Source organism: Dysidea avara, chromosome 13 (genome assembly GCF_963678975.1).
Source record: "Dysidea avara chromosome 13, odDysAvar1.4, whole genome shotgun sequence".
In the NCBI taxonomy this organism is placed as follows: Eukaryota; Metazoa; Porifera; class Demospongiae; order Dictyoceratida; family Dysideidae; genus Dysidea; species Dysidea avara.
This window is the reverse complement of record NC_089284.1, coordinates 9,886,511-9,998,838: the sequence shown is the minus strand read 5'-3', so window position 1 is coordinate 9,998,838 and position 112,328 is coordinate 9,886,511. Positions and strand designations below refer to the sequence as shown.

General features: G+C 38.6%; 6 protein-coding genes, 3 long non-coding RNA genes and 1 pseudogene across 10 annotated transcripts in view; 4 read left to right on the top strand and 6 right to left on the bottom strand.

Moving 5' to 3' along the window:
- Positions 1-9,008: 9,008 nt before the first annotated feature.
- On the bottom strand, positions 9,009-23,287 carry LOC136243787 (uncharacterized). The gene is made up of 16 exons (XM_066035392.1): positions 23,088-23,287; positions 22,016-22,222; positions 20,956-21,644; positions 20,385-20,520; positions 19,998-20,331; positions 19,349-19,661; positions 17,479-17,839; positions 15,824-16,038; positions 15,409-15,545; positions 14,269-14,533; positions 12,949-13,050; positions 11,490-12,854; positions 11,039-11,431; positions 10,842-10,985; positions 9,305-10,699; positions 9,009-9,244 (listed from the first exon to the last, which is right to left on the bottom strand). Exons 1-16 carry the CDS (start codon positions 23,137-23,139, stop codon positions 9,227-9,229), a joined length of 6,126 nt encoding a protein of 2,041 aa, XP_065891464.1. The 5' UTR covers positions 23,140-23,287; the 3' UTR covers positions 9,009-9,226.
- Positions 23,288-23,333: 46 nt separating this feature from the next.
- On the bottom strand, positions 23,334-43,408 carry LOC136243788 (NAD kinase-like). The gene is made up of 11 exons (XM_066035393.1): positions 43,260-43,408; positions 38,526-38,603; positions 38,139-38,289; positions 35,333-35,444; positions 33,289-33,377; positions 30,726-30,828; positions 30,222-30,421; positions 28,341-28,440; positions 26,384-26,541; positions 23,805-23,887; positions 23,334-23,561 (listed from the first exon to the last, which is right to left on the bottom strand). Exons 1-11 carry the CDS (start codon positions 43,379-43,381, stop codon positions 23,435-23,437), a joined length of 1,323 nt encoding a protein of 440 aa, XP_065891465.1. The 5' UTR covers positions 43,382-43,408; the 3' UTR covers positions 23,334-23,434.
- A 6,677-nt stretch (positions 43,409-50,085) lies between these two features.
- Positions 50,086-53,084, bottom strand: LOC136243202 (uncharacterized). The gene is made up of 3 exons (XR_010694785.1): positions 52,068-53,084; positions 50,597-51,408; positions 50,086-50,193 (listed from the first exon to the last, which is right to left on the bottom strand). It is a non-coding gene; the product is annotated as an uncharacterized lncRNA (long non-coding RNA).
- A 5,333-nt stretch (positions 53,085-58,417) lies between these two features.
- LOC136242974 (uncharacterized) lies at positions 58,418-63,647 on the top strand. Its single transcript, XM_066034479.1, has 4 exons — positions 58,418-58,822; positions 62,881-63,087; positions 63,142-63,342; positions 63,402-63,647. Exons 1-4 carry the CDS (start codon positions 58,523-58,525, stop codon positions 63,522-63,524), a joined length of 831 nt encoding a protein of 276 aa, XP_065890551.1. The 5' UTR covers positions 58,418-58,522; the 3' UTR covers positions 63,525-63,647.
- Positions 63,648-65,278: 1,631 nt separating this feature from the next.
- On the top strand, positions 65,279-67,425 carry LOC136242972 (uncharacterized). The gene is made up of 4 exons (XM_066034478.1): positions 65,279-65,607; positions 66,581-66,799; positions 66,856-67,071; positions 67,122-67,425. The coding sequence occupies exons 1-4, from the start codon at positions 65,347-65,349 to the stop codon at positions 67,242-67,244; spliced, it is 819 nt and encodes a 272-aa protein (XP_065890550.1). The 5' UTR covers positions 65,279-65,346; the 3' UTR covers positions 67,245-67,425.
- Positions 67,426-73,914: 6,489 nt separating this feature from the next.
- LOC136243403 (uncharacterized) lies at positions 73,915-74,627 on the top strand. The gene is made up of 3 exons (XR_010694866.1): positions 73,915-74,130; positions 74,188-74,389; positions 74,443-74,627. It is a non-coding gene; the product is annotated as an uncharacterized lncRNA (long non-coding RNA).
- A 779-nt stretch (positions 74,628-75,406) lies between these two features.
- Positions 75,407-100,376, bottom strand: LOC136243371 (uncharacterized). 2 transcript variants are annotated; one of them, XM_066034888.1, is made up of 5 exons: positions 100,148-100,376; positions 88,834-88,948; positions 83,508-83,620; positions 83,005-83,100; positions 75,407-75,772 (listed from the first exon to the last, which is right to left on the bottom strand). In XM_066034888.1, the coding sequence occupies exons 3-5, from the start codon at positions 83,616-83,618 to the stop codon at positions 75,587-75,589; spliced, it is 393 nt and encodes a 130-aa protein (XP_065890960.1). In that variant the 5' UTR covers positions 83,619-83,620; positions 88,834-88,948; positions 100,148-100,376; the 3' UTR covers positions 75,407-75,586. The 2 variants fall into 2 exon arrangements, with proteins under 2 accessions (XP_065890960.1, XP_065890961.1); XM_066034889.1 differs by lacking the exons at positions 88,834-88,948; positions 100,148-100,376 and adding an exon at positions 86,350-86,428.
- Positions 87,490-88,041, top strand: LOC136243372 (uncharacterized). Its single transcript, XR_010694860.1, has 4 exons — positions 87,490-87,573; positions 87,621-87,758; positions 87,824-87,872; positions 87,938-88,041. It is a non-coding gene; the product is annotated as an uncharacterized lncRNA (long non-coding RNA).
- LOC136242217 (52 kDa repressor of the inhibitor of the protein kinase-like) lies at positions 93,735-96,836 on the bottom strand (annotated as a pseudogene).
- A 4,653-nt stretch (positions 100,377-105,029) lies between the features above and the next one.
- LOC136243053 (glutathione S-transferase 1-like) overlaps positions 105,030-112,328 on the bottom strand; it is a 14,323-nt gene continuing 7,024 nt past the window's right edge. The window contains exons 2-5 of the mRNA XM_066034570.1: positions 110,418-110,510; positions 108,825-108,937; positions 108,240-108,335; positions 105,030-105,354 (exon numbers count right to left, since the gene is read on the bottom strand). Coding sequence (XP_065890642.1) covers positions 105,184-105,354; positions 108,240-108,335; positions 108,825-108,937; positions 110,418-110,510 — 473 coding nt within the window. The 3' untranslated portion in view covers positions 105,030-105,183. The remainder of the gene's footprint in view (positions 105,355-108,239; positions 108,336-108,824; positions 108,938-110,417; positions 110,511-112,328) is intronic.

Genomic DNA, 112,328 nt, shown 5'->3' with positions numbered 1-112,328 from the left:
TATGGAATCACCTACTTGATCACCTCGTGGAAACTGATAATGTTGATACTTTTATATCTTTACTATTATAGTTACATGTAATTAAGTTTATTAACGTTTAGTTTGTTAACTAATCATGTACATTATACTTGTGATTGAGGTTTGTACATTATACAATAATAATAGTAATACTGCATACCATGCAAAAAGTATGCCCACAGCACGCACTGATGTGAGGCTCGCGACTAGCTAGGTGGCATATTTTACAGACAAGGCGATCGGGTACATCGATGATGATTTAATATGATTATGATTAAAGTACCGGTAAAGGCACAGCCTGTATACCGGATCTGCACACAATAGTACAATTAACCATTATACAAAAGTAAATCTCAACTCAAATAAGTAATTATCTAATAAGGATTTAAAATTATTTACAGAATTTACGTTGACTACAACTGCAGGCAAAGCGTTCCAATCATTAATTAACCTATTAAAAATATTTTGATCGACAGTTTAATCTTGAGTGACATTTGAAAAGCTTAAACTGATGTCCCCTTGTAATGGTGGTATCGGAGTAGGTATATAGAGTGGAAAAATCTGAATTAAAATAGTTATTGATAATCTTGTAAAGTAGTATCATGTCACCTCTATGACGCCTGTGAGCCAAGGATGGTAGCTGTAGCGCTGCTAGTCTCTCTTCATACGGTTTATCTCTTAATGATGGCAATAAATGTGTAGCCCTATGTTGGACTTTCTCCACTTTCCTTTGATCAAGTACAAAGAAAGGCCCCCATACTGCGTTACCATATTCAAGTGTTGGACGTACGAAAACTGTAAATAATTTAGTCAACATATCAGAATCTAAATAATCAAAAGATTTCTTAATTAATCCTAGTAATCGATTTGCTTTTACAGCAACCTCTGTGGTATGCAGGCAGAACTTAAGTTGGTAGTCCAAAATAATGTCCAAGTCTTTGTAAGAATCAAAATTGTCAATAACTGTTCCATCCAAATAATATGGCTCATAGTGATGCATCGGTCCAAGGTGCATATGCTTGTACTTCAAGATATTGAACTTAAGTTGCCAACGAATTGACCATTCATAAAGTAAGTCCAAATCATGTTGTAGTACTGAATAATCCTCTCTAGTTCGTACAACACGGAAAATTTTAGTGTCATCAGCAAACATATGCACGGGACTTGATACAACTGAAGGTAAGTCATTGACAAACATCGTGAATAAGATGGGGCCCAACAGTGGGACTCCACTTGTAACAGGAATGGAATTAGGTTTCTTTCCATTAAGCACTACTTCTTGTGTTCTGTCCTTAAGAAAATCTTTTATCCACTGTAGCATCTTACCATGTATCCCAAAAGAAGACAAGTTTTGAACCAAGTGTTGGTGGGGAACTGTGTTAAAGGCTTTTTGAAAATCTAGATATATCACATCAACAGAGTAACCTTCGTCTAAGTATTTAGTGAAATAATCAAGTACATAAAGTAATTGAGTAGTACACGATCTGCCAGGTACAAATCCAAATTGGTAAGCTGAGAACAAATTGTTCGATAATAAATGACTTATTTAACTATAGACTCCATTAACTTACCAAAAATGGACGTAAGACTGACTAGACGGTAGTTACTAACATTGTTTCTAGCACCTTTCTTGTGAATGGGTGTCACTTGGGTATTTTTCCAGTCATGCGGTAAGGTTCCACTATTAAATGATTTGCTGAAGATAATGGACAATGGGATAGCAATAAATTCACCCACAGATTTTATTATAGATATTGGCCAGCCATCTGGTCCTGGGGACTTATTGTTATGCATGTTCATAATTTTAATATCTGGGGTGAAATCTATCAACTCAGATATGGGAGGGGAACCATTAGGGTCTATTGCAGGGGTGGAAGTGATATCTTCATTTGTAAAAACAGTGGAAAAATAATTATTAAACAAGGAAGCCATTTCAAAATCAGAGCATATCACAGACTCACAGTGTCATCAGAACGGATCAATTCAGTAATGCTGGGGTGTGTCTTAACTTTGGAGTTTACATACTACCAAAAAGCTTTAGGCTTGGATTTAACGTTCTGAACTAATTGCTTTTTGATGAACGTGTAGTCAGGGCCGCCCAGAGAAATTAAGGGGCCCAGGGCAAAGAGTTAAAGTGGGGCCCCTTGACCCAAGTTGTAAGGTGAAGACCAAAAAAAAAAAAAAAAAAGGTCACAACCTGCTGGCAATGACAATAACTACCCATCACCAACCATATCTCCTTATCTATAAGCTTGCTACACTGCTCCTCTGAAGAATACTGTGACTGCTCTATTAGAGTATTTAGAGCTGACTGCTCTATTAGAGTATATCGATCTTTCAAACAGGTATTCAGGGGGCCCTTCATGGGGCCTCCTGGGGCCCCTTTCAGGCTGAGGCCCGGGGCAAAATGCCCCAGTTGTGGGCGGCCCTGACAGGGCCGCCCAGAGAAATTAAGGGGCCCAGGGCAAAGAGTTTAAAATGGGGCCCCAAGGGCAAGGAGGGTTTTCACTCTGAATCACAACTTCGGCCTAGTTGTCAGTCGAAGACCAAAAAAAAGGTCATTATATTACATGCTAACATTGACAATAGCTGCCCCTCACCAACTAAAATTTATAAGCTTGTTACACTGCTCCTCTGAAGAATACTGTGACTGCTCTATTAGAGTATATCGATCTTTTAAACAGGTATTCATGGAATCTGGGGCAAAATTCCCCAGTTGCCCCCCGTGGGTGGCCCTTCCCTTCAACCAGGTTAATGGTAGAATTCAACATGTTCGTATTAATCAATCATTATCTGCCCCCTTGCCGGTTCTATCTGGGGTTCCCCAAGGGAGCATTTTGGGACCCCTACTCTTCATTATTTCAGGCCTGCCAACTCTCACGGGTTTACCGTGAGTCTCACGGTTTCACTACCCTGCTCAAGGGCAGCAGATCGAATCTCACGGTTTTTGAGGCCTGCTAACTCTCACGGTTTCACTAACCTTCGTTGGATAGAATCTCACGGTTTGTAGCGCAATGTCACGGATTTCAAGTTTAAAAAGTCGAGACCTTTTTTTTTTTTTTTTTTTTTGGTCTCAGCATAGCATCTACCAGTTTTTTTTTACTACACACTGCAATACTACAATAAAGGTACAGAAATCTCAAGATTTTTTTACTTTCCAGATTGGCAGGCCTGTTATTTACATGAATGACTTACCATCTTGTGCTACCATCAGTAAAACTTTACTATTCATTGACGACACCAAGATTTATAATACTGCTTGTAGTCCTGGAGATATTTCAGTGTTTCAAAACGATTTAAACTCAGCAACTTTGTGGAGTACAAGATATAATATGTTCTTTAATCCAAAAAAAAGTATCAGTATTCAAGTAATGCAAAAGTCATCACTAATTTCAAAATAGCTGACACAGAGGTTTTAACAAATAGTTCACATAAAGATCTTGGTATTATAATATCATCAGACCTATCTTGGGATCAACACTACAAAAACTTAAGACCTAGGACTGCTCCGTCGCAGCTTCAGCAGGCATCAAACAGTGACAGCCAAGAGAACTTTGTATATTTGTTTAGTGAGATTGCAAGTTACATACTGTTCAATGATTTGGAGACCTTATCTTATCAAGGACATCATACTTATCGAACAGATCTAGAGGAGAGCAACAAAGTTTATTTTAAATGACTACAGTTCTGATTACTTTGATAGACTCAAACAACTTAACCTACTACCTTTAATGTACACCTTTGAGCTGAATGAAATAGTGTTTATGCTAAAATCACTCAAGTATCCCTCTCCCTCTTTTAATATCACAGACTAGTGAGACTACATAACTTTTGCTGATGGAAATACTAGGTCCTCCTCAAGTGGTAAAATGATCCATGTTAGAAACAATAATAATGCAGGTAGACATTTTTTCTTCAATAGAATCCCTCAATTGTGGAATGCCCTACCCCATATTGGCTTATCTTTATCTATTAAAACGAACAAGACAAGGATATATAAGTTTCTATGGTCACATTTTTTATCAAACTTTAGACATGACAGCCCTTGTACATTTCATTTTTTATGAGATGTTCCAACACACCCTGCCTCCCTTTAATGTAACTGTTTAAGTAATGTAATACGGTAAGTAAATTTTTGATTTTTAATGGTCGGTAGCCTTGAGCTAGCGGACCATCAGTACTGTATCCTAAAGATTTTATTAATTGTACATCTCTTATTCTATACTTGTATGCAGTACTGTAAAGTTATAATCAATCAATCAATCAATCAATCATCAAAGTGATATATTTCAATTTTGTGTCATAGCTTTTGCATCTATTCTTAATAACTATGGGATGCCTATTAGACTCTTCATTATTGGAGAGGAGGAGTTAGCTTCTACAGAAGGCACAACACAAGGCAATCCTCTCGCTATGGCCATGTATGCTCTGGCTGTTAACCCCTTAATACATTCTGTTTGTCAGTCTCAGCCAGATGTTTCACAGGTGTGGTATGCTGATGATGCCACTGTAGGTGGACAACTTGCCCTTCTGTTGTACATGTATTGGTAGAAGCATCTTTTGGCTTATGGCCCTATGTATGGCTACTTTCCAAATGCCATTAAGACATGCCTCACGGTGGAGCCAGATCAACTCAATTCCGCTCAAACACTTAGTATAGCGGCACAACTAAAAAATTGTGCCCTTTTTCATAAAGTCATGAAACTTTCCACATAAATAGTAGTCCTCAATACATGTATTTTTAGATATAGTGCCATTGCTGATTTGACCTTTGGTGACCTTTACTGCCATTTTTGTACAGAAAATCGATCATTTTTGTCTTTAACTCTCTGAGGCAGTAATTAACTTGTTAAAACATGATACCAAACAAAAGATTTTGCTGATAGAAACAACTTGGTTTTTATTTGAAGTTAGTAGCTACATAGGTGATTTCATTACAAAGTTATGAGTATTTTTATCAGCTGCAAAATTTGATAAATATATATGCATAATTATCTTCCCACAGGTAATTCACACCTTGAGGGCAGGTAAATTTATTAAATTTTGCAGCTAGTAAAAATGATCATAACTTTGTAATGAAATCACCTATTGACTTCCAATAAAAACCAAATTGTTTCTATCAGCAAGATCTGTTGTTTGGTACCATGTTAATTACTGCCTCAGGGAGTTAAAGACAAAAATGGCCAATTTTCTGTACAAAAATGGCCGTAAAGTCAGTCAACTCAGCGATGGCACTATGTCTAAAATTACATGTCACTATTTATGTGGAAAGTTTCATGGTTTTATGAAAAAGGGCTAACTTGAACTCTTGTAGTGATTCTCAGTTTTCACCTAGGTTGCTGAATGCTAGCTTAGTTGCTATGATACAACAGCAGACTGAGGACTTCCACATCCCTTTCCTTCAGCAGGTTCATTCTACCATTCGTCAGTCCAGACAACAAATTCTAGCCTAGCCGATATCAAGTCTAGTGTTGATTCTCAGCTTCAACGAACCATTGAATTATTCTTTAATTTGGTTAACTGCTCTTCCACTTCAAGAGCAGTAAATAAACATGAATTTAGAGGTGCACCGTGACTGAGGTATGGTTGGCAATATGACATCACTGTGTGTGTGGTAATTTAGTGTTGGTTATGCCATGATTTGTCGACATGGTGGCTTGACTTTCATCTGCCATAATGAACTGTGAGATTTAACAGCAGAATGGTTACGGGAAGTTTGTCATGACATTACTGTTGAGCCTCCATTACTCCCACTCAATGGGGAACTAATTTCATCATTTTCAACTAACCTGTAGTAACAATGCAAGAGCTGATATCCATGCAAGGGGCTTCTGGGGCAGGCGACAAGGTGCACTGTTCGACATCAGGGTTTTCCATCTCAACGCACCAAGTTATCATTAGACCCAAGTTACTTCCCTTTTTCATCGACATGAGCTTGAGAAGAAGTGTGAATATGGGGATTGTATATGTTACGTTGACTGTGAATCTTTCATCCCACTTTTTTTTATTTTATTTTTTTTTTTACTTTTGGTGGTTTGAGCAAGGAGGCTACATATTTTATAGCCATCTGGCAGATCTTTTATCACAGAAGCACAATACTTCATAACAACCAGACACTCTTGCGGATGCACCGTACATTATCCTTCTCGCTACTGCGTTCTGTTGTACTGGCTATATATGAGAGCAGAATGCTGCAGTCAACTGTGCACCCTGTTGTCTCCACTAAGCTGCATTTAGTGGAGAGACATATTCATATTGATTAGAACAATCTCTTTTGTTTGTTTCATTATTAATTTTCAAATTTCCAAAAAAATGATCAAAAGATGACTGTTCTATTAGGAAGTTTGAGAGGATATTACTCCATGCTGACACTCACCTATAGCTAGCAAAATTAATGAATACAGTTATGTGACAATAATTATGCTAATGTTACTGTTTAGATCTTAAAATACCAGCCACAAGTAGTAAATCAGACCAAAACATTACATTAGGGTGACAGGACACTGTAGCTACTAAGTTGCCAAATATATGTGTACACTAAAGCTGGGATCTTTTTATTATTCTCGGTTTTAAGCATCCTTATAGTATTTGAAATCATAGAAAATCTACTGTATGCTACCATATAGCCTAACCATTTTGAGGGGGGAAATTTTTGCTGATCAGTTTATTCTTGTGTAGCAGAGGCTGCTGTGCACTTGACTAAGTCATTAACTCAACACAACTGTAATATATGTAACTACTTAACATATGGTACACAACCATAATCCTAAGGTGTCATGCGTGTGTGATACAAAACAGTCTGTAGGTGTAAAGTATAATTGAACTAATGATAAATACAGGGTGAGGTATACAGTAAATACAATTACAATGTCACACATATGCAGAGTAAATAGTTTCATTCTTACACTTGAAATATTAAGTCCTCCACATAGTTTGGAATGTTGGCAAATCCGTGAAAATTTTATTTTTAGCAACATTGCTCAACCTCGAAAAATATGCGCCTCGAAATACTTAGGCTATACGGTAAGTTGCCTGATATATATGCCCAAGCCCTCAAGCTGTAAGGCCTGAGGATGTGAACATATATCAGGCAAATCCCTCATGACCATGGTATACATAATCAAAACACACAGTAATGTTTTGTGCCAGCGCGCCACACTGTGAAAATATTGACAGGAAGAAAAAAAACGTGATTTTCATGCATATGTACCTCCATGATCTCTTATCCGATTGAACGAAATTTGCTACAGAAGTACTCACTTGGTAGGGAAGTCTACATACAAAGTTAGAAGAAAATTGCCCCAGCTATTTCCAAGATATGAGTGGCAAAAAGTTTCGTGTTTTTTTCTTTGTTTTTTTTCCTTCTACTTCTTTTTGCACGCTTTGTAAAATCTGCCATAAAACGTAAATGTGTACTCCAATCAAGCTGAAATTTGGCGCACTGAATGGGTTCATTAAAGCGAATCTCAGTACCAAGTTTGGTGGGAATCTGATGAACATTTATGGAGTTATGACCAATTATTTGCATAAAATAAGATCAAATTTCTGTGTCAAGCCCACAGGGTAAATCCCTTGAAGGAATGAGTTGAAAATTGCTATGGAATAATCATCATAGGAGTGCCTTTCTATGGTTTGAAATAAATCAAGATAAAGACCATTGAGATATGACACAAAACCCAACCTGCGTTACATTTGTTTGATGAGTTTTGTCAATAAAATCTATTAGTTTCCATGCCTACCAGGCAAACCGCTAAGAAGAGGTAGATGGGGCAATCATCATAGAAAGTCCTTGTAGTAGTATAGAGTAAAAGCCATTGAATTATAATGCAAAATCCGACTACGTGTAACAAGTGCGCGATCATGATACTCTAATAGTGCAGTCACTATAAGTTACTTTATAAGAGCGTTCAGCTACGTAACAAGTCTCTGTGTAGAGAGTTCAGCTACCAGTAGAGAGTTTAGCAATTATTAAACAAACAAGCCACCTGGTGGAGAATTCATCAACAAACAAACAAGTCACCCAGTAGAGAATTCAGCTACAAACAAATCACCCTGTGCCGGAGATTTCAGCTAAAAACAGTCACCCTGTACATATAACCAGTAGAGAGTTCAGCTACAAGCAAGTTGCCTGTAAAGAGTTCAACTAAAATCAGGTCACCCAGAAAAGAGTTAAGCTGCAAACAAGTGTGTTCAGAGAGATCAGCTATAATAAAGTCACCTGCAGTTTTAGTCATCCTGTAGAGAGATCAGCTACAAAGTCACCTGGTAAACGGTTTAGTGATGAACTATGTAATGCTGACTCACTCAATTACTTTTCCTTCAAGAGAATGCTTAGCCCAGCTAGACCAATAATTATATCAGAGTCTATGCTAAACTCAAACCCACAATGCAAAACTTTAAGCAGCTTTATATAAAAAATCAAAGGGAACTGAAGCTTTGTAACTGTCTCAGCATCAAAGGCAGGTAATATCATGATACAGGGCAATACATGAAATCTATCCTTGTGGTTTCCTTTGATCTGAGAACCATTGTTAATGGACTTACTCATTAATCTTTTTTGAGTATAAATGATAAAATTTCTATTAGCATGTGTGTAATAGAAATGAACACAAGTGTAATAACCATGTAACAGGGGCGGACACAGGAATTTTGAAAAGAGGTTTCCACTACAGCTAAGTGACTGTTATATTAGAGTAGTTTATATTGCCTGACTGCTTTAGAGTATCTTGATCTTTTCATGAAAATCGTAATTCAGAGTGTTGCTATTATACTATTATTTAACTAAGATAAAAGTTTAAAATGTGTCCTGTTCCATGATAGATTCCAGATTCTGGAACCTGAATTTTCAATTCCTTAATGTTTCAAGTAGTGTGTAAAATCCAAAGATAAATATGTAATGTGAGTAATTCATGAGGAAACAGCTGATGGTAGGGGATGGCCACAATTTATTACCACTACCAAACTTCTCCAAGAGATGTCTTCTACATGCCAATATATAATAGCAGTGGTAACACGAAATTTTTATACACATATTTACATACATAGACAATACACAATAAGCAAATACAAAAAGCATAATATTATAATATATTACATTGACAATGATAGTGATACATTATATATAACACTGGGGTGATATTAATTGCTACACGAGCTACAAGGTGATAGGAATAAAAAATAAAATGTCTTTACAAATTGATGAACTGGTTTAAGTCTTCTCAAATGCCTACAGGAGAAAAACAAGAGATAAGTCACTATGGATGACAGACAAGTAAATTTTCGTTACCTTAATTTTACTGAAGACGCTAACATTATCAAGGTCTGATCCGATAAGATCTGAGGTTCGCTTCTTGATGTTAGCACTAGACCGCATCGGTACAGCTGGTGGGATGCTAGCATCAGCACTAGACCGCATCGGTACAGCTGGTGGGATGTTAGCATCGGCACTTTGTCGTCTGTTTGGTGATGCTGGAGAATCCTCCAGGTTGATCATGTTGGCTGTGGTGGCACCACAACTGCTGCGACGAGGTGGGCGAGGTGGTGGCACTTTCTTCTTCTTTGGTCTTATAGGAGGAGGTTTATTACTGCTATCAGCAATGCTATGTCTCGGCTCTGACATGGCAGCAACTGCAGCTGCTGGTGGAGGAGGTTCTGAACTGGTTGAAAATGATGACAACTGTGATGTATACTGTGGTGTACTGTCCATTGGTACTCCATTAGTTAACTGGACACCATAACCAGGAACAATATGTGGAGTGGGTTCAATAGTGTTCACTTTCGTTGGGAGCACTGTTTGTATTGGAAGTTCTTGTGTTATAGAAACAGGTTCTACCATTGGCACTCCATTGGTTAACTCCCCATGAGGAACAATATGTGGAGCAGGTTCAATAGTGCTCACTCCCATTGGGAGCACTGATAACATAGGAAGTTCTTGTGTTGTACAAACAGGTTCCACCACTGGTACTTCATTGTTTAACTGAGTGTTGTGACCGCTTTGTGAACTTGCTTCAAGAGTGTATGTCTCAATTGGAGCTGTGTGCATGGAGGTGTTGTGTGTAACAGGTATAGAAATGATAGTGTCATCAAAAACACTGGATAATTGTTCATGAGTGCTGGTATTATACCGCGGAGTAATAGGAGTAAGAAGTGTGTCCATCAACAAACTGCCAGTGGTAGTGGCATGAGGTGTACTACTGGAGCTGTTGAGTTCTGGTTGATGTTGAGGTGTTGAGTGGTCAATTACCTCAGTTTTAGCCATTTCTCTATCTCTAAAAAGTCCGTTTATTCTTGAGTCGTCTCCCAAGTCATGACTGTCAGATAAAACTTTCATGTACAAGTCAGAGGTAGACGTGTGTGAATCTGCTTCGGTCTTATCTGTAGACATAGTGACATTGGTAGTACCTTCCTCTAAAGCAGTTAGCTCTTCGTCTCGTTTCTTTTCTAAAATTGCAATAGTCTTTTGTTCAGCTTCTTTGTTCTTGCTTATGCATTTTTCAAGGTAAGGCAATACTGCATCAATCTGTTTGATTTTTATTTGAAGAGTAACAAACTTTTCTTGGGCCCTATCATCTCCATTGTCAGCTAACGCCTTCAGCCGCTCCAAATGTGGGGCTATCTGCTTTTTCATGGCCACCAAACCTCTCTTCTCTCGTTTAAGACTATCTGTAGTCTGCTTAGAAAACTGCGAACAAAAAAAAATTGGATATAATGAATTTTTTTAGATAACATCCATACATACATATCTTACTATACACATGCATGCAAACTCGCTACAGTTAGTACAGTAACCAACTAACTAACTACATGCAAAGACAGAAATAAACCTTGTGAGTTTTCTTCATATTCCGCTCATACTGTTTCAGGACAGCATGCTTCTTCCTCTCCAAACTATTATCAGCTGCCTCAGAACTGGCACCTACCTGGTCAAGTGCACTGGATTGGCTATCTCCCATCTTGACACTACCAGACTATCAAAGGATTAAATGTAAACATACATGCGGTGATAATGTGTTCCATGTACCTCGAAACTGCTGAGGCTTTCTTTTTCTGCATTAACAGGCACCACTTCAACGTGGCTTGCTTTTTGCAGTGCTTTTAGCCAGCTCTGTTTCTCCAAACTATCCGACAGTGATATGTATATGGGGAAGGAAGATGTACGAGAGAGTACCAGACAATGAGGCTTCCGAGTGTGAGTGCTATCAGCCTGTATGTTGTACCGGGCAAGGGCAACCGACTTGAGTGGTAGATTTGACTCCTGTGACTGGTACATGTAGAGACAACGATCTTTAATGGTACACCAGTAGATTGTCCACGAGGAGCTCTTGAATAGAACCTCCACAAAACCTGACTGTGTATCACTTGACTGTGACTTCTTCCTTCGTGGTCGTGAGTCAATTGTCATTGCTTTTGTCCTCTGAAAACAAACAAATAAATTACATAATGTTAAGTTTGAAAGTATAGTATGAACTCACTTGGAGGCTTGTGACTTTTATATCTGATTCATCATCATTGGTAGCCAAGTCTTCAGCACTTCTGTATTGCTTCCTCTTTTCATCATCTAATGTGATGTCTTCATTGGATAACCATTGCTTCATCTTGTGGAGGTCACTGGTGCTCACATTTTCATCAGAACATTCCTGGATTATTCTCAGCCACTGTGTCAGTTCTGTGGCTGAATGTGTTGCAAATGTGTGCGATGCTTTGCCCTCAAACTCCAGCACAGTGAAGACAAATTGTTCATCTGTGTCCTCAACTTTAGCAACATGACACTGTGGTAAGACCACGGCAGAAACTGGTGTCTTTTCGTGAGGGTTCTTGTACATGTACAGTGTGCTCTTTCTGACCATTGAGTAACGATCTATCCACTTGTCAGGGTTCATCCTCACTTTCAATATACCAGCATGTTGGACTGGAGAACCTGCTGATGAAAGGGATCCAGCAGAGCCAAGGAAATAATCTGAATCATGTAGCATGTTCTCTTGGCTGGAGTTCAAACTAGATTGGGTATAGAGACGGTCTCTGCTAAATGTTAATGTTTGCTCAGATCCATCAAACTGTTCAGAAATGTTGGCTTGCCCGTTACTAGGCAGTTTGTAGTCAGAGTCAAAGTAGTAGAACGAAGCACTTCGTCGCAAGTTGTCTTGGTTAGATGGGACCACATGCTCAGCACCATTTGTAAGGATCTCAAACCATGAAATGAATTCCGACTCGGTTTCTGCCACACAAAATATCCGGCTGCCTGACTCTAAGTGCCAGATCATGAATGAGAGAGGACGTTGTGTCTCCTGCATTGCACGCGACACACGTGAACCTCGAAGACCAATCTTGAAGTGGCTACCGACCTCCATTACAGCTGGATAAAAGTTGATCACCAAATTGTCAAATACTGACCAGTAGCGCACCCATGCATTGTCACCTTGCATACGAGTTTGCTGCACAAGCAAATACCCTGCATTAGTCAATGGGATCTGTAAAGGCTTGTTATTAGTAATGACAGGTTTGAGCTGCTGCTGCTGCTGTTGCAACTTTGACAGTTGACGTCTTGGAGAAGTAAGAGGTGAACGTGTGCTGATAAGAGTGTCAAGAGAATGACTTCTCTTTATCGATGTTTCAATGTCATCAACTGACAAGATGTTCTCATTTGAGTGTGCCGGCTTGGGAGATATTGGGGAGGCGGTCTCTCCTCTTCCTTGATCAATACTTGACTTCTTCTTTTTCTTACCACTAAACATTCCCTTAGTGAAGAGCTTCTTCTTACGCTGCAGGGTATCATCAACTCCATCAATGTTACTATCAAGAGTATTGGTTTTAACCAGTTTCTTTCTATTTACTGGAATCTAGAGGAAGACAAACAAAACATTACAATGAGTATTGAAACATATAATTCCATTACTCTTTTTAAAATACAGATAAATACAAATAACCACATACATCATTTTTCCCAGCTGGCTGAGATACTTCCAGGTTCTTCCATTTCTCTTTCATTGTAGCATCCACTACTCTGATTTGCTCCACATCATTCACTGACTGAACCTAATAACAGAGCAGGCGAGTGAGTTTAATACTGCCACACTAGAGACCAGCATAAAGGCTAAAAGCCTGGCATATCTGGGAGTCAAAATTTTGACATTGAAACTCTCCGAAAAAAAGCAGTAAATATTTACTATCTAGTCTTTAAAAACTTCTATGATGTAGTAGGAAATTTTGAAGTTTGGAGAATATAGTATGTTCACGTTGAGCTGAATCCTCAAAAACATTTAATAACTCATGGATGCAATTACACACGATCTTGAAATTTGGCTCATTTGTAGTACTGCTTGATCTGCTAAAAATATTTCAAAATCTTGTTGTTCAAATGTTTGACATAATATTTACGGCCAATCAAAATTTTCACAATACATTTCCTAGAGAAGCCATATAAGTACAGTGTCCATTAGAGCCCTTTCCCGAACTTGTAATGGAGCCAAACCGTACATGTCTGTTGTTGACACCTTTACTGTTACCAATAATCATCTGGTTGGCAGAAATGTTAACTCGGTTGAGAAAAAATCCACTTTTAATTTTTAGCTGTTTTTCAGGGTTCAGCTCAACGTTAACATACTATAGCTCTTGGCAAAAAAAAAAAACACCCTGGAAAATTGCTGTTTTCCCGCTGTGATACAGTACATTGGCATTAGCTAACAATGGCCAGAAATAAACTTTTGGCAAATTAAAGGATTTCGCCAATGATTTATGCCATCAAAGTTTTCTATTATACAGCACACACTTTTAGTAATATTTTCATCTATGCTATGTTAAGTTACAGCAATCCTTGAATACAGTTACAATGTACTAGACGTATGTGAAAGGTTCGTAGTAGTAGTCACCTCACTGGTAGGATCACCTGGCCATACTCAAAGCATTTAGTGTAGTATATTTTATGTAGTGAACTTCATGACCTCAATATTTACTCTAGTCCATCATTGAGGCCATAATTTCAAAGACTAAAAGGGAGCCAGAAGGCTTCACCACATTAGAACACATGGTAGAGTCTCCTCTAAAATTATCTCCCATAAATTTAGTAACCATCTTTATAGGTAGGACTACAATTTAGTGGATCACTGATTATCAAATTGGGCAGTAAGTTAGCAACCCCCCCCCCCCCCCCCACATACATAAATGAAGACACAACAGATATACACACATCTACACAACACATACATACAAACACACACCTACGCACTTTGCACTGACACTCATATACACACTCACAGATATGCTTGCAGCTTTAATGAAGGCACTTAGCCACATTCTGTACTGCATTTCACTCTCAGCAGCAAACTGAAGAACAGCCTCTTTCCGGGGGTGTTTAATCTTGAATGCATATGGCCTCTTCACCTCTGGGTCTGGTAAAATCTCTGCACCAGGTAGGAACAGTTTCAGGGCCAGCGTGTTACCCTTAAAGCACTCAAAGCGATTGTTCTGGATACAGCAGAGCATTTTGTTCCACGATCGTTTCTCTTTCCGAAATAGATACCTGTAAGGCAGCATTACAGTACACAATAGCACCGACATCCTACCCTTGGCATATTCAATGACAGTACAATACACTGTATGACACAACCAGCACTTATCATGCATGTGCTTTATCATTTCAATATATTACTATATGTCAACTACATGTTGTGTATAACACAAATACAGAATTTTATTCCTCATGATATCATTTTGCTGACGGTGGCAGTTTCCCTCATAAGCCACCAACACCAGTGGTAAAAGCCTAGCAGTCTACTTCATACAACTGTTGTACCACACGCCCGCCAGATGGCACCACATGTGTTTGTGTACAGTACAGAAGCACTACAACTTACAGGAAGCAGTGTTGGCCCAATCATTCCAGGTGACTATCTAGTTAACCCTCAGGATATAAAGTACCTGGAACTACCAGTATCCACAGGACACTTGTAAGTTTCTCATCATATTTAGGATATTACCAGTATGACAAAATAATGCATTTAGGTATATGTAATTTACATATGAATAAGGGACTTGTACGTGTCCAGACAAAAGACACTTGCTATTGTTACACTGAGCTGGCAAAAACAACTCATTCAGCATCACATATAATTTATTGCAAGGAAAACTTTTTTGATATATTGCTAACTCGGGTATTTGTTATCATGAAAACTATACTATGTGCATGTGTTGCATAATGTGTGTGTGTGTGTGTGTGTTTGTGTGTGTGTGTGTGTGTGTGTGTGTGTTTGTGTGTGTGTGTGTGTGTGTGTGTGTTTGTGTGTGTGTGTGTGTGACTCTGTGTGTGTGTGTGTGCGTGCGTGTGTGTGTGTTTGTGCACACTTGCAACTATGTTTATAAGCATGTTGAGTTATATTACACACAATAGCCATTTACCCTTTGATTGCACCAGACATGGTCTCCATATGCATCGGCTCAATCTCAATCTCGTCAGCAGTGGACCAAAGGCTCTTTGGCCTATCATACAATCCCTCTGAGATCGCCTGTGATGCTCGAGATGTTGGGTCCATTAGCTAACAAGAAACAATGGTCAGCATATTATATAATTGTTGCTTAGATACAGCGTGCAGTTGGTTACCAATCTAATGAGTGTCTGGTTAATTGTTACACAATTACCCTAACAAAGTTACCAAATATAGAAAGCATTACACAAGTATTGCATTACAGCTACATGGCTGAAGCCAAGGAAATAGTCTAACAGAAAATCAGTTTAGGAAAGAAATCTGTTAAGACAGTCGGCTATAATTCAATACAAACTGAGGCACAAAATTTCTTGTTTTATATTTTGTACCTCAGACAGTTCTCCAGCTGAGAATTTTACTTCTCCATTGGCATAGTTGTAAGGTAGTCCGCCGTTCAGCATCGGAGGAATACTCTGGCCCTCTTCTGCATTTATGGTGACGTAGGAAACGTGAGAGTCCCTCAAAGTGCTGTCAGACATTGAGGAGTCACGGTATGTTGAGGCACTAGAAGACACCATGCTTCCTCTAGCCAGCTTAGGATAGTCTATGATATAGTGATGGCCACTATTAAGTTTTGTACAGGTGTACACACAGACTGTACACAGACTGTACACAGATATATACCACACCTTCAGACATGCACACAAACACACAACAGCAAACACTACACAAATGCACTAAAATATCATTAGCAGTACTACTCTGGGACCAAACAATTCTGGACTTAATAGTGAGGTGGCCTTATAAAATGGGAGCATGAAGTACACTGTAACCATGTCTATATGAACCACATAACAGAACACTCACACACACTCACACACACTCACAATCACACACATACACAATCACACATAAACACACACAGATATACACTACATACATTCTTCACATTACACATCAAGATGTCTACCAACAGAAGCCTGTCAGAGTTATACACCAATATAGTTATCATTCACAACATCACATTATACACATACTAATGGTATGATATGAGGAGCTTTCACCTGGGAACACAGGTAGCCAAGACATTGTTACATTTGAATATACCTACTCCTCCAGGATATACAACACTAGACATTGTTAAAAGGTATACAGTGATTGTATGTATTCTCAATTTCTCAATCGCTATAAAGTTGGGGGATGTTGATGGTGAAATTACATGTTTTCCCCCACTGGACAAACAAACACCAATACATGATGATATAGACATAATGTAGATTCTAAGAAATGTTAGGATCCATATCTTAAGGTACAAGTCAAAACTGCAAGCCCTAGTCAACATAAACATTAGCAAACAAACAAAAGAAAAAAGTACATTAGAAAAAGACTACAAAAACGAGAGTCCCTGACATACAAACTTTAATGGTGTTTGATTTTCAAACCTGCTGAATTTTATAAATGTTTAGCTTCCTATACAATAGACTAGTTAGTAGTCAAAATCACAATATGTGATGTACATACTACAAAATAGTGTAAACAAACTAACCACTGTTGGACAGCAAGCAGATGGATCATACTACCAACATACCATTCAATCACTTAGGACAGTCACTGTTTTAATCAACTCAACAGGACATACCTAAGGCCTTAACACACATCACTGCATTATGGTGAATTGTGGATTTTTGAAGAGGAAAAAATATTATGGGTTTCAGGGTCCATAAACGGTTCCTCTTTGAATTTCTCCAGCTGAAATCACACCACCCATGTTTTCATCCTACTTAGTAATGAGATGAGTTATACAGTGCTTTAAATTGTTATATCATGTCAAGAATCCAAGCTATAATCCTAACACTGTACTATGGACTTTATAATAAAACATTTTAACATTTCCTAGACAGAGAGAAGTTCTTAAAATGGTGACTTAATAGAGAGTACAATAGATCAACCCACACTAACACAACTGGACCAACTAACCAAGACAACAAACAATCTCACACTACATACACAAGCATGCACGCACACATACATACACACTGCATACCATAGTCTGCCAATGACTGCAATGCCTGCTCTTGTGTCAACAGATCATCCACAGCATCTGGTGGGTATACATAGATGTCCTCGTCTTCATCCTCTCCATCAGGACTATTGTATACTCCCTCATCTCGCATCATTGCCTTGCGCGGATGATCATAAAGATCCAGCACATTGCCGATAACAATCTTGCCACCGTATGGTGCAATCACTGACCGAGGAACATCATATATTCCCTCTCCATTCAAGTCACTCAGAAAGGCGGTGTCAGATGGATTATCTTCTGTAGGAATAAGAGCAGTCACCTCCCGTGATCCTTCAGCGGTGGGTGGTCTGGGCAACATCCTCCTTGTATAATCAATACTGACCTATAACATAAAAGTAATGGTGGCCATCAAAACCTCACGAATACACATCCTTCAATGTGCAACTGACTCCTGAAGACTTACACAACATATAAAATAAAAGCCACAGTAAATTATAATAAAATTTGCACATGTACAGATTGTCGCATGCACGATGCATGGCATAATATCAAAGAAGCATTCTTTTTCAGATTAACATAAAGACAAAAAAATGGCAGTTTTTTAAAATTGTGTCCTCAATACAGAGGAATTCCCTTATATAAAAAGCTCCACTGTTCTGAGTGCTCAACTGAGCATTACCAAACAACAGTTTTACAAGTCAACAAGTAATAGACAATAACACAGTCTAGTGATAAGTTCTGTAGTGTAGCTATTGTGGGCAGCACAGCCCCCATGTACTCCTACCGTAATCTAAAACATGTCAGATGTTATAAAACTTGTCCAGCTGACAGCAAGACAAGATTCACGAGGTGTAGGATTGTGCAGGCCTCAAGATGGGCATCAATTAAATGGCTTCACCCTCTTTAAGGTTTTGTTATGCACATTCTAGTACTGGGGTATGTCACACTCCAAGTAAAGGCAATCATTATAGTATAACTATGTTAATCAAGTTTCATGTTTCATGTTTCATGCTACAGGAACTTAGCATCACTAACAGTACATGAAGGAATTTATACAACATTTTTAAAAAGTAAAAGAACTATAAACACTGAGGGTAAAACATGGGCATACATAAGAGGGCAATAATTCCGTAGACATATTGAGCTAAAGTACAGCTTTAGTCTCACAAGTCAAGGGTCCTGAGGGAACCTACAGCCCACTACTAAATGCTGAATATGAGCAGTAGAGTACGCGATAACTGTCTTTTACTGTGATTTATTATGTCCTGCAACACTTATTCCCTACCCTGGTATACAGTAATACTGTAGGTAATGTATATCGGCAATAATTAACCAGCAATCGACTTGCCAGTTGACAATATCCTTCAAGATATCCTTAGTGTGAGCTCAGGAATTGAGCTAGCATGTTGTTTTCAGTGCCGCGGGATGCAATGATTATAATTAAGCACACGCTGAAAAATTTTCAAATTGGTAAGCCTTTCTCCAGAAGTAAAGGTCTTGCCATGCAAGATTTATACCATATATAGCTTGCTCCTTGCATTCACACTAAGGATATCTTGTCAACTGGCGAGTTGATCGCTGGTTAACTATTACTAATATACATTCCATACAGTATTACTGTACACCAGGGTAGGGAATAAGTGTTGTAGGACATATTAATAAATCACAGCGAAATTATTAAGACAGTTATCACATACTCTACTGCTCATATTCAGCATTTAGTAGTGGGCTGTAGGTTCCCTCAGGACCCTTGGCTTGCGAGACTCAACCACAGAATGTGCAAAAACCAAAAATATGCCAGTCCAGTAGTCCAGTCCAGTATTCCAGTCCAGTGAATGGATACACCCGCCTTACAATACAGTATAAGTAACTTGACAGTGGTGATACTCACAATAGAAGTACGACAGCTGCCAGGTGTAGATGTATTGCCGGAGTCATTTGTGACCATGCTATCTCTTGGGTTTGCCATGTTCCAAGTTGACCCATCAAGATCTTCCATTCCATCTAAGTCTGTCTGCACCTTTGTGGCCATCTGTAGTCGAGTAAGCCACTCGATAAACGGGATCTCATCTTCAGCAGAGAGGTACATATCTGGCTCTTTGGGCTGTGATATTTTCATAGCAAAATTCCTCTTTGAATCCTTGAATGACTCGACCTTGCAACCAATCAATACCTTCACATGACCATCTTTGTCCTCTTGATTCCTATGAAATATATGTAAACACGCCAAGTAAATTGTAACACAATACAAATGTTACAGCTCCTTGCACATGACAAAAATTTAGTCTAAATGTAGAAGTGGTTGTGTATGATTTTGCCACTAAAATAAGCACGAAAAAGAGTTTTTGAAAATTAATTGGAATACATACAATGCATAATCATCAGTACATTCATCATGAAGTCAGTGATGACACACACTGACATCATATTCATGACTGAGGGCTACCACCTACAATAACCAGTAACAGGATTATGGCCAGCTTGAAAGGCTACTGTGTGATTGCATTAATTGACCATGATAGGCTGACTGGCCTACCCACCTTGTGTAAGTCAACACTGACTTCTGCAGTGTAAACCATTTTCTTTCCCAGTTTGTATTCACAGCTCTCATGTGTAGGAAGCTTGAGTATATTGAAGTGTTTCTGTCCAGTATGTTCCTGTCCAGAGGTGGTAGTGGTACTTGTGAACTGCTTGTTGTTGTGGTCCTTCGGGTTAGCGTAGAAGTCTGGGTGACAACGGCACTACTACTGAACGATTTTGTTGTAATGATGTCTCGTAGAGGAAGGGAGACAATGCTGCTACCAGATGTTTGAGTGTTGTGAGCTGCCAAGTCTTTCTTCTTTCGTTTCTTTCCTGATTTTCCTGACCTATGATCTGCAGATATACACACATTGTAGATGAACTGTGTAATGGATAAGGGAACATACAGTCTTTGCTTTTCCCCATCTGGGATATTGTTGCATGTGTCTGTTTCAGTTGTTTGTCAACCAGTTCTTGTAGCTCTTCGATGTCTTCGTATATTGTGATGTCATCTCCATCACCACTCTTGCTTACCCCAACATGCTGCAAAAATACAATGATATGCACACGCACACACATATTACACACGAACGCACACACATATTACACACGAACGCACACACATGCACACATTACACACGAACACACACACTCTAGGGCACAAGTAAAATGTTTATTAAACAAAAGGGCAAATGGTTAAGTTTGTGGCAAACCAAGCCACTTAAAACACACTAAGTGTTGTCCTACACACTTGATCCTCCCCAACAGAGCAATTTAACAGCACACCCAAGTGTTAATTGGATTATTAGCTTGAACAAGTGGTACACACCCAGTGCATATAATAACTTAAAAGTAGATATAGTGGCCACAAACTAGGTAAACAGTCACTTACAAGTGACATAGAGTTTCATCACAATGTTTACACACAATAATAATAATGAACTCCACATATGACATCATGGCAATATTTACACTTACATAAACTGGAGGGCTGGGTAGAGGTTTAGGGACACGACCATTGGTGCCATTGGTAATGGGCTCTTCCAGGTCAAGGTCGAACCCTTTCCTGCCTCGAAATGGAGAGGAGCTCCCATTAAGTGCCCAGCTGATACGGTGATTTGAAGATCCAGACGAAATAGCTGAATCACGACTTGACTCTCCGTTAGATGAGATGTCAAACGGAGGCACTACAGTCCATACACCCAGTTTGTCTGATGGGTGATTGCCGAAACATGGCATTGAGTTACGTTTAGCCTTCAGTGAAATGTTCTCAATTACTTTAGTTAAAACATTCATCCATGTCCTAAAATCTTCCTGGCTGTAAGCAGCAAGATGGTACTCATGAACAGCATCATTAATTTTTGTTATAACAAAACTGTTTTCTTTTTCAGTTTGTTGATCAATTTCCTCTCCTGAAGCAATGGCTTTACCTTCTAGTGGTATTGTGGTTACCAGAGAGCTATTATCTGAAGGGTCGTATAGGTACAATTGTGCATCCAGGCTTGATACATAGCAAGAGTACCTGTGCCAGCGACTTTTCACAGGCTCCTTACAGAGCAAATGTCCATTGTGTTTATGGGGAGCATTGTCCTTTTCAAGAAGATCACCCGAGCAACTTTTTCTGTCTTTTTGCAGCTCAGAAAATGTACCATGTCTTGTATGCATTTCTGTTTGAGAACAAGAAAGAGGTAACTTACAAGGGAGCCTACAAAACCATCACCTATTACAGTACAGTAACCTGCAAACTAGGTGCTAGTCACCCAGTACAATAAATGTAGCCCAACATCATCAACACTCAAAGATAACCACTCTTTTTTGAAGATCAATAAAATGTTGGAACATACTAAACCCAAACAAGTAAACAGAAAACCTTAAGAAGTTGCATCACTTAACATGTATCCATGATACATCACATCAAGCTGCATGTCCATGTGAAATGGACAAGGAAAAGTGATACAATTGCCCCCACACTGTAAACGACGGATTCCATGACCCACACACTTTCTTCCACAATGTATGCTCTTTGTATGTTACTTACTTTGTAGATGATAGAGCTTGGATCCACTGAAGCTTGCAGGTCTGGTCAACAGAGTATCCTCCTCCTTCATGGGTTTGGACATACGCTCCAGTTTTCCCAGTAGCGTGTCAAATCGTATACGAAGTGATTCGGCTTCTTGGCTAAGCTGCTCATCCTTCAAGACAACCCGCAAGAACCGTCCAATATTAGGGAATACCTGGTTAACCACTGAAAAAGAACAATGTCACCATAAGAAGGACTCAAATCTTGTACAAAATTACATGATACGCAACCAGGAGATTGCACAAAGATTTATTCCAGCTTTGTGGAACATCATGAGTGTACAATATCAGTCATTTGTTAACAATCCTTGTACAACAGATGCCACACCAGTGCATAGCAACGACTGATTGTAACTGGTTTAGGAGCATAACAAGACTTCAATAACAACAGGTACATCAACCCTCCCATGGTGACCAAACTTTTGACAAGCAGTGACAAAGAACCTGCAAGACTAGTGTTAAATGAAACATGTGGGATGCCAACAGGTTTTACAATGACATTCATTTTGATGAGATATTTAGGGCCATCAGGACAAATAAATCATTACAATAATTAGTAATTGATTAGAACACTTCACCACAACTATGATTAACTGGTAAAATAGGATTAGGACAAACTGTTCCATCACTCTCACACTGTTCGCCACAAGGCAAAAAGATTTTCAACACTCTGGGCATAACCGCGTTTTATATCACACAAGGTTCCTGGCTGTATAAACTACACTGGTGTCAAATTACACTGGGTAACATTAAGTCTCTATCGTGATAACAAACCGTACCCTCTACGAGACCCATGGCTATCCCGCTACCACCATCTCTACGTGGCGGTAAAACATGGTGTAACTGGTCAAGCGAGAATCGTCCCCCATTCAAAATATATGGTGCACTTGACAGATATTGTTGTATTTATATGCCGGCAAGCCGCTTTAATCTATGCATTACACTACCAATACATTTATGTGAATAGCTTTTACGCACAGATGTTATAAACACTGTTTGGTTATCGTTACAACAGAGATATAAACGCTCACCGTCTAACGCCTCTCTAGCCCCCAGTTTTTCACTTGGTCGATCTACTGACATGTTGGATATACCCTTCTACGGAAACATTTATCGTACAACGTGATGAATAACCGACTGATGATCAAACGAAGTCTCTTTTATATGCCCAAAATATGCCGCACGGACAATCGGAGTTTGGACTGTTGTGTTGTTGCCACATTAATGACACGTGCACAAATAGTATACGGAATTGCTACCGCGCGAATTATATCAACTTCCTGTTAATCTAAATAATTCATTAGTAAACTATGAAAAAATAAAATATCACATATTTACAGACCAATAAATAACAGACAAAGTCGGAGTATTCTTCACTTCACATGCCTTTCTGAACTTCACGTACATTCCAATGTAGACAACCAGCCAGGCTGTCAAACCAATCTGTTACATGCCCTGTGTTGTTGATCGATGGTACTGGACTTGTCGCAGTTGTGATCACAACACTAGAGCAAAAAAAGGCAACAACAACAACAATTAATTTCTGAAATTCATTGTCTATTATAGACTCGTGTCTGGATAACTTATCTAACCAGCTTCATTGCTATTCTAGAAATGTTCTATAGCTAGTTAATCTGGAATACCAAATGAAATTTTTTGGATTGAACGCTTGCAAAGTAGTTAAGTTAGAATAAGCCAATTATCCTAGCTACTGAAAAGATGGTTTGTCCATTAACACATTTAGCTACCTTTCGCCGTGTTTGATTTCTGTCCGATTTCTTCCATCAAAGGAAGCCCAAGCAGAATTCCTGGCTTGGCTACTCACTCTAATCTGTAAGAAACAACACTTCGTAACACAAATATGTCAGACATAGCTACATTGGATGACAGATTTACTCAATCACCTGTTTGTATATGTAGCTAGTAAATTGCACAATCTTTTTCCATAGCTACCACTAAGCCCCGTGTTCTTAAATTTATCAGGTGTGGTAGGTTTGACAAATTTTCCACGATAGGATTTTGGTTTGGAAAATTCAGTCAGTAGCTAACACAGATTTGTATTGAACGATAGATTTGGTTAAGTTTGGCAAAACACCGCTCACTCGCCAACTTTCCTGTTACACAATACAATCACTGTGTTTACATAGGCACTTGAGCGTGTATGCTATGCATTACAGACTCATGGAGCATGACCAACTTCCTCTATAGTCTCATTCCTCTGGGAACAGTATATTTTAGAATATAACAATAGCCGCATCAATTGCTGTATACTTGTCCTGAGATACAACTTTTCTGAAGTGGAAGTGGAATCTTACCATTAAAATTCTGAGAAGTATATGTGCACATATCCTTCTCAGAATGGAAAAAGATATGTGCACATGTCCTTCTCTACATATATGCATATGTTCTTACAAGCACATACAAACATAAAGAGTGATAACCAAAGTTGTTAGGATACCATGAGATTAATGTCTACATAAACGACAAGCAAGGCTTGTGAGTTATGGATTACCACTGCAATAAAACACTTGGTCCCCAAAGCTACAAGAAACCTCTCGAGTAACCATCAAGACTTCATGAGGATTCCCTATAGGGGAACATTAAATAACCAATAGCCACACAATTCATTTGCCGATAAAGATTTCCTTTGTCACCTAAAAGTGTTCTATATTACTTCACCATGATGGTCAAGTTAAGTACATCTTTGTTATTGGAGACAATTAACACCAGATACCTTTACGCCACATTGAAAAACTATTTCAAAAATTTACCCAAACAAGCCAAAAGTATAGATAGCCTATTGAAAATGTTTATTCAGAAAAAGACAAGTTGGTTTGTATGTGTTTGATGCTCTATAGGAAACTTCACTAGTGACAGAGTGACATGCACAAAATATTTTGTCTCCACATCTTACAATAACAAATAACATGAGGGACACTCATAAACATAATTTATGATCAGCTGCGTAACTGTCTCCATGGATAGCAGAGAAATGTTAAGGACCACTTAGGACACAATAGCAGTGACCTCATCTGGCGAAGAATTGTATTAATGAGCATGGCTGTTAAAATGTTTCAATTAATTGATGAGTGATGACTCATCACTAGTTATGGAAGCAAAAATTATTTATGATGTGTCCAGCTCACTTTTTGTATATTTTTGCTTCTTTTTGTTGCGAGCTGTTTATGTACTATAGACTCCCCTATTGTGATGATCCTAATAAACTATTGTAACATTTGAGCTATACCAGACGACACCTTATCAGGCTTCCTAGCTTGTAAACACTTAACAAGTGAGTCACAATAAACTGAATCAGACCCCTCGTCTAACAGACATGTTTAAATTAAAGCAATTATGTCACCAAATCGTGTTAGTGCTTTCTACAATGACAGCAGCTACAATAGCCTGTATAGACACTAATACTATCCATTATCCCTCACCACAAAATGTTGAATCACCACAACATGTAGACTAGTACAGGTAAACAGTAGAGCAGGTGTATATAAGAAAATCAATTGTGGTAATGTTAACATGTAAACGTGGTCTGAAGACTAAACAACTTCAACTACCTTGTCATCATGCATACCTGAACAATCATAGGAATTCAATTTCCTAGAAAATAATCTCTACTTAGTAATTGACAAACATAAATAGTGCACGATTTACCAGCAACGCACATCATCATAGCAATGCAAACAATACCACTTATTTTCTGGTTAATATGAAAAATTTCAGTCAAATTGCTCAACGATGATATGGAGTGTTCTATGGCAGGATTTTAGACCACCTATCAGGTAACCATGGTAACCATGCATGTCAAGTGTGTTATCACCAACCTTAGATTAATTTGATTTACTACTCTTTATGATTAAAATAAAGCAATTTCGGTGAGGTGGCTAGTTTTGACAAATCCCGTAATAAGCTCCTGTACAAAACTGTTCAGGAAAATGGTCACAATGTTTGTGTTGCTATGGAGATGGAAGAGCTCCATTACTATGAAACATATTCAAAGGGTATAATATCTCTCATCATAAATGCAAGTATATTTCTCCCACTTTTAATTTCATTGGGATCAAGCAATTAAGCTATCTGGTTTATAAAACAAGCACTAGCAGCATTGAATGCCCAGCACTTGCTTTCCAGTGGCTTTCCAGTGAAATGAACAATTAATCGACAGTTTTGTCTAAAGTAATGTGCCATTTCATCTATTGTGTAGGCATAAGAATGACTGGATATATAAAACTGCACACTGTCCCATTTGACATATTATTGTATGTGGTTGGATGAAGTGATGTTGTGCTGTGTTGTTGTGCTCAAGCTCCCTTACAGATATTTCCACACCAGAAGGCACCACGACTGGTCTGAATGACAAAGAGTGGGGACAGATGGGACATATCACCATTGATGGTGTACTGGGGTGAACCACTGATGCTCCGGCAGCTAACGCATATGCTGTACTGCCAGTTGGAGTTGCCACAATGATACCTATAGAAGTAATAAATTTGTCATCATAATATTATGTAAATATAGAACTACACTATACTATTACATCAATGAGTATCTCTGTGTGTATGTGTATTGATGTAGTCATTTGTGTATGGCTCATTGATCCAAAGAGTGACATAGTACAGAGGTGTGAAAAATGACATGTCGTTAGCGTAGATATGTTAGCATAGATATAAACTGAAACACTACAAGCACACAATACTTGGAACTTGATCATTTGAATACTTAAGAGACTGAATATACTTACACAGAACTAGACCCATCGCTATTTACGCTGTTTACGTATGAACATTGCATTTGAATTAATGGACATACCAAATTTGATAAGGCTTTATGATATTACCTTAATGAACGGAACAAAAAGCACCTGGATTAATATAGAGACTTATCTAATAGCTCACACCAATCCATTAAACTATCACATGATTGACAACAAACACAGCTGGTTGGTTACTATTTGCATGTTGCATGATAACACTGAGGTGATATATATATAAATAGTCCAACTGAAAACTAAATGTCTCAATGCCAGAACAATATACGTCTTTAAATAATAAAAGAAATGAAAATGTTTGAAAAAGCACAACGGGTATGTGTATATTACGTCTGACTGGTTTGAAAGGTTTGAATCATAAAAGTGATTAGGAACATAATTAGTTCACAGTGGTTGATTCTACAAACTAGCACTTATAAGTCAAACAAGGATTGCCTCATGTCCAGACAGGCTATATACCAACCAATATCTTCATTGACAAATCACTACTAAATTGTAATGTAATTGATTCAATGGATATAATTGATTTTCAATGACTGTAAAAGATTATCACTAGCTATGTTTTTTAACACAAATTTTGTAAATATTGTTTGCCTAAGTCAGCAACTCATGAACAATAATCACCATGACGATAAGAGTAATAGTTGACTATATGACAACTTATATAGTATATTAATCAAATTTTCACTTCGTTACTGTTATTATTGGACACCCACTCCTGTGTTTCTCTTACCAGAGACAATTACAATAATCAACCACTTCAATAGAATAACCTTGTACTACAATAACCATGGTAACTAGTCATTAATGGTTCACAATCATATACAAATACAAGCTGTCGGAGGATGATAATAGAGCAAATCATGAGAATACAACCAAGCCCTTGACAACAAGCCCTTGACAACAAGCCTGCTAACACTTTAAACAGAATAAACATAACATATATAGCTCCAGGCTATGTACAAACAGGCGGTACTACAATTTAAGACTTCCTATACAATATAAACTGGTTTTATAAACTAGTCACTCTGGCTCTGTTATAATGCAGTGTGGTTGCTCTCTGTTGTTACAGCCACAGACAAAACACTTTCTCAGTACATGCAGCCACATTACTGCCTGCTAAATATCAAACATTACTAGGGTACAGTGGGTCGTCAGTGTCTGACTTGTATTAGAAGTTTTGAAGACACATAAAGCTTGGAGCTTTTATGCACCACACATTTTATAAGCTTTTGTCTCATTAGGAATAGCATTGTAGTATATTTCTCTGAATTTGAACTGCAAAAATTAATACCAGATGAAATTTCAGTATGAGATAATTAATTTATTTACTTTCAGTAAGCTTTACAAAGATTATAGTTCTCTTACCAGAAGTTCTATATGAATATCATTTTAATGGCTACTAAACAGGAATTTCTTGGTAGTACAAGTTAAGTAGGATAATTGCATGGGAGTGACTCCATAATTGAAATGACTTCAACATTACAATAAAGTAATTCTTTACCATCAGCTTGAACGGTAGTGATCAGCCTGCCATTACAGAACACTTCCAAATTAGTAATGTAAGGAGATGGTCCTCTGTCTACCACAACCTCATTCATCACCTATAGATGTACATTATAGTGACACAGCTTATGTACACTACTTGTAGTAAAAATGATACTATGATATAGTGGGAAGCCTTACTAAGACAAGACGAGCTAATCTTAATAGGTTCATTAGGTTGGTGATTATATACCACAGAGAAGTGACGTAACTCAAGTGTATAATTATTTTATTTATACATGTAACGTTTATCTTGCAAGGTAGAGAATCAATAGCAGTATATATTATAGGTTGTGTCCCAATGGAGTATGAGAGAAGTGTTTCATAGAAGGGATGATGGTTTATTAACTAACTTTCCATGACAAAGACAGCTAATTGTTGTTGTGCAAACAACCAATAACCAACAGGATAGTTCAGTTTACATGAAATTGTCTTGCATCATTAATTTCAGTGCTCTCACAATATTAGTTTTATAACAGAATATATCAACATGGTCACTGTTGTGGTATCATACCGATGTATTTTGCCAGGACTTTTGTTTCAGCAATTAGCAATGTATGCAATATTAACCCATCCAGTTTCTGTAGCTATTACGTAACTGTATGGGAGGTCACGGCAAACAAGCTATAATTGGAGAGTATCAAGATTTGTTCAGCTGCAATCTTTCATATAGACAGTGAAAGATGATATCAATAGTCTCAGATACACATACCTATAGGAGGATCTTTCCTTCTTTTTACGAATATGTTTGCTTTTGCCTTTTAAGGTAAGAGTTGACAGGGCAACTGGGGCAGCAGTAGTGTGATGGAAGGCACCCTACACTCTCTGTATCTGTAAAGGTCAGCACTACTACTACTACTACTACTAATACGTACGTAGTATATTACATACAGCCAACATTTTTCTTCAAGACAACGGTTATGGTGAAAAATTGTTCTTCAAATATTCCATTCTACTACATGTATATGTCTCTTCATTTACATTAAAAGAACATTTACTAATCAAATCATGGGTGCAAAGATTATGTTACATGATGAGTTAACCCACACTAAATCATTAACCAGGCACAGACTGATCATTAAGTACAAGCAATAGAGAGGAGAGGGTCTGATAACTCAGAAGTGGTCCATTAGCTATATTCATTATTACATAACTTTTTATCAAAAATGAGACAACAGGTTAAAACACTATTTGAACTTTTAGACTGACATCAAGTTTTCATTATCCCTTTAGAATCAGCGAATTCCAGATACATAACAGTGATGACAAGAGTACTGGTTAATGTTTATAGCCATTTTCATAGATACCAGTAACTCTAAGCTCAATTCCTACCATAGGGTGAGGGTGGGGCTGGCACCAGATTAATTTCAAAGTTGAATGATGAGTGCTATTAAAACAACCCAAGGGTTCACCGGTCAGGAAGCCTTGTGAAAGTGGTTCAGAAAGTTAATAATGCACACAGTCAAATATACAGAGCCATCCATGGTTTTGGATGGTATTATTCAGACTTAACAACCTAAGTATGTTGCAGGCCTGAGAAAGTCACATGAAAAAAGAAAGTCTAGCAAGACTATATAGAGCATGTTAAAATATCAAAACCATAGCTACCTGTAACATTGCAGGAACCTACAGTACGGCAGTGCTTATGGTGACCCAGCACTGTGGACATGGTAGTGAACTTTATCATAATACACGTGTACTGTGCATGTAATAATACATTGGCTCCCTATCTATCTACGTAAAAGTACATGAACATTGTGTATGCACACCAGTACCGCTAATCTGTATCTGATAACTCCAAAACATTACATGTAGCAATGTTTATACGATCTCAACTAACCAGGTAATGGGCTGACTCGGTCTCCTTATCTATGGTAATGTTAGTAGGATTAAGTGATAAAGCACTGAACTTTGATGTCACCGTTGGAGCAAGGAATTCCTCAGCCTCCATTGGACATGTCTCTCCATGATACTGGTCTATTTTATCTTTAGTCATCACTTTACAATCCAGTCTATGTCTCAACGTTAGACTAACACCTCCTGGGGAACATGTAAATGATCATGTGAAGAATTTTAGTGGGAACAGAGACAATTAACACGGCAACAAAAAGCTACCAAAAGTTTTCAGGACTAAAATATTTCTAAACATTATTTGCCACATTACATTTGTGTGAAGATTAACACATTGTCACGATCATTAAGTTCTAACAAGTGGTAGGTAAGTGACAGAGAGGTCCCCTTAAGGGCTCCTGGTTTACCATTGTGCTGTTGGTGATGTTAAATACATTGCAATAATATACTACAACATAGTGATAGTTAATTGTTCTGTACTAAATTACCTTACCATTCAGAATTCTCTTGATGTCAGCTGGATAACTGTCATAACTGAATGGTGTGAGGAATCCCAGAGAGCCCATTGATATGCTCATTATTGGTGGAATGGCTTTCTATATAAAATTATTAACAATCATTGTTAATTAGTCATCATTACATTGTGTAAAGTATAGTGGGAAATGCACGACCATATATAGTCTAAACACTCTGTTGTCATTAATATGAAAGGAGCAAACATGTGTCCTCCATCCAATGGTTTATGTGGGAACAATCACTTTTGTCTTGTTAACAACATGTTCGAAAATTATTCCACCTAAATTAACATTTTTGATAAACAGTTTCTGGTATTTAATGGCTTCACAGCACTAATACAAATACTGCTAACTGTTTTAGAAGTGCCTTGTGTAACTAATATAAGTTAGTAATGAAAAACATGTTAATAATTTTTTAACCAGGCGTGCGCCCACAGCCGGCCAAAGGCCGGCTATGGGCGCGCGCCTGGTTTACTGAATTGTTTTCATAAAAATGTGTGTGTGTACCTATCTACCTATCTACCTATGTTTGTCCGCACGCACCCACGTGAGCAAAGTCGTTAAATAATGGTAAAAGCAGCTTTTACGTAAGAAGTAATAGCAAAATGAAGTCTGCATTAAACTTCTGCACAGGTGAACTTTGCTCTGAGGTGGTTTCTTTTCGGCGGACTGAAATACGGGTGTGGCGACTTTCCTCAGACTGCCTTCCCCTTGAGGTTTTCAGGTGTTTAGCAACTGAAAAACAACGGTGCAGACCTCGTACACTACCAGGAATAACCTATCGCTCCGAGCTGAATGGGGGCGTATCCCTTACGTACGCGAACGAAAATGAAGAGCAGCTTTGAGGCTTTGTCAAGAGAATTTGTGGGAAAAAACAAGTTAGTCACACTATAAAACAGTTTAGAAGATACTTCTGTACGTAATGTGTTGGTAAAAGCGGTTTGTTTAACAAACGCTTCCTTAGCAGTGCATAGCAACATAATTGAACGAATTACGAAAATTTCATGAATTACAAAATATGAGAGTTAGCTAATAATATTATCGTACAACCCAAACTACCCTATTGTAAAATAGTAATACATAGTTGGTTAATTCATAGTAGCATATACTGTCTATAGTTAATTCCAGATGAGTTAGCTAGCTACATGGCGCCTGGTTTTTAGAAGTAGCACAACATCAACTTGTTTCCTATTAACTTTGCCATTAGCCTCTCATATTGCTAAGAGCTACAATCTAGCTATTCCTATGACATCCCCACAATAAACTTCTTCAAATGGTTCTCCTTGAACCATTGGAGTATTGTCATTAAATCACATGAGTGAATGTGTGTTCTAGAGTGTATTGTGGAACTTGCTATTGTAAACGGAACACACTGTCTAACAGGAATATAGCCAGCCAGTTTGTTAGACAATTAGAAACTTATAACCAATTTAGAGTTTTAATATTATTACCACATCAAAAGTTCATATATATAATAATACTGATGAGAAATATCGTACTCGCATATGTCCCTGTAGAAGGGTGAATCGTCACATTTTGACATAACGACAAGCCTTTGTGGTTTGTGATGTATGAGCAGCCATAAAAGTACAAGAATTGTTAGCAGATGCTCAGTAGGATAGCTGTATTCATAGTAAGAAATGTCTACGCAGTTGTCTAAACCCTTGAAGGCACACTTGTAGTTCAGCGAGAAATTCTGAAAGCTTGATTGCTAGTGATGTTGTTAGGTATGCATTTAATCGATATTATATAACAACATCATTATACAAAGAGAAGTGGGTGGACTAGGAAATGTTACATCATAACTTTACGATATTCCCTTCTACAGGGTGTATGAGAGAAGAGTGTATAATATTATGAAGTCTTGGCCATGGCGCAGGGGATACTTTTAAACCCTGGTGACTTCATGCTGGTAAAAATTATGAAGCTAGACTTGTTAGGATCAAAATCTTTGTCATGGGATTTTCTATATTGACTATAGAGGGTTTGCATGTGAAATGTTTTGTGGCGCATATTACAAAAAAACATAACAACCGTTGCTAGTCTGACATTTGTGAGGTATATTTTTTATGGTGTACAATGGGGTGAATACACTTACTTGGTCACCACACTTTACCAACAATGATAACCTCTGTCAAAAGCTAGGATAACGTTAGAAACAAATATTAAATAGTAGCTCTAAGTCAGACAAGCGTAATATCAAAGTTTTGTAAATCAGTAAGGAATGTTAACACTTCGTAAAGTTTTGACGACAGTTATCCTTGTTTATATGAGTGACTAACCTAACAAACTTCTTTTGTTCTACACCAAACCATTGAGAATGACTGTAGCCTTCACTTGCGTACCTTACAAATGTCTGACAAGCAACGGTTGTTAAGCATTTTTACATCATAATAATATGTTTCACGTGTAATCCCTCTATTTAATAAAATGAGTTTGAGGTTTTACTGTATCAAAATTTTTGCTATGACATAAGATGTGAATGCACAGAACACATACACTATACTACACACATATATGTACACATACAACTTAATGTACCGTAAAAAGTGATGATGTATACAATAATGTCCCATCTCCACCAAGACAAATTATTAAATCAACTTTTCTTAACACTGTGGACATCGCATCTAGAGGTATGCAAGACAACTGATGAAACAGCTACTAAATAAATTGTCTGACATTTTCAAAACATACACACCAAGTGTTGCCATTATTTTGTTAGAATGTACACTGTAGCCAGTGATATTGTACCTGACTGGTTTAGTGGAATACATGACCGCTATATTAGACAATTTCAATCCTTTCAAGCACAAAAGCTATTTACTTGATTGTACTGATCCTGTAAGAGTAAAACTATGGACACTGCACAACATTCAATCCATACGTAGTTTAGAGATTTAATCTTGTGTTTGACATTTTCCCACTAGTAAATAGTGGGGATCCACTCAACACAAAAAATAGCGCCCCAAGTAATAATTGGTTTTAAATCACCATATCAATTGTTTTATGCCATAAAAATAACATCACGAAATAATCTTATTGTATCTGACACCAAACCCAACATGTCTAAAGCATGCCATAATTAATTTTTCTCTGAAAATTTGAAGTCAATACTTCTGTGAGCCAGCCTACCACACAGTTGAAAGGCTAGACGATATACAATACATTGCATAGCCTCCATAAACTCACAAATAGGATGTGCCTTTTGAGACTGTGCCTTGTCTTTATCTTTCAACTTTCCTTCATACAAGGAAACCAAACAGGCATTGAGGAGTTTGCATTGATAATAGGTACAGTATGATACTTTATTTTATCATAATATGATTCTTAGTAATTTATAATGGCCTGTCTATTATTCGGCCACTGATTAACTCAAAATTCTGTTATTCAAACAGATGAAATGAGTGTTTTATTAGAGTGTTCTGTCTAAGGTGTACAGTCTATTAGGGTGACTGAACAAGGTTCTGTATACAGTGAATGAGCCTCATTCATCTGAACTTTTCTGAAAATATTCAGGGCCCAATGAGTGTGGGATAAAACAGGGACCACTGCATCATGAAACCTGAGACTCAGTAATTTCAAACAGTGATATACCTTGATATACCCTAATACAGAAGCCACCCTAATACAACAGTCAGGAAACTAAAAGTGTAGTATGGAGTATATGAAACTAGCAACATAATCGCTATTTGGGAAAATCCCTACTTTGGTTTGTATAATTTGTTCAATGCCAAGGTAGGGAATTCCCACATAGCTATGTCTCTAGTTTTAGCGAATAGATCTGTAAATTTTAGTTTACATATACACACTTGATGATTTAGGTTAAACATGGTTACAGGTGGTTTGTTTGATACACGTATGTGTGGTAGTGACAGTATAGCACTAGGGTAGTTAATGGAGTACTGGCTCGGTAATGATAACAGGTTTCTGAATCAAACAAACAGATACTGATGCTTAACCTGAACAAGAAACTGTAGTGCCTGGTAGTTTGTAGTGTATGTGTTCCTCTCTTCATTAGACCTAGTCCTTCTGTGGGTTACTAGTCCTGCCCCAAGAAGATTTGTCTGCACAAGATCCGAGTACTTGAGTGGTGTACAGATATTTCAGTACTGTTTCACTGGGCAGCAATAACTGTGATTCACATGCTTGCCTTCGTGTGTGTGTGTGTGCGTGTGCGTGTGCGTGTGTGTGGTTTAGTAACACACCACTAGTTGACAGTATTGCAAGCATCACTGTCCCTGCTGTGTGATGGAGTCAAGTTGCCTAATAGCAAGGCACATACTGTACATACACATCCTAAAGCAAGAGGGAATATAATGATTGCATCCAGAAAAGGCTGAGGAGTCAGGTCCATGGCCTATCCACACAAAGCAGCTTGTAAATACGTTACTCACTCTCTATTGGTTAGGTGGAGAGATGAAGCAGGGATGATGAAAATGACATCATCAAGTAAGTGTGTGTGTGTGCGCACGTGCATGCGCGTACGTGCGTGCGTGTGTAAGTGTGTGTGTGTGTGCATAAGTAAGTAAATACATACACATCTCACTAACACACAGAACAGATGCACAGGACAACAGCTCACTATCATTCCATGTTTTGAACTTTGCTCTGACATTCTTAAAGTCATCATCCTCAGTGACCAACGGATCTTCCAGAATTGATGGCTCCACAACAATCGTATTCATGCGATCACCCTAGTAGCATCATAACACTTCAATGACAATACCACATCTCAGTAAGCCATAAATTAGTGATCCACCAAAAACCGGATCAGCGACTGACAACAGAAATTAGGATATATAACACACATCAATATCAGTTCCACTATCAAAGTAATTACACAAGTACGTATAATGAAATTTTACGACTAAGCAGCTAAGTAGGGATTGTAGAAATATAAGTAACAAAACAAGGGAGGTCATCTACACCTATAACTATACAAGTGGATATTTAATTCCTACAACAGTCATATAGGACCTGTAGCTATGACTGACGTAGGGATTAAATGTCCATTAGTATAGATGACCTCCCTTCTTTTTGTTTCTATGATCCTACTCAAATGTAAAAGTAAAAATTTTTGATACTTAAAGCTTGTTTGTTTACTTTGTATAACTTTTGTACTACTGGTGAACCAGCACAAAAGGAAAGAACAACACCGAACACAATATGAATTAACCGCGCAACTGAACACATTCCGACTATCAATTACTGAAAAGTGACATGACCATTCTGCTTCATTTTCAGCTATGTTCTGCTATAAACAAAGAACAGTATGAGAAGCACCACTGCAATCAGTCCATTCATTATGGAAATTATGGATGACACTTGTGATACAGTAAAAGCAATAAAGTGCTATGGTACTGTACATGTGTAACATCATGAGTTCTTGAATGCACACAATTGTGCTTGATAAAAACTTGCTAATAAGTGGCGTGGCAGCCATTTTGCTTGTGAGTCTTCATCTGTCGATTCCAGGGATGAAAATATGCATGCGAAATGGCTGCCACACCCCCTTTTAAGTGAGTTTTTAATTGTGCACAATCGAGCACTCTTGACGTTACATGCGGGCGGTACCGTCCTACGAATCAACACCTACACAGGTAGTGGAGACACACAAGAGAGGAAAAAGGTAAGTCCACGATGCATGTGGTGGTTGGCATGTCTCTCAGGCTGAAGAAACATTACACACTGAAAAACATTAAGTCCATAGCCTCGACCATAGCATTGCATCTGTTGTGCAATATGAAATAATCATACAGTATGATGGTACTGTATACTAGAGAATATGAAGGTTTGGGCTTTTCTGGCCAAAAATATCATCCTATAACCAACCTCCATGACGCCTTGGCAGAATTGGTGAAGCATCAGCGAAGCATCAGCAAGCCGATAAGTGTTTACAGAGCAGCCAAAAATGCTTCCAATAAGTTGCTAATGAATTTTTTTTTAATTATTCAGCAGAATTTTCTACTGACTGACTAACTGCCTGTCTGCTTGATGCCTCAGACAAGCATAACTTGAGGCTACGGACCTGATTTTTTCACTGTTAGACATAGCTTCAGCCCGACTAGTGCCTTTTGGCATACTGCAGTACATACAATGCATGTTCCATGGACTTACTTTTGTCCTCCTTTGTGTCTCTTTGCTGACAGTAAAAGGTGTTGATTTGTGGTAGCACAGTGTGATGGCTTCCCCAAATACTGGGAGTCACCCGAGTTTTCTGTTGTGACTGGATCGATTGCAGAGGTCCTTTGCATAGTGTTCTTTATTTATGATGCTGTGTAATGGGTTGAACATAGCTGAAAACGAAGCGTAATGGCACTACGCTTTCAGTAATAATTGATTGCTGGGGTCTGCGTTCAGACACAAAATTATTTTAATGGCATGCTGGCATAATTCTACCTTTTGATGCGGTATGTGTGGGTTCATTAGTCATAATTATGTTATTAAAAGTAAACAAGTAGAAGGAAAAATAGGAGTTTTTAGTCTGATTAGGAGTCATTGCCATAAAAAGTAGGGAAACAAGGGAGGCTGCCTACACTTGTAGATATACTAGTCAACTTCTACTTGTATAATATATTCCTAGACCTGAATAGATGCTGGCCTTGTTTAATTAAACGCTAGGTCCAAAATCACTCATAGGAAATAAACACCACGGCTATGTGAGAAAATTGCTGACTTATTATTTACATGATACAAACAACACAAATTTAGAGCTACTACTTCATATTTAGGATGTCAATGATGAAGTGTTTATATTGAACCAATCAGATCAGTATGGAGGGTCACTAGGAATCTGTATTTAGGAGTTTACGTATCAAAAACAGTACGTCTATTTAAAGTTTGGTTAGTTTGCATATCTTCCAATAGATTCCTTTCATGCAAAACATTAAACAGTACAAGAATGCAACTTTCAGAACAACACCACATAGAACGATGTACATACAAACAAATTGAAAACTTTTTATGAAACCAAAAATCTGGACACTATTCACAAGGTACCCAGATAAAAGGTTTCCATTGCATTTATCCAGGTACCTTATAATTGTATTACCATTGCTATGGTTGTCACTACACTACTTCCCCAATTAGTATCAGTACAAGTGTAAATGGTACAAGTCCATTGACATGCGTGTATATTGTATGGATTCATGTCATGAAGATTGACCCCCCCCCCACAATAACACAATAAGGATTTCAGTGAATCTGATATTAATTGTTAGCAGTTATAGTGTATATAGGACACACAGTATACTACTACAAAGTGATATGATATTTTGCAGAAACTCGTCTGAAGCATTTCAACATGCATGTTTGGGCACTGGTTTTTGGTTGATATATATTTTTGCTGGAAAAACATAAACTTCATAATTCTTACTGAAATACAATACCTCAATGATCCAGGAGCACAATTCTTTGAATTTCTTTGTCACCTCAGGATCCTTGAACTTCTTCATGATCAGTACGGCATCAGGAGAAGCCACCCACCACAAGTGGTGGCCACAGCCTGGATCCTCTATCATAACATTGACTAGCTCCTTCCTGAGGGTAGATAAGGTATTGTACATTCACAAGCCATACTGGGAACATGAGATGTAACACCTACACATGCATGTATTATAGTGAGGTAGAGAGTATCTTAGATTATCTGTTGTTTTCTAAGATATCCATGTTTCATGCAGAGTGTGTGTCGCGTGCATACACACGCATGTACATACGCAGGCACGCACGTACAAGTACATGCATGCAAGTTCCAAAATGCATACAAAATTTCAAACCTTTCAGGAGGAGGCAGTGACTCCCACAGTTTAGCTTTTGGACCATACAATCCCTGACTGTCAAAAGTGAGCTGTGATCTAAAAACAAGAAATTGACACAACAGCTATTCTGTACTCTAATATTTTAGCACAGCCACAATATACAATTCCCCATGACAACCAAATATTGCTAACTTACTTGTTAAGCCACAACTTCCACTCATAAGATTGTTGTATATACTCTACACTAAATCTTTCATACTTATTGGAGTCCATCTCAAACACACACAACTCTAGCTACTAAACATGTACAAACTACTTCACATGTGGATAATACCCGGAATATATACCAATGAATGTACCAATAGAACTACATATGGTTACTGTTTTATTCTTTACATTAAGAAACCTAATACACTACATATGATGGGCTTTAGGCATAACTACCTTTACCACAATTGTTAGTATTAAATTTTATTGACATAACTGTTGATATGGTAATGAGAAACTCTATCTAGTGAATAGTTACAGGATTTCTATCAATGTTGTTATAACACAAAACTATGAAAGTCGATACACTGAAATAGTAACTAAGGAACACACAGATTACCATTAAGACTTTTCACATGAGTATACATTGGGACAAACATACAAGTGTATCTGTAAAGCTTATGACATTACACCATCCAGGTCATCAGAGAAATCTCCATGTGACAAGTTGTAGGGGTGTATCCATTCACTGGACTGGACTACTGGACTGGATTACTGGACTGGACTACTGGACTGGATTACTGGACTGGATTACTGGACTGGACTACTGGACTGGATTACTGGACTGGATTACTGGATTGGATTACTGGACTCGATTTTTTTGTTTTGTTTTCTTGCCTTGTATTGCCAGACTTAACTAAAAAGTGTCTTAGAAACTGACACTATTCACCATGAGACATAAAACCTGTACACTGATCACAAAAACTACACTAAAATCTTGGTGCAGTTCTTTATCGTATTTGTCTACTGCTATAGTATGTTCATGTCGAGCTGAATCCTCAAAATCATTTAATAACTCATGGATGCAATTACACGCGATCTTGAAATTTGGCTCATTTGTAGTACTTCTTGACCCGCTAAAAACATTTCAAAATCTTTTTGTTCAAATGTTTGACATAATATTTATGGCCAATCAAAATTTTCACAATACATTTCCTATGGGGAAGCCATACAAGTGTAGTGTCCATTACAGCCCTTATAAGTAAAACCTGATACCTTCCAATTTTGGAATAATTGTTAAGATGCTTGTGAGAGAAATTGAAGCACTTACTGGTTCCATGACAAAGCTGTGTATATTCTCCTTAGCTTGCCAAGGAAAATAAGTTGCTCTATTTTTTTTGCAATAGCTTTTCACAAAGATGCAGCCTTACTTTTCTGTTAGATAGTGTGTGCATTGGTAAGTGTTTCTCTGGCTAACTGAATACTATGCACTCGTGCATTATAAACCAGGAAACTGGCCAATCTAATACGCAGACTGCTGAAAGGTTAGGCAATGCTACATTATTTGCAGGTGTAAAATTGACTGAATTTTATGTCAATGCGTGCTATTTTACAAAAGGCTAGAAAAAAATGACAGATGCATTTAGCAGTGTTAACAGTGCACAGCGCTTGTATCATGTGGTAGGCAAATTATTTTTGATAACAAGCTGCACTGAGATTTTAGTGTAGATTTTTTTTTTTTTGTGAATAATATACAAGTTTTGTATGTCTTGTGTGCAAGCTTTATGTCTTATGACGAATGGTATGACTTCTGTGTGCTAAGCCTAGCTATAAAAGGCAAGAAAACAAAAAAAAGTTGAGTCCAGTAGTCCAGTCCAGTGAATGGATACACCCACGAATAGTATTCTAAAAAATTTGAATAGTGTGGGAAGGGCATTTTACCTCTCCCACCCCCTCCTACTGAAAACAGTGTTAATGGCATACCATCATACATATGTTAGAAATTAGAATATAGAACAGCACAAGAAGCATCTCTGCAATCAGTCCAGTTACTACAGAAATTACTGGTGACTCTCGTGATGATCAACATGTAGCTACAGGACACCTTATGCTACAACAGCAGTAGAAAAAAATGGGACACAAAGGAAAACAAAAGTAAGCCCATAATGCATGCATTGCGATATGACAAAGGCACCTGTTGGGCTGAAGTGATATCTAATACCAAAAACATCAAGCCTGTAGCCTTAGCTGTTGTTGAGTTATGCTTGTCTAAAGGCATCATATGTAAATCAGTTAGTTAATCAGTCAGTCAGTCAGTCAGTAGAAACTTTTACTATTTAAAATTTAATAGCAACTTATTGGAAGCATTTTGGGTCATACTGAAGATACTTTCAGGCTTGATTATACCTGGTATCATGAAGGTATTGTGAGACTGGTTTCTTGTTTTGTGAGAAAATGCAAACCTCCATATACAGTACTTGTATGATGTTTCATAGTTGTAGTGATATTAACCAAAGATGTAAAGTGAAATTTGGTCATGCGAAACACTATAAGATAATTAGTTCTGATTGAAAATTCTCCAAAAAAGTACAGTTAGCTGTATCAACAAAGACTAAAACATGTTTGAATAGCAGTCTACTTTAAAGTGGAGTCTAAAATGCATGTGCATGCCTTTTTGATGCTTCGACTCAATCCTACATTGACAATCAGTATATGCCAACTTACATGAATTGTGTTAATTCCTTTGTACACTCTTAATACCTAGTAACTCTACAAAAGCATGTTGTGTAATGCACTACTTTAGTAAATAACCCTACTGTAATGCTAGAACTTTAGTTGGTCAAAATTGCTTTAAAATTCAACGTACTTTCCTTGGGGAACCATGTCCTTACACCTTCCTAGAAGGAGCATAACCACAGGTATATACATGCTGAGTGTTTCTCCCTCCCATATAATTATGTTATATAAGTATATGAATCATACTGAACAACAATTCTGATGAAGAAATGAGAATTGCTGTGTGCCTTACAATGATAAGTACATACTAAACCACCATAAGGTATGTGGAGAGGCTATACATACAAATGGTGTAAAAAATGACAGCACATTGGTGACAATTTCAAACAATTTTTATATTATTCTCAATTCCACCACTAAAACCTGAACACTATCTACCATGTGTACGCACACTTGTATACACGCACAGTAGATAGTGTTTGGGTTTTAGTGGTGGAATTGAGAATAATATGAAAATTGTTTTTGTCTCAGTTTTAGCGGTGGAATTAAGAACAATTGTTCGAAATTGTCACTAATGTGCTGTGATTTTTATACCATTTGCATGTATAGCCTCTCCACATACCTTATAGTGGTTTAGTATGTACTTATCATTGTAAGGCACACACCAATTCTCATTTCTTCATCAGAATTGTGTGTGCATGTGTGCGTACAAGTAACTTTCTGTTACACAAAAAGTTATTAATTACAAGAATAAATTATACTAAACAGGACACTCACAAATACACACACACGCACGCACGTGCACATATACACACTGTTTCTGCAGATATTTTTACAGTATGAAATATTCATGGTTGCATATTGATTTTCATGATTTTAGTTCACTGTTCATGATTTAATTTTCACAGATTGTGTACTGGTTTAATTCGCTTCTTGGCTCTAGTAGCTCATGATCAGATTAAGACAAAATATGAAAAGAGTAGCCTCATTTGTTCAAGCTTGTTTTGCACCATGACTATGAGGAACATAACTCATTCTTTTAAGCCAGCCAAGCGCTGTGCCAAGTAGTGTATTGCAGTCAACTATTGATTATGCATCAGAGACTGAGCTGAAAGCAACTGATCTGGAGGGCCATTCAGCTGGCCAGATGGTTAAGGAAGGAAGAATACTATGGAAATATAAAAACAAGAGAGAGCTATCATCGGCATTTACGCTGCAAACCATGCAAATGTGGCATTGCAACTGCCAATAGTCATGGTATAAGGCCAACAATTGCTTTATCCTTCAACCTACTGCAAAGGAGTCTTTTGCATTTCTAGATTTTTTTAGTCATTATCTCTCCAACCATTCTTACAGATATGGTGGCTAGCCACGAATACAACAGCTGCTCTGTTAACGCAAAATTCGTAATAATTACATACAAATTTCCATGCATACACGCACACACATCTTCCTAGTTACATTGTAATGAGAGGGTGAACAAAAACCAATATATTTCCAGATACTGTTCTCTGTGTAGTGATTTGAGAAATTTGTCTTTTTTGTTGTTGTTTGTTTTGTCAATTGAATTTCATCAAAGTTTTTATACCGCCAAAGTTTCCTACTATCCCTGTGTATCCACTATCACACATCAATACCACTACATAGAGACCTGTAACAGGGTATAGGCCTGTCAATACTGGATGGTAGGAATGGGGACTTTGTCCCAGTCCAGGCAATATTGCCATAGGCATGCAGTATAATCTCCATGTACAGAGTATATACGTCTATGTGGTGGCCTGAACAACTCTATAGGCATCATGCAAAGGAATACACAACATGCATTTCCTTAAGTGTTTGCCAAAAATAGTTAAATCAGAATCCTTCAAAATCCTGCTTTATTAATACTAAAGTTCACAGCTACTATATAATCCCATCACGAACATGGTTCTGACAGATGAACTGGAGTGGAGGCAACTAGTTAAGCGCCACACCTTTGTGGCGTTTGCGCACACTTAAAAACTACGAAGTGCATGCGGAGAAATGTACCTTTGATTATATTTCATCGAGAGAAGACGGTTCATTCTCGGCTTGTTACTGTCTTCTACCAGTGGTGAACGGATCCGTGGAGAAGTTGGCTCAGAAGTTGGTGACGCCAGAGGTGACGCCATCTCAATAAATGGCGTTAAAAGCCTATAAATATTATTTTCCGCGCTTTGTGCGCATTGCAACAAACTGGATACTCTAATAGAGCAGTCAGACATATTAATGGAGGATGTGGTAATGTATTGTGCATACAATATACACAGACAATTTTACAAGAATTGTCCAAAGGGGATAGGACTAGTCCCATCATCTATGATGCATCAGTGCATCATGGCTGCTAGTCACCAGCCAGCTTCATGTTTATAGCATAGTGTCAATGTTACTGCTCTGCATCATCATGCAAATGGTGTTTATTTATGCTAAACTACTGCAACTGAGCCGCTCAAAGTTATGGCAGGCTGGTTGATCTGAGTTTGTACTTAACAATCAAACTATGTGTCTACTGCATCTTCTAGACATTGTACCCCCACCCCAGAATTTCTATATACTTTATACTATGACAGCCACTCTACATGACTTCTACCCACTGGCTTTTGTGCATTTGCAATATTCCTGTGGTCTGGTGGAGAGACTAGCTAAAGCATAGCTAGCTATTATAGGTCCAAATATTTACAGTAACAAGAAATAGCTATACAGAAGTGTCTACATACATCAAAGAGTAAACTTCTTCTGCATTACAAACTTCAACATTTTCTAATAGAGCGGTCATATTAATCATCATGTGTAGTTCACCATATACTCCATTCAATGCATTATGAATAGCTACATCACATAATTTAGATCAAGTGTAAATCAGACATGCAGTCTGATCATCCAACTCTTTGATTTCTCATATAGCTCTAGTTGTAATCACATCAATACTGACATAACATGGTGGTCATCTTTGAACTAGACACTCCATATAGGACAGTTCATTGATTGTTTTAAAATTGATGCTAAAAAGTAAAAACATTAACAATGCGACTAGAACTAATAATGTCAATCTATATATACTGCAACTTTTCCTCACGATTTTCCAAAAGCTTATTAAGCAGAAACAGCAGCAGCAGCAGCAGCAGCAGCAGCAGCAGCAGCAGCAGCAGCAGCAGCAGCAGCAGCAGCAGCAGCAGCAGCAGCAGCAGCAGCAGCAGCAGCAGCAGCAGCAGCAGCAGCAGCAGCAGCAGCAGCAGCAGCAGCAGCAGCAGCAGCAGCAGCAGCAGCAGCAGCAGCAGCAGCAGCAGCAGCAGCAGCAGCAGCAGCAGCAGCAGCAGCAGCAGCAGCAGCAGCAGCAGCAGCAGCAGCAGCAGCAGCAGCAGCAGCAGCAGCAGCAGCAGCAGCAGCAGCAGCAGCAGCAGCAGCAGCAGCAGCAGCAGCAGCAGCAGCAGCAGCAGCAGCAGCAGCAGCAGCAGCAGCAGCAGCAGCAGCAGCAGCAGCAGCAGCAGCAGCAGCAGCAGCAGCAGCAGCAGCAGCAGCAGCAGCAGCAGCAGCAGCAGCAGCAGCAGCAGCAGCAGCAGCAGCAGCAGCAGCAGCAGCAGCAGCAGCAGCAGCAGCAGCAGCAGCAGCAGCAGCAGCAGCAGCAGCAGCAGCCATGGCTTCCCCCAGTTCCTTATCATTTTCATTCTGAAGCTGATACTGGTATGTCAGATAACCAATGCAGAATTAAAAGAAGAAAGTTTTAGTGATGGCAGTACACAGATCCTGGGGACAGGATAAAGAAAATTTTGGGGTGGCCTAATTTTTAGGTTCAAGAACAATACTGTTGTTTTACTAATCAGCATACACACTACTGAGCAATATGTTCTTACAAAACTTGGTCATGGAAGTTTCAGTACCTGTATGCATGTTAACTGAATTTACAGAAATGACACTTGAGCTAGAGAGAAATGCTAGAGAGCTAGCTACAAGGAATAGGAATTGTGAACCCAAGAATGTTAGAATGCTGTGACAAGTGACAGTTTTATAATTCAGTTACACAAAACACTTTGCAACAGCAAGAGTTGATAGCATGCAACTAACGAAAAGCATATCTAGGAACCATAAAAAGAAAGCTATATACCTTTAAAGTATTGTGCCATGTAGAATATTTCGACAGCTAAATATTTGTGGCTATCACACAATGACATTGCCAACATGCAAGATATAATCATATATCTAATACATGTGAGCACAGTGGAATATAACTATATACAAGAGTAGCAAGTTATATTATATATCATTTGCATGAAATTTGTGGACAATTATATATTATAGTCTTGTTTAGGGATTGTGTCAACAAAAGCTACACAAAAACAGTCTTTGGTCCTGTCTCCAACCACTTCTTAATGTTTAGTTGAGCAGCTATGTCATTGTAGGAACTGAACTAGATATATGTTATGATCACCTCGTGTCATTCCTACATGGCGCCGCGAGCAGTTTCGCTGTGACCTTCGTCGACCGAAGACTATTCTAACCACCTGAGTGACCCCCTGTGCCGGTCGAGGCACCTGTAAAGGTTACACCGTAATTAGCTTACATTGTTTCTGTCGTACTTTGCCCCTAGACTTCCGCGATGCCATACGTCTTCCGACAGTCTGATCTACCCAAGCTCGACATACAAGTGGACCGTGGTGGTGATTTTGAGGCATGGAGGGCACAGTGGACGTCCTACTGCACACTATCAGGACTGGCCGGCGAATCAGCTGCCACCAAGGTACAGGTTTTGACATTGTGTTTGTCGAGGGAAACCCTCTCTATTGTAAATAACCTCGGCCTATCAGAGGAACAGCGAAGCGATTCCGCTGCAATCATACAGGCAATCAAACGGCACATAGATGGCCAGATCAATGAATCTGTTGAGCGCCGCAACTTGAGGAGCCGCAGGCAACAACCAGGAGAGAGTTTCGATGACTTTCTAGTAGCCCTGAGAGAGCTAACAAAGACTTGTAACTTTTGCTCCAATCCCTGTGCGCAAAAGAGCATCAGAGACCAGATCATCGAGGGGCTAATAGACCAGGACACCGTTGAGCACCTTCTTCGACAGCAGGAATTGACCTTGGAGGCTGCTATCACCATATGCAGAGCGCAAGAGGCTGCTAAGAAGCAGTGCCGATCAATCCAAGAGGGTACCCCAGCATCAGTATTAGCAATCCAACAACATAAACAGCAACCACTTCCTATCCAGCGAAAGCAACCACTCCAGAGGCCGCAACCACCCCAACAACGACAGCAGCAGTGCCCTGGATGTGGATCCAAACCACACTTGGGGGGACGAACGCACTGTCCAGCTTATGACAAAACCTGCCACCACTGTAGCAAAATAGGGCACTTTGCCAAAGTGTGCCGGGCACGCCAATCCCGAACACCAGGTACCACACAGCCACCAGCATACCCATCGGCGAATGTTATGTATATACCACCAGAGGACGCCACCATCACAGAACAAAGTCCCAACCACCTGTCCGCACTCAGACAAGTCACTGGTACAGCCCATGCCCCAACCATCAGCATACAGGTCAGCACGGTAAATGGATCCGCTGTCACATCCATGCTCCCCGACACTGGAGCTGACATCTCAGCGGCAGGCCCACACCTCTTGACCCTACTTGACGAACACCCATCTAACCTCTTACCCTCACTTATATCACCACTCACAGCTAGTGGCCACAAGATGACACCTATGGGGAAGCTTCCCACTACTTTCTCACTCCAAGGCAGAACACACCGTGAAGAGATTCATGTCTTCAAGGACGTCACAGGAGTAATGATGTCATGGAAGGCCTGTAAAGCACTTGGAATCCTCCCACCCTGTTACCCAACACCGCTCCCGGTAGCCCCTGCTGCCATCAACGCCAAGGAACAGGCAACTCCACCAACAGTGACAATCAATGCAGCAATCCTACAGCCACCACTGTCATCCACAGACCAGCTGACTACTGCCTTTCCAACTGTGTTTGACGGACACATAAGGGTCATGCAAGGCGAAGAATTCCATATAGCAATAACAGACTCAGCCAAACCGTTTTGTGTTCACACACCTCGCACAATCCCTTTCGCCTACCGGGAGAAGCTCCAGGCTGAACTTCAATTGCTTGAATCACAACACATAATCACACCGGTTACCGAGGCTACAGCGTGGTGTGCACCAATTGTGGTGACACCAAAGAAGAACTCGGATAAAATTCGGATGTGCGTAGACTTGTCCCACCTTAACCGCTTCGTAATCCGTGAGAGGTACCAATCGCCCACACCAGCGGAAGCAGTTGCTGATATCGCCGCTAGTGAGGCCAAGATATTCACAGTGCTTGATGCACTAAAGGGCTACCACCAATGCCCCTTGAATGAAACCAGTCAACCCCTCACCACATTCATTACACCATTTGGGCGATACAAGTATTTACGTGCTCCCTATGGACTTTCGTCCATATCAGAACATTATAATCGGCGCATGACCGAAGCATTCAGGGGCCTCTCAGGATTCCGCCGCATAGTCGATGACTTTGTCATATATGACAGCAACATCAGTGAACACGAGAAACACGTGAGACAATTTCTGCAACGCTGCGCAGACTGCAATATCACCCTGAACACAGACAAGTGCCAATTCTTCAAGCGCCAGGTCACTTTTGCTGGCTTCCAACTGTCAGCAGAAGGGTATCAGGTTGACCCATCCATTACCTTGGCAATCACAGCCTACCCTTCCCCTACAAACCGCTCTGAGTTGAGATCCTTTCTTGGGCTTGTAAACCAGTTGTCAACCAGTACTAACACCCTTGCTACTCTCCTAGGCCCACTGAGACCATTGTTGAGTACCAAAAATGAGTTTATGTGGTCTGCCACCCAAGACGAAGCCCTTAGTCAGATCAAGAAATCCCTCACCACAGCCCCAGTGTTGTCCTTCTTCGATATCCACAAACCAACTCGCTTGTGTACTGATGCCAGCAGGCAGGGGCTAGGCTTCATACTACAGCAGAAGACAGCAGAGAGATGGGTCCTAGTTCAAGCAGGTTCACGTTTCTTGTCAGAAGCAGAGGCACGTTATGCTGTCATTGAATTAGAGATGCTCGCAGTCGCATGGGCTATTATGAAATGCCGCATCTTTCTAGCTGGGTTACCGCACTTCAACATTATCACTGACCACAACCCTCTAATATCGATCTTAAACACTCATCGCTTGGATGAGATAGAGAACCCGAGACTACAACGTCTGAAGACACGAATCATGGGATATAATTTCACAGCAGAGTGGACAAAAGGCAGTGGCCATCATGCACCAGACGCCCTCTCTCGGCACCCCACCATGGACCCGTGCGAGGAGGACACCATGGCAGAAACAGACTCCCAGCTCTGCCCGGAAATCACCATTTCAGAAATACGGGCTGTGAGCTGCCTGGGCTTCACCTTACCAACACGCCTCCAGGACTTAAGGGACAAGGCAGAACAAGACGTGGAATACCAGGACCTCTATAGCACCATCCTCAATGGATTCCCAGCACACCGCCGTCAACTCCCTGAAACCTGCAAGCAGTTCTGGGCTGTTAAGGGACATCTGAGCATAGAGGATGGCTTAATTGTACATGGTTGCCAGTTACTGGTCCCCAGAGCCATGCGCCGTCAAGTACTAGCAGATCTTCATGAAGCACACCAGGGTATAGTCCGCACCAAGCAACGGGCACGTTTGACGGTGTATTGGCCAGGAATCAATAATGACATCGAGAACATCATCACAGCTTGCCAGTTCTGCCAAGATCACTTACCATCCAATCCGAAGGAACCGATAGTGTCCAAGCCTAAACCACTACGCCCATTCCAAGAGGTTGCTGCTGACTTCGCCGCCTACGGTGGTAAACAATTTTTAATCATTGTTGATTGTTACTCTGATTGGCCAGACGTCATTCCAATGGGCTCCAACACTACTACTAGACACCTAGTTTCCGCACTACGTTCTACGTTCTGCCGCACAGCAATTCCTGACATCCTGTGGTCAGATGGGGGGCCACAGTTTACAGCCAAAGAGTTTAACACCTTTGCTGCCCAGTGGGGCTTCACACATAAGATGTCATCACCCAGATACCCCCAGAGCAACGGTAAAGCCGAGGCAACCGTCAAATCGATGAAGAGGGTTCTTGCAGCATCCTGGGATCACCGCCAGCTTAATGACAATAGGCTGTGCAGAGCCCTCCTCCAGTATCGCAACACTCCCTCACGTAGAGACGGCCTATCGCCAGCTCAGAAACTCTATGGCCACCCTGTTCAGGACAGTCTGCCAGCCCATCGTCGCTCCTTTGCTCCAGAGTGGCAACGCTCCTCGCAGGAAGCAGACCAGCAAGCAGCCCACACATTGCGTCAGTCAGAGACATACTATAACACCCACACGCATCCACTTACAGACATTGAGATTGGGTCGGCGGTGGCGTTGCAAAACACACAGACCAAGCTTTGGGACACATATGCAACAGTCGTTGCAATTGGCCCTCACCGAAGATATCATGTCAGAACACAGAGTGGACGGGTTCTCGTACGCAACAGACGCTTCCTGAGACATCGGACACCTGCCTCTTGTGCTGCCTACACACCTCAGCAGATCATCCCTTCAAACTTACCTCAAGATTCACATACCCCCTCCCACGAACCGTCTCAATCTGCACAACAGCAGCGCCGTTCACAGAGATCTCGTAGAGCACCCGCACGTCTAATTGAGGACCCCACTTGGCCATAGCAGCAACATACGCACCCGTGCCCACCAAGGATGGGGGGGGGGAGATGTAGGAACTGAACTAGATATATGTTATGATCACCTCGTGTCATTCCTACAGTCATTGTGAAGTTTCTGGAGTACAGGGTAGTCAGCCAGGTTGACTCCAAACAACTGTGCTGCCAATTCCAAATACCAGTAACCCAGAATGTCTACCCATGAGAGCTTCTATTAACAAAGGTCATGTATAACAAGCAATCGTTTAGCATCTACAACAAGTACACCATAATTTGTGGGCATATAGCTAGAAAGAATTAGGTGCGGTGAAGCACAATAAGGGCTATTATAGTCCGGTAGTTGGTGCTTCTGTACACCAATCTCGTGTCTTGGAAGAAGTTGTGTCTCAACAGTATAGCTACATAATTAACAATCTCTTAGATACTGACCAAATATACAATGGTAGATATGCTCAAGCAAGAAAAATTAAATTCTAGTGTAAGGTATGTATTGGGATAACTGTGATCATATCATGGCATCGAAAATGATAATAGTATATACTATAATTCAAATATGTTTCACACATGATGAATACTTGGTAATAAAGCCAACATTAGTATGTATCAACACAAACCTCAGATCCAATAAAATGTCCATTTTTCACATTCTTTTGAACTACTGTCAACATATTAGGGGCAATCTTCTCTTTGAATTCAGTCATCAGTGTAGCCTATTTAATATTATTACATATGACAAAAAGAATATGTAAAAGGTTGTATGCTGATGCTGTCACTATTGAAACAGATGGAAATAGCTGATTTTACAGTGCTCCCTTGATTATTCGAGCCCCTTGGGACCAAGACGTGTTCAGATAATCAATACATCTTTGATGAAATTGACACCTTTCTAGAACTGTCAAATGATAACTATTGATAGGTGTTGAATAAGGTAAAGTCTTTGCTCCACAGAGTTATGGAAGCTCTGTTTTACACAGTGACTTTGCTGCTAGTTAGACACTCTTCCTCACAACTTACTATTATGAACTCTTGTACAAACTAATGTGGAGTAAGGAAGTGTTTGTATATAAGCATGTAAAATCAAACAGTTATTCAGTACTGTGTATACAGAGTATTGTTCAATCACTCTAATAAAGCATACACTGTGTGGTTGACAAAATACTTAATTGAACAGTCATTTTGGTCATTTACAACTGACATTTCAGTTAACTGACTTTTCATTACATAGCAAAGTAATTTTTTGTATAATCTGTACATCTTGTTGATGCTACTATCTGCTTTAATTTAAGTGTTGTAAATGTAGTGAGGAACACACACAACAATGCTTGCTTGGCAAAATAAGCTTTTGACATGGCTGATACAATGTCACCAATGTAATCAGCAGAACCTCCCAACACAGCATTATCCAGCTCAGTATTACCAGCCATCCCTGCATGTGGCAAGAGTTGATAATATCAAACTGGAATACAATCAGCAAACAAGGTAGAATATTCTATACCAGGTTTAGTATAGTTATGTACATTGGAATATTTAATATTTAGCAGCCATATTTCTCACAAGCTAAATATCCAGTGTGAGATCTTGAAAGTTGGGACCATGCGTAGCAAAAATGATATCATGTTATTTAGGAGAAATCTCATGCGTGGTATTACCATTATGAAGAAGAGATTTTGTTTATGTGTAAGCATTTCATGATACTTTAATAGGGCCACATCACATCTGCAGTAACAGTAGTCACACAAAGTTGGACAGGTGAAATACTGTAACATTGGATCATTGTAGCCTTCCATCCTTGTTTGTACCTCTTATAACAAAGGTGATTGAGTACAAGGTGAGATGTAGTAATGAAATTTGACTGTTATATTAGGATAGAGTAAACCTCTTCAATTAGATACCTCTATAATCTGACACTATTTGCTGCACCACTATGAATTTGTAATGATTAATCTAATGTACTTATCAACCTGACACATTCTTTGGCACCGACCACATAGACTTCGGGTATATATGTTCTGAGCAAATTCCTTAACTGTGTTTGTGCATCCTATCAAGTCTGCTTTTCTATTGCACTAGTTATGTACTACTTACCGAAAGTCATTCCCAAGTAACGGACAATGTTTATACTCTCAGAAATTTCTGTACCATCTACATCAAGGGTTGGCACTCGCTCAAATGGCTTTTCTGCAAAAACAGCACACAATACTAGAAATTTTAGATAAAATGAAGTGATCATGAGGTCACCTACACTTGTAGCTATATTAGTGCACTTACTTCAGTCTCACACAGTAACTTGCAATAGTATACTCATGACTGAAGTGGGGAATTAAATGTTTACTAGTATAGCTGCAGGAGTAGGACACTTCCTTTCTTCCATAATTTCTATTTCAATGATCCCTATATACTACAAATATGTCTTATACTTGTTTGTCTGGTTTGTTGTAACAAAATTTACAACTGGTGATCCTGTGCATACCGCATCAATGACACCAGACATATTATGCATTGGAATGTGTGGCTATTCTGCTTTGTTTTCAGTTATGTGCCAGCCGTTACACAGCATTGTAAATGAAGAACAGTATGACTGAGAAGTAACTCTACAATCACTACAAAAATTACGGGCATTCCTGCTATTAACATGATGGCCAGCCACTACCCACAAATTCACCCCTATACACAGTGAAGAAATTGGACACAAAGATAATGCATGCATTGTAGCTGTTGCAACAGATGGAAAAGCATGTCTCCAACACAACCAGTGAAGAAATCAAGACCATAGTGATAAACATACCCAAGTTACCACTTGGCTGAAGTCAGCTAGGAACCTGTTGGTAGCATTAAATTTCAGATCGCTCTGAGCACAAGACTACATAATACAGTCAAGTCACCACAAAGGAAATGTGAGGCTGATGGTAGATTGCAACCCTGACCACAGCCACTTAGTACCTGTCATTTGTAGCTTCCATTATCCATGACATCTGTGTCAGCTTGCCACCAATAACCACCAGTAGCTGTCATCCTGCACTGCATCAAGAGGTCACTCCTAATGGTAGCTATAGTTTGTATACACTTAGTAATAAATGCTGGCTCATGAACAAACACCCTTATATTGACTCATAACCATAGTGCAGCAGTAGCTGAGTAAAGTATGCACGTCTTAAAACTCACACCCCCCATACTGTACATAGTACAGAAAACTACAACGAAGGTGCAACATGCATTGGTCTCATTGTACATAAACTCTTGGTAGTTATCACTATATTATCTATTTAATTCATGTACATCCTCTCAAGTGGCTTGAGGATACCTTGCAATATTCACAAAGAAAACTGTCCCTTGCTGGCACACACCACAATATATTTTAAAATATGCAGTTCTAGTTACTTTGCAGAATTTGTATATATAGACCTTTCAATTTTTGTGATGGTTCAAATTTTAAAGAGGATGCATTAAAATATACCAGGGGTGAAAATTCAATACAATTCCAAGTACTTTTATCAAGTGCTTTAATACCGATACTGAGTGTGAATTGGTTAACCTTTCAGTGAACAATTAAGACCGGTGGATTGAACTGAAGCTTGCCATGCATGCAGTGATTTTTCAACTACAAATGATTGCAGCCATAATATGCGGCCATTGCAAGGTTATATAGCAGCAAACGTTACAAACAGAATTTCCAATGTAGCTATTTATAAAAAGTCACGTACTCAATATCAAAGTATCAAGCATTCCAATATTATTTTATTTACTTGTATATTGACCATTCCTTATACATACTGTACTCCTGATCTTCAGTTGTTCTCAGACAAAGTGCTGTGACCAATTGCAAACGGCTCTAGCAGATTTCTGTAAAGTTACGCCCACGTTGTAATTTCGATTGTGGTAATGCACCTATCAATGTTAAGCCCCACTACCCCCCTCCCGGGCTTACTAAGGGATTAGTGGGGGATTTTCGCCGATTTGATCAGAAATTTTGCCCCACTAGTGGGGCATTTGACCGTTCGAAATTTTAGGCGTTTGCTTTAGCTTGCGAGCTATGAGAATTGATCTGTTTCCTAAAGTTTATTCCAGCGATACTACATGGAGATTTGACCACTAGTTGTTCCCCAGTGGGTGGAGAATTTGATTTTTCAAAAAGTCAAATCCCCCACTACGCCCGGGAGGGGGAGGTGGGGGATAACATTGATAGGTGCATAATACACTGTATAATGATGTTGTCCTAGGCCTTCGAACCTCATTCACATTGACTGTATGTGAGGATGAAGCTAGAAGCACAGGATATACTGGAGTGCCCCTTGCATACTGAGATTTCTATTACAAGTTGACTGTTGGTTTCTCGACCGGGTGACAGGTCTGTTGTATATGCTAATTTCTTGTTAGCTTACAATACGTGGCACGGTGGCAGCGAACCTGCTTTCAATTTCCCTGGCCACTCTTTTTCGTATCGAACATCTTCATGCAGTATTTGCCGGCGACTCCAACTTGAGCAAACATAAGTCGGATTGGCTCTCCCCTTGCTTTAGCATTCCCTTAAACTTGTAAGTAGGCATAGTTCTTTAACACCAGTACAACACAAGCTATAAAGTCCATCAGTCTCGCCTAGGCTTTAATTATTACGTAACGGTCACATGGTACTCTTACGCGTGCGCAAAGGCCAAACAATTACATGTGCTATTCCAACTTTCGGAGTTGTTCCATCTGGGCCAGGAGCTTTGTTAACCTTGAGCTTCTGAAGAACTGTTGATTCTGTTATATCAATATCACAAATGATATCTTCAGACACAAAGGAGGGAACAGCATACTAGGTAAATCTTCTCCGGTAAATGTTGACTTAAAGGATTGGTTTAAAGTTTCAGCCACCTCCTGATCATCAGCAGTGAGAGAACCATCACTCTTTTCCAATGGACCAATACTAGGTCTAATCTTCTGTTTAGACTTGATGTAACTATACAGTGTTTTTGGATTAGAACGTAGCTCTGCATATGTTTAATGTTTTTTGTGAGATAGATTGTTTGTCACTTTTAAAGATTGGAGTGATATATGGATCACACCAGGAAGGTCATCATAATATAATTGCTTGTTTCTTGACACTCAAACTGATGTGGGCGGGAGGTGATTATTGATTGTTAATATATACACTTGATTTTTGTTATTTCAGTTTCTGACTGCTCTATTAGAGTATCTCGACCTTGAAGGGTACTATATAGGATTGTGTGCCCATAATGCATGCACCCTGGTGGAGGGACTTCCACACTTCGCCTATGTTTATATGCACAGCTAATGCATTTACCTTGGTCACTCTACCTCCTAGACCAATGAAACTTGATTAGCAGCTTTGCCCACATGCTTTTGATACACCCGCATGGAATTTTTTTATCGAAATACTCTAATAGAGCAGTCAATCAGCTATAGGGAAAAATCACTTGATTAAGAGTTACATCCTATCATGAAATAGTGCATTCATGTTATCTATGATTGAATTTGGTGTGGCTACCTAAAATGATGCGGGTGGCAGCAGGAAACAAGGAATTTAATAATGATGGCCAAATACATACGATCATGTAGTTGAAAGAGGTGGGTTAGCAATTTCAGCATATAATACATGGCAGTCATGATGTTTTAAAACATGTCCAGGGACAGCATCGGGGCTAGAAGATTCAACTCGGACAAAATTTTGAAACCTTATTAGTGGAGACTTAATGTTGATGGGTATGAAGTTACTATTATTTATCTAATTTGTCAAAATGACAGGGTGGCACTAAAAGGAATAGCCTGTACATAGTCTGGCTGTGCCCATCCCTTCGCAAAAAGAGGAAGGGCTTGGTCACTCTAGCATTACAGATTTGTAATTATGGAATGTAATTACAAGTTGCTGTCCGACCTTCAGTGCTGGTCACTGTAAAGTGAGGGCTGGTCACTCGCTGTAAAGTGTTAATAATAATTAAACAATGATGTCACAATAATTGTAGCAAAAATGGCATGTCTAAGCTGCTACAAAAAGATTCTTTCCACATTGATTAGGCAGCACCATGAGTACATTACAAGGCCTTTTACTACCACCATCTTTTGTTATTTTATAGAACACCCTATTGGTGACTATTAACATACTTAATCATATTGCAGCTTCACAAAACTTTGTGTGACAAGCTCTTCTTGTTATTATAGTATCTATGTTAACTCCAAATGAAAATTTAGTAATTACCAAACACAATTACCTGTTTTCTGTAACATACTACAAACTCGTCCTCTTTTTGTGAAAGTACGGGCACCACTAGACTAGCCTGTACAAGGGTGCTTCCCTTATTATAAGCAATACAAATTAACATAATACGCATTACAAGTACAAAGGATAATAAAACAAAGTACACCACAGAACACATGCAGGGACTAAGGGTTGTATACAATCACTTGCCTGTTTTTTCCTTTTAGCACATATTCGGGCAACTGGTTGTAGTTATTGCTACATTGAATGTAAAATATGCAGGTGAACCTGTATACTTGGTACTGCCTGTTCATGTAAAATTGTGCATAGCAACTCACTATTGGAATTATCTCCATTGTATGATGGGTGTTTCCATTCACTACTGGACTGGATTGCTAGACGCAAGTTTTTTTGTTTTTACCTTTTTAGCTAGACATTATACTTCAAAAGTGTCTTAGAAATCAACACTGTTCACCACGAGACATAAAACTTGTACCTTACTCACAAAAAAATACCCTGACACCTCAGTGTAGTTCATGAAAATGATTTGCCTACTGCATGCTAACTATAACACTGCTAATGCTTCTTTTTATAAGTTTTACACCATGCAATTACATTAAGTAAGATAGCATTGCCTACATTTCAGCAGTCTGCACATTCATTCTAGCTTTTTGGTTTATAATGCTTGTAGCTATATTAGCAACGAGTGCATAGTGTTACAGTTAACCAAGAGAAACGTTTCTGCAATGCACACACTTCCAAACATGTAGGTATCAAGGCTGCACATAATTATTTAACACTAAAAAAGGTGTAAACGATTAATTACAAAGTTATGATACCAGTAAATAGACCACTAAAACTAATTATTGTTATAGTTAGCCTAATACTAAAATACAAGACATGGACTCCATGTGTGTGTTGTGTGTGTGCACTCGCACTAATGAGATCGCTCCATTTCATATTGATTAGCATATTAGAAGTTTTGTCTAATATATATGTCAGCGACATGCCCTTAATAGTTAATAGTCCCATTTTTCAATTTGCAGATGACGTGAAGATGTTCAGAACTATCAGGACTGTGGACGACTTTTGTCAACTTCAACAAGATATAAATTTGCTTTTTGCATGGTCTAAGAAATAGTAAGTGTAATTAGGTAAACCTCACGGATTTGGTGAATATGTAATTGATGGCACTACTATTACATCTTGTGATGTTGTAAGGGACTTGGGAATAATGATTGACAATCAGTTAAAGTTTCACGATCATACCACCACAGTTGCCATGAAAGCTAACTAACAGACTACTAGCAGTTGTTCACAAGACTTTTCAGAATTTTGACCATGCTACATTCATCAACTTGTATAAATCATATATCTGCCCAATGTTAGAGTATGGTAACATCATCTGGGGACCGCAATACATTCTAGATCAAGAACAAATAGAGAAGATACAGAGAAGAGCCACAAAATTGGTCCAGGATCTTCAAAACTACACATATAATGATCGCCTCACTGCTCTTAACTTGCCATCACTTAAATACCGCAGACTGCGCGGTGATATGATAATGTTCTATCAGCTATTACACAGCCATTTTAGTCTAGATACATCAGATTGTTTACTACTGCAACTTCATCAACAACGAGGGGTCACAATTACAAGTTATTTAAACCTCAAGCAACATCAAGAGTGAGATCTACTTTTTTCACTGTACGAGCCATCAATGACTGGAACAGTTTACCCAATCACATAGTTAATGCTCCCACACTTAATGATTTTAAATTTTCTCGACAGTGGCTGTTCTACTTTATTGTATGATTATTAATTAGTTAACTGTTATTGTATATAAGTTTTTGCTATGTAGCTAGTTGCAAATTTGTTAAATTCTTTTTGTACAGATCAGGCTTTACAGGTTCCTTGAGCCTTCTTTACCTGTAACACAAATACTAATACTAATACTAGAACCCATCATATCTGTTGGGTTCCACTAGTGCTGTCAGGTTTGAGCGGGTCAGGTTGATCCTGTGTATATAGGCGGATATGACACCACTAATGACATAAACACATAACACCATGATTGGCATGACACAAGAGTTCATAATATAAAGTATGAACTCTTGATATTATGTGAATCCTTGTGGTGATGTCATAACCTTTAACCCGGAAGCTGGTGCCCCGCGCATGCATGGCCATGCCCGCATCGTGAACCCATAGATATTCCACGCGTCATATCTATGATATTTAGCCGGTCATTGCTATTTAACCCTCAGTCAAATAAAAGAGCAAGTTGTAAAGTGAGAGAGAAAAATCGTACTCTTTGTTAGATCGTGGCCTAGTGTGTGAATAATGGCTGTTCATCCGAAAGAAGCTGATGTTTATCCTTCCCCAAACCAACCTGCTGAGTTCGTAAAGCAAACATGCCCAGTCGAGCCTTACCCAGATTACCCTCCAGCTTATCCAGGGCAACAGGAAATGATAGCACTTTCTGTACCCGGCCAAGTTCCGTCAGTTGCAGGACAGCCGCCTACTACTATAGTGGTTGTACAAGCACGAGGTAACAACCAAGTGCCGGGCCTTGTACCAGGGTGTGCATTCTGTAAGTTTGTCCCAGGAGTCATCGAAACAATTATACGACTGTCCCTTGTGGTGAGTTATTCTGCTTTTGTCAGTTAGCCTTAGCCTGTACTAGAATACATCTATCATGTGTACGTAATGCATGTATCCAAAACATCATATCATCATCTATTGATCAATTAAAGCTATATTTATTAAATAATATTTTTTTGATTGCTATATAATTTATTGACTTTTTTTTGTAAGGAAGTAGCTACTGGACCAAAAGGATATTATTTTTGCGTCTAGCAGTTTCCCAGAGTATTCGACTTTAGGGGCCGTGAAACTGAGTATCATTAGGGTTAGGGTCAAGTTCAGCTTTGGTTTGTTTTTCACCTTTTAATAGCTTACGTTCTTCTTACAGTCAAACCTCTCTGATCCGATGCTCAATGGGAATCATAATTTTTGTTGGATTAAGGAGGTTGTTAGATTATCAAATCACGTCTACAATCCGACGTTGTACAATGTCTAGAATTATGTCAGGTAAAATGGATCACACAAGGTTATTTGCAAGTATTGCAGCTTTTCTTCTATTATTATCAACAAATTAAATGCTGCTATTATTCTCTGTAGGTTGAAAACAATGTATTTACAAATCTAGGAAATAAAATCTTGTGTCAGATTATGGACTACAGAGTTGTCAGATTACAGAGGTTGCTTTTTACATAAAATGTTGGTAAATGATATTTTGGTTGGATTAGAGAGGATTCTGGATTACATAGGTGTTGGATTAGAGAGGTTCGACTGTAGTATAGTATGTTCACGTTGAGCTGAATCCTCAAAATCATTTAATAACTCGTGGATGCAATTACACACTATCTTGAAATTTGGCTCATTTGTATAGTACTGCTCGACCTGCTAAAAATATTTCAAAATCTTTTTGTTCAAATGTTTAACATAATATTCACAGCCAATCAAATTTTCACAATACATTTTCCTTTGGGGAAGCCATATAAATACAGTGTCCATTACAGCACTTTCCTGAACTTGTAATGGAACAAAACCAAATGTGTCTGTTGTTGACACCTTTGCTGTTACCAACAATCATCTGGTTGGCTGAAATGTTAACACTGTTGAGAAAAAAATCCACTTTCAATTTTTAGCTGTTTTTCAGGATTTAGCTGAACGTTAACATACTATATAAGCTTATGCTGAGACTTGAGTAACATTTATAACAGGCCCGTAGCCAGGGGGGGTTCGGGGGGTTCTGAAGAACCGCCCTCTTGGAAAAAAGGTCCACAATTTCAGTAAAAAGGTCCACAATTTTAGCATAAAGGTCCATAATTTAACCAAAAAGATCCACAATTTTAGTATACAAGTCCAAATTTTCAGGAGCAAAAGTCCATTAGCTACAGTTTACTAGATAGCACTAATAAGAAGCTAAATTAAGTGCTCCAAGTAACTTATTCAGTGCTTGTATTATATGCAATGCAAGATCGAGATACTCTAATAGAGCAGTCAACCACTCTAATAGAACAGTCATGATTACATTTTCTTTTAAAAGCTACTTAATTTACATGTAGATTGTCTAAACCGAGCTTTCATTAAAATATAAGATTTTAGTAGAAAAGCCTCTCCATACAGAGCCCACGAATAGCACCCATACTTCAACTCCATGCAATGTGTAAATTTCATTGTTTAAGCCACCCTTTGTTCTGCTCCACTGCCCCTGTTGATCATGGCAGAGTGCTCAATCTTTCTCATTCTTATTCACTGTGACATTCCAATATATTATATTTAGATACATGCATGTGCAGATGGTATACAGTAGCAGTATAGAGATATTTTTCCAGATATCATCCATATAGCTGGTCTTCAGCTTACCTAAAAAATTGTTATAAATGCCACTAAATTCAACCTTTTAGTACCTATTTTCAAAAAATTTCCTGGGAAGGCATGCTCCCAGACCCCCTAGTTTCAGCATGCTGGGTGCGCACACCATAATATAATCTGAAACATGTCATATAAAAAGGTCTACTTTTCTTCTAAAAGAGCCTACCCAGATAAAAGTCTGGTTACGGCCCTGCTATTTATTATTTCTATGAAATTTGAAGTACGTATTGTGGCTATAACTACTCCTTTATGACTATATATTGTAATATAGTTAGCCATATGCAGTATAAGTTATATATAGAAAATAGTCAGAAAATGCCACCAGTTTCAATCTCCAGACTCCAATTTTCAAAACTTTTCTGGGGGGGCATGCCCCCAGACCCCCCTAGATTGGGTGTGCTTTGCACACCCAGTCTCAATACCTTTATTAATCATCATGCAAGTAAAGGTCCACTTTTGGTCAAAAAGAACCCCCCTTTCAAAATCCCTGGCTATGGGCCTGTATAAGATAGAAAAGTAGTGGAGGTGGGTAGGTATAGCTAGCAGCGGTAGCACAGTGGTTAGCACACTTGCCTAAAGCTACAGTAGCCCAGGGTTCGAGCCCCAGCTGGGTTTTGTGAGTTGTTTTTTTTCCCGTTTAGCGACCCTTTTTGTCTAAGTTTTACTGTCGGTTCAATAGCCAGTACAGCTTATTTAACTAACTTTCGGTTCAGTATCTACTGCCTTTTTTGTAATTGCTTTTTGATCTGTTTGTATCCTTCAAATTGAAGTTGTACAGTATTAATAATAAAAACATACATGTGAGGAGCTGGCCAGCTGGGGTAGCTATATATTCAGCCTTGATAAAACCATTGTATATGTCTGCTCTCAAAATCACATAAGTTCTACATGGCCTTTTAATTTCAGCAAATCTAGCCTACTAGTATGTGTATACTTCACAGATGTGTACTTGTGGGGCAAGAATTTTCGTGGAACAAATTTTCGTGTTTTAGACATCGATCACATACATACAACTTGTACAGAACTACAAAATATTTTAATTTTCGTGGGTAAGATACCTGTGAAATCCACGAAAATTTGTATCCCACGAAAATCTCTTGCCCTATACTTATTGGACAAAAGTTAATGGCTAGATTTTTGACAGTGCTACATTTGTTGCTTCATATGTGCCATGTAGTTGTGTATCCACTTTTAGTTCTTTTAGTTTTGAAGACATCCATTGACATCAATGGCTTTCATATGTACATGCCTACATATGTGGCTGTTATTGAATAGTTGCTAGCTAGAGACATGGAATTATATGCTGGTAATACAGTAGATGTAGTATTTATTCTTATTTGTGTATAGGTAGCCAATTATCAACCGAGTTTGGTCCTTCCAATCATAACTCCTTGTTAGTACATCCTATCATCTTCCAGTTTTCACATTTACTTTTCTCTTCTTGAGCTATCTTGTGTAAAGTTGGTCCGAATCACACGGATAATTCCACTGATAAGCTCTGCACACTAGTCTGAGACCATGTAAATCCCCATATATCAACCACTGATTGGCACCTATTATTGACCATGCAGCCATACATTTTCAATTGCACAATTGTCGACCACCCAGCTACTGCTGCATGGCTAAGACGAAATTCTGCTTATTATGATGCTATTCAGCATCTACTAGTGACCTAAACCCCCAAGTTTTCCTGTCCTTTCCGTATGTTATTGACAAAACCATTAAATAACTGATCTAAAACCAGCTGTATGAAACTAAGAACTGAGCCAAGAACACTGAGAAGTGGCTTCCATTACATTTGTCTACAACAGCAGTTATACTATTCAGTCATAGCGGCTATGTGTCAGGTACTTGCTTCTCCATGTCTGTTATAACAATGCATGTGATTGTGTACATCAAGAGTTGTTTGTGGTTGGACTTATTGTTGGTATTTCTGATCAAAAATACAACAAATAGTGTTTCCTTCCTGCAAGTGAGTATCAATAAGTGTGAGCAGCTGTCTTCTGTTCTTAGGTTTAACTATTTGGCGGCCTCCTTAATTCAATGGTATTTCAGGAATGTATATGTATATCAGTGTTATTTGTTAAACCATTCCTTCCTTTCTAAGTTCCTGGATGTGTATTAAACATCTCAGAAATTAACTGGTGGCTAGTTATATAATAATAGTACAAATAATGCATAGCATGTCCTCATGTGTATAGTCACTGATGTTTGAGGATCCAAATAAATGTAGTGAGAATACATTTCAATCCTATTAGGTTGTGTTGGTGGGGATGATATGTTTGGGATGTGTAATCATACGTGAACAGACAGATGAAGCATTGGATGGTAGCCATACACTTTTTCCTGCTATATGGGTAATAGCTTTAGCTCTGGTGTTACTCATCTCTGAACTGGTTATGCTGTTGTTACATTTCCTAAACCCCAGTTGTTTTAACAACCTCTATGCTGCATTTGGTGGAATTGTAAGTAATCTTTGCAACGTGCTATGACTTTGAAAGTGTACGTTTGCTACATAGGACATTGGCAAAAGTGTTTTGGCTGGTGTTGGAATGCTCATTGGACTTATTTCTATGATTGTGCTAGTTTTTATCTTTGATAATTACTATGACTGTGATGATGATGACTTTTATGACTATGATGATCGGTTTGCTGATCCAACTGATGAAGGACAATGTAAGCAAGTAGAAAAACTAATTTCCCTGGCACTTGTTCAAGTGGTAAGCTTTGAGTTTACGATTGATTCTATAATCATTCTGTTTCATGTGCTCACATGCAGGTTATCATTTTGATATGTTTGGTTCAACTTACAATCTTGTTCGTCTGGAACATGATATTTTTATCAAACAATTTCAGCTCACGGATTCCAGTACCAAGGATTGCTGATCAAGTACAACAGTGATTTCTATCTAGTATTTTGTATAATACGTATTTTGTAATATCAACTGTACAAGGATAACTATTTTTCATTATAAATATCTATACATACTAGCCACATTATAGAGATTGTCTCTGTGGAACTAATTGGACAAGTTTAATTGTAATCCATTCCATATGCAGAGGTCTGCATATCTTTGGCCATGTTGCTCCATGTAAGGATCTCCATGTAGGCACTCAAGGTCTCAAAAGTGTACAACCTTATCTGTGGGTATTTTGATGGAAACTGTCTGGATTAAAATTTGTTGTAATCCATAACGTCAAGAGTTATTAACTCTTGATAACGTGTAGCATAAGTTTTTGTATACAAACAAGTGGAATCAGTTACTGCACCATTGATACTACATATAATTCCACGAGAGTAAACTCAATTAAAAACACATGTACACACACAATAATATACACTATACAGGTATAAAATTAATTATTTGGGATGAAAATAACTTAGATTATAAAATATATGATATCTTTGCATGTAGACCTTTGGCATTTATCTAAGAGCAGTGTAAACTAGGAGTTATTTTGCTCTGAGGTTTTTACGATTGAATAAATAAAAGTGGTGAAATGTCTATCAAACATACAGCAATCAGATTATCATACATGAATTGCAGTTGACAGATTATATATACTATTATTAAGGCTAAAGCAAATGCTTGGTAACTTGTAGAGGATTGTTGCTTTGAGGTAGTAAAATTAGTACTTCATTAGTTAAAATCACTTGACCCATTGTTAGCTTGTGGTATGTTTAGAAAGTGAAGCTGTACATGTGGAGTTTGATTTGTGGTAAGCAATGTCTTTGGTTGTCGGGAACATTGCTCCATTTCACAAATAACAGACACAAATGTAACAGCATGTACAATTGCTTGACAGTTTAAGGGTACAAATCAATATACCCTAAGCTGCTTGTACTTGTAAAAAATAGGTACTTTTGTACCTATCACCCTGCCATATGAGTCACTGCTATCACAGCTGTTCACCTTGCTTAATTTCTACAATGAAAATTCTAATTCAAATGGCTTGATATGCATGCACGCTCACTTTTGGAGATCATCAACTCTTGAGATCATCATCTCTGCCCCAACCCTCCATGGAATAAACACACTCACCCAACCAGGGAACATTGAATAACTCATTGAATTTAGACTAGTAGAAAGGACTCGCCTAGCAAGAGGATTCTGAGTAACCTATTTACAAGCTATTGAAATTTAGGTCAGGTGAGAGGGGTGGATAGGTCATGAACAATTGTAAGTACCTGAGTCAGTGACTTGGTCCTCCTCGTGCACAGTATGACTGGTTTAGACATAATGTAAAGCCCTCTTGTCGGCTTACAACGTCAATGCAAGCCTGATCCTCATCATGTATAAGGCATAGAGTTAGGGCTGTCATTATCCACGTGATCACACATCACCTATAAGTGATGATGTGTCACTGTGTCCGCCATGAGGAGGCTGGCAGTGTGGACACACACAGTGACACACGCACACACACGTGACACACAAACACACAATCCCAAACACAATCCTGGGAGTTGGAAGCTCTCACAATAATCCACGAGATAGCTACATAAAATGATCAATTTATATAGAAACTCCAGAATCGTTAAGTTTTAAAATTTGTAACGATGATGGCACCCCCTGCGCATGCGTATCACGTAGAACTATGCAGGTCAATAACCTTTCAACTTTGGCCCTCAGTCAAACTGATATAATTAAAAGAAAATTGTGCATAAGTCATAGCTCCTTGCTCGTGTTCGTGACTGATCGAGTCAACTTGGCGGATCGAGTGAAATGGCGAAAGAAGCTGACTTTTATCTTCCACCAAACCAGCCTTCTGAGTTCATAAAGCAAACATACCCATTGTATCCTCCAGCTTATCCAGGGCAACAACAAATGGCACTTACTGTTACTAGCCAGGTTCCAGTTGCAGGACAGAATACGGTTGTTGTACAAGCTGTGGCTAACGATCAAGTGCCGGGCCTCGTACCAGGGTGTGCATTCTGTAAGTTTGTCCCAGGAATCATCGAAACAATTATACGACTGTCTCTTGTGGTGAGTTTTGAAGTCCGCTTGTAGTATGTAGCTATATAGGTCAGTCTCTAGACTCTAGCTGCTGGACAGTTATGGTTATGTGTATGTTAGACATGATGTCTATAGCTCATTCAGTTGATGGTTGTATAGTCTTGCAGGATTGCGAGAGGAAGACTTGCCATGCATGCTCTCAGAATCACCTAAGTTCTACGTAGCTACATAATCTTGTCAGTCATTTCATCTCAACAACCTTTACAACTACGTAGCTATTTTTGATAGTATACTCTTGGACAAAAGTTAATATCTCTCATGATTTTTGCCGGGACAGTTATATTGTTTCTTCATATGTGCCGTTCTGTAGTAACTACATTATATTGCTGTTGTACCCTATTATAATGTCCATTCACATCAACATCTTTGTTGTAGCATTAGCCAAACAATATAGATGCATGGCTATATCAACAGTACAGTGAACTATAACTATATAATACCACGTTGGTTATTTCTGTGCATGTTATTGGACTAGCTTGCTAGAGACGTAGCAGTAGATGTAGTATTCATTCTTATTTTGTGAATGTATAGGTATAATAGCAGACTATCAAATGTACAATTACTACATTGCCATTAATATGAGTATGTACAGGGTTATTATGGTGATTGGCATCAAGTTAAGTGAATAATTAGCACTTGTGACATAGTTGGCAAGCTTGCTATGGTAGTTAACCCTGTGGTTTCACACATTCCAATTCTATATAGAGATGTATAGTGACCATTTAGGTTTGACTGTTTAGGGGTCTCCTTACTTAATGGTATTTAGGAATGAAGATGGTTTTATTTCTTATTTTATTTATTTTTTAAACCTAGATTTCTGGAAAACTGAATGTTGTATCTATGTAACTATATGTCTAGAAAATACTGCATTGTGCTAATTTAGGGTTCTTGTGTAGTCAGTGATCCAAATAAATGTAGTGAGAATGCGTTTCAATCCTATTAGGTTGTGCTGGTGGGAATGGTATGTCTGGCATGTATCATCATACATGAACAGAAAGACGAAGCATTGGATGGTAGTTACGATAGTGGTATTGCTCTTGTTCCTGCTGGATGGGTAGTAACTCTAGCTCTGCTGGCACTCATGTCTGAACTGGCTATGCTGTTGTTACATTTCCTAAACCCCAGTTGTTTTAATAACTACTATGTTGCATTTGGTGGAATTGTAAGCAATCTTTATAACATGGTATATGACTTTGTGAGTATATGTTTGCAACATAGGACATTGCCAAAAGTGTTGTGGTTGGTGTTGGAATGTTCATCGGACTTATTTTTGTGATTGTACTGGCTGTTGTAGCTGCCGATAACTCAGACAGGTTGTACTGTGATGGTGGTGTTAATGAGTATGGAGAAACAGTTGAACCCTCTGAGGATATCGATGATAAAGAATATTGTAAACAAGTAGAGAAAATAGCTATCTTAGCAGGTATTCAAATTGTAAGTTTTTTATCTCAACAAATCATTAATTCTATATCATGCGCACGCAGGTTATCATTTTGATATTTTTGGTTCAACTTGGAATCTTGTTGGTCTGGAACATAATATTTTTAGCAAGCAATTTCAACTCACAGATTCCAGTACCAAGAATTGCTGATGAAGTGCAACGGTGATTTCTAATAAATCCTTATAAATTATTCATTATAGTTATATGGAAAATTTTATTGTAAACAGAACCATGGTAAACAATCTGCATACTGCTCTTATCCATACTATACTGAGCCATGCATGGAGATGGTCTCTATGTAACAGTGAAATCTGCATGCATGGCATGTTCATGACTATGCATATTATTGGGACTATATTATTGAGATAATAAGTGACTCACTAGAGTTCATAGGGATACATATACATGAAATTGATGGAGAAAACATCATGATCACCTGGCAGACTCCAGTAAGCGTTCGAGTGTTACTCGGATGGCTACAAGTTTGAGGCTGCCCAGGTCCAGTCATGGATTTTTGTTCTCCCGGCTTTTCTCCACCTTTTCAAACATGCTTTCTGTAACAACTTTAAACAGGCTGTACAGTAGGACCAGGTGTCCTACAGACCTTCAGCACTTGTCCCGTAAAAAAACCTTATAATATATAATAATAATAATAAATATTATAAGGATGTCTGCATGTACTCAAGGTATACTGCATGTATGCATGGACTAATGTGCACGTAGTCTATTGCACAAACAAATAACATAAAGCTATATCAGAACCATTACACTGATATAATTGCAACCTTTGGGGAATAACAACTCTGTAGTATATAATTTTTCTTATGAACATGATATGGCACTCTCTTCAGAGTATTTTTTACTCCTTCAGAGTAGTAGCTATACTAGTTCCCATGCAGGGGCATAAATTCTTCTGGTTATGAAAATATTTCAGATACTCCTATAGCTAGAGACTGAAAACAAGGCTATACTACAGCAAGTCTGGGAGTCTGAATGCATAAATTATGCCAGACCACCAGTGGTGAGTCTAGGCAAGTGTGTGTAAGGAACCACACAGTCTGGGATCCAGGACTTCTTCTGCATTCAACTGCATGGTAGCTATAGCTACTTATCTAAGCATCACGACTTCTCGATTTATGAATCATCGTTATGCAGTGCAAACAGGTCAATCAGAGCAATCAATATACTTTCCTGGTCATGATAGCTACTTGCAATGGCTTTATATATGCCATCATCATTCTTGTGATATATGACCACACATGCCTTCATCAGGGGTGTAAAGGATCTATGATCAGGGTTATGCACATGCTATATGTATGCCAGCCACGCCTTCAGTTTCAGTACTGACAGGTAGAGATATTTACAAGACAGATATATCAAACCGGTCAGTGCATGGTACACTCACAGATAAATTATCTAAGGTATAAAGAACAAAGTTTATTATGTCAGGTACCTAAACATATAAAGTCTAAAGGTTACCGGTACACTGCACTTCCGGTCCGGGGCGCACGCATTAGCTGCTTATATTAGAGAGAAATGCACGGCAATTTCAATGGCAGATCCAGCATGGGGCATTTAGGGCAAATGCCCCCCCCCCCTGTGTGTGAAATTGCCACCCAGCACCTTATCAGGTACTAAGCGCCTCTAAAATAATTATCGTTGCTGTTTTAAACACATTCAGAGCCTTTTTAAGACTTCACAACCATCCGAAAAGGCCAAAATGGCAACAATCAACTGTGAGACACTACTAAGAGGTGATTATTTGCTGCTTCAAAATGCAGCACTGAACTAGAGAATCTGGCTCTCCCCAACTACCTACAGTCTGTTTGTGCCCCTCCCCTTACCAGCTCCACCCTGAATTTAGCTTTCTTACAAGATATTTTGCTACGGCTACTGATGAGAAAGAGATGAAAACGTATCCTAACGCACTATGTGCACCAAATCAAGTTTATCCAGCAGGCGTAGAACGTGGTAGTGGTATAGAGAACTGGTATTCCTCAGGTGCAAGGCCTTGCACCATGCAGGGCTCGCATTTTGTAGATTCACTGCTGGAGTTATTGAAACATGCTTTCGTGTACTGTCTTTGGTAAGCCATTGTATGTATAGTAGCCGTTGTATAATAACTGTCACAGAAGCCGGGCACACTGATGGAGGGGGGTAGTCGGGAGTGGCTTAGGAAAAAACATGTGCATCAGGGGTTGTCTTTCCTCCTCCGGTATCCCTTTAACTTAAGGGTCATATTCCAGCCTCAGTTGACCTAGCACTGGGGGAGGGATGCCTCGGGGCTGTCTAACTCGGCCCCCTTTTTATTCTTCTTATCATGAGTATTTTACTCTCTTCTATCCTTTGTTCTGTAGGTTCTGTTGTTTTAGTTCTGTAGGTGTAGGTATAGGCAAAACCCTTTTAAATAGAACATCTTAGCTTAGAGCTACAGTGTGGTGGATCGGTGTGCCATTAGGGCAGGTTCTTCTAGCCTTTAAAAAAATGCTGTATTGTTTTTCGGCTGTTTGATGTCCATAGAACCCATTGGGAAAGGCCATCAAGGTGTCCTTATAAACTCGCTTCACCCATACTTCAAACTGGCATGTATTAAACCACAAAGTTTGCCTTTTACTACAGGCAACTATATGGCCTTTACTTCTCACATAAGGCTGTTTTTAGTGAACAAAGCTTTGCTCACATGGGTGCAGAAAGGCAAACAAATATACAAACAAACACACACACACTTTTCTGAAACAATTTCAGTAAACCAGGCATGCGCCCACATCCGGCCTTCGGCTGGCTGTGGGCGCAACTGGTTTAAAAAAATTGGATTGCTCAGCAGACTCAAACCTACCCCCCGAAACCTCACATATTTAGTTTAGCAGCACAAAAATGAAGTGTGCAGTACAAAAAACAATTTATAGTGCCATAAAACTTGGCAATAATCTCTTAGGGAAGGATCTATACATGAGCCACTGGATGCCGTCCTTCTTGAAACTTTTCTTTAAAGCTATATAGAGAAGCAAGCATAGCTATAATACTGCATGAAATAGAGCATTCATATAAAATTTATATAGCTAAGCATTGAATTTCAGGATTGAGAATGGAATATTTCTAGACAAGCAAGTAGACAAGATATTGTAGCTTGATGTGCAAGGGTGCGTGGTGCAAAACTGAGTAGCTATAGCAACTGCGAGTCGGCAGCTTTTAGTTATGTGTATATACCTCCTCCTATGGTGATATACACTTGCACAATACACTTAATTGCGGGAAGAAACCAAATTAATGTTTTGATTGTTTACAGGTCATTAGCAACATTTTTGTCAGTGAATTCACATCTGTACAAGTTTAAGAAAAAATTAGAAATTTTAAGTTCAATTAGGGATCATAGGAAAAAAGTAGAGAAACAGGGAGATTGCCTACACCTGCAGATATACTAGTGAACATGTTAATCCCTAATAGTTTTGGTCTTGGGTATAGACTGATTAAATGTTCATTAGTATATCTGCAGGTGTAGGTGACCTCCCTTGTTTCCCTACTTTTTTTTTCTATGATCCCTAATTGAACTTAAAATTCCTAATTTTTCCTTAAAATTCTTTGTTAACCTTATTATGACTGGTGAACCCAACACATACTACAGACGAAAAACAGTAATTAGAAGAAGTGCCTCTGCAACAATCCATTTACCACGAAAATATGACGATTGGTGTACCCCCAATTATCAATTACTGCCTCGAAAGTGCAGCCGCCATTACACTTCATTTTCAGTTATTTTCAGCGCATTACAGAAACGAAGAACAGTGTTAGAATCGTCTCAGCAATCAATCTAGTCACCACGAAAAATATGGACGATTTCCGTTTACAAACATACTAGTACAGTGGAACCTCAGTTATCTGGATCCCACTTATCCGGATTCTTGGTTAACCGAACTACGGAAATGACTGCTCTATTAGAGTAGTGACTGTTCTGTTAGGGTAGTTGATAATACTAAAATTAAAAAAAAATGTTTTCTATGCTATTTTAAGGTTATTTAGACACAGTTTCAGAGATATGGACTTTTCAGACTTATGGACCACCCCTGGTCCCAAGGGGTTCGGGTAACTGAGGTTCTACTGTACTGTTGATTTCAGTTCTGTTTGAACACTTCCATCCACATTACAAGTTCCGTGTTACGCTTGAAGTGAAGCTAAACCCTTTTTCAGCTTAGCTATGATATTGTAGACTATGTAGTGTCACACTGATTTCTGGTGAGTGGTTGTTACAAATCTGTAAATATTCTTATGGCTTTTTACACTTTAAAAACTGCCACAGAATAACTCGTGGCGTGGACGGAACTGTTCAAATCGAGGTTCAAATGGAACTGAAATCAATAGTGCTGTACTGTAGGGAAGCCATGCATTGTACTACTGCTACTGCGAATCAGCGCCTTAAGCAAAAAGAAATGGAACACAAAGGAGGACAAAGGTAAGCCTATGCCAAAAGGCATGTCTCGGGATGAAGCAACGTTGATCAGTGAAAACATCAACTTAGCCTTAACCATTATGGAGTTACGCTTGCCTGAAGATGGGCAGGCAGGCAGGCAGGCAGGCAGGCAGGCAGGCAGGCAGGCAGGCAGGCAGGCAGGCAGGCAGGCAGGCAGGCAGGCAGGCAGGCAGGCAGGCAGGCAGGCAGGCAGGCAGGCAGGCAGGCAGGCAGGCAGGCAGGCAGGCAGGCAGGCAGGCAGGCAGGCAGGCAGGCAGGCAGGCAGGCAGGCAGGCAGGCAGGCAGGCAGGCAGGCAGGCAGGCAGGCAGGCAGGCAGGCAGGCAGGCAGGCAGGCAGGCAGGCAGGCAGGCAGGCAGGCAGGCAGGCAGGCAGGCAGGCAGGCAGGCAGGCAGGCAGGCAGGCAGGCAGGCAGGCAGGCAGGCAGGCAGGCAGGCAGGCAGGCAGGCAGGCAGGCAGGCAGGCAGGCAGGCAGGCAGGCAGGCAGGCAGGCAGGCAGGCAGGCAGGCAGGCAGGCAGGCAGGCAGGCAGGCAGGCAGGCAGGCAGGCAGGCAGGCAGGCAGGCAGGCAGGCAGGCAGGCAGGCAGGCAGGCAGGCAGGCAGGCAGGCAGGCAGGCAGGCAGGCAGGCAGGCAGGCAGGCAGGCAGGCAGGCAGTAGAAAATTCCATTGAATAATAATGATAAAAAATTGTAACAATTTATAGGAAGCTTTTAGGATCGTACTGAAGGCACTTTAGGGCTTGGCTATACCTAACTAATACTGCCAAGATGCCAGGATGGAGTTGTGAAGGTGGCCCATGGCTTTTGGGTGAATGTTTTGGCTAGGAAAACCCAAATCTCCATGATCGCTAATATACAGTACTATCATACTGTATGACAGTATGATAGTACCGTACTGTATGATGTGTAGGTCCACTAGGCCACTCTAAATAAATTCTCTGTTTCCCATCCACCACCCAAATTTGGTTACTGTGAGCTCTGAATATTCCAACATTCTGCATTTTCCCATTATTTTCCTCATACTGTACAGGCCCAGTGTCAGCTCACGTGTCAGCAGTGCTATCAAGTCGGCACAAATTCATGTTTGTGTTATTTTGCAACTTAGAAAGGAAGGTACCAGCTAAAGCATGTTTTTATGCAGCTTTATGGTTGTGCCAGGAAAAATAATGGCTTGAAAAAGCCTCCAACCTTATAATGGAATAAATGGAAATGGATTGCCCGCCTGCATGCAAATATGCCCGAGTCCATGGATTTATTTAGCTAGCTATTTTCCAGGGGTTGTACAAATATATTATGTATGTGTACATACTAATTCATCCATGAAATATAGTAATCTGTTGAATTTTGGACTATTTAAATATTTAACTAGTCTCTGGGGCTGTGCCCCGCTTGTAACTTATAGCGGAGCTGTTGGACATGTGCACCCCCTTGAAAAATCCTGGCAAAGGCTATATATGCTAAATAAAAAATTCCATAATTTTAAAATTCTTTAACATGTTTGATTGTCAGTACACACTCACATGAGCAAAACATTTAAAATTGTAAAAAAGCAGTCAGGATGTATAGAATTGAAAGAAAGTTAAATTTAAATTTCCACACACATAAACTTTGCTCTGAGGTGGTTTCTTCTTGGCGGTTGGAAATACGGGTATGGCAACTCTTCATATTCTTTGTGAATGGTCTTTCCTTTCAGTTTTCTAGACGTTTAACAACTTTAAAACAACATTGAAGGCCTCTTAGGCTACTGGAGATAGCAGAGGCATTAACCGTACCTGAATGAAAATGAAGGGGTTGGGAAGGGCAGCCTCAAGGCTACAATCCGGGTGAGAAAACATGATAGAACAGTTGAGAAGATACTTCTGTGCATAATTTGTGGTTTAAAGTGGTTTGTTATTCTTACGGTTCCTTAGCAGTGCATAGCAACATAATTACCAAATTACAAAATAATTCATGAATTATGAAATATGCTAAATTACAGTATTTACAAACCTATAGCTAATCATCCAGCTGAATCAATAGCATGAATATAAACTAAATTATGTACATGGTTGATTAATTACCTATTCAGTTAAAATGGGATAGTATTAACTGCTTGGATGCTTGGATTTTATAAGTAGTACAACATCAACTTGTTTAAATTTATATATTAAGGTTTTACACTGAGCATAAGTGCTGAAGGTCTGTAGAACACCTGGTCCTACAGCTGGTTTAAATACGTATGTTGTATGAAAAAGGAGCTAGCTATTTAATGGTATAACTTAGGGAGTGCCTTACTTTACATACTGGTATTTACTAATACTATAAAGGCCCTATACATATACTTTGGAAATATCAAAGCTTCATTATTATTGTCTAATAATTGTACACAGTTCACTTCTATATAAGGTAGTGATGCTGCTACTTCTAAGTCTAGCCTGTGCCACCATATACAAGAAGCATGAGAGCTACTATTATGGAGGATGGATAGGAGCTTCTGTATGGCTAATATTCATTGCTTTTATTACAATACTGTTTGAATTAACAATGTTGCTATTACACTTTCTAAATCCCAGTCATTTCAACAATATGTACGCTCTCTGTGGTGGACTGGTAAGGAAGTGTGTGTGCTGAATCACTTTATGATTAGAGCATTTATTTTCTATACAGGACATTGCCAAGTGCATGTGCTGTGGTTTTTTTAGGACTGTTAATAGGAGGCATCATCACTGCAGCACAATCTGCAGTAGCTGCTTATGATCACGATTACTATTGTGATGCTATTAATGATTACGATTATTCAGGTGACTCCCACAAAAGTACTATTTGTGATAATCTAAAAGCACTAAAATGGTTTGTACTTGCCACCACTGTAAGTATAAATGAGTTAAGGAATTATTATGTTAATGTATATAATGTAGCTAGGTAATTTGTGCAGTGTGTATTATCGTGGTCATAATGGTGTTTGTCTGGGACATTGTCTACCTATATGCGAGGTCCAGTTACCGAGTTCCTGTACCAAGAGTTGTTAATCAACAATGTCAGTGATCCATCCATGTATAAATATATCAATACTATGTACTCCATGTGTAATTAATTTTATAGTTTATGAAGACAAATCTATAATAATTGTGTGCAGTGATACATGCAGTAATGCACAGCATGTGTTTAGCTGCCATGCATGACTTAGCTAGCATATATACGTAAACTCTTTAAATTTCGATCTCGGCTGCTAGTGAGGCATAATTTTTTCACCAAGATTAGTTAATTTGTGGAATTCTCTTCCAGCAGATGTTATTTCTGCACCAACCGTGGCATTGTTTAAGAAGAATCTTGATGATTTATGGAGAACAAGATATGGGCACTCTCAAAGGCCTGCGGCCTAGCTTGACAGTCTTGTACTGCCAAGCAATTTTTTTGTCCATTAATAATAATAATAATCTAATTGAAGAGTTTGCACGGCTGCACAATGCATGTATATACATACTGATAAAACCTTATATCTTGATGGTGGGGCAGTTGGGGTAAATATCCCTTCTTGTCAAGTTAGCACTCTTCAAGTGCTATGCATTCATAATAAAACATGGCACAGAAAAGCTGTGCTTAATAAGGCAGATATACAGGGTCATCAACTATCACAATCCTGTCCAACACAACCAGGTGTAATTTCATAAACCATCAAGATACTCTCATATAAGTAGAGTAATTTTAATGTGTTTGAATTTGCTATATTCCCAACCACAGAGCTAAAATTGACCTCTCTACATACACCCCATTTAGACCACTCAGATGCAATCAACATTTTAATATGTCACTGTACAAGTGCAGAATAGCAGACATTTTCTCAACCTATGACTATACAGTGTAGTTCACGTCAACTTTATGAGAATACAGCACACTTTTGCTCATGAAATGTTCTTTACAACTGACTAATAGCATTATCACTTTGTTTCAATAGTAACTACTATAGACACAGTGAAAAAGTAAATCCAAAAAATGACAACTATAATGTGTTCAAGTGCACGGTCTATTTTGTAAACAAGTCAATCAATCTTGTCACTCTAAAAAGTTATCGAGTACCACCACCAACAATATTATCCTTGGGTCCTGTCTCCAACCACTTCTTAATGTTAGGTTGAGCAGCTACATCATCATGAAGTTTCTGGAGCACAGGGTAGTCAGCCAGATTGAATCCAACCATACCTTTCAGACCTTCCAAATACCAGTACCCCAATATGTCAACCCATGAGAGTTTCTGTTGAACAAGTTATTAACAAAGGTTATTTATATTTAATAAAGTACATCATTTACATTAATACATTAATATAAGTAAATAAATAACTAGCATTTTGTGTGGTCTAGGAAGCTGCAAGTACCAGTAGTGTACAGGAATAATTCAACATAATTTGGATGCATAACCATAATTCAGCACTGAAGAGTCCCTTTCCTTTACTTTACAACGAAAGTATTACTATAAATTACCTTAACTGCAACTATAAATTACAGACTCTTTTTGTGTGTGAAAATTGTGTGAAAGGATATGAAGTGACTGATAGAGAACCTGTGAATCAACAGCTTAAAACAAAGAACAAACAAGAAACAAAGAAGGAAGATTAAAAGTAGGTCTAAAATGCATGCTAGAGTCAGGGTCTCAAGCCCAACCATTTGCTAAGGTCATCTCAGCGTAATTTTTATTAGTTGTGTTAGAATCAAGGCAATTAAACACTTTTTTACTGTTATTCGGTTAAATCTTGAGCCAACATGATAATTTATAGGATCCATTCTGGTAACAGCATTTCCCTCAAGGTATACTTTCCTATATTTGCACAATGGCACGTATTCATTACTTGAATTTGTATAATTAGAAAATACAGTCAAAGGGGCATGCGCACTTATGTAGATAATTGCATTGCTAATGGAAGATGGAAGGAACCCTTCGGAGCTAAAGGTAGCTGAGTTAAAACTGTGGTTGGCACATAGAAATACACCTACAAAGGGTAAAAAGGCAGATTTAATAGCAAGGTCAGTGCAATAGGTTAGCCAAGTTAAGTAACTACGCGAACAAGTTAAGTAACTATGCGAATATCAGCAATGACACACCCACTGTCTGGTCATTTCACTACTGGCAAATCGCCACAAAACTCTTGGTATGTAGTCCAGCGTACATGTTTCTTTACGTTACTGTCAAACCTACCTGTTACGCACAGTAGTGTCAAACAGTATGGTAGTACTGTTTAAGTAGGGATCACCTGAAATGACATGTGTCGCCAAAAATACTGCTTTTAAAAAACCAGCTTAGAAACATCTTACGTGACGAAAATCACCTTTACAGAGTAATATTAGTCCATCTAACATCAAATGTAGCATTAAAAACAAGAAAACACTTACAGGTGGCCGGATATAGAATTTTAAAAAATTGGCAAAACTCGAAATTTCGTCTGCCTCACTCACTCACTCACTCACTCACTACATTCGCAAGTCTAGAGGCCAAATGAAGCAGCGCACGGCCACCATTTTACGTCACAATAACAAACTTACCAGTGGGATGTGCCTTTTGGGGCTCCGAAGAGTGTATGCCCTCTGTGCCTTGTCTTTTCTTTCATCTTCAATCAGGCTGCTTGTCTTCTTCTTCATCCAATGAAACCATATGGAGGTGTTAATTTTCTGCATCAACACTTTCTTTAAGCAGTATAATAGACGCCACAAAATTATTTAAGGCGCTTAGACTACGCTACTGTACGGAGGTACCGGTACTAGATAGCTACCTGTATCTTCACGATAGGTCACAAGATCATGCCAATTCTTTATTCTACGTATTATTGATCTATCGATCGAGACCACAATGACCACACCCCTTTTAACGCTAGCTGTATTTGTGACCACACACCTTCAAGTAGGTAGGCTGACTTGAGATACTCTAATACAGCAGTCACCCTAATAGAACAGCCACATGTTTATAGCTAGCTGTATGCTTTAACAAAAAAAAAACTAAACAAATTAGTATATTAAAAATTCAGTATATATTTAAAAATGAAGTAGGGATCCAAGCAATAAAAAGTAGTGAAACAAGAGATGAACAATGGTAGCTATTACATAGCTCAGTGGGAAATCCCTACTTTGGCATTGAACACAAAATAATTGTGTATACCATGCCAAAGTAGGGATTTCCCACTGAGCTATGCTGTAATAGCTACCATTGTTCATTTGTGACCAGATTTTACAAAACCGATCCAAATCGCACATCAGGCAAAATCAAACCAACGCCACCAGTGGATAGTTACACTATCGTACTACTAGTTTTGACCCTCAGCACTACTCAAACTACTCGAGGCTGGTTTTAATAGACGTCTTTCTGGGTGGTGTGGAGTGCTCAAATGGCGGTTTCAGGCCTTGTGAAGGACCTGGCTTGGCAAGAATCAGTGGTTTACTGGTGGACAGCCTTATAATGTTGGCCAGACGTTTTCTCTGTTGATTTTGCTACATATCAGCCACTAAGGAGCCAGCACAGCCCTGTAATCTCGTGTCTGGACTCCAATCGTGGTCTGCCTCCATTTTGAAGTCTATCTCTTGCCCTCCCCGCCACCCCTTTGTGAGCACTCATGATACTACTTCGCTCGTCCAACTGCTCAGATTTTCTATCTTATTTGGCGGGAAACTCTACAAGCAGCTACAAGTACTGGAAGTGGCCTGAAAGGTAACAGATTGATGCATCTTATGTGCAAATTTCATACGCGTGCTTGCTATCCTTGGAGAGTTATGCTGGCTTCAATTCTTTAAAACCGTTTATCTCGAAACTTCTAATGTGCGATTTGGATCGTTTTTCCAAAATCCAGTCACATTTATTGTTTCACTACTTTTTATCGCTTGGATCTCTACTTCATTTTTAAATTTATACTGAATTTTTAATATACTACTAGTATATAACAGCCACGGAAGACCGTAGCAAGTGTACGCTTTATTAGGTAGTTTGATGGTGTGTTAGACTATAGAGAAAGAGGTGTATGTTCTATAAGAGTAATTGTACAAATTATAAGAAAGCCCTAGCTGATCTTAATGATTTTAATAATAGTCTGCTGTGCAAATGTATATGAATGTGTGCTGTTAACAGAGTGAATACATGCATCAAGTTTGGACATGTAAAGTCACTGCTTTCCAGTAGTGAGGCTGAGGATATTACATTTCCTGAAGGTGGCTGGATTAACCTCAAAACAGCAGTGTTTCAAGTGCTTTTCTTCAGCTGAAATTGTCTCTTATTTTCAGTTTCTGATGGCTTCCCTGCAGATGATTTGAAGCTATAAACAAAACAGCTGAAAACTTATTTATCTGTGGGCATATTCAGTGAATTCAAACAGTGAGATGTGGTAGTCACTTGCTATTTAAGGCAAAGTATTTGCCTGAAATGAAAAAGGATAAAGTGTACATCATAAAGTTAGGCTTGAACTTCAGTTCATTTGATATAATATATGCCAAAAGTGGATGTCCAGCAGGCAAGGGTCCACAAGGTAGCTGTAAGCACATTGGAGCACTATCTTATGCTTTGGTGGATTACTGCAAGTTACATATATTATGTTTCCTTAATATGTAACATGCACAGATGTTGCCCAGCAGTGGAATATACCATGACCCACACGTGTTGAGCCAATCCCTGTTGAAAAGTTTGGGAGTCGTCGGCGGGAGTAGCAATCTACCAGTTTACGAAGTAAAGGATCAAAAAGATGCTGTATGACCCTCGCCCAGTTAAATGCAGAGCAGTAGAACTGAAGTTGTTGGAGTCCTTGCATTGCGATATGCTGCAATTCAAACAAAAGTGTGCATTTACAAATATATTGCTGCCATTGACCAAGAACATTGAACGTGATCATTGTTATTATTACAAGAGTACCGAGATATCCAATAACAACAGCACTGTGGATACTATGACAACATTCACTCTAGCAAGCACAGAGAATGTCATTTCAACACTAACCAAGGAAACTGAGGTTGCGATTACAACGCTGAATGAGAACACTGAAAAAGTCATGTTAACATCTACATCTGCCAACCCACAAAATACAATGATTTTTGAAGAAAGTACTAATCCTCCCAGTTACGTTAGCTCTGATGAACACAATGACACCACAAGTTTAAATATATATATATATATATATATATATATATATATATTGCAAAGATTAGTTGTAACACCAGAGAATTGCTTTAGAGAAGGCCAATCTGACTGTGATCAATGGCATGAAGCATTAGCCATCACAGAATCACCAGGCTCCAACAGATCTAAAACTCCTGACTTCCTGGTAAGCTCCTTGTCTGATATGCAACCAGGATACAATAAGGATACAAAAGTTATTGCTCCATCAGGTGAAATCCCAACTAAAGCCTTGAATGTGTTATTATTCTTTTAGCTGGAGAAGGTCATTTGTTGCAACTCTGGAAGCTTAGGTTGTTCAATATATATCTCAGTAGCATCAATGATGACTCTTGTGGTTGGATACTTATCTCTGAATACCTTAGGTATATTCAATTGTACTAAGTCACGAGGTGGCCATAGAGGAATTTCCTTTAATTTAAAGTAGAGAAAATTGATCCATTTGATGATAATTCGAGAAACAGTTGACTGGCTGATTTTGAATTTGTTCACAAGATCTTGTTCAAACAGTCCCACACGTAATTGAACCAATGTCAAGAACAATTTCTTCCATCGGTGGTAATATCCTTGGATGGTATTGCTTAGACACATCATCACTGCTGTTTGCAGCTTCTTGTGAATATAATAAGTGGTTGACGGCTGGTCCCAGGTAATTATAAAAAATCTTCAATGCATGGTAAGATGGGAATCCAGTATAATAACTTACGACATCATGTTGGATATTTGCTAATTTAAATTGTAGCTGTGAAATTTGCTCCTTAGCAACCGTCAGCTCCTCCATCAACTTTGCCTCTCTCTCTTGCTTCCAACAGTAGTTACTGTAGTTCAGCTACGCTAGGTCCTTCTGTTTGTACCTCCTTGGAACAAGTACTACTGGATTGTAAATCTGGGTTTACTGTGCTGTTAGCCTGGTGTTCCACAAAAGGTCACTGTCTGGGAGGTTTCCGGCTCCTGCTGGTTGTAGTGCTGGTAGTACAAAGTGGCAGCTTCTTCGAAGGAACTTCATCAGGTCTTAATAGTCGTCCTGCTGCGATCACAAAATGCTCGCTACAAACTGTAGTACTACTGTTAAGTGGTAAGTTCTTTCTCCCAATAACATGTTTCCACCTTCGTAAAAGAAGCCTTTTCTTCAGTGGAAGCTGTAAGTACGACAAAGCAGTTTCTCTGTCCGAACGATTCGAGCAGTTTGGAACACAACAAACGTGCACCATATCGAACTATACAATATCTACAACTTCAAAATGCTTCCCTCAAAAAACAACACTCCCACTAAAAAACTCGGCATTGCGAAAGGCATCTTACATTTCAACCTGGCCTGAAAGTACTTACTGCAGCTGTAAACCAGGATGTCTAAATCATTAGAACCGATAGAGCTTCTAACCAATCTTCTGATGAAACTGAGTCGGGGTGGACTGATACTCATGATCAACTCACAATCACTGACAAAAACTTACCGTTCAACAATGGTGCTAGAATCTGTACCAAGTACTTGAGGTAATGCAATGGAACAACTATTAAGACCAGACACTAGTTCGTTCAAAGAATCCATCTCAACAAACAATGAACAAATCCAATAAATGCGCATGCCCCATTTGACCATATTTTCTAATTATATGAATTCGAGTAATGAATACGTGCCACTGAATTATATGTGACAGTCTCAGCAAAAGCCTGACTTGTTTGCACAAGCATGCATTTTGAGAAAAACAATTTTTTTAAAAACCTCATAAAAAATTACGCATGCTACAAAGCAAGTTTTCATCGGGGCCATTACTCAGAGAAGGGAGACCCAAATTGATTAAAACTATACACCATCTTATTTGCCTGATCATGGAGAGTTTGAAATCTGTTTTGTTTCTATAGCCCCAATGGTATGCATGTCATGTGCATTTGTTTACGATGTGGTAAATGTAAACAAGATTGTTGTCATTTGTAAACCACTTCATACCCATATACATAATTCACTACCAAGCTAACACTATACGTTGGTTGATGCTAATACTGTACATGGTGAACATTTTAAGTCAAATTCCAATATTGTAGACTAATGCAAACAAAAGTTATGGCTGCGAATGTAAGCGCCTGTAGTATATTTTCAGTATAGTTGCTGTGCAAATTGATTATCTTGCTCTTCCAAAACTACTCACCACTAAAGGCTGAAACTTTGGTGATCCATTCCTTGGACACTGTAAACAACGAGGAGAAAAAATATCAAATTTGTGCAAACAAGTCCTGAAACGATCACGTATTTTAGACATGGTTTTCCTCACACTTATAACATGTTACAATGCTTTCACATAAAAGCATTGGTGGATCACTTATGGTTTTGTCAATCACAATTTAGCAAACTGCTAATGCTGAATTACTTGGCAAATTATGAAGATTGTAACACACGTATTAGATGAAATTGACATTAGAACTGTGTGATTATCATACAGCACGATAGCACTGTACAGTAGGGATGATGAAGGTGTGCACACACACACACATTTCTACTTAATTGTAATCTGTAGAGATGATCTCTACTTAAACAGTACTACCGCACTGTTTGATATCAAGATACGTACATCTACATTTGTTATCACACACCTTTAATTGACATCCATGCAAAGATTTTAAAACAAAAACTGTATAGCAAAAATTACACATATCTAGCGAACTTTTAAAGATACTCCAATAGAACAGTCATACTGTTATTGAACATCCAATAACTTTTGTTTGTGAAAGTAAATGTATCACAAAGAACATTGAAACTCTTACAATGACTTAACTATGCCTATAGAAGAGACAATCAAATGAAATGGTACAGCTAGGTTTTAGAGCTGGCATATACAAAAACAAATGATCAATATATTATGCTGTTATAAAGGATAAAAGTTGTGTGCAGCAAAGAAATAATTGCGATGAGGATAAAAAAACTTTATACCCATTAATATCACCGCAGTTTTTTCTTAGCTACCACCTGATATTTAACCATAGCCATTTTTAGGCCACAAAAAGTTAAGTATATGTTTCTGGTTCCCTTGCTGAATGAATTGTGCAATCATTGTACAACAATTTATATTTTAGATCTGTTGAAAGGTTTTCATGTCTTGTAAATACTCTTTTCTTATAAAGATGCACTAACTTTATACATTAACTTTTTCCCCCTACAATTCCATGTACTGCTATGTAGTGTACCACATTATAAAGTTGTGAAAAAAGACAAGCCTGGTCTCACCTGGTCAATTTTGGGGAATTGGTAGGACCAAAAAACATATAATTAACTTTGCACAGTCTTAACGCTGCATCCTTTCTATCTCCCAACTAGGGTGTTTTGGTCCATAATTATCTTGATTACAAACCTCAGATCCAATAAAGTGTCCATTCTTCACATTCTTCTGAAGAACTCCCAACATATTGGGGAGAGTTTTCTCTTTGACTTCCGCCATCATTGTAGCCTGTTGATGACACCATATCATGTAACAAGATTTAAATAATGGATCACAAGCTTAAATGGTGATATTACCTACATGGTGCCATGGCAGTATTGGAATCAAGCCAAATGTGGCTTCATGTACTGTAAGATACAAAATTTTAGGCAAAAGAAAAGTTTGGTGATTTAGCTTTAGATAGAATTTAGCGGATGATATTTGCAACTGCTTGTATCATACTGCATTCTCTCTATTCATTTCAATAAATATTGGACAAGTGAATTGAAGCCAGTTCGCCAAAATTTTCTCCCACCAAAATTTTGTATCTTACAGTGTTTCCTATACAGCTGACTAAGTCACTGCAAGTTTCTGGCACCTGTTTTGTAAACTTAATCTGAGGAAGTGTAACCAGGTTTAGAGCAACATGCATTCACCTTATCCTCCTCTTTAGCATGATGTATTTTTGAAACAGTTTGACCAAGGTCATAAAGGTAATCAGCAGTTCCTCCCAACACAGCATTATCCAATTCATTGTTACCAGCCATCCCTGTGGGATAAAAATGGACCATACACAATGTGTGATGAGTTAAAAATATACCATATCATGTATCACATCAATTTATCACAATTGGGACATGAGTAGTAACAAAATAATACTGGGAATGCTGGGGTATAAATTTTCTAGTACTGTAACAAGCCAAACAACATACATCAAAGTGTTGATAAGAGTACCATTATGAATTGTTTATGCGGACAAAGAAGATGGAACCACCTTGGAAATGATACTACCTAGGAGGAAATAGCTCAGAAAGTAAGGTGAATCGAAGCAAAGTCTTATGAGGCTATCTAAAAACAAAAGGAGAATTGATTACATAAGCAAGAAGAGTGTTTGTAACTGCTGACTGCCTTAGCGCAGGGCAAGTAATCTTGCAATTTTGAACTTTCTGCACATTTACTTATTTATATTGATTTATATCTGTGTTTGTTGGCAACAGAAGTAGATGATGGGTATAACTGCGTTTGTGATGTAATGTGGTAAAGGTTGTTGTGTAATCCAATACGAGATGGGTCTTTGGAGCCAAGAGTACTGAGTCTGAATTTATTTATCTTTACAGCATGGGTACAATATAATTGCAACCACAAAGGAAAGAAAAGGTCAGTCCATCCACTAGCAACCAGTGCTAATGGCCTAAGTACAGTAAGTAAGTTATAAGATCAATAAAAAATTGAAAATTTTAAGAAGGAGAATAGGGATCGCTGACAAAAGCCATGAAGCAAAGGGAAAGAAAAATCAGACCATGCTGAGAATCCACTAACAACCAGTGCTAATGGCCTAGAATCTATTTGTACAGAAGAGATGTTCAATTTGTTTTGGGATAAAGTTACAAAGTAAATCCAGAATGTTGACTTTGGGCAGCCTGTATAGCCAAGAGCTTGGAAAGTACCCAAGATGGCCGGAGTGTGTCTTGTCATCCTGATAGTTCTAAATCTTTTTATCATGTAGTATACTGTATTTACTTGGTTAAACGCTACACCTCAAATAGCCGCCACATTTGAATAGTGGCCGCAATGAATGTTTCAATTGTGAGTATAGATGCCGCCTTTGAATAAACGCCGCGGCTATTAATCAAGTTTCACGTATAACAGGATTCCATATAGCTTTATAAACACGATGTCCTCTAACAACAAATTCAATGAAACATTCATAAGTGACAGCATCTCCCATTGTAACACCTTTGTAAATTACTATGCACACCGTCGTGCATGCCCTTGAATACGTTCGCGCTGTATGGCACAGGTTACCATAAATCACACTGTAGGTGCAGAAGACAATTCGCTAAACACATGGCAAAGTATTTCAAATTTGGCTTTGGATTAAATCTTGGAGTAAATAGTAGCCGCATGTAATAAGTGCTCAAGTACAATAAACGCCGCCCTTGAATAGTAGCTGCATCGATTTTGGAGCTTAGGCTAATAGTAGCCACGGCAGTAAACACGGTATATTTTGAAGTGCTTGACTTTGATATAAATGCAATAAAGGACAGGTTTGAACGACCAGGTTATGAAATGTACAAGAACCTTCAAGAAGCGCCACTCAAAGCATCACATGGTAGGGAATACAGTAATGAATTTCAAACTGTTACAGACTTCTATGGGAATGACTTTGAACCTACCCAACTTTCTGCTCAGCTTCAATGTCTGCTCATTTTAGACAAGAGAAGGTTACTTTTAAGGACATTGTTGAACGCCTTCAGTTGTTATCAGTTGCAGCACAAAAGCTGTACTCACAAGTTATTGTAGCAGTGTCACTTGTCTTAGTGATACCAGCAATGAACGCTGCCAGTGAAAGATCCTTCTCTTTCTTGTGTAGAATGAAGAGTTACCTACGATCAACCATGAATCAGCTGAGACTAAACAATATCATGGTGCTATATGGATCTAACAGATATAACACTAATTTGATTGACATTGCAAATGATTTCGTGGACAATAAACTTGAAACATCGATCAAGCATATTTGGCAAGCTTTCTTATGACCAACTTCGAGACCTTTACTACAAAATTTTACAATAGCTATCCTGTGGTAAACGCATATGCTCAAATTTAAGCTGGCATAATTGGCAAGTGTCTAATTAGTTTGAGGGAGATAATAAACATCCTGATATTCAAAACTCTGTACTGATATAATCATGCTGGTTATTTTCACCCTGAACTCTACTCTGGCAAATATCTTATATCATTAATTGTGCAAACATTTGATGAAGAGATTCCGATTCTTAGTATGGAGCTAGAGCCTCACATTTCCCAGACTTCATAGTGCATGGAATAGCAGTTTATATCAAGCATATGTAGCAATATCCAGAAATGCAACCTGATAGCTAAATACACAGTAATTATTATCAAGAGTCCATAATAAGAAAATGGACTCTTAATTGTTATTATCATACTACCATTTTTGGGACAATGTACCACAATTAAGGACCTCAGAGTAAATTTGACCAGTGCATGACACTACACTAGAGCCTCGATCACCACATTTTAGCTGAAATCAACCCTTAAACCTGCATATGCTGATATATCGGTGTTTCTTTTTTATATAAAGCTCGAAATACGCACAACTGTTATTACTAAAGGATGAATGCGTGATGGCTTCTAAACCAGCAGTGTATGAAGCTTGTCTAATTACATTAGTCCGAAAACCACCTATCACTGGAAAGTACATTCATTGGGCTACTTAGACAGAGATGAATAACCATTGTAACAACATTCACTCACTTGTTATGACTAGCTGAAAATCGATGTCTGGTTTTCCCTACCTTGTGAATGCATGGTCTGGCAGCCATTTTTATGAATGTCTGACTCATGTGAGCTTTATATGCTGTGATTCTCTAATGAATGGTGAATCTACTAACGTTTATTTCAGCTCGGTACAGTGAACTGGGACAGAGTTATTATCCATTTTCTGGAGGTATACATTGGCATGCGTGTTTAATTGCGTACATGTTGTTTCTTGGCAAGTTTTGGCCCCATGCATTTGTCAAAGGGTAAATCCCTTGATATCATAACGTTCCTTATTACATCACAAATATAGTGGCACAAATTGTGTAGCCGTAGAGTTATTAGTTCAACAGCTACAGCATTTTGTTTGAGGCCATGCGTAAAAGCCGATTTATCGGCGTATGCATTTTCAGTGCATTGTTACTAAAAATTACGTGCGGGTTTAATGGTTAAACAAACTTTCAAACTTGATGAATCAAAACTAAAAGTTGCAGCACTTACTTTCCTTAGGGAGCATGCCCTTGGCTTAGACTTCCTATAGACTAGTTGCATTAGGATTGAGCTTTAGCTACCACTTGCACCTTTACTCTGGTGCCCCTGATGTATCAGCAACATATACGGTAGCTGTAGTTAATGCCATAGGGGTAACTAGGGGTGGGAATTTTCCCTACCATCACAGTTCTTTGCTTGACCATCATCAACTCCTGTCAAACCAAGCAGTGCACAAACAATTTTTGCTATAAAAGTACACGTACTGCATTGTTGAACCATGACTACCACCAGTCTGACAATTATCACATGATTTACTTAGGGAAAATCTTTTGGAAAGTTCCCACAACACCTCAAGTGGACACATATGATACACGGTGTGTTAAAATGGAATCCAAGTCTTGAGAGAGAATTAAAGCCATAAGTACGAATAATAAGCATTTGTTGTAATGTAACTGACTTTCATTTCATGACAATGGAATGGTGACGTGCATACTTTAATGTGGAAGTGAAATGCCGTACACCACTGCGAAATCGATAAGAGACTAGAATTAGTGATGTAATTGATGATAGATGTCGTTTTCAGTGTATGTAAACTGTAGTGACATCAAGGGTATTGTCAATTTCCAGGTCAGTCTATGTACTAAGGAATATTATATTTTCTCAGATGTTTAATTTCCTGAATTTCCAGGATCAGACATGCTGCTTTGATGGGAACAGACTAACACCCAGGTCAGTTTTACTTGTCGTGCCTAATAGTAATATTTTCCAAAACCCAGAATTTAGGTGTATTGTATTTAGTGCCCGTTTGTCAGTTTTTGGGTCATAGCAGTTACCCACTAGCAGCTGGATGTGATCATGCATAACTTGGGACCATGCAGAAACTCAAATCAAAGAGTGTCATGAATTTCATTCAGGTCAGTTGACGTACAGAGGAATTGTATTATTGCAATTGTGTTTTAAGTGTTCTTTTAATTTTTAGTTCTCAATTATCAGTGTACGTAGACTGTAAGGGTGTCGTGAATTTCCAGGTCAGTATATGCACTAAGGAATATTGAGGATGTTGCATTATCTCAAATGTTTCCTAAATTTCTAGGTTACGTCACTATCCTGCTACCTATATCGTCAGAAGTGAATTTCAAAAACAATTAGTGTGATGTTTATTATATGGGTATAAATTAACATGCATGATGAAAGCCACAATACAAGTGACGCATGTTGCTGGGGTGGGTATTGCTATATAACAAGGCTGTTCAGCTTGTCTGAAGAAGGTTTCATTTATTCCACATTTGTAGTGACAAGTCACAAAAGTTAAAGTGATTGTAATACACTGCATGGTGCGTGACACTAAATAGAGACTACAAGATTTATGCCTGAAATGCCTTCCCTAGGGAATGACGCTTTCACAACTTGTTTATAATTTATTAGGGTTTGTGTCCACATCGTGTCTTTAAAAGTTATTGTCTGGATTAGAGGTTTGATTGAAGAAAATACGCGTAGGGGCAAACCAGAATTAGTTAATGTCAGTGTTGATGGACTGTACAAACACACCTTGATTGATTTGCTAATCCATGGTGAAAGTTTTAAGCCAATTTCCAATGTTGTATACTGATGCAAATGAAAGTTATGGCTGCGAATGTAAGTGCCTGTAGTTTATTTTCAGTATAGTTGCTGTACAAATCAGATGTCTTGCTCTTCCTACTGTCTATTGCTATAACTACTCACCAAAAAGGACAGTGTAAAAAATGCTGAGAAAATTTTAAAAAGTGGAAGCTGTGCAAACAAGCTGAGACTGTCACAAATGTGTAGGCTGTATTAGAATTTCAAGCATTTAATTTGTTAGTGTATTTTAGGTCAATGTGGTGTCTGCATGCATTCAAATACATGCATATAGCGACATGTTTTATTCATATAGCACAGAGTATGTAAGAATAGCCACATGCCTTATTCATTCATACAATAGCACAGAGTACGTATGCAAGATATATTTACCTATCAAAAATCATTCCCAAGTAACGGAGAATATTTATACTGCCACAGAGGACTGGACATCTGGACCATTCTGTACCATCTACATCAAGGACTGGAATTTTCTCAAACGGCTTTCCTGCAAAACAAATAGTACACATGAAGCAAGGTCTAAAAATATTATTCTAGTAAATCATGTCCAATAGTCATCTGCATGAATTAGCTATAGTGTTTGAGTAGGTGTATTACTGCAAGGAACATGTACAATATTGAGGTCTCTATCAGTCATGAAATGTATTTTGAAAGCTAGGATTAGCCAGGCTCTTAGAAATTGAATGTATATAACCATGTAGGAACTATTTGATAGCTGTATAGTAAACCTGTATAATCAAGTCACTGTATAATAAGGTTACCTGTCTTATTGGTCATTGCACTTCCCAAATGTTTGTACAAACTATTCAGACCCAAAAATGATGTGTAAGTACTGTATAGTAAAAAACTTTGGCGGTAAAAAAGTGTGACAAAACCCCTCTGTTCAAAAAATTGGCAGAAAAAACCTTTGCGATTGAAATAATATTCGCCAAAGTTTTTACTGTATGGTACGTAATTTAAGGATAACGACAAGGTGTCAACTCATCAGTTATTAAGTAGTGTAGCAAGTGCATGGGTAGCTAGTGTTGTTGTACTTAAGCAATACTTTGTACCTACTGATCTAACGACGTGGTAGCAAAGGCATGCTTCGCTATCTCCTGCGATGCAGAGAGCGACCATATATACTTTTTCAGTGAACTCCAGTAGCAGAGGTTATCACATATATCAAAGTATTTGGCCAAATCCATCATGAGACGATGAACTAGCTGATGTGCGAATGGGAAGTTGGTCAGAAATATGATACAACAGTGGGACAAATTCCTAGGTATAGGAAGATCTCCAAAGTCAGCTCGATCTTTTTTGTGTGGTGGTACGAGCTGATCTTCATCCTCGCCTTCATCTCGAGTTCTAGTTACTTAATGTGCTTGTGTAATAATCTAAAATAATTGGTCAAAAAAAACTTTGGCGAATTGAACGCTATTCGCCAAACTCGTCAAAGTTTTTTACTATACTGTATATATTTTATTAAAATGTAAGTCTGGCATTTTGGGTCCTGGAGACAGCCTTATAGGCATGAACAAAGAGTGATAGTACCCTTGAGACCAAGATATTACACAAAGTATGTTTATTAGGCTGAACTACATGAAAGAAATTTAAGAAATGTGTGTCTTGCTAGTGTCACTAGGCTGGAAGTCTGTATTTAGAAGGTTGGGCTTAGTTTAAAGCTTGTAACAAACAAATGTAATAATATTATTACTAGTTGTACTCCTCAGAGTAATGTGACTGGTTTTTCTCTGGGGGAGTAATATGTACGGAGTGGTAATGTACTAATAGCTCTGTGCTATTTGCATGGCAGTCATGTGATGATAAAACTCTTTTGGTGCATGGATTAAGGTGGAATGCTTTTAAAACACAGTTCAGTAACTAAATCGGGTGTGTAAGTAGCAGCTTCAATGATTTCCAGAAATCAAAAAACAGTATACTCTCAAAACTATAAATGCCCACGACTGTTCTATTAGAGTATTTCAAAGCTCTAAATGAGTTATGTAAATAATTCATTTTTCTGAACACTTTTATATAGACTGAAAACATTTGTGTTCAGAATTTGCACCATTGGGATCCTGATAGGTTTGCGGCCATTCCCATCAAATAAAGATCTAGGTGGACTAATAGCAATAGAGTACGGAGACCACACCTCTTAACAATCTAGCTATTACCTCATCCCTTATCGTCCCCTTGGCTGACTCGAGATATACTCTAATACAACAGTCATGTATGACATTCTAATAGAACAGTCACAAGTTATATGTACTACAACAACTTGGCGAACTAGTACTTCAATAAATTGTTAATTTAAAAATGAAGTAGGGATCTATGCAATAAAAAGTAGTGAAACAAGTGATGAATGATGGTATTACAGCATAGCTCAGTGGGAAAGTCCCCTACTTTGGTACATTAGCTATCAAGGGCGTAGGAACCGGGGGGGCCAAGCCCCCACACTATTTTTAAAAGCATGTGTTGGCCCCCCCACTTTTTGGGCCAAGTAGCCAAAGCTATGCACTCACACACAGAAATACATACCTCCATACGAGAGAAGCCATACAACCATCATGCAAAATCACTCTGGGTGTGGCATCACCAGTCCATCACAACTGTCAAGCTATGTTTGTACGTGATATCTGTTGTTCAAATATTTCCTGGATCCCGTGCAGTGAGAAGTTTAAACAGTAGAAAGAGTGCCACATCCGTGGCATTATATGATGTGGAAAAGATTTAACTAGAATTGAGGTTGGTAACAGATCTAAGGGCAGTCTCACTGTAGTGCGCGAGTGATGGGAGTTGCTGACTACCGACGATTTATAACCAGAAATTATGAAGACTTTAGATTTATTAAGTAGTCTAAAGAGAAACATACAAGGATGCTGAAAATGAAAGTGGCCAACCGTGAACACAGTATGGTATTCATGTGATCTACATTCAGTTTGGGAACTCCTGCTAGAGCAGACATCCCAGTTTGTAGTTCCTTAAAGGTAACAATGTTTCACTTTTCGGATAACAACTATTAATCTTGTAATCCTTGTAGTGTGAAGTAGCATAAAGAGAAGACCTTCACGTGAACATGATTCTCACGTGATACATACATGCATCGAGCACATGCAGTAGGTGTAGAGGAGCTTAGCAGGATAGGGAGTGAAGAGATAGCTATGCAGTATAGGTGTAGGGCTATTAGCTATGCAGTATAGGTGTAGGGCTATTAGCAAGTGATAAGTGATAACACCCCACAATACTCTTATATAAGCGCACGTATGAACTGGGTACAGAGGAGCTGTAACAATGGGACCTGTGTGTGTCTGCATGGGTGTTGATCGGTTTATGGTTAACTGGTTATGGCTATATTTGCCCCCCCCCCCCACTCTGAAAATCGTTCCTACGCCTTTGTTAGCTATTACAATTATTTTGTTCAATGCCGAAGTAGGGACTTCCCACTGAGCTATGCGTAATGCCATCATTCATCTCTTGTTTCACTACCTTTTATTGCATAGATTCCTACTTCATTTCTAAATTAACATTTTTAAAAAATACTAGTATATGTATATACTATCAGGAGCTTGTAAGCACCAAAGGTGACACTTGTGAACTCTTGATACTATGTTGCAGTACAAATGAGCATATTTGTGCATATATTAAAGAAATTGGCTGCTTTTGCCCAATGAGTCTGTCTTGCATTAACAATTTATTACCTCTTACCTTTAGCCATCTGTTTAACTCTTTGGCCCAAACCGAAACTTATTTTATGTAAAATATGCATTTTGACACACAAAACTTAGGCTCTTGTTACTCCGTGTAGGGATCACCTATCTTTCATGGTTTGCATTAAACTACTCACGAAGGATAGATCTACAACATCAAATACCTTTTACTAACCTTCTTTATTCCGTCTCTCCTTTGTGACAGGTAGAATTGTTGTATTATCGTCTTAGAAATGGCAAAAATTCTTTTAAACGCAGACTCACCTTGTATCTTGCTCAATCATGCTGCAATGCTTGGATAGAGCTTAGGATATTATTCGTTAACCGAAGAGTAGCGTGGCCCAAACCGTATATTCATAGGATATTTTGTTTACGAGATATATGCGTTTGAACGCATGCGTGTAATGAGAGCCACTATAGTGGTGTTCGCGTTCAACAAAGCACTTATTTCGGGGCCAAAGGGTTTAAAAACTACAAGCAATATTCATTTCAATTTCTGTGTAACAAAGTTTCTTAAGGTGGCGTTGAAGCAATTATGTGAAGCCTCACAAGGTTGATTGAACAGGATGTTGGTGATCATGTGCAAACAAACCGGAAAACTGTAAACCATTTCAAACCTGATTATAGCACAGGAAAGAACTAATGCCATCAGACTGCTGTTTGTATAAGTTATGGTATTCATGCCTAGAAGGCTTTAGTTTGTCAAAACTTCATTTAAGGGGGCAAGCAACTATGTCCTACGGCTTCCATGAATAGAATTATGTGTTTTATATGAAGCTGTAAAACCAACACAGATCTGTTCTTCACCTGATGAACAACACATGTTTTAGTTGAGACACTGAACTTCTGTTTAGTGCAAATCTGAGTGAAATCCTTTGAAGTATGTACAAATTATGGTGTGGCTACAAAACACTGTAATTTTAGCACTAAAATCGATTCTCCTCCTACAGCTAATTGTGAAACTCCCCAAATATTCTTCTAGTGGCTTGTAATTAAAATACGGAAACAGATTTTTAGGAATGACTACTGTGGCTTCAATTACTGTTTTTCATAGAAAATTTAGAGAGTTCAATATCTCATTTGATAAGGTACTTCAAAAAATTACTTTACTTTTGTTACAAACACACTTAGGTAGCAGATGACAAAGTTTATGAAGCATAGAACTAAAACTATGAGACTAGATCCAAAATTTATAGAATTCTCATTCTTTAGGTCTAAAATACTAAACTGAGCTTTAAAGTCACTACTTCTAACTGGAGATGGTGATTTTTAATTACCACAAACACATCTGGGGATGGAAAGCAGGCACAGATCAATGAAAACCAAGTTTTTGCATATGAAGCCATAGGAATTAGTAAAGTGCCCACTTAAACCACTGGCAAACGAAGCGGCTGATGTCTCATGATTAGTGCTATATGGAGTGCAGGGGCGGATTCAGGATTTTTAGAAGGGGGGGGTCTAAAGGTAAGAGTCACTACACAGTGTGCAAAGTGCGAGCATTCTAGGGGGGTCTGGGGACATGCCCCCCCCCCCCCCAGGAAAATTCAACCCTCTGAGATTGAATTTGATGCAATTTGACACAAATTTATGGTCTGGTATGAGTACACATTAAAGATCCATATATTATACTAATATACTTTGATTGAATGACTATTGACTGTCTTATTATGTTATTGTTATGTACAGTGTATTTTATTATAGGTAGCTACAGCCTAGTGGATTACTGGCAGGTAAATTACAACAGAAGTTTCCTTGGCTGTCGAGTGGCAAACTCCTCAACTACTTCATCAGCCTCAAGTGGAATTTGATGATGATACTGCATCATTGCTAGCCCATTTAATCTTTCTTGTGTCATAGTACTCCTTAAAGAAGTTTTGATTAATCGGAGCATACTGATGGATCTTTCACATTCACAACTAGTGACTGGAACAGTGGCAGCGAATGTCAACAATGTATAAATGTTAGGATACAAATCCTTGTCAAGCTGTTTTAATGCCTTCTCAGGGGTGTTTAAGGCTTCTGCATCAGCTTTACATGTTTCTGACGACCAGTAGTTTTTCCATAACTCTAATTCCGCAGAAAAGCCCCTAGATAGAGGTAAATCATCCTCATAAAACTTTATTAAATCATCAAAATCTGTATTCTTGGTCTTTGTGAGGTTTTTAATTAGTTATGATGGTAAAAGTTGAGCAAACTGTAAGAGAAATTGAGATGAAGACTCTGTAAACCGAACATTTAGTTCACTGATCAGGTGATCTAACATAGGAATTGTTGTTGTGCGCTTATAATACTCACTGCGACTATTGGATGGAAGGTTTTGCCTGTTTTGCTGTCTGTTAGTAACTCTTGGTACCGATTCTTCAATTCCGACACTCTGACTTAATACTGTAACTTCATTGTATATTTGCGAATGAAATCTCTCCACATCACACCTCTGCTTAACCAAAGTAGATTTCACAATCTGAATATCTCTGTGAGCCCGAATTGCATCGACATAGCGACCTTGAAGTTTCACGGATAGCCCTTTGATATATGACAGCACATTCTGTGTAGCCACCAAAGCTATGACAAATGAAAATCTGAACACTGTAAAAAACAGTGACTGGGCATCTGATCTGGTTTCAGCATTCCATTCTGCTGGAGAACTGTTGGCTATTTCCTACAAGCAGCATACTATTGGCATAAATAAATCCATAAAATTTTCAAAAGCCTCATGTTGCTCAATCCAGCGAGTACGACACATCTCCTTTATCTTCCTACACTTTTCATTGGTAAACAGATTGTCAATCCACTTCTCCAAAGCCAACTGCCTTTTTGGAGAATTGCTAAAAAATTGTGATACTTTATCAGCTGACTGCATCATATTGCTGATTTCTCTGATAGTGCAAGATTTGACCACACAGAGATTTAGTCTGTGTGAAGCACAGTGAGTGTACAATGCTTTAGGGTGTTTTGCGGTTATACAAGCAGCTGCACCTTTAGATTTCCCAGCCATAGCTCCAGCTCCATCGTATGCTTGACCACGAAGAAATTGCAACTGCAATTGCCATTTTTCTAGTTGTGAAAGTATGTCATCGGCAATTGCTTGTCCAGTAACCCCTGAGACACATTTATGAAATCCCATAAACACTTCTGTTGGAGATCCTTCATCAACATAGCGGATGCTAATTGATAGCTGCTCATCATTGGCCACATCTGTAGCTTCATCTGCTAGAACAGAAAAATAACATGCGTGACGAATCTTCTCTAAAATTTTGTTACGAATTAGGTCACCACAAATTGAAATGAGATAATTTTGAATAGTTTTACTGGTGTATATAGCATTGCCAGCAGCAGATACAAATGATTTGAAAGAACTTTATCACCAGCCTGTACACGAAACTTGAGCAAACCAAGAAAATTACCATGATTATTGTTTGGGTTTTCTTCAACAGAAGGTCTATCATCGTGGTGCCCACGAAAAGCAAGGCCTTGCCTTCCACAAAAAATTACTGTCTCTGCTATTGATCGGAGCTTCAGTCTGTTCTCAGCTGCTGTCTTGCTGTTTGCGGTGTTTAGTTGGAAATCTATTCTTGCATCAATGTTTTCCATACTTCTAACAAACATATTTGCATCTTGTACTGCATTTTGATGAGTTTTGTTTCCTTTAGATTTTCCAACGCCATGAAAATGCTTCCCCAATAGCTCCGTGGCTTTTTAAAAATTAGTGAAGGGCCTGGTTACAAAAACACCAAGTTCCTTCACAGTTGGCTCAGTCTTACCAAATAGAACACAATATTTACAGTATCCTCCACTTTGTAACTCAGAATATACCAAGCCAGGATTTTTCTCTAGCCATCTGTGTTGGAAATGTCGATGAATCTTGTTAATCACATGAGTGGGAAATTTGTAGTTGATAGAAGGAACATAATGCCTTTTCAACAGAAAATATTTTTGTTGATCTGTGAGATTGATTCAAGATTTTAATTGTGTAATCTTTCCAAAATCCCCACTACTTATTGCATCCTGAATAGTTAATTGAGTCTGGTCATTACCAGTACTAGCAGACTGTTGGGCATCACAAGTGGTAAGATCACTGCTGTTAGCAATCTCTGACTGAGTGGACCATAATAAATGACTGGTGGTGTCAACTGCAACGTCATCATTGCTACTAGTGTTATGCCCCTCTATGTCATTTTCCGACTCTCTGTCTGAATTGCTCTCCTCACTCAGTACAATGGCCTGATCATCTTGGTGTGAAGATCCCTCTTCTGAATCCAACACAATCACATCATCAGTAGAAATTGTTCTGTCATCAGCCTCGAGCTCGTCATCAACACTACCAGTGCTGTGACAATACAAAGTACATAACTATACTGTAAGTTTTAAATTACCTAGCTAGCTACATTGCACTACTAGTTACAATTAGCTATATGATACGTGATGATGCGTTAAAATTAGTTTTGCGGATTATCTAGCAATTCATAGAAGCCTTAAAAATATAATTAGCGGCGAAGCCACACAGTAGCTCAGCTGGCGTGCAGCTGCGTGTCGGCCTCATTGCGCTACAACTAACCTTGTACACGTGGACGTTGTATCTGTAAAATAACAGTGCAAATTGGCTTTCTTTGTCACTGGCAATGTCTCAGAAATCCGTCCACAAACGTTGCTAGCCTCGTCACTACTCCTGTAACGCTTTGCAGCCATATCGCACGTGAGTAATAGCCAACCCTTAATTAATTATCATTGTGCGCTTAGTAGTAAGTGCCTATAAATATATATATATATATCCTGAAGGGAGGGTCTCCAGACCCCAAAGACCCCCCCGGATCCGCCCCTGGAGTGCATCCTTGTTAGCCAACTAGTCTCACTATCCAGCTAATATCTTCAAAACTACGTGCCATAGGCCATCAAAATTTGGTACAGGCATTGGGAAAGCGTGTCTCTAAAAGGTTACAGAGATTTTTCAAGACTTTTGTTTCCAAGGCGTTTTACCCTAGTGGAAGCTGCGAACATGTATTTTCTCAAACTGTTATATATACTCTTGTACACAATAAGGACTCTGTCATATTGTTCTACAAAGTAAGAAATGTTTGTAAGTCAAACAGCTAAGTGCTGCATTGTTCCATTGTAGAGAAATAAGACGAAGAAGGCTATAATTTATGCGGTATGTATCCTTGTAAAGAAATCACACTATACGGCAGAATTTTATCTGGTAATGAAGATGGTCTTAGGTTGTTTAGATACAAATTCCTGTAGAATTCATGAAAGAACGATTAAAAAATTTCAATTAAGTGCATGGGTGAAAACAGGCACTTGTTTAATGGGAATTGTAAGGTTTCACATAATTACTTCAACACCACCTTAGTGATCCACACTAAAACAACCATTTTTTCAATCATATCAAATTACAGATTTCATCATTGTGGACATAGATCAGTGTTGTCATCAATTTTCTTTTTAAGTCAAGGAAATTAGCATCAGCCAAAAAGGCTGTGCCCTGAATACATAAAAATACAAGGCGATGACACACATATATACAGTGGCGGATCTAGGAATTTTCAGAGGGTCAGGAAGTTTTCAATAACTGTTAGTTATATAGCCCAGCTGGGGTTGTTAACTCAGTCTTACAGCTCAGTGGCCTATAGCTACGTAGATCTATAGTGAATCATAAAAATCACTCCAAAACATTGTTTCATTGATCCAGGCCTTCGCAGAAAGTTTTGAAGCAAAACAGCACTAAAACAATAATTATTTTAGAGGCGCTTAACACGCTTCAATGCCGTAATGCCATTTTTAGTGATTTCAAAGGCAAAAGTATGAAGTTTGACTAGTAGAAAGGTCCCAATGTGATACACTATGCATAACTGTTGGTGATTTTATCATTCATGCGAATCATAAAATAAATTAGGGGCATGCGCACTTACAGAGGGGGTTTCAGCTGAAACCATTGCAACCCCCTGTATCCACCACTGATATACACAAAACAAACATTGCACAAGGGGTTACCAATGCCCCCACAAAATCCCAAAATTGCATATGAGAGTCCCAATATTTATGCATCTCAAAAATATTTCTAATTACAATATTTAGCAAGATGCTTTCATTTCTACATTCTACTTGTGCATGAAACAAAGCAGTCAATGAATGGGGACCACAGGAACCTCGACAGGAGCACAGGGGTAGTGAACTGCTCCAAACAGTCATCGTAGCTACCTACTTATCATCAAAGCCATCTTCATTGTGATCTGACAAGTCAATAAGTAATTCAGTAAGTATAACACACATCCATTTGCACTTTTTGAGAGCAGATGGTAACGAAAATATCCAATTTTGTGCAGATTTCAGGATTTTTAAATATTTAATGGATTTCTAAGATAGTGTACAAGAGTTGGAAACCCCCCTCCCCAACATACACACACAATATATATATTTAAACTCTTTAACAGGTATAGCACCATACAATGCTCTAGGCGATCAATCTACTTGTGGAATGGAACATTATTTTTACTGACAATCAAGGCTGGACCCACTTATCATTTTATGTATATTAATTATAATCACTGTATTTGTGTACCTAGCTATTTAGTTATTGTACATTATTGTACTGGAGTTGTGATGTTTTAGCTCCCTGGTATACTATCAGCAACAAGCTACCTATCCCAGTCACATATCAATCAATCAATCAATCAACAAATCCTAACTTCAGCTTGGCAACCAAACCTGAGGGGTGTGACAACTTCACAATCTGTGCGTGATTTGAAATCAATTCCTGATTTGAAACCTGATTGAATAATTTGTGATTTGAAGTTCACGTGTGATTGCCGTAGTGATTTGTGAGGTTATTACATGGTGGCAGTGGAGGGCGGGGGCTAAAGGGGCTGGAGCCTCCCCCCCAACTTTCAGATGAGAGGGGCAGAGCTCCAATAATTACCTTGTGTGACATCATGAGTGCATCACACAATTAAATATTGTCATGGTTTCCAAACTGTCAGCTATATATCATATAGCAGAAGGATTCATTGTACCTATGTCATAACTGAAAGATTTTAATTGACACAATTTTTGCAAGAAGTGCCATCTTATAGCACCTATTTTTTTCTCAGGAAGCATGCCACCAGACCCCTTTAAAGGAGCATGCTTTGTTGTAATCACTGCAACCATGAACAAGTGTCCAGCTTAGTGTCAGCTCAAATAATTTTTTGATCCTCCTCCCCCCCAAAAATATTTTTGTATTACCTTCCTCCGCCTCTGCTAAAGGATAATAAGGCACGATTGACACTAGTTTTGTGTCACTGTGAGCTTGCATTGTTTAAAAATCCCTTTGCAAGACTAGTTCTCAATTATCTGCATGGGAGGAAATCACTCATGAATAATGATTTTTGATTGCTAGCTGAAGGGCATACGTGATTGCTAGAAGCGTCTTACCCCTTGACAAAACCTTACACTGTCACAGACTCACATGCTTTCTTTCTCTCTTTTCCCCCACTGTAAGGTGTTTTTCATTCTCATCCCTTTGGACAACACATGATCAAGGGACCCAAGACTTTTAAATGGCGTACGAGATTAGTCTCGCGTAGCCAGGCCCTTTTCTTTCTTTTGTGTGGGGGCGGGGAAAGAAAAGGGTCTGGTGAACATAGTATAGCATCGTCGTTGGGCTATCCCGAGATTGTGGGGATTCTACTGCGCAGCTTCCGGATTGTTGTTTGGTGCAAATGACGTGATCTGCTGCATTTGCGTCCTGTTACCATAGATATTTCAGTAGTAGCTATGGTAACAGGATGCAAATGACGCAAATATTAGCAAATCATGTCATTCGTGTCAATCAACAATCCGGAAGCTGCGCAGTAGAATTCCCACAATCTCGGGATAGCCCAACGACGATGCTATACTATGTTCACCAGACCCTTTTCTTTCCCGCCCCCAAACAAAAGAATGAAAAGGGTCTGGCTACGCGAGACTAGTACGAGATTTCTACAGATCCCTTACCATGGATTACGTAATATGCCCTTACACACCTGGTTTTATCGTAGGCCAATCTTCTCGTTCATGTCGAATGTCTTCATATTTCACTCCGGCTTGAGCAAAAATGATCCTGATTGGCTCTGCCCTTCCTTTAATATTAAAGTAGTATAGCTTGTATGAAGACATAGTCAGTGCCTCCCGAAACGCACGCGTCAAAAGAGCGAAAGAGTCCTGTAGGCAGAAATCCACACTAAATATTTTCCGTATAATTACAGGTTATTTTCGTGAATGTGCGAAGCAAGGGCGAGTTACAATCCGAAGAACGCTAGTTATTCTTCTTATTCTTATCCTCTTTACCAGTTAGGCTAGTGAAAACAAGAAAGCTGTGGTGCACTTGAGTATTTGTCACAGTAGAGTCTCACGATTAGGCCAATGAAATTTGATTACCAGTTTCGCGTCATCGCCCGCATGCTTTTGATACACCCGCATGGAATTTCATTATTGGTATTTCAGATTGAAATACTCTAATAGAGCAGTCACTTTTACTCTAATGGAGCAATGAGCTATACTCTAAAGGAAAAATCACTTGTTATACGGATTAGTAACGTATTTTAGTTATTTAATTCAATGTAGACTCACTTTTTTAGCAGAAATCTTCACGTTTGAGATGTGCGTTGTGCTTTTAGAAAATAATGAATAATAAATAATAACCGCCCGCCCGCATCAAATTTTCAAAAATCTGAGCGAGAAACTGGTAATCAAGTTTCATTGGCCTTATTAGACATTGGACCAGGGTAAAAAATTTACTGCTATATTTAGAGGTTGTAGCGTTTGTATATCTTAGTATCTTAATAAATAATCCTCTATGATCACTAATCACTAATAGTACAGTGAAAGCTGGTCATTATTCAGGCCGTAGGGACAAAAATTTTCTGACCTAGCTTTTTAAAGAGGTGGCTGCATTTTGCGCCTTAAAAAAGGTAAGAAGCATACTGTTCTAACTGGCTATAGAGATAGATTTAGTGTGTGACAACGTATGAGACAGTGAGTGCTGGCAGCAAGGGGGCAGCCAATCTGTTAGAGCACCAAAGGCACTGCTTCAGACTTAGGCAGTTGGAAAGTGTAAAAAGTTTCACTATTGGTCCTTATAAGCTCCTGATGAAGAAAGTGATGAAGTCATTATCCATAGGATATATTTTTCACATAACACAGCATTTCAGTGGTTTAGTGGTGACCACAACACTGCCTGAGTTAAACTGTGGTGAGATTTGAGACTACTGGAAGCCCTGGAATGCCTTCAACACATGAAATACCAAATATCTAATGCCTGGCTTTCGTCCACAGTGGACCTATCTTGGTGGCTACTTGTACAGAAAGGAAACAGCTGCCACACAGTCTTTCGAGCGAGCAGCTAGTTTCCACACCCCTTAATTATCAATTTGTAAAATCTTGAGCAAAATTGTGTGTACAAGCAAGTGCGATGTTGTGCATTGGCAGTGCCGTGTATATGGTTGCTGCCTAGCAGTGACACATCACGAGTATTGAAGTCACAATGTGTTACTGTATCATCCATCTCTGAATGTGTCATTTTGTGTAGAGAGCAATCTTCCACAAGTGACCTGCAGGTTTCAGTGTATATTGTTAACCATTAATATTGTTCACCATTGTGAACTGTATGTACAGTGAAACCTCACTTAGTGGCCACTTCTTTAATAAGACCACCTCATTATATTGGCCACCTCTAGTAGATCCCAAATATAGCTAAGCATTACTCATTAATAAGGCTACCTTGTTATTCAGGCCAAATTTTTGGTTCCACAGCTGGCCATATTAATGAGGTTTCATTGTACTCATGTGAATTTTTATTTTTCGTAACTTTTCTTCAGGTTTACTGATGGGCACTATGAAGCATTGTTGACTGGTCCGTACATAATGTGGTGACTTGAATGCTAAAACAGTACGTAGCATGTCTTGTATGTACATGTAATGTGTTGTAATGTGTCCACACATCCACACATCTTAGAAATAAATATAAATGTATTCTCTATACTCAGTTCCATTGTGCCACTGGGTCATAAGTGGGTTGAGTATGGATCACCCAGGACATTTGGGTCACATTTTGTCCTGGCCAAGTGGATCTCATCCACTGACAGAATATACAGATCAGATCATGTGTATAAATTACGGTGGAACTTGTTTATTGCCACCTTCACTCAATAAGCAGGTAACAGTGTATAAATTCTCAATTAGAATTGGCTTTTCAAGAGAGGTTGTCTTTCTATACTGGTGGCCATTAAAACAGGTTGTACTGATAGAGTGTACATACTAGAGATGCAACAATATCCTCCACTTAGTGTTGTTTGAAAGTGATGCAATGGAGACTATGTATTGTTGCATTTAAATACTATGCTATTATATTGCAACTCTAGCACATATTTATAACAGGAATGTTTGTTAACTGTTTAGACATACTGGAGCCACACCCACTCATCTGGATTCTACAAATGGAGTCATACCAACTTTTCATCATACTTACGTGTTACTCCCATTGTGTTTGGATTGGATGAATATACATGCCATCATGTGAGACTTGCTACCATGGCGGGCCACTAGAAAACATTTCATAGCTGTTATAGCTATTACAGTCATTATTGTATAATTCTTACATTATTGTTGTGAAAAGTGTTTGGCATTCATGTGTCCTCTGTATGTTGTAATTACATGTATAATTTTTGTGTGGGGGTGCTATAAAATGTAATAATGCATGGTGACAATTGGCTAGCTACATGTGCTAATTACTCGCAGCTTGTGTCAAAATCTGGTAACCACAGTTGTATTGTGTCATTCTTTAAGCCGCGCCCTTAGAGGGACAAATTATGTCACGGTGGGGGCGACTAAATTTGTTAAAAACGAACGATGGTATGCAGCACCATAGATTATATCTGTGGACTATAATCTATGGCAGCACACTTCTTTGTGGCTTTATGCACTGATTAACTACATAGAGCGCCAGTTCATCAATACCCAGTGACCGCAGTTGTGCTCTGCGTCATTCTTTAAATTCCGAGTAAAATTCTTAGAGAGCAAATTACGTGGGGGCGTCTAAATTTTCAAACTAGCCATTCTTGAAAACAAATGTTTCAATCTAAACGAAACTTTTAGAACAGTTTAAAGACACATTGCCCTACATGCCAAGCGAGTATTGCGGAAAACAACAATCTGGGTTTTGTATTTGGCCTCTAGGTCGACTGAAACTTCGTTTGGTGCTGAAACTACGACTGTAGGATAATCATGTATGGTGAAATCGATGATGTGAATCTTGAGGCGATTGAGTGAATACTGAAGCGATAGCAGGGCAATCAATGTTTGGAATGCACAAAGGAACGCAAGGCATACACCTGCGGTTGCGTCTAACCGCATGCGATAAAAAAAAAAGAAACTTCCCCTTTGATGTCGGCAATCTCGATCACGAAACAATTGGCATGGATTTGCTTCACTGCTTGTGTGGTAGTTACTAGTGACACAATGAGTTCAACTCTAGAGTTTCAGAGGGATAGCGTAAGTGGCTGGTGAGTTACAGGACGGCTGAATTTGACGTTCGTTCCAGTAAAAATCCTCACATAGTGGTCGCGTCATTTATTGTCTGCGGCACGCGTTTCTGCTTTACTGGCCGCGCGACTCACTACCATGAGTCTTGATATATACCACTCTGGCATGCTCACCTAATAGGTGAAGGAAGACAAACCTACATTCACCACATTACTTTTATACAGAGGTTTGCAAAAATCGATTGTGGATTTAAATTATGGGCACAAAAAAGAAATGATTGTGGGTTTCACTGGTTGTAGTGATACCATTTTAAACCAAATAATCACTTTGTGGATGAATAAAGTTACCTAAGGTGCTAAAATAAACACTTAGACATATAGGTTGTGAATGTTTGAGGCATCTTTTCGTGCAGTTGAAATGTACTCTGTAGAAAAACAATCCCCACATTGCAAAAATGATTATTTAGTGATGCTTAGTAACTGAACTATGTAATGCTGACTCACTCATTTCTTTTTACTTCACAACAATGCCCCTAACTAAATCAACATGTTTAATTCAAACCCACAATGCAAAACTTTAACTATATAAATAATCAAAGGGAACTGATGCTTTGTAGCTGCCTCAGCATCAAAGGCAGTTGTGGTCAGGGCTATATCATGATATTTCCCTAACCACAGGGCTAGATATTGCCCTGTGGTCAGGGAAATATGTGATATATAACCCTGTGATTTCCTTTGATCTGAGGTGTCAAAGTGGTATATAATATTATGTACCTGTTAAATGTATGGCATTGCTATCAGTTCAGTGGCGGATCTAGAAATTTTCAGAGGGGGTTTCAGATTCCACTGAACTTCAGCCTAGCTGTAAGTCGAAGACCAAAAGAAAAAAAAAGGTCACAACCTGCTCTTCAACGTCATTTCAAAGAAAAAAGTGAAAGTTTCGCCAGTAGAAAGTCCTACTATAACACACTACGTATAACTCGTGGTGATTTTTCAGAGGGAGTTTCAGCTGAAACCATTGCAACCCTCTGTATCTGCCACTGCAGTTGGTCACAAATCAATCAAATTTAGCACTCATTATGTACCTACCCCAAATTAGGCAGAGGTGGGAAGCCAGATGACAAATTCCTCACTGCTGGAGACAACTTCAGGTCACAAATCCTCTACTAACTTGTATTATTTACCCCAGAAATCACTAACAATATGGTTAAGTGTTGCAAAATTCCCAGGAATGACCACCTGCTGCTCGCCCTGAGGTAGGGTGTGACACTGATATGTGCATAAACTGTGCTATAGCCATACTGATTATCTGCACACGCAGTGTTGGGGGTAACGCGTTAGTGCTAGTGCAGTTCATACTTCAACTTTACGGAGAATACAGCTCATGTTTTTGTTTAAAACTGACTATAATTGCACCGTCACATTGTTTCAATAGTACACTACAAAAATGTAAATCCAAAAATACCAACTCTAAGGTGTTCAAGTGCATGGTCTATTTTGCAAAGTCAATCAATCTTGTCACTCCAAATAAGTTGCTGCTTTTACCTAATATTATCCTTTGGTCCTGTCTCCAACCACTTCTTAATGTTAGGTAGAGCAGCTACATCATCATGAAGTTTCTGGAGCACAGGGTAGTCAGCCAGATTAACACCAAACATAGTTTTCAGAATTACCATATACCAGTACCCCATTATGTCAGCCCATGAGAGCTTCTGTTGAACAAGTTAATAACAAAGGTTATTAAATAAAACATATCATTTGCATTTGTAACAATATAAGTAACAAGTGTTGTATAGCCCAGGAAGCTGAAAGCACCAGAGCATGGGAACAATTCAACACAATTTGCATGCATAATCATAATTCAGCACTGAAGAGCCATTTTCCTTCATTTTACAACACAAGTACTTACTTGGCATCACAATAAATTTTCATAACTTCAGAAGACATGTCTATAAATTACGGACACTTACTGTATGTGAAAATTGCGTGAAAGTGATACGAGTTACTGATAGAGAACCTAGCTGATAATCAACAACTTAACAAACAATACACAAAGAAGGAAGAATTAGAGGTAAGTTGCAACACTGTATACTGTACTTGACTGGTTAATAGCCATGTCTCGTATATTAGCCACCCCTGGATAGTAGACACACCACAGCCTAGTCATAAGGGCTGCCCATGGATAAGAGTCGCAGCTTGTATCTGAACATACTGATGCAAGTGCATGTTGATAAGATATGAAACTGGGCAAAGGAGTTATTCTAAGCCAAGAAATAGCGTCTTTGAGAGAAGTTAAAATGAATGATACTATTGAAGAATGATTACACAAGGCCAGTCACTCATGAATCCATATAAACACTGCAGGCTGCTGCCACATAAGTCCACAATAGCTGCCTTCGCATAGTAGCCGCAGGATTTTCCTTGTTGAAAAAGTTATAGTAGCCGTGGCTATTAACTGGTCAAATACCAGGGGTGTACTGAGGGGGGTTTCTAAGGGTTTCAGGATACCCCTTTGGATTTTACACACCACTTAAACATTAAGAAATTGAAACTTCAGGTTTCCAGAATCTGGAATCTATCATGGAACAGGACACATTCAAACTTTTATATCTTAGTGGTTTCTAACATGATAGCAATACTTACAGCATTGTTCTGAATTATGATTTTGGTGAAATACTCTAATATAACAGTCACTTAGATGTAGGGGAAACCCCATTTCAAAATTCCTGCGTATGCCCCTGAATACAGTATATCTTCTCTAGAGTCAGGGTGATGCCTAAAGCCTAAAAGTCATCTCAGCATTATTAGTTGTGTTTGCATCAACACTTAATTACTGTTATTCGGTGAATCAAAGTGACATTTATAGGAATCATTCCGGCAACAGAATTTCCCTCAAGATGTACTTTCCTATATTCACACAACTGAATTATATTTAGTGCTGCCACGATATAGAAAAACTCTATATCATATATCACCAATGTTTATGTCACGATATGAACATATATCACGATATAGAACTAATTGTAACATTTGCAAGACAAACATATACATACTCTTCATTGTAAGTTTAAATGTACACCATAAGCAAAAGCTACTCTTGATTATCAGGTTTTAAATGCATTTTACTACTGTTATACAGATGAGACAAGTGACTGGCACTACATAAAAACCTTAAAACCTTCCAGTTCACTTAGGGTTCGGCTTGTTTACCACAATACATAACTTATTTAAATTCCAAATACCATATGTCTGGCCTCCCCCACATCATTATACTAAGCAGCAACATTACAGTAGAACCTCAGTTATCCGGATTCTTGGTTAACCAAACTACGGAAATAACTGCTCTATTAGAGTAGTGACTGTTCTATTAGGGTAGTTGAAAATACTGATATTTAAAATCTTTGATAAGAGGTTATTTATACACAGTTTTAGAGATATGGACTTTTCAGACCTATGGAATACCCCTGATCCCAAGGGGTTTGGATAACTGAGGTTCTTCTGTATCGTGCAACCATTGATATAACTGATTGGTTATATCATATCATACTCACCATCTCGTTATATCGATACTATCAATGTATCAATATATCGTGGCAACACTACTTATATTTTTACACATGGTTTTCCTCATACTTAGAGCAGAACACATTACAATGCTTTTACATACCAGGTTTCATACAGGTTAACTAAAGCATTGGTGGGATCACTTGCGTTTTTCAATCACAATTTAGCAAACTGCTTGTGAATGCTAGCTGAATTGCTTGGTAAATTATGAAGGTTGTTACATGTCTTAGGGTGAAATTGACATCCAATAATTGTATAGTAAAAATTAACATACCTAACAAACCTATTAAGACACTCTAATAGAGCAGTCATAGAGGTGAGTGATAGTTGTGATCTATCGATGGCCGTGACAGTAACAATCGTGATTATGATAGTATGCTATCATACTATCGTAATAAATTATGCATATCTGTGTTTAGTCAAAAAGAAGCAAACATGATGATATCGTTAGTAACTGTGAAAGTCCATGTACAACAAAGATTACAACTGTAATGCATAACAAATTTTGCCAATGGAGTGTTAGAAAAGCAGATACGTGGTGTGTGATTGGATTATTCATGTGTCGTATGTGTGAGGTTGAGTGTCTTTGATAACTGCTAGTAATATCATGATACTATCGTGATATAAAAGTTATTATCAATCATAAATAATGATAGTTTTGTACTATCGCTCAGCTCTAAGGAGTCACATTGTTGCAGAACATCCAACACTGAAAATCTTACAACTTAACTACGTCCATAGAAGAGACAATCAAACGAAATGGCACAGCTAGGTTTTGGAACTTACATATACAAAAACAAATGATAAATACATTAGAACTCACATGCTGTCATAAAGGACATGTCACTTTTTAAGATACAAGGTTGTGTGCAGCCAAGAGATGATTGTGGTGAGGATAAAAATTTTATACCCATTAACATCATTGCAGTTATTTTCTTGGCTACGACTAGATATTAACTCTATATAACCATTTTTTGCTGCATCCTTTCTATCTTATAGCTCGGGTGTGTGGTCTATCATTATCATTACAAACCTCAGATCCAATAAAGTGTCCATTCTTCACATTCTTCTGAAGAACTTCCAACATATTGGGGAGAGTTTTCTCTTTGAGTTCAGCCATCATTGTAGCCTGTTGACAGCACCATATCATGTAACAACATTTGGTGATATGGTGATATTACCTACATGGTGCCTTGGCAGTATTGGTTGGGTGCAATCAAGCCAAATGTGGCTTCATATACCGTACAATACAAAATTTTAGGCAGAAGAAAATTTTGGTGACGTAGAATTTGGTGGATAATATTTTGGCAAATGTTTGTGTCATACTGCATTCCCTCTATTCATTTCATTAAAAAGTGGACAAGAGATTTTGACAAATTTCGCCAAAATTTTCTCCCACCAAAATTTTGTATAGTATGGTGTTTTCTATACAACTGACTAAGTCACTGTACATGTGGACATTAGTTTCTGGCATCTATTTTGTAAATTTATCTGATCACATAATTTCATCAGAAAGACAATTGTAATTTCATTACTAAATTTCTTTGCTGTTAATTGTCAGGAGATAGGTATTAGACACGAAGCGTAACCATGTTTGGAGCAACAAGCATGCATTCACCTTATCCTCCTCTTTAGCGTGAAATACTTTTGACACGGTTTCAATGATGTCAGTAATGTAATCAGCAATTCCTCCCAACACAGCATTATCCAATTCATTGTTACCAGCCATACCTGTGGGACAAAAATGGACCATACACAATGTTTGATGAGTTAGAAAATGTATCACATTAATTTACAATTGGATATGAATGATAACACAATTAATGATACTGGAAGTGCTGGGATACAAATTTTCTTGTACTGCTATATATAACAAGACAAACGACATACATCAAATTGTAGATAACACTACCATTATGAATTGTTTATGTGGACAAAGAAGACGGAACCACCTATTGTGGTAGTTGGAAGTGATGAACAATGAAGCTACCTAGGAGGAAATAGTTCAGAAAGTAAAGCAAAGTTTTAGGAGGCTATCTAAACAACAGGAGATCAGAATAACTTAGTAAAAGACATTTTTAAACACTGTCACTTTCAGGCACCATTTACCAACTTACACTTGGTTTGTAGGGGTCTTAATTGTCACATGCTGTCAAGTTTTGAAAATTTGTTATACTGCAAGGCATTCTGAACACAGTGATTAAGAAAAGGATAGAAGTTGTTGGTTACTATTTACGGACAAAGAGCTTGTATGTCATTGGTTACATTGCTGTATGGCAGGAAACAAAGTAGTTACAGTTCTTCCCAGTTTTGTTTATGTTGAAAATTTGATAATCTGTTAATCAACAGGTTAAGGTGTTTATTGTTATTGTCATATATACCATCAATACATGCATTGAAACCTCACATTATATTTCCTTAACATCCTTGATGAAACAACAGTGCTGTTTAATTTATTCTTAAAACATTATAATACTCAATTACTCATTTATTAGAAACTGATTTGAGTGTATTTAATTTTAAATTGTATGGGATGCTAAGTGAAATACATCAAATAGGATAATAATTAGTGAAATACATCAAATAGGATAATAATTGATGCACACTAGTTATCAAGTGTATGATTGATAGACAATAATAATTGATGGGAAATCGATATGTTGTGTATGCCTAGAGTATTTAATTGCCTACTGCTGGGTATAAAAAGTTTGTGTATATATTGCGCTAAATGAAAATCCCATAGGTTTGCATCAATAATTGATGACTTATGCAATGGTCCTAGAACAGTCAAGAATAAAGTTACTCTTGGCAAATGAAGAGTTTGTAAGTCCTATTTCATGAGCCTACGCATGCATAGACTATTGCAGCTTCCCAACTCTGCATGGTCTTGCAAAAGCACAAAAGCTGGTCACAAAATTGTGGTCTATCATATATGACCAAAAAGAAGAGATAATTTAGTGACTCATGTAACTACCAGCTAACACTTTAAAGTGCAAATAGCAACTATTCTAGATATCTTACATGGGAAAATTTAAACTGGAAATGTCTAATGGTAAAATGTGTCTGCTGTATAAAAATTTCAAGTGTTTAATATTTTAAGTTATTGCATTTCAGGTCAATGAGGTGTCTGCACGCATTCAAATACATGCATAGCCACATGCCTTATTCATTCACACAATAGCACAGAGTGTGCAAGATAATATTTACCTACCAAAAGTCATTCCCAAGTAACGGAGAATATTTGTACCACCACAGATCTCTGTACCATCTACATCAAGGACTGGAATTCGTTCAAATGGCTTTTCTGCAAAACAAATAGTACACATGAAGCAAGGTCTAAAAATATCATTCTAGTAAATCATGACCAATAGTCATCTGCATGAAATTAGTGTTTGAGTAGGTGTATTACTGCAAGGAACATGTACAATATTGAGGTCTCTATCAGTCATGAAACGTATTTGACTAACGTATAAAAATCAGGCTCTTGGAAATCAAATGGTAGAAATTTTTAAAAGCTTTATAGTGAAGCTGTCTAATCAGGTAAGGTCACTTGTCTAAATGGCCAATGTAATAATTACTGAAAGTGTCATTTGTGTATAACCTAATGTGGTCATAAGGTCAGTAAAAATTTTGGTCCAGAAATGACTGCAATAGACAGGTTTCACTGTATAAGTAATCTAGGAAATTATAATATATCTACGTGTAAGAGCATCTTTAAGATTTGTTTTAAAGTTTAATTAGTACATCATCTGAGATTAAATGAGGCCATATTTTGACAGTTTTGTGTGCCAATTGAAAATTTAACCAAAGTACAGTGTAAATCAGTGTAAACCAAAGTACAGTACAATAGTATTGCAACAAAATATTTACACTGCATAAAGGCTATGTACACTCAGCATATGGGGGTACTGATGAAAGCCGGAATGGAACGGAATGGAATCAATAGGGTACGCGCTAAGTTAAAAAAATCGTTTTAAACAGATTGTGAACTGTTTCCAACTTTCACACAATAACTAGAATTGTGCTGGAATTAGTTAGCTTCTGCTATAGACATGCTAGAAGTCATTTGCTCGATGAATCTATTTAATGCCCACTGCAAGAATGCGTTGTACAATTGTTTACGCTGAACAACGATCATTTAGCTAAGCTGTTAACCTATTTTTTGTAAGCACTGTTAATATAACATACCGCAGTTTGCTAACTCTCGTAAATTGCTGTCAATAATGGTAGAATTATAGTTGCCTCAGAAAACCAGCGACACTTGTATTAAAAAGGCTTGAATACCGCTACACGACATGAAAATACTACAGTAGTTTGCCTTTTGGAATGGTAAGGAAGTACTTCTACATCAGGATTACTGGATGGATTTTATTTACACACACCTTGCCACGTGGTGGCCATTTAATAGAACTTTCGAGCGAACGATTACTAGCATACCTATAAACAGAAACAAACTAACTCTAGCACAATTCTAGTTATTGTGTGACAGTTGGAAACAGTGCACAATCTGTTTAAAACGATTTTAAATTTGGCATGCATCCCGATTAATTCCATTCTGTTCCGTTCCATTCTGGGTTTCATCAGTACCCCAGCATATGAATCATGCTCTATTTGGGGGCATGCCCTCACAGGAAAATTAGTCTTCCGGTAATTTTGACTGATTGTATCTGTCAACACATCTGTATGGTTTGGGTACATGAGTATCTCAATCTCTCGGATAAGACACCTCTAAAATTAAGGATTGCAGTCCCATTAGTCTCCCCAGTTGTTATACTGCAGTTGTTATACTGATGTTGTAGTTGTCACTCACAACTTTCAGGGAAGGTGAATCTAGAATAGTCACTGCCTACAACAGAACAACACATTTCAATGCATAGTCTTGTAGCACCTGGCTAGAGCCATCAGCCAATACATCGTAGTACCACCCTGATCGTAAGAAGACGCTACCTTAACCTGCAGCTGATCCTCAAGACCGAGATGCCTCATACCTATGGTCTCACATGTCCCAGGCTCTTATGACCAGGATGCAGTTCTGCCTATTAAGGCCAGGCAAATATAATCCACACAAAAACAGCTGAGCTATGAAAAAAGGGTGCAGCCCCCAAAAAATCCAGGACGAAAA

What these genes read in the sequence shown, in the direction of transcription:
- LOC136243787 (XM_066035392.1), bottom strand. Translation starts at nt 23,139, where the DNA reads ATGTCAGTAGATCGACCAAGTGAAAAACTGGGGGCTAGAGAGGCGTTA. An exon ending in CAAGCTCTATCATCTACAAA is followed by an intron (nt 21,645 to 22,015) that starts GTAAGTAACATA and finishes GTTCTCAAACAG; the next exon opens with AAATGCATACAAGACATGGT. An exon ending in TCAGTGTTGACTTACACAAG is followed by an intron (nt 19,662 to 19,997) that starts GTGGGTAGGCCA and finishes TATATTTCATAG; the next exon opens with GAATCAAGAGGACAAAGATG.
- LOC136243371 (XM_066034888.1), bottom strand. Translation starts at nt 83,618, where the DNA reads ATGGCTGGTAACAATGAATTGGATAATGCTGTGTTGGGAGGAACTGCT. An exon ending in ATGCTAAAGAGGAGGATAAG is followed by an intron (nt 83,101 to 83,507) that starts GTGAATGCATGT and finishes TGTCATCAACAG; the next exon opens with GCTACAATGATGGCGGAAGT. An exon ending in GACACTTTATTGGATCTGAG is followed by an intron (nt 75,773 to 83,004) that starts GTTTGTAATCAA and finishes CTTGTTCAACAG; the next exon opens with AAACTCTCATGGGTTGACAT.
- LOC136242972 (XM_066034478.1), top strand. Translation starts at nt 65,347, where the DNA reads ATGGCGAAAGAAGCTGACTTTTATCTTCCACCAAACCAGCCTTCTGAG. An exon ending in ATGTTGCATTTGGTGGAATT is followed by an intron (nt 66,800 to 66,855) that starts GTAAGCAATCTT and finishes TTTGCAACATAG; the next exon opens with GACATTGCCAAAAGTGTTGT. An exon ending in TCTTAGCAGGTATTCAAATT is followed by an intron (nt 67,072 to 67,121) that starts GTAAGTTTTTTA and finishes ATGCGCACGCAG; the next exon opens with GTTATCATTTTGATATTTTT.
- LOC136243788 (XM_066035393.1), bottom strand. Translation starts at nt 43,381, where the DNA reads ATGGCGTCACCTCTGGCGTCACCAACTTCTGAGCCAACTTCTCCACGG. An exon ending in CATCAAGAGAATTCTGAATG is followed by an intron (nt 30,422 to 30,725) that starts GTAAGGTAATTT and finishes CATGTTCCCCAG; the next exon opens with GAGGTGTTAGTCTAACGTTG. An exon ending in GAAATCAAACACGGCGAAAG is followed by an intron (nt 23,562 to 23,804) that starts GTAGCTAAATGT and finishes TTTTTGCTCTAG; the next exon opens with TGTTGTGATCACAACTGCGA.
- LOC136242974 (XM_066034479.1), top strand. Translation starts at nt 58,523, where the DNA reads ATGGCTGTTCATCCGAAAGAAGCTGATGTTTATCCTTCCCCAAACCAA. An exon ending in ATGCTGCATTTGGTGGAATT is followed by an intron (nt 63,088 to 63,141) that starts GTAAGTAATCTT and finishes TTTGCTACATAG; the next exon opens with GACATTGGCAAAAGTGTTTT. An exon ending in CCCTGGCACTTGTTCAAGTG is followed by an intron (nt 63,343 to 63,401) that starts GTAAGCTTTGAG and finishes GCTCACATGCAG; the next exon opens with GTTATCATTTTGATATGTTT.